Source organism: Phaseolus vulgaris, chromosome 10, assembly GCF_051622355.1.
Source record: "Phaseolus vulgaris cultivar YP4 chromosome 10, ASM5162235v1, whole genome shotgun sequence".
Taxonomy (NCBI): domain Eukaryota; kingdom Viridiplantae; phylum Streptophyta; class Magnoliopsida; order Fabales; family Fabaceae; genus Phaseolus; species Phaseolus vulgaris.
In genome coordinates this window covers 3,341,286-3,450,411 of record NC_143507.1, presented here as the reverse complement: position 1 = coordinate 3,450,411, position 109,126 = coordinate 3,341,286, and the positions used below count along the sequence as shown (strand labels likewise).

At 33.2% G+C, this 109,126-nt stretch overlaps 7 protein-coding genes across 14 annotated transcripts in view; 2 read left to right on the top strand and 5 right to left on the bottom strand.

The window, feature by feature from the left end:
* Positions 1-13,921: 13,921 nt before the first annotated feature.
* On the top strand, positions 13,922-17,455 carry LOC137819698 (receptor-like cytoplasmic kinase 176). The gene is made up of 6 exons (XM_068623616.2): positions 13,922-14,530; positions 15,029-15,351; positions 15,637-15,772; positions 16,024-16,166; positions 16,262-16,385; positions 16,809-17,455. Exons 1-6 carry the CDS (start codon positions 14,479-14,481, stop codon positions 17,270-17,272), a joined length of 1,242 nt encoding a protein of 413 aa, XP_068479717.2. The 5' UTR covers positions 13,922-14,478; the 3' UTR covers positions 17,273-17,455.
* Positions 17,456-21,375: 3,920 nt separating this feature from the next.
* Positions 21,376-24,408, bottom strand: LOC137819699 (expansin-A4). The gene is made up of 3 exons (XM_068623617.2): positions 24,077-24,408; positions 23,165-23,483; positions 21,376-22,330 (listed from the first exon to the last, which is right to left on the bottom strand). Exons 1-3 carry the CDS (start codon positions 24,222-24,224, stop codon positions 22,021-22,023), a joined length of 777 nt encoding a protein of 258 aa, XP_068479718.1. The 5' UTR covers positions 24,225-24,408; the 3' UTR covers positions 21,376-22,020.
* A 15,064-nt stretch (positions 24,409-39,472) lies between these two features.
* On the bottom strand, positions 39,473-72,205 carry EMB2730 (Ribonuclease II/R family protein). 6 transcript variants are annotated; one of them, XM_068623615.1, is made up of 14 exons: positions 71,883-72,205; positions 68,217-68,373; positions 67,970-68,083; positions 67,796-67,873; positions 67,595-67,726; positions 65,949-66,170; positions 65,164-65,346; positions 53,898-53,960; positions 53,704-53,810; positions 53,467-53,616; positions 44,252-44,411; positions 43,131-43,526; positions 40,760-40,984; positions 39,473-40,082 (listed from the first exon to the last, which is right to left on the bottom strand). In XM_068623615.1, exons 1-14 carry the CDS (start codon positions 72,107-72,109, stop codon positions 39,957-39,959), a joined length of 2,340 nt encoding a protein of 779 aa, XP_068479716.1. In that variant the 5' UTR covers positions 72,110-72,205; the 3' UTR covers positions 39,473-39,956. The 6 variants fall into 6 exon arrangements, with proteins under 6 accessions (XP_068479716.1, XP_090152846.1, XP_090152847.1 ...); XM_090296720.1 differs by having other exon boundaries at positions 68,179-68,373; positions 71,883-72,182; XM_090296721.1 differs by having other exon boundaries at positions 65,164-65,349; positions 71,883-72,179.
* A 4,420-nt stretch (positions 72,206-76,625) lies between these two features.
* On the bottom strand, positions 76,626-79,737 carry LOC137819242 (transcription factor AS1). Of its 3 annotated transcripts, none has more exons than XM_068623028.1 (2): positions 79,403-79,737; positions 76,626-78,023 (listed from the first exon to the last, which is right to left on the bottom strand). In XM_068623028.1, exon 2 carries the CDS (start codon positions 77,964-77,966, stop codon positions 76,920-76,922), a length of 1,047 nt encoding a protein of 348 aa, XP_068479129.1. In that variant the 5' UTR covers positions 77,967-78,023; positions 79,403-79,737; the 3' UTR covers positions 76,626-76,919. The 3 variants fall into 3 exon arrangements, with proteins under 3 accessions (XP_068479129.1, XP_068479131.1, XP_068479130.1); XM_068623030.1 differs by having other exon boundaries at positions 79,515-79,693; XM_068623029.1 differs by lacking the exon at positions 79,403-79,737 and adding an exon at positions 78,414-78,724.
* A 2,161-nt stretch (positions 79,738-81,898) lies between these two features.
* On the bottom strand, positions 81,899-85,382 carry LOC137819696 (transcription factor AS1). The gene is made up of 2 exons (XM_090296718.1): positions 85,008-85,382; positions 81,899-83,319 (listed from the first exon to the last, which is right to left on the bottom strand). Exon 2 carries the CDS (start codon positions 83,264-83,266, stop codon positions 82,208-82,210), a length of 1,059 nt encoding a protein of 352 aa, XP_090152844.1. The 5' UTR covers positions 83,267-83,319; positions 85,008-85,382; the 3' UTR covers positions 81,899-82,207.
* A 10,074-nt stretch (positions 85,383-95,456) lies between these two features.
* Positions 95,457-104,285, top strand: LOC137819695 (RHOMBOID-like protein 1). Its single transcript, XM_068623613.2, has 6 exons — positions 95,457-96,019; positions 97,222-97,385; positions 97,659-97,822; positions 97,924-98,183; positions 103,148-103,274; positions 103,866-104,285. Exons 1-6 carry the CDS (start codon positions 95,706-95,708, stop codon positions 103,986-103,988), a joined length of 1,152 nt encoding a protein of 383 aa, XP_068479714.1. The 5' UTR covers positions 95,457-95,705; the 3' UTR covers positions 103,989-104,285.
* A 4,833-nt stretch (positions 104,286-109,118) lies between these two features.
* Positions 109,119-109,126, bottom strand: part of LOC137819694 (metallothionein-like protein 2) — a 1,569-nt gene continuing 1,561 nt past the window's right edge. The window contains exon 2 of the mRNA XM_068623611.1: positions 109,119-109,126. This exon is cut by the window's right edge and continues 403 nt beyond it. The gene's annotated coding sequence lies outside the window, so the exon portion shown is untranslated.

Genomic DNA, 109,126 nt, shown 5'->3' with positions numbered 1-109,126 from the left:
ATGTCTTTTGCACTCAGGAAAGCAAGCATGTCCATAAACAAATCTCAAAAAGAAGATACGAGGAGGAAAATCCATGACGTTTTGTTTTCGAAAAACTAGTTTTGTGCATTCTCGGTTTGGGACTTGCTACAACTTACACCTTGGGTATTTTAGTCTGAATTGTTTACCAGACATTCGTCAGTGTGTCTTTTCAGTTTTGGAGAAGATTTGAGCACTAGATTCGTCCCACAAGATCAGTAATAAATTTTTCATTCATCACTGCCAAGGCTGAAAGGAAGGTTCCTTTGTGTGTGAAACTGTTTGATTTTTTTCGTGGGTGAATACTCATCAGGTTGACCTGAAATTTATCGCGTTTTCTCCCAAATTCAGAAGAGATTCTTACGTGGAATTTCAGGAAAAAACTATTTCGGGAGAATTTTTCAGAAATTTTGTGCAAACCAAGGCTATAATCCTCTACCAAAACTGGTGGAATTTCGCCCTACTTTCTGCAATTTTATTCTTGGTCCGTATTACACTGAAAAAATTCACACAACTACTTTCATAAGTTGTTTGCACGCAGGGAAAGGAGGCACGTCCATAAAAAAATCAGACAAAAAAGATACGGAGAAGAAAAAGCTAGGACATTTTGTTTTGCGGAAAACCAGTTTTGTTCACTCTAGGACTGGGACTTACTACGCCTTACTCCATGGGTATTTTGGTATGAAATTTTTACCAAACATCTGTCACTGTGGCTATTGAGTTTTGGTTGAGATTTGAGCCTCAGATTCGTCCCACAATATTTGAAATAAATTTTTTATTTATCACTGCCAGTGCTGAAAGGAAAGTTCTTTTGTTTGTGAAACTGTTTAATTTTTTGTGAGTGAATACTCATCCCTTTGACCTGAAATTTTTCGCATTTTGTCCCAAATTCAGTGGAGATTCTTACGTGGAACTTCAGGAAAAAAAAACTATTTCGGGAGAATTTTTCTTAAGTTTTGTGCAAACCAAGGCTATCCTCTACCAAAACTTGTGAAATTTTGCCCTACTTTCTGCAATTTTATTCTGGGCGACTAAAAAAAATTCACACAAGTACTTTCATATGGTTTTTTCACCAAGGTAAGGAGACACGTCCATAAACAAATCACAAAAAGAAGATATGGGGAAGATAAGTCAGGACGTTTTGTTTTCGGAAAACCAGTTTTGTTCACTCTTGGTCTGGGAGTTACTACGCCTTACTCCTTTGGTATTTTTGTCTGAAAATTTAACATACATTTTGCACTGTGTCTATTGAGTTTTCCCACAAGATCGGCAATAAATTTTTTATTCATCAGTGCCAGGAAATTCTTTTGTGTGTGAAACTGTTTGATTTTTTTCCTGGGTGAATACTCATCCGTTTGACCTTAAATTTTTTGTGTTTTGTCCCAAATTTAGTGGAGATTCTTACGTGAAATTTCAGGAAAAAACTATTTCGGGAGGGATGAAAGGAAGGTTCTTTTGTTTCTGAAACTGTTTGATTTTTTCGTGGATGAATACTCATCCGTTTGACCTGAAATTTGTCACGTTTTGTCCCAAATTCAGTGGAGATTCTTACGTGGAATTTCATGAAAACCTATTGATATGATTCCAATAACTAGATATAGATGTTTCATAGACATGTTATGGAGTCAACTTGAGTTGGAATATGATAGGCACTTTTCTAGAATTGGAAAAGCACCGATTAAAACTGCCTAGAAAGCAAATGAACCGAACAAAAGCATGAAAGAAAGCTATTGAACCGATTGAAATTGCTAACAAATGAAATGAACCGAACAAAACAAGAAATGGAACAATTGAACCGAACAAAAGTGCAAGAAAAGCCTAAGACATGTTTCTAGAGTTTATTTGGACATGGAAATGGATGAATAAGATGGAAAGGAGAAGAGAACTTGTGTGGTTAGAGTCCTTGGAGAGGAACACGCCACTTGGAGGATGCAAAGCTCCAAGATGAGTGTAGATGCCGCCACTTGAGGCTTCAAGATTGCTCTCAAGATAAGACTAGGTAAGAGAATACGCAAGTCTCTCAATCACTCACCAATTTGGGACAATTTGTGCACTCAAAATATCAAATATGTATTTAGAAGGACTCAAGCCCTCCTTATATAGGAGAAGGACCGGTCATAAGTACAAGAAGCTTACACAAGAAGCAATCCAAAGGTCCCTTGCAAATCTCCCACTTTCTAGCGCCTAAAGTGAGGGATGAAGGGTCAACTACTAGAATGTTCTAAAACTAATATCTAAATATGCTTTTCATAAGAGGTATCTTTAGGTTTCCCTCTTAGAACCTTCCTAAAGACTATATATTGAAGCATTTTAAAGTTTATACAAAAGATACTACAAAAAGAGAAAACATTTGACCACTACTTCCTAATTCCTTAAATTTGCTCCTTGTAATCCTTTAAGGTAAAAAGGATGATGATCTAATATCCTTTTGAGCATCTTCATCTTCGGCTTCTTTCTCTTTTTGAGCTTGATCTCCATCATACTCCCCGAGTTGGAGAGAATTCGACCACGAATTCTCGAGACCTACAAAAAAAGGAGTTAGATCACTGATATTAAATGTATGACTACCAAGAAATGTATCAGGCATATCTAACTCATAAGCATTATTATTAATCCTCTTTAGTACTTGAAAAGGTCCATCTCCACGAGGCATAAGTTTGGACTTCCTTTGAGTAGGAAAACGATCTTTCCTTAAGTGAAGCCAAACTCAATCACCCACATCAAACAATAATGTTTTCCTCCTTTTGTTGGCAAGTTCAGCATACTTGCCAACCTTCTTCTCAATTCGTAACTTGATGTCATTATGCAATTGTTTTATAAAAGAAGCCTTTTCATCCCCATCTTTGCATAATACATCATCCAGTATTGGAATAGGAAGAAGATCAAGAGGTGTTAAGGGATTAAACCCATAGACAACCTCAAAAGGAGAATGTGAGGTGGTAGAATTTACTACACGATTATAAGCAAATTCAACATGTGGTAGTAAATCCTCCCAAACCCTTGGATTCCCGAAAATAAAGCATCTCAACATTTGTCCCAAGGTTCGATTGACCACTTCGGTTTGACCATCGGTTTGGGGGTGACAAGTAGTAGAAAATAAAAGTTTAGTACCAAGTTTCCCCCACAAGGTCTTCCAAAAGTGACTCAAGAACTTGGAATCTCTATTGGATACTATACTTCTAGGAAGTCCATGTAAACGAACCACTTCCTTGAAGAAGGGATTTGCAATGTGACATGCATCATCCACTTTGTGGCAAGGAATAAAATGTGCCATTTTGGAAAAACGATCCACTACCACAAAGATGGAATCCTTACCCTTTGATGTCTTGGATAATCCTAAGATCAAATCCATAGATATGTCAACCCAAGGCATTGAAGGGATAGGAAGAGGGGTATATAAACCATGGGGTTGCACCCTAGATTTAGCCTTACGGCATGCAATACATTTATCACATAAACTATGAACATATTTTTGCATATGAGGCCAAAAGAAATGCTCATGTAACACATCCAAAGTTTTTGCAACCCCAAAATGTCTCATTAATCCTCCCTCATGTGCTTCTCTAACAAGAGATAGTCTAATAGAGCTTTGGGGAATACAAAGGCGTTTTCCTTTGAAAAGAAAGCCATCTTGTATAAAAAAATCTTTGTGTCCACCTTTAGCACACTCTTGATAGATAAGAGAAAAATCAAGGTCATCATGATAAAGATCCTTAGTATGATCAAACCCAAGAAATTGGGAACCTAAAAGAGTAAGGAAGGCATAGCGTCTAGAAAGTGCATCGGCCACAACATCAATTTTACCTTGCTTATGTTTGATCACATAAGGAAATTGCTCAAGGAATTCCACTCACTTAGCATGCCTTTTATTGAGCTTGTTTTGCCTTTTCAAATATTTAAGAGATTCATGATCACTATGAATAACAAATTCTTTAGGAAAAAAGTAATGTTGCCAAGTAAACAAAGCTCTAACAAGTGCATATAATTCTTTATCATAAGTGGAATAGTTGAGATAACTACCTTTCAATTTCTCACTAAAATAAGCTATGGGGTGGCCCTCTTGAAGGAGAACAGCCCCAATGCCTATACTTGAAGCATCACACTCTATCTCAAATGTTTTAGCAAAATTAGGAAGGGCTAAAATGGGAGCATTAGTCAATTTTTCTTTTAAAACATCAAAAGCTTGTTGTTGTGCTTCTCCCCATTTAAAAACCACATTCTTTTTCACTATATCATTGAGAGGTGCGGCTATTGTACCAAAGTTGGGCACAAATCTTCTATAAAAAGAAGCAAGACCATGAAAACTTCGAACATCATTCACATTGGTAGGGATTGGCCAATTTTGAATGGCTACCACCTTAGATTGATCTACATGCACCCCATTAATACTAACAACAAACCCTAGGAATTCTATATGATCAAGTGCAAACATACATTTAGCAAGGTTAGCATACAAATGTTCTTTCCTAAGGGTTTCTAAGACTTGTCTAACATGCATCTTATGGTCAAACAAAGACAAGTTATAAATGAGGATATCATCAAAATAAACAACAACAAACTTGCTAATGAATGGTCTTAAAACATGATGCATGAGGCGCATGAATGTACTTGGTGCATTAGTTAAACCAAATGGCATAACTAACCACTCATATAAGCCAAAGTTGGTCTTAAAAGCGGTCTTCCACTCATCACCCGGTTTTATACGGATTTGATTATATCCACTCTTAAGATCAATTTTGGTAAAAATTTGGGAACCATGCAATTCATCCAACAAATCATCAAGCCTAGGGATGGGATGCCTATACTTAATTGTAATGTTGTTTATAGCCCTACAATCGGAACACATCCTCCATGTTCCATCTTTTTTAGGGACAAGTATAATAGGCATGGCACAAGGGCTCATACTATCTTGAACCCACCCTTTAGCAATCAACTCTTCTACTTGTTGGCGAATTTCCCTAGTTTCACTTGGGTTGGTCCTATATGCGGGACGATTTGGTAAAGAAGAGCCCGGAATTAAATCAATTTGGTGCTCAATCCCTCTTATAGGTGGAAGTCCTTTAGGAGGATCTTGAAACACATCATGAAATTCCTTTACCAAATTATCCAAACAATGGGGACTATCCTCAAGTTTTTCTAACTTAAGAGGTCTAGGAAGAGCTAAAAAAAATAGGAGTGTGAGAAACTATTTCCTTTTGAACCTCATGGTTAGAAATAAGAAGGGTTTTCTTATAACTATTTTCGTTTTCACTCTCCCTCTTTTTCTTCATAAGAATTTGGTCCTCATGGACTTCTCTTGGAGAGATAGATTTTAAAATGACCTTGTGACCATGGAAATCAAAAGAAATTTTATTGGTAAAAAGCCATCATGAAAAACTTTTCTATCAAATTGCCATGGCCTTCCCAAAAGAACATGTGTAGCTTCCATGGGCACAACATCACACAAGACCTCATCTTTTTATTTTCCTATAGATAAATTTATGAGGACTTGTTTGTTAACAATGATTTCGCCCACCTCACTTAGCCATTGTAACTTGTAGGGCTTTGTATGAGAGATAGTAGGCAAACCAAGCTTTTCTACTACTCTTGTACTAGCCACATTGGCACAACTACCTTCATCCACTATTAAAGAACAAATGTTGTTTTGAATGAGACATCTTGTATGAAAAATATTTTCCCTTTGACTTTCATCAAAGGGTTGTAAAACTTGACCAAGAAGTCGTCTCACAACCAACAAATCTCCTTCAAGTGGACTTTCGCTCTCATGCTCACTTGATGCCCTAGAATGAGAAGAATGCCTAGAGGAATCGAAATCATGCTCACTAACTAAAATGCCATTATGCACAAACATATTCCTTTTAGAAGGACAATTAGAGGCAATGTGACCATAACCCAAACATTTAAAGCATTTCTTACTAGACGATTTGATTGGAGATTTAGGAGTAGAAGTGGAAGGCCTAGACTCCTTAGGTTTGAAAGAAGAATCCTTAGAGGGAAGTTTTGAAAAAGACTTTTTATTTTTCCAAGAATTGTTGTAGTAACCATCATTGGGAGAGTTTTTAAAAGCACTTCTTTTAGCAATTTGGGCTTCAACCTTCATTGCAAGATGAACTAAAGATCCCAAAGATGAATATTCTTGAAGTTCAACAACATCTTGAATATCCCTTCTTAGGCCACTTACAAACCTAGCTATCATAGCTTCCTCACTCTCTTTCAAATTAACTTGAAGTAAAAGCGTTTCTAACTCTTTAAAATAGGCATCCACACTTAGCGTGCCTTGTTGAAACCGTTGGAGCTTCAACATGAGGTCTTTCCTAAAGTGTGGTGGCACGAATCTAAAGCGCATACACTCTATCAAATCGTTCCAAGAGACCACGAGAGGTCTCTTGTTATAGCAAACGTCCGTTACAAGGCTATGCCATCATTTCATAGCATAATCTACAAATTCTAGGGAGGCTATCTTCACCTTTTGGTCCTCCTCAACCTCATAGGTGTTAAAAATTTGTTCACATTTAGCCTCCCACTCTAAATACAAATTAGGATCACTATCACCACTAAAACTAGGGACTTTTACAAAGGAACTTGAGGCTTGGTCTCTTGGTGATGTCTTTGGTCACGGTGGTGGCTTCCCCCATTGGAATGATGACAATGCCTCCTTCTTCTAGTATCCTCTCCATGGTCGTGAGCAGTTGAAGAATCCTTGGAAGAATGCCTAGGAGAAGTATGTCTACCATGAAAAGAATGGGACACTCTTTCTTGCTTCAATTCAACCTTTGCCATTCGTTATTCCAATCTTTGCAATGCCTCATCTTTTTGAGAAAGAGCCTTCTTTGCTTCTTTTAACTCATTAAGAACATAAGCCTTATGATTAGAGTGTGGTTTTGAAGATTCAGCACTTGAATATGTATCCATTAGAAAAAGAAAACAGCAAACACAAGAGCAACCAATGTTAAGAAAACAATGTTAGCAAAAACAAGTATAACAAAGTGTCGAAGGTAAAAGTCACTCAAATCACTCCAAGAAAGAATACTTCCCTTAACCAATCTACTCTTGAGGCCTTAGAAACCTCAAATGAAAGATGTCAAAGAAAAAGCACTCAATCTCAAAGCCAAGCACCACAAAACCAAAGAACAAACAAAGACAGACAAGAAAAGGTGTAAACAAGAAAGGCTACACAAAGGAGTACAAGAGTTATGACAAACACAAAGAATAGTGAAGAAAGACAAGCAAGAAAATAAGGTACTCAATGAAAAGGAAGGCACACAAAAGAAACCTAGAGAAAAGCACTAGAATAGATTAAGAAAACAAAAACAAAACTACTGGAAAAATATTTTTGTGTAAACTGTGCGTAACTTCACAAATTTATTTGGAATTGTATAAAGCGAACTGGATTATGAAATTGTAACCACAGAAAGTTCAAGTACTTTCATAAGCAAAACTTGTGAAATTTCGCCCTACTTTCTGCAATTTTATTCTAAGTCCGTATTGTGCTGAAAAAATTCACACAAGTGTTTTCATATGTTGTTTGCACACAGGTAAGGAGGAACGTCCATAAACAAATCACAAAAAGAAGATAGGGGAAGAAAAGCCAGGACCTTTTGTTTTCGCAAAACTAGTTTTGTTCACTCTCAGTCTGAGACTTACTACGTCTTACTCCTTGTGTATTTTGGTCTGAAATTTTTACCAGACATTCGTCACTATGTCTATTGAGTTTTGGCTGAGATTTCAGCCCCAGATTCGTCCCACAAGATCGACAATAATTTTTTTATTCATCACTGCCAGGACTGAAAGGAAGGTTCGTTTGTGTGTGAAACTATTTGATTTTTTTCGTGGGTGAAGACTCATCCATTTGACCTGAAATTTGTCTCATTTTTTCCCAAATTCAGTGGAGATTCTTACGTGGAATTTCAGGAAAAAACTATTTTGGGAGAATTTTTCCAAAATTTTGTGCATACCAAGGCTATTGTCACATGATAAGTGTTGTAGGGTGTTAATATCTTCCTTACATATAATCGACTCGTGAACCCTAAATTTGGTGTGCAAACCACTTTTTTTGACTTTTTCGTAATTTTTCATAATAAACTGTGATGATAACTCATCTGTTTGTTTTTATTATTATTTTTACTTTGTTATTCGCCTTATTGTAACCTTGGATGCAATAATCATGATTGTAACTTTTCATTGAAAAAATTTACTAACTTGCCTTCTTTTGTTTTATGCCTACGGAACATTTGCATTTTAAGGAGCAACCACAAAAGTCATTTGGAGAATAAAAAAAGATAAAAAATGGAAATGAATAAATATATTTTTAATAATTTATCCTTTTGTTTTTTATTTGACTTAATGGACATTCAAAGACATTGTTTTACTTTTGTTGCTTATGAGGGTGTTCTTCCTCTTTGTGTGCTTGTAAATAGAACATTTATTTTAAAATTGTTTGATGTCTTTTTCAGCTTGGTATTTGATCATGAAGGATGATCTCCAAGCACATTGACAATAAGAGATTTGCCTGTCATAGAATCCAAATCCCAATTTAGATAGATTTTTGGTTTTGGATTATTTTATATTTGAGAACTTATGTTTGTATGTTTATTTGTAGGTAATAAAGAGTTAAAATTCGAGATTGAATTCTTCAAGAAGGACGGTATGATAGCATCATGGATAGGACATTCTTAAGGTTCAAGGAGTAGACTTGGAGCTAGAATAGAATTTTATATTTTTTTGTGTAATCTTTCTTGTTTTGAGCATTGTAATAGTTTGTATTGGACCTTTTATTAGGCCTCATGTATGTTTCATTTTTTTTTCTTGTAATTAAAGACTTTTTACACTTTAGTTGTTAAAAGACTTGTTGGATGAACCTTAGTAGTGTTTATTGCCATGAGTACAAGGTCTCTAGTAAATAAGCCTTTTGTTGACCCTTGTAGTTTAAATTTGTTCATTTTGGAATTTGAATATTTTTCTTAAAGTGAGAATTCTCTCCAAGTTCTTCTTTATAACTTTCGGTTCTTATCTTTGATTTTGGAATTCAAAAGTGGTGGATTTTCCTCTACTAATCGATTTCTCTTAATTGTGGCATCAATCGAGGTATATTGAAGTTTCTTTATCTGTAATATTTTCCACATTTTATGTTTTTCAATCGATCAGTGGAAGTTGTTGGAAGTTATCCTACACGAGGTTAGTTTTCCATTATCATATTACATTCAGTCTCAACTATTCAACCTTGGAATAGTTTGTTCCACTATCTTCAAAGAATTTGTACTAAGCACTCATAAGTTATTACAAACCTTAAGACAACAAGCAAAAAAACTAATATATAAGCCTAATCAATTGTAAACAATCAAGAGTATATGCACTGACACACTTGAGCAAACAAAATACAAAGAAAGAATTTACCAAACTTGTTATAGCATAAGTAATCAACATGGTTTAAATATCAACACAACACAACCTTAACTTTGAAATCTTCTTTGCACAAATGATTGTATAAAAAATGCTTAGAAAAACTCAATTCAATTCGCTTAATTGTTTATGTAATTGTTAAAAGCATGGAGTCAAATTCTCTATTTATAAAGTTAAAAAAAAAAAAAAAAAACTCTGATTAAAAACTGATTGTATTTAATCGATTATTCAAGGTGTTAATTGATTATTCTAAGTTAAATTTTGAAACATATTTGTAATAATGATTTTTGTTTTAATCAATCATGATTATTTGTAATAAATGCAGAAAACATATTTAATCAATTACGAAGACAATGGTTTCCCAACTTATTGGATTAATCGATTAAAAATGAGATAATTGATTTTTTAAAAAACCTCATAAGTTACAATTTAATTGATTATTCAAAAATGTAATCAATTAACAAGGTCATAAAACCTTTTAAAAACAATTTTCCTTGTTTCAAAAGTCATTCTCCTTAACTCATTTTAACATGGTTGTGTGTTGATTATAACCTTGTGAATACCTTATGTGAAGACTCAACAACATACAATGAAAGCTAAACTTTTGAAAAATCTTCAACATATTTATCTTCAATCATCATCATCAAAACATCTTCAGGTCTAAGTCGTATACTTCTCACCCGTCTTGTCAGCCATAGATTCGTGTGTTTATCTTGAAGGTATAGTTGACTCTAGAAGGAGGGTTGAATGGAGTTTGAACTTAATTTGAAAATCTGAAAAAACAAAGCAAGTACAACATCTAACAAATAAAAGTAGAAAGAGAAAAATAGACACAATATTTTATACTAGTTCATCCAACAAAATGGGTTATGTTCAATCCCCTCAAGAAACCCACTCAAGAGTCTAACATCTTAACATATCTAAGTCAGAGCTTAACCCAAAGTTTGGATCTTTCCATGTAGCCATCAGACTTTTCTACTTAAGCTTGGGCTTCCTTTTCAACTTTATACATTTAGATCTTGTATACCCTGATTTCTTGCACTTGAAGCAAATGATGTCTTGTGAGTCTTCATCCTTCTTTTGGCTAAATTAACCTTCCTTTCTTTTAGGAGGAAACCTTTTGTTCTCGTGTCCTATATGTTTAAGCATCTACTTAAACTTTTGGAACATTAGAGATATTTCCTCATTGGTTGAGTTCTTAGACTCAACTTGAGATACCTCACTTCTTCTTCCTTTATAGCTTTGAGATCTTTACTTTATTTGCGTCTGACAGGGGCAACCTTTAATTTTGCTTTGAGACCTTGGTTTGATGAGGTTGGCACTTCCTTTTGTCTTCTATCTTAGAGAGGTAGCTCATGCAATCTCAAGATTCCAAAGAGCTCATCCCGCGTTAGCTTCTTCAGGTCATAGGCCTTTATAATGGTCGTTGTCTTGAGCTCCAAATCTTAGGCATGTTATCCAACCACTTTCGATTTATTGGAGCTTTGGAGAAGCTCTGTTTGAGAGCTTTTAGCCTGTTTAGAAGGATTTGCATCTATTCTTCCCGAGATGAGGTAGGTCAAAATTCGAGGTGGCTCCAAGTGGTCTCCCTTCAAGCTTTAGTGATTCAGCTCCAAAGGAATAAGGCGGCTCTACCTACAAAAAAAATACTCTAACGCTCAAGTCAGTAAGAGCATCAAATTTTGTGTATATAGTGAGTATTGTGCGAAAAATCGAGTTGGGGATACTCCCTGTGAGTGTTTATCTATTTATAAGCCTTCATGGGCTTGGACCTTTGACATTGGTTTTTCCAAGTTTTAGATGTAACCTTTCATAGTATATTTTCATAAAATCTCAATATAATCAAATTATTTTGTAATATAATCAGAGATATTGTGTGATTAAATCAACATTTTAATGGACTGAGATATTATGTTTATGATCAAAGATATTATATAATAAAATCAGTGTATTTAAAGAAAATGGAATATTATGCCTTAAAATCAGCTTACGTTAAATCCTGACAATTGTGCGTTAATAAGATTAATTCCCATAATATATTCTTTTCAAATTAATGTTACATAATATATGTTTATGTACATACTATTTTATAATTTTAATAATATTTTGTTCTAATAATTATTATAATAATTAATTTTTAAATTATATATTCTATTATAGTAAAAAATGGATGCACATTCCATTCCACTATTGTATTCCAAACAACAAAACTAATGATATCAATTGAATTTATTTGAAAATTGGCTAACTCTATCATTCACTAAATTTATAACTTGATGTTATTGCACTGAGCATTTTGACCAGCAGGGATGCATCTGCAGGAAGTTAGCAATGCATGCATGCTGGTGGTTGAAACAACAAGAAGAGTTTTTTATATATATAAAAATTCTCATATTAATCATGGTTATCAAACTTTACATTTTAATTAGACTTACACATAAAAAAATATTATTAAAAAAAAGAAAATTAGTTTAATATAATAATTATTTTGTTTTTAGTATAATAAAAGAATTAATTTAATATAAAATTCTTAGTAATTTTTTAAAAAACCTAATTATATACTAATGTTAATTTTTCTTAAAATAAATATATGCTCAATTAATCGTTAACTGAGTTAAAATAAATAAAATGTTACTGTTGCTTGTACTAAGAATAAAAAATTAAATATGTCAATCTTATTGGAGTGGAGTGACTATTAATAACCAATAAAAAAATTAGGTATAAATTTAATGATATATGAATGTGGATGTTATTACTTTACTAGATAAGTGTATACTATATTACACTTATTTCTCAATTATTTTATTTTAAAAAATAAGTAGTTGTTAATTTGTATTTTTTTAATTTATTTGTTTATGTTCACCCTTTTATTTTTCCTCCTTAAAGAGAGATAAAGAAAAGTGAAAACCAGATATTGAAGAAGAGTGATGTGAAAAAGTGAAGGAAGCATTCTTCATGCAATCTGCATGAAAATAATTGTCTGTTGACAGTTGAAAATTATATGACTTTTTCTTTTTGTTTTGCGTGTCATCTTGTCGGTCCGTTTTCAATTTCTCGTTTGACATGGTTTGACACGCTTCCAAATGAACATTTCAATTTTCTTTCTTCTTCTAAATTAACTTTTTTTTTTCAGCTAATAATGAAAATCAATTTAAACAACGTTATTATTCACATTAGTATTTAAAAATTTGGTATGAACTCCTACCATTCTATTACATGCATAAATTCAAATCTTATTAGGTTAAATATTTTTTTATATTTTATGCGAAATTGATTTTTTTCTAATACAAATTTTAAACTGAGTATTTATAGTAAAATAACAATATTGAAATATTTTTTTGAAAGTTTTTTTTTTTTGACAAATACATTTTCAATGTGATTAAGATGTTAAATATTTGATGGTATTCATCACTTATATGAAAATTTTATAATATTATAATATAATATGTTAAAAATTTATTTATTACGTAAAACAAAATACGAATAAATTAATTCTAATAATTTCTTTATTATATGTACTCAGGAAATCTAAAGTTTGAATAAGTTAAAAGTGTTCACCATTATCAAAATAGTTCTAGACTTATTAATTAAAATAATCTACCTCAAAAACTATCAAATGATTTAAAATTCAAAGTCAATACTAACATTAAAACTAACTAAAAGAAAATTATTAAATAACAACAAAATTTAAAATAAAAAATAATTAATCACTATATTAACTAAATTAAATATTATTTTAAAAACTATAAATTATTGATATATAAATTAATTTCTATTATTAATAAAAAATTATAAAACGATTTAAAAATTTATATCTAAATTAGTTTGAAACTAATTTAAAATTTAAAATATTAGTAGGTAAAATCTTGGTAAGTAATTTATATATCAATTTAAAAATTGTTTTAATTTTTTAATAAATAATAGAAATCACTTTAAATATCAATAATATTTAGTTTTTAAAATAATATTTAATTTAGTAAATATAATAACTAATTATTTTAGTTTCTAAATTTAATTTTTATTTAATAATTTTTTAATGTAATTTATATATAATATAATTGATTAACTCTAACATACTATTTTAATACAATTAAATTGAAACATTGATATAATTTATTAAGATAAAATGAAAATTTTAAAGTAACTCTTACTTCTTTTTTATATTGAATTCATTGAAAAGTCTTATATATATTTTTAAAAGTTAAGGTTTAACATATTCATCATGTTTCTTTAATTTAAAATATCCTTTAAAGACAAAAAAAATTGAAAATTCCACCTAGACAATACTTTGAATGTGACTATGGATATAAAATTGTTATTTTACCAAATTCGGGGTTAGAACATATATCAATATTAATATTATTATAATTATATATAATTAAATCTATAATTATAATTAAGATATATTTTATAAAATATTTCAATATATGCAATATCAAATGAATTAAGTGATTATTATGCATGACAGGTTGTGTTAAGTTGAAAGAGCATGACCATAGACCATAACATCTACATCAATGAAAGAATAGTGAAGAAGTGGATTATCACTGGAATGGCTTAATAATAAGATCAAAGAAAGCTGTCAGTGATGAATAAAGCAGTAGAGAAGTTTGATATCCGCATTTATTTTTCACCTACCCCTTCATTTTGAAATGTGAGAGGAATAAATTAGCTAATAAATTCCCATGTTCGTATGCGTTTGGTAGTTAGTATAGACAAAGTTGATGGAAAAAGTAAAGTCAACCAACTAATTCTCTGAATAGTCAAGTGCCTCCATTAACAAAGTGAACCAAGTTTAACTTTTTATCCTTCTACTTTTTGCTTTATGATTCTTCTTTTCCTAACCAAAATCATTTCAACTTGAAAACTTTCTGAGATCTCAGCTACTCACTGAGCAATCACTAGCATCAACCAAAAGGCCTTTTGTGTTTTCTTTCTTCTGTTTTGGGTGTTTGCTTTTGCTTTTGCTTTTGCATTTTGGAGTTTTTTGTTTGCATGCTTGTTTTTGTTGGGTTTGAAAGATATAATCCAAACCTTTTTGTATTGGGGTGATTTGAGTTGATGGGTTCTTGTTGGAGCAGTAGGACGAAGGCTGTGAGCCCTTCAAGTGCAGGTAAGCTACTTCTGTATTTGCATGTTACATCATTTTGTTTCCTCTTAATATCTGAATAAGCTAAATTACTTGTCAAGATTTAGTTTTTTGGAGTTGGGGTTTGATTATCATAATCTTGAAGTTGTCAACTTGATGAAGATTTGGGCTGCCATAGACATGCATGCTATGCTTCAGATCCTTGCAATATAAGGCTGCTATGTCTTATCTGATGGTGTGATCTGTGTTTCTTCATAGTTGAGGAGGTTCACTGAATGCCTAAATTCTTGATTTGAGCCTTAGTGTAAATTTTCAATTTTTTTTTGAAACCCCTTGTGGTGTTCTTCACTGTGGTGAATCCTGGTGGAAAAAACAGTAATTTGAGTTTAAGAGAAAATATAGTTAGCAATATTGGATTCCATGTAAATTTGGTAATGAGTGATGATGACCTTGTATATTTTGTTTGTTACAAGGCACTATGGTGACTGAATTTTTGATAACTTGAATTTGGTACGTATGCAGGGTTCACTTCTAGAAGTGTGAGCAGAGAGGGCTATGACATCCATTCAAGTAGCAGGAACTCATCATCCTCCATGCCCATGACCCCTCGGAGCGAGGGTGAGATCTTACAATCTTCAAATTTGAAAAGCTACAGCTACAATGAGCTAAGAATAGCAACAAAACATTTCAGCCCAGACAATGTCTTAGGGGAAGGTGGATTTGGTTCAGTTTTTAAGGGTTGGATTGATGAGCATTCGCTTTCTGTTACCAAGCAGGGAATAGGCATGGTTGTTGCTGTGAAGAGACTTAACCAAGAGGGATTCCAGGGTCACAAGGAATGGTTGGTAAGTGTCAATTATTTTCTGGACACATTTCTGTTTCCTCATTTGATGAAGATTCTGGCTTGAAGTTGTTTTATATTAACAAGATTCTAGGCAACTCCAAGATTTCCTAGATAATCATTCACTTAGTATGTTTGTTTCTGTTTGCAGATTCTTATAAAACTCATGTTAGACATCACTATAACGATTATGTTTAACTTTACCAGTCTTTTCTTATGATTTTATTGTCTTACTTTACTAAACAAATTTTTTGATAATTTTCTTCTTGTTTTTAATTGTAACTTGCAGGCTGAAATAAACTATCTTGGGCAACTGCAGCATCCTAATCTTGTCAAGTTGATAGGCTACTGCTTAGAGGATCAGCACCGGCTTCTAGTTTATGAGTATATGCCAAAGGGCAGTGTGGAGAATCATCTATTCAGGAGTCAGTACCATGTTGTTTATACCAATACACTTAGGGTATCCTAGAATATCTCAATATATTGTTGAATCAATTAATTGTGTAATTGCGAAACAATCTTAGGAATTGTTTGCTACATTACCTTATTTCTTTCCTTATAGGCTTAGGCTTTGTAGTAGCAATGCTATGCTATTCCTCCTTCAGAAGAGATTGTAATTTTTGCTTAATCTCCCAAAGTTTCAATACTAACGTTGAAGATATCATCATCAATGCAGGGGGGTCTCATTTTCAGCAGCTTTCTTGGACATTAAGATTGAAAATATCCCTTGGAGCTGCTAGGGGTCTTGCTTTTCTCCATAACACAGAAACTAAAGTCATATACCGAGACTTCAAGACTTCTAATATCCTGCTTGATACGGTATGTACTGAAAACTTGGCAATGTCTTGGTATGGTTGAATATGATGGATTTAGGATTCAATGAATAAGCTAGTTAATTCACGTATGTTTTGCAGAACTACAATGCCAAACTTTCTGATTTTGGGCTGGCCAGAGATGGACCAACTGGTGATAAGAGCCATGTTTCTACAAGGGTCATGGGAACACATGGATATGCAGCACCAGAGTATCTAGCAACAGGTACAATATCTGGTTTCTCAAATTGAGTTCCCTACTTGCTTTTCAGCTTTCCATGCCACAGTTTTCCATAAAAAAATTACACTTTCTTTGTTGATGGACCATATAGATCAAATTCAGGTCATTTTCTCTGTTCATTACTACTCTTTGGAGTGGCCTCTACACATTATTGCTTGCACAGGAATGGTTCCAAACACTCTTACATTACATGTCCATTCTTTCAAGCTTTAGCTGAATGCCACTTTTCTTGAGATGTAATGTAATAACCTATACACTTTGTGCACAAAACTATGATGTTGGTCTTTGTTTATAAATTTGTGAAATAACAATATCTAAGTCACACATAGTGTTTGGCATAATATACAAACAAGGAGATGATGCATACCAAATCTTGATATCTAACTAACCCTTTTCATTGTTTACAAGGTCACCTTACTTCCAAGAGTGATGTGTATAGTTTTGGAGTAGTTCTTTTGGAAATGTTATCAGGAAGGCGTGCCATAGACAAGAATAGGCCATCTGGAGAACAATGCTTGGTGGAATGGGCAAAACCTTACCTTGCTAACAAACGAAGGGTTTTTCGTGTAATGGATAGTCGTCTAGAAGGTCAGTATTCCCTTAACCGAGCTCAAAGAGCAGCCACCCTTGCTTTTCAGTGTCTTTCCGTAGAGCCCAAATACAGGCCAAACATGGATGAAGTGGTGAGAGTGTTGGAGCAAGTGCGTGAGTCAAATGATGAAGGCAAAAATGGTAATTGTAAAAAGCGTAGAGTGAGTGGCTCTGGCCTTGGCCATCCCAATGGACTACCTGCATCTGCTAGCACAGGAAGTTCTGATGCTCCAAAAAAGTTGGCTTATCCAAGACCTTCTGCATCTCTTCTTTATGTTTAAGTGAAGGAATTTTGTGGTGAGAAGGGAGTGCTATGTAATTGTTAGCTGTTCTTAGGTGGACATGAACCATACCTGTTAAGCAATGTATAGTTCCCTATCTTTTTATCATGTACTTTGGCCTACATTCTAATACTGATTGTTAACATAGTGCCATCTAATCTGGATCCTTGAAGTTTTTTGTTACTCTTGAATCCTTTATAAAAGTGCAATGGAACCAACAAACTTTATCACTATATGATCCTTTAAATCCAACCCCCTTTAATTAATTTTGATTAAGTACTTTAGACTAAGTGAACTGACTAGTTCCCACGGTTAAAATGAATGTCCACCTCTCGTTCTCTCAGCCTTAGTCACACTAATTCATCACTAAATATTAGCGTAATAAGATAAAAACCAAATATGGATTACTTGTTAATTAATGATAAATTAAGAAGGAGAAGGTTTGGACCTAATAATATAAATACTATAAACAGCTGGTGGTCCAGTAAGACTAACAAAGTCCATTATCTAATAGTATAAATAGGTGACGAGGTGAATAGGTAGATGATACCTTTGCAGATCTGCCTCCTCTCTGTTTGTGAGTCCATAAGATTGTAAGTTCGTGAACTTAGAATAATTGGTTGTTGTTGTATCGGAATAAGCCCCGTAAAAACACTAAGCATAAATTCCTTTAAGTGTAAAATTTCTTCTACTATTAACTTAGCTCAATCCTTTTATGACAAGACTTTTAGTAATCCAAATCTAAAAAGAATTTAATTAGTAAAGTTTAGTACCAAAAAACTTCAAATATTTAAGGAGAGTTGAGAGTTAACCCAGGATTAAGTGGACTAGTGACAAACTAAACTAAATAATTTCATTCAAACTAAATAAGCTGGTCACTCTTTCTCCTTTCACTCAGATCAACAACTCTAGTTCCTCTGCGTCAACCTTCGTTCCTTCGCCTCGATTGAGAGGATACCTACAAAAGGTGCTTTGACGATCAAGTAAGTGTTCGGTATTCGGTGTTTGGTGTAATTAATGCGCGATAATGACATACATTTTTCTCAAAACTTGTGACTATTTATATGATTATTATGGGTCCATTATTATTGGGTCGGATTAGCGTTTGGATCGTGATTAAGAACACATTACCTAATTTTTACTTATTGTTTAAGATCTTTAATGCATTTCGAACATGCCAGTTGGCATAAACCGGACACCGAAACCTCTAGGATTCGTCCGATTCCGACCAGTACAAATTCATCTTTTCCTAAATCAACTACTCTTCATTACACACTCTGTCCTTCTCTCTAGTTGCTTTCTTCACTCACTTTTTTTGTTACTTTCCATCTCTTCTCAAAGGTTAAAGGTGTGGAATTTTGGAGAAGTCTTTTCTCTCATTCTCTTGTAGTTTCCCTTGGTTAGGGTTGGGCAAAAAAGTTTGAGTTTCAATTCGTCTACACTAGAAAAAATTGTTCCAAACTGAAATATAATTTAAATTGGATTGAACTGAACTACTCTTGCAATTAACTTGTTAAATCAAGAATGTCATTATTCTTCAAATCAATAATGAACTTGTTATATTCATCCAATTTTATGCTAATTTTCTTTTCACTATTGAATCTTATACGAGTACAACACTTGCTTTAGATATAGACAATTTGTTAGAAATTTGGTCATACACAAGCTCTCAAGCTTCATAATAATGTAATTGAAGTCGTTTATTTAGATACTTGCCTCAACACCTTATTACCGAGGCTTAGAATAGTCACCCTGTGAGCCTTCTCTAATAGTGTTTTCTTATCCTATTTGCACCAAGGCTATGTCAAGCTTGGATTTACCTCCAACTCTTTGATAAGGCTTTTTGAACCAAAAAGGCATGCATATTCAATCATCACAATCCAAAATCATTCAATTTAGTGAACTTCCCAAGCTCCTAGTTTGTTTAAGTCATAATGATTAATTATTCACGTTCACTACACCAATATGGTAACACATACAAGTTCATTACAAGATCATCTACCACAAAAACAATATTCAATAGCATAACAAACCCCAAATAAACACGGAAATAGAGTTTGAAAAAAATAAAATATTACACCAAAAATATTGAAGTATCAATGAACTTCAATCTATATCCATGACAAACTTCATTATAAAAATCAAAATTACAACAAAAAGTTTTCCACTCAGTGAACTTTTACTCTCTCCGTTAATAGTAACTAATTCACACTTACACTACTAAGTAATAATACAATGTTCGTATTTATACACAACCAGCTTAATTAACTCTTTTTATGTGCATACATGACAAGAGAACAATGTCGTTTTACACACAAAAAAATATTTAGGTATCAATAAACTTGAATCTATATCCACTACAAACTTCATTATTAAAAAATTACAACAAAACATTTCCCATTTAGTAAACTTACACTCTCTTAATTAATAGTAACTAATTCACACTTACACTACTAAATGACAATACAATGTCCATTTTTATGTGACAATAGAGAGAACAATGTTGTTGACACCTGGTCACCAAAACTAGAACCTCTAGCTTGTTTACAAGTAATAGATTTTTTTTTTATAAAAGCTTTCGTGTTAGGCCTTACTGTGCAACTTGACATCTCAGTTAGGCTGACACCTTAAGTAACAACAATTATTTGTCATCACATGAAAAAATTATTATTATAAAAAATACAAAAAAAATATGGGGGACTAGACCAAAACCCATATGTTAACAAAAATGATACATAGGTCGACTATACCTATTCATAAAGAATTCTAAGCACAGACTAGATGAAAGCTTATTATACTAATGAAATGATTCTCTATTAATAAATCCTAAATTAGCCAACTTATCAGCTCACACATTCTCTTCACGAAAAAAATATGAGTAATCATAAACCTGTTTATTTCCACAATAATTAAGACAAGTATTGCATCAATTACGAAGCATCCATAGAACATTGGTTCTAGCAATAAATGCAACACAAACCAAGGCAGAATCACATTCAAGTCATACATTAGTAAACCTCATCTTCTGAGCTTCCTCCATAGCATGTATAACTCTATAAAACTTAGCCACCATAGTAGTCTAAACTTCAAGAAACTCAGAGAAAGCACTAGTAAACTACTCTTTCATACTCCCACAGAAACTACATTCACAAGTAACTAGACCAGGATATCCCATAGCAACCCCATCAATATTAATTTTAACTCAGCCTGGTGAAGGGAACTCACATCTAACAAAGAAAGAGGACAAAGAACTTTACCCGTACCAAAAAACTTAATCACGTTGAAATCCAACATATTATCACAACAAATGTTAATAAGATAATTAACTAAATTACTATATCATTTTATTTTTTATAGATATGTTAGCTTAATTTTTTATTTTGTTTAATATTTTCAAAAACCTTCATATTAAATAATGAGAATAATTGTTTATGTTATTACTATTTTTTACATAAAATTTAGAAATCAAATTAACATTTTGACAACTAATTTTAGTTCTAAAAAAACTCTAAGTTTAACTTACTCCTTTTTTTTTCTATAAATCTTTCTTGATTACTCACTTGGTCTTCTTGATTATTTTTATCTTAATTGTATCATTTCCACAAAATATTTGTAGCCATTTTATACAACAAGAAAGTCTTCTCATATTATAATGGCATTAAAACTAACATTTAAATATTAAGAATTATTTAGAAACAATAAATACCAGTACCATCTAACATTTAAATATAAAGAATTATTTAAAAACAATAAATACCAGTACCGTGGATGGTAAGAGTAATAATTACTAATAAATTCACGGTGAAAGAATACAAAAATCTTTATTACAAAAGAGTACTATGACTTATAAATTTTTAATTTAAGATCATAAAATAAAATTTATAAATCCTTATATATTATAAAATGTAACAAAATACTTCTTAAAACATACAAATTTAGAAAGCTCTTTGTTTCTTTACTAAACAGAATTTACTCAACCCAAGATCCAATGATCCTTGATATGGTCAATTGTATTGAATTTATTTTTTATTCAAGAACATTAGAAGGAGAAGAAAGTAGTACTAATAAAACATATAAAGAGGAAGTGAGGAACAACATATAAATGAACATTTAAAGAGAAAGACATGCATTATAACAAAAACATATTACATAAATGTTTGGTTGATAATAACAGAGATGCTGCGGGCTACATGAACTTTGCAGCCTCCTCAGCCCCCATTAAGTCAAAAAGCATTGCTGGGTAATAAAGATGCCAGCAACACCCAATAACACTTCACTACTACTTAATAATAATATCACATTCACCTTCAAAAACCAAACCATACCCACTATCACTTTATCTTATCTAACATTCTCTTACTTTTTCTCCCTACACACTCCACCCAACACATCTTCAAACTTTCCCAGAAAATAAAGGAAAATTGAAGTGGGAAAAAAACTGAACCAAAGTTAAAACAAAGCTTCATTATATTTTCTTTCCTAAAATTCAAGATAGTTCTAATTTTGGTTCTCTAAAAAAAATTTTTTTTAATCCCTTAAAATTAAAAAGATATAGTTTTGATTTTTAAATTTTTAGCATTTAAAAATTAGAATTTTTTTTTTTTTTTCTTTAAGGGATTAAAAAGCATTTTTAAATTCAAAAGACCAAAACTAGAATGATCTCTAATTTTAGATGTAAAAGATATAATTAAAAAAACTGAAACTAAGAAAAACAAACATTGATGATGTTTTAAAATTGGTTTTTTCTTTCAAATGCGGAAATTCTTGCCCGTGAAGGTCTGTCCGAACTGCCAATGAGAAGGCGCCACGTTCCACGAGGTTGACGTGCGTCTGTCACCGCCCGTGACTCTGAAGGAAAGGGCCTGGCCCACTAAATTGGCATTGGATTGCCAATTTTGCCCCCAGTTTCGGCTCATGCTGTTCCACCCACTTTTGCTTCCTTTCACGCTCACGCGCACGATATCTCCTGCACCCGCCACGTTGGAGATCAAAACCAGGTTGAAGTAACGAAAACCGTTGATCATGAATCTAATTCCACCAGCCTTTCTACATGCCACCCTGCACAAAGTAAAATATGATTATTTTCTACTAAAGTGCTTATTTATAAACTTTATTTTAGTAATCAAATCCTAAAACATTTTTTTTTATTCTTAAGCATATTTGTCCTATATTTTTTTATTAAGACTAATTAGATCATGTAGAGTTGGAAGATGAAAAAGCAAGAAGATTGAGAATTTTAATAAAATTTAATCAATAAAAATATTAGTGTGTAATGATGAATGTGCAGATTATATATGAACATTTTTGCACTAATTATAATTGTAAAAATAAATATTTTTTTAAAAATAAATAATATTTTACTGAAATTTGTAAACTGATAAAAACTGTAACTTCATTTATAAAGTTATCAAAATAGTATTTTTCCTCTTATCTTTATCATATATCATAGGGTTTTGTGAGGAATATGAAAGAGAACAATCAAACATAAGTCAAAAACGTCAACTTCATCTTCTGAGGGTTGTCTTGGGACAGGCCAAAGCACATAATTCCTCGGTTTCCATAATAAATAAACACTCAAATTACAATAATACCCTCCTCAAAATAAATAATAATAACAAATATTTACACCATCTCCCAAAAACTAATTCTTTATTTAATAAAATCTGTTTCGCACAAATAATTAAATTGTAAAAATTAAGCATATTAAAATAAACTAAAATGAAATTGTAAAAATTAAAACACATATAAAATGAAATTTGTAAAATATGTAATTAAACCTAGGGTTTTATAAACTTCATTTTCTTCTAGCAGTGCTATATTTTTTAATAAATCTTGGAAAAAAAGTTGAACAATGACAAAGAAGACAGACATTCAACATAATGAAAACCTCACCGGCGGTAGCTGACAGGGACAATTCCGGCGCGGTACTGGGCGATCTTGAGGAACATTGGCATGGCGAGGTCGAAGTGGGGGCGAGGAGGGTTGCACCAGCCGCCATTGTCACTGGGGAGTGCGAGATTGGGCGGGCAGAAGTTGGTGGCGGTGATGATGATGGAAGGCCTTCCAGGGTTGCACCACCGTGGATCCTGGTCGCATTTTATCTCGAAACACGCACCACAACTCAACCCATTGTTGAACAGTGCAGTGCTCAAAGCTGCAGTGTTCACCCCATACCCTTGGCTGTATAGATTCCCGTACCCACATGCTCCACCTAAAAAAACACAAACAAATCAAAACATAAATAATTATTCTTCACTGGTAGAAGATTTCACACGTTTTTTACACATCTTTAGAGAAATTTGTTGCATTTTAGGTGAATTTGTTTTTTTCAATCATGTATTATTACTAATTATACTAACATCATTTTTTAATGCCCGAATACAAGTCTCATAACTTAAGGTTGAGAATAAAGAAGGGTAAAAGGTGAAGAAAAAAAAGGTTATAAAATAAAAATATAATGAATGGAAGAGTACAAAACAGACTGAAAAATGATTTTTTGTTTGGTCAAATTATACAATAAAATCCACAATGGAAAAAATAGTGTTCGAACATAAAAGAGCTAGATGTGAGTTAAGGAACTTAGAACAATGTATAGAAGAGAAAGGTGACATTTTTATGGTTGCAGTGGTGTATATTTTGAAGGGACAGGGGAACCAGACATCGTGGGTTGAAAGAATTGGGCACTTTAAGGTTTTTAAAGAAGTTACATTTACATGGGTAGAGCTAGAAATTGGTTGGGATGGGTTTTGGGAGAAACTTAGTTGAAAAACAAGAGAGTTGAAGAGTGAAGGTTTGTGTACATACCCATTGTTCCAGAGGCATCGCTTCCACCGTAGAAAGTGGCGTGGGCACCCTGCCATGCTCCACCGGTGTAGACACCGGGAATTCTGGCATTGGTGGCAACGAAAAGAGTGACGAATGATGCAATGCAGAGACTAAGCATTTCAGCCATGGCAGAGAGAGAAAGGGAGAGAAAGTGATAAGGTGTTTTGGTTGGGTTGAGTTTGTAGCGAATGCAAAGTGGTACTTATGTATGGAGGCAAAGCAGTGGCACAATAGTTACCATCCCATTAATGGACTCTCTCTCCCACTAACCATGTTATGATGGGTGTAATTATTTTTTGCTATGGGATGAAAGGATATTTTGACTTCACTAAGTGTAAATGGAATTACTAATAAATTGGTTTCACTCTTTTTTTTTTTTTTTGTCTTTTTACAATGGATTGACACATGTGCTGCCATTTGCATCTTGGAGTAGGCTTTTACTTTCAGCACTCCCATAATTACTAAATGCACCTCCTACTAAAAAAAGACTGCAGTGCTATTCCTTGTTTATACTAAAGAAAAAGACTAAAATACTATTCCTTGTTTACCCTGCCATTGTTGTTACTGCCACCATCACAGTTGTTTACACATTCATTCTCCATTGCACATTGCTTATTGTACTCTTGAAGAGGAAAAAGAAAAGAGTTGTTCTAGAAAGTTCATTTTGGAATTATTATTTATGTTTTGGAAAACTTGTTTTGGAAATTATATTCTAGAAATCTCATTCATTCCCAAATGCATTTTATATGTTTTAAAAAAATTGTCTTAGAAAACTCATTCCATAAGAAGTTGAACGTACAATTGGATCTAGAAGAGTGGATTGAATAGAGCACAAACTCTAATTTTGATACCTCCAAAATTATAAAGGTAAAACAATATCTAAAAGATAAAGGGTACAACCATAACTTGGGCTACCTCTAGTCTTCTTAAGTAGGAACTCGCTTGAGAGTCTTTATCAACACAAGTATTCTCCACATTTCCAAGTACACAAGTATTTCTAGGTACACAAATATTCTCCACCTCTCCAAGTAACAAGTATTAAACACATCTTCAAGCAACAAGTATTGAACATCTCTTCAAACAACAAATCTTAATCTCTCCCTAAGACTAAGACCTCTCAACAAGTGAGAGAAACACTCTCGACAAGAGAGCTAATTGTGAAAGCTCACAGGATAATCTTCAAACAATGAAGAATTACAATACAAGGCTCATTCCCCAACTATGAGTGCTCTAAACAACAAATATGAAATATACTCTTTAAACCCTAAGACAATGAATCGTAAAATCGTTTGTAGTAATTTTTGTATGCTTTTATGATTTTTGTCATTTTTTTCTTCATCTTCAAGGTATTTATATAGTGTTCCAGATTGTGACCATTGAAGCTTTCATTCATATCTTTGTTCACATAGTTGTTAGACGCTAGATAAGAAAATCTTGCTCTTGATTAATTCTGTTGTGTATTGTATTTGAAATGTTTCTTCTTTTAGTTTCAATGTGAACGTCGATTCATTAATGTTTTTGGGTATCCTTCATTTTTATTAATTTTTCATCATCTTTATCACGTTGGACGCTGAATATGGAAACTCTTGCTTTGGTTATATTATTTGCGCCTTTGAGCATATGAAACAATTCAAATTGTTTTCTTTATGATCTTTGATGTGAACATTAACCCTTGAATGCATGTGACTTATTCTTCAATCATATCTCTGTCACTTGCTTCACTGCAATTATCTTAGACGCTAATTATGGAAATGATTGGTTAACATTTATTGTGCATCTCTTACTTTGAGTTTGTGAGCATTGATGTATGATAATGTTATTCCTTGAATTACGTTTTGCATTTCTTGAAATAAGCCTTTGCATTAATGCACTTTCAAAATAATCACCATGAGAAGGAGAAGGATGTCACTCATCACCTTCACATATGCCGATTTCAAGGCTATAAACTCTCTCTAAGATAATTTCATGGTCATCACCATGGAAGTAGAGGACTTCTTTGTAATGAAGACCCTGGTAAATAAAGGAAGTTTTGTGGACATCTTCTATTGGAAGATCTTCAAGAAGTTGCAAATCCCAGAGTAAAAAATTTGCCCTTACGAAAAGCAGATTGTTGGGTTCTGGGGAGAAAGGGTGGATACTAAGGGTACATAGATCTGTACACCAAGTTAGGGGGAAGTCATCTCAACAACCGAACAATCAAAATTTGATACCAAATTATGGATGTCAACACGTCCTATAATATATTACTCGGGGGGACATCCCTAAACAAGTTGGGAACCATAATGTCCCACCTCTACCTAGCTATGAAATTCCCCTCAACGTCCAAAGACATTGTAACCGTGCACGTTGATTAGAGGACAACCCGAGAATGTTACGCGGCCAGTTTACGGGTATAGCAGTTGTCCAGAACCAAACCCTTGCACCAACCATGAGCATGGTTGATTTGGACCCTAGAAACGAAGATGAATATCGTGTGCAACTCGAAGGGGAAACGATGACAGTACGACTCCGGGAAGACTCAAGGTAGCATGTGAGGGTTCTAACATTTCTTACTTACACATCTTTGTTACCCTCGTAGTTGACCTTTAGAGAGTCTCATTTCCTTATCAATTTTCAACCTACAAGTCTTTTGTATTCATTTTTAGATAAAACACAAATAAGGGTGTATCTTTCTTTGTTATTTAACTGCATGGAGGTAAACTCTTGTTCTTCCCAGTGTTCTTTTGTTGATTCAATCTTGATAACTCCTTTAGTGAGTAATCTGCCACAGTTGATTTAGACTTGACATACTTCTTGATATGATATTTCCAATACGAAAAGTCTCTCCTAGAAAGGTTTGAGGCCTTGTAAGGGATGCTCTTTCTACTATCAGTTGTTGTTCCATGTCTATCATTGCTTGGATATTTCATGTAGTCATTGTGAGGCACTCAACCCTTTAGAGGTTGTGCTGTAATACAAACTATGAAAAATAGGTCATAACACAAGAAGAAAGAGTTAAATTGTATTTTAAAACTTTTTAAGATTTTTGCAATGTATCATCTAATATCAAGTAGTTAGACAATATTTTAGGATGACATACACTATCAAGTAATTTTCTTAAAAGATTACGTCTTATTAGGAAAGTCAAACATAACTTCAAATAAGACAAATAAACTGTCTAAAAAGCTTTCCAAAACTTGTTTTCTCTCATTCTAATTGTACTTACAAAAATACCGAAAGGTCTCGATCCTCCCTTCAGCTTTCTGAATCACTGTTGACTCCTAGTCTCATGATGTCTTTGGTCTTCGGTTGGTGTAGGTGGTGTACCTACAAAAGGTATTCTGATGTCTAAGTTAGTGCTCGATTTTAGGTAGTTAAGTGTTATAAATATTTTTTAATGAGTACCTTTGCCTTGGTAGGTGTACCTATTTTTAGGTCATGATAAGCCTCTGAAACTGGGTCAAGATTAGGATAGGTTTCAGGTTAACTTATGGATTTTAGTTAGTTTCCATACAACGATTAAGTTAATCATTTTGTGATTTTGTGTTAAGAGATGCATGTGAGGACCATGTCCGAGGGGTACTTGGTCAACACTTGAGTCTTACATTATCTTATGCTTAAAAAGAAGCTTGCATATGACAAACGAAACATAATTATATTTTATACTTTGTTAGTTCAAAAACACTTAATCAAAATAATTAGGTTTGATGAATTTCTTGCTAACCATCCATCCTTAGCAAGCTTTATGTTATCCTTATTTAAATTATTGTTTTACTTGAAGAACTTCTTGTTTTTCTCTTACTCTGTACATTTAAACTTGAAATGTTTTGACTTTTTATAGTCATAGCACACCACTTTCTTCTTGTGTTCCTTATAATCTTTGCCATGGAACTTCCTTATGTTCTTGAATCCTCCATTGTTTCTCCATATCTTGTTAAGCTTTTATGAGAAAAAGAATATATTCATTATCCAATAAGAAGGAAGATAAGACACAAAATTCATACCCGTTAAATATCAGGAACAAGGATAAATATAATCAAACTTGACACCCATCCCACTCTATTGTCATTCCTAGTTCATAAAAGATAAATTATCAGGTGTGCACAAGCATGCACACGAAGATATTACTATATTTAAGATTTTTCTTTTCTAACTCATTGGTTTCACTACAATTTTATCCTAAAAAGATAAATCATTGAAATAAAATATATATAAATTATCCCGAATTCAAACTCTTTAATCGAGTATATCAAAACAATTGATTTTAAATATTTAACTTAAAAAATAGTTTTTTTATTTAATATGTTAATTTAAAATATTTATAATTAGAAAGTATATGAGAGATTATTTCAAAACATTTTTATAAGAAAAAAGTATAATTATTGAAAGAGCCCACTCTTTTAAACACATGTGTCCACAAAGCATATATAATTAAGCATATGAATTTTAAATAAATTAGTTTCAATAATGCCCACACACTAATGACCTTTCAAGCTTAATCCATATCAAGCAATCCCATGCTTGAAAGCTACAACTATGAATTTAATTATAGAAACAACATTAAATGTTCTCCAATGAAAGATCATACTTTACTCTTCCATTTTCTATCACCACTTCATGTGATGAAGAGATACAATATTTTTAATTTAGCTATGTTAAGCCTTTTTTGATGCGCCAAAAGAGGGAGGGTGGGGTGAGATGAAAAAAGAAAGAAAAGAAAAGAAAATAAAAAAATGAACTTCAGTAGACCTTTCTTTTACTAAAAATATACAAAAATAATAAACATACAATATCATATTATTAAAATCAATTTAAATTTTTTTATGAACATAATCTATTGTGAATATAAGATTTCCATAATTATGAAACTTTTTAATTTTTATAAGGCAATAATATAAATAAAATAATATTTATTTCTTTTCAACTAAATAACTTGTCTTTTAATTCACTTTCTACTAATTTTTCTTTTTCTATTTTATCTTCCAATTTTTTTTTAAACTTGTATCACTACTAGAAAAACATAAAATAGAAACTAATTTTAGATAAAAAAATAATAATTAGTTGCTATAGTAATTAAATTAGAGACCATTTTAGAAACATTTTGCTAATTAGAAACCATTTAAAAATAATAAAAACTAATTTAGAAACCAAAAATTTTTTTAGTCTCTAAAATGGTCTCTAACTTAATCACTATAGCAACTAATTATTTTTTGTCTTTAAAATTAATTTTTATTTAATGATTTTCTAAAATTAGTTTATTTTTAATGATTTTCTAGTGTGTGTGAAAATATATATATATATATATATATATATTTTTTCAGGTGAATTTGAAAACTGATTAAAAAAAGCCTTATCCTGCTGACATTTATTTTTTGTTTCAAATGGTTTATTTTATTCTCCTTTTCTCCTGTCATTTGTATAATATTTGTGAAATAAATAATTAATTTAATACAATAAATATTGACACGTTTTTAATATAATAAAAATACAACAATTTTAGTATAAAAAAATTAATTTTATTAATTTATTTGAATTCATGGTTAAGATAAATGATCTATTTTATTTTTAATAACTCTTACATATATTTATCAAAAAGAAAAAAAAATTAATGATAATATACAATTAATAAGGAATTTTTTGTTTTGATAGTAGCATGTATGACACTTGCATCTACTTCAAGTTTTTAGCATATGAGCTATTCATTATATTGTTGATGATATTTTGATAACAACCAATAGTAAACTTGAGGTCAGAAAGGTTAAATCTGAATTGAATAATGTTCTAGATTAAGGACTTGAGGACTGCTAGAAAGATATTGTGGATTGATATCTCCAAATAACGTGAGTTGAAACGTTTATATTTTTCTCAGGAGACCTATCTCAGAAAAATCCTTGACAAGTTTGACATTACAAACTTGAAACATGTTTCCACACTGTTTGCTTCCCACTACAAGTTGAGTGATAAACAATCTCCTAAAATGGTGGATGAATATCAATATATGGTTGGTATTCCCAAATTTGGTTGGTTCACTGATGGATGCAATGGTTTGCACGTGCCTTAGCATAGCTTATGTTGTGAGTGTTATTAGCGGGCTTATGTCTACCTTGGAAGAGCATATTGGCAAGCTCTTAAGTGGATCCTTTGGTACTTGAAGGGGTCACTTAGAAGAGTCTTGATTTATGGTGGAGCTAGACGATCAGTTAAAGATGTTCCCATAGAAGATTATGTTGACTCAGATTTTGCTAGGTGTATGGACACAAGAGAATCTCTAACAGGATATGTGTTTAATGGTTATGGTATTGTCGTCAGTTGGAAGGTCAGTCTCCAGAAGGTAGTGACTTCGTCAACCAATAAAGTAGAGTATATTCCATGATAGAAGCAGTAAAATAAGCCTTGTGGCTTAAGGGTATAGTTGAAGAGTTGAAGGTGCAAGACCAAGTGGTAACTATTCACTATGATAATAGTGCAATACAATTGTCAAAGAACCAAGTTTATCATGAAAGAATGAAGCACATTGATGTGAAGCTGCACTTTGTGAGAGAAGAGATTGCTCGAGGATCTGTGAAGGTGACGAAGGTCTCAACAAATCACAATCTGTCTAATATGATCACAAAGGTATTGTCTGATAACAAGTTCTTTCATTGTTTAAATTTAATCCAGTTAATGGGTGATTAAGCTTATAATGGGTTTAGATAAATTTTGAGTGTTTTATCACTCAAGTGATATACTAAACCAAGGTGGAGAGTTGTGAAGATTGGTTCAAACAAAATCTAAGTTCAAGTTTTCTGTTTAGAGGTGTTAGACTGTCTAATAGTTCAAGACCGTTTGATGGGTATTAGCATCTATTGAAGAACTGCTATTTTGGATCATCTAACTCGTCTGTTTAATTTTCCTATAACTGTTGACACCTCATATTAATCTTGAAATTGAATCATTGTACATGTGTTTGATTTGTATGAAAAACGTCCTTAGTAAGAAGTTGTAAAACAATTATTTTTTGTCTTGTACTTAGGGACTTGAACTTGACAATTACTGTTTAACGTAAGAGTTGACAATTTCAATAAGATGATTCAGAGAGGAACTTTGAGTTGTAAATCTCAAAAATTATCATAGTAAACTTTGTCATGGACATAAACTGATTATAGTCAAATCACTTAAATTATTAGTGTGATTTTTTTTGTACTCTACTATACTCTCTTTTGCATTCTCATTCTTGATTTCTATATTTTCATATTACATTAATTAATTAAACGATACAATAAAATAAATTATATTTATGTTTTACCAAAATCAAAGGTTTAATAATTGTTTTTACATGTGACTCTTTTAATTTTGAAATATTATTTTTAATATAGTCTATATTTAGTAAGTTAATATAATTTATTTATCATTAGAACAATAATACATAACATGAAAAACGACCAACACATTATTAATTAAAGTTAATTTTATTGAAAGAACTATTAATAATGTCACACATATATATAACAACAACATTATTACAAATTTGACATGAAAATGATACTTATTTATTTATATAAATGTGATAAATTTAAAATATTTACCATAATAGAATTAAATTAAAAAATAATATAAAGAAAAAACTATTCAACTTAAAATAAAAAGCATAAGTTGTATATTGGGAGGTATGGACTTTAAAGAGCAACAACCAAAGTAACTACTCTAACTGCCATGGTATCAAGTACATATCATTTATTATTTTTAGGTATGTAAGAATTGATTTAATATGATATGTGAAAATTGTGTATGTTTAGATTCTTTGTAGAAACAATTTTGAAAAAGAAAATACAATGTGAATTGAGAAAAAATGATAGATTTATAGAAATTGTCGAATAAATATTAATTTATTTTTATATCCAACATTTAAGTTTTTAAAATAATTTTATTTATTGAATTTTTCTTTATTTCTTGTAATTATTATTGACAACTAATAAATAATATTTTTTGAAATCATTATTTTCTTTTAATTTTCTCTATTAAATTTTAAAAAATATATCTCAGATGTAATTATTAATTACATTAATTTAATCAAAAGAATCATATTTATTATTAATTAAATTTATATTTTTTTATTAAACTAATGGACTTTTTTTTATTAGTTTTCTGTGTATATTACAGTAAATAAATCCTCGTGTCTCAACTTTCTCTTTCACACAACCAACCAACAAACAAATGGTCACAAATGTTGCTCACATAAGTTGTCCCACGCTACCATATTTAATGCACTGCAACATCTGTTCAACTACTCAACTAACAAATCATAACAGAAAAAATTTTAAAATTCCAATTCTGTTACTAAGTTATTGAGTTTTTAAACATGATGCATATGTTTATAATTCCTTGTGTAGAAATTGATAACTTTCCTAATTTAACTCAAACCAATCAAGTGATTAATTTAAGTATCAAATATGTAATTTAAAAATCTACTAAATTTGAATGTAATTTTCTTATTAATAGTCATATATAAAATTTTATGATATAATTATATTTTTTATATTATTTAATTAATATAAACTATTTATAATGCAAAAATATTATTATAAGAAAATTATTAAATAAAAAATAATTATTTAAATTTTAAAGATGATAATAATGAGTTAGATATTAATTTAAAAACTATTTATCAATAATAAAAATTAATTTAGTTGTAAATAATTATTTGTTTCTTCAAATAAAATATATAAATTTGTTTGGATAAAATTATATTGTTACGAAATGGACTTTAAGTTTAACTCAATCCCATAAAATCGGCTCATGCATATTATGGGTGGTGGCCTGATAAACCCAACAAATACTCGCTAGGATAGACTCGAAATGACTCTGATACCATGTTACGAAGTGAACTTTAAACCTAGCTCAACCCCATAAAACCAGCTCATAGGGTTGAGGTTTGCACCCATTTATATACAATGAAATTTCGTTATCTCTAGTCGATGTGGAATTTCCAACCTATACGTAACTAGATACAAAATATACTCCAGATTTTGTAGTTTTTAGGAAATATGAAACGATCTAAATTAATAAAAATTGGTTGGTTTTGATTTTATTTTTTCTAAATTCAATTCAAACTGGTTGGTGAACACCAATGATAAGATTTAGTTAGAAAAGGGAAAACTTATTTCAATAATATATTTTTTTAAGAAAATGAATCCCTAATTACCTATAAGGAATAACTTCGATAGAAATAGAATAAATAAGAAAGAAGAAGAAAATAAAGCTATGGCTGGCATGCTTGCATTGCACATGCACTTTCCATTAGGGATCTCAGTGAGTTGTCAACACCAACCATTTATTGCACCTTTTGATGCCAATGCAAACCCTAACTTTTTTTTTTTCCAAATTCTAACATTTTCTTGGTTCATGGGAACTTCTCATTCTTGCACAACACAACATTTTCATCAATCTCCAAGGACATGTTTTACCACATAAGAGTTTTTAGGTTAAATAACCTTTTATTTTCTTCTATTTTAAATAATCTTGCAGATGAGCTTATGCATAATTAATCTTGATTTATAGAAAAAATAATTTTATTTATTTTTCTGTGTTTAGATTTACTCATATTTTTCGTGAAGGGAATACGTATGCTAATAAGTTGGCTAATTTAGAAGTTATTCATAAGAAATCATTTCATTTGTATAATAGATTTCTTTTTAATCTGTTTTTAGAATTCTAAAATAGGTATAGTCTACCTATGTACCATTTTTATTAATATATGAATTTTGATCTAGTTGCTTATATTTTTTTGTTTCTTTTTTATTTTTAATAATACTTTTAGTGTAATGACATATGATTGTTGTTACTTGATATGTCAATATAACTAAGATGTCAAGTTGCATAATAATATCAAACATAAAAGTTGTATAAAAAAAACTCATCATATCCTTCTTGTAAAATTAATATTTTAAAAAAATGTATAAATTATTATTATTATATCTTGCATTTAAGCATTTTCATGAGTGTGCACATTTCTCATTGTGAGGTATATAGGGTAATAAACATAGTCACAAAAAATTGGAAAAGGAAAAAGATTGAATGTGGGCAATTTCATCAAGTTGTAAAGGGTGTGTCCATAAATAAATAGTAGTTGGTTATCAGATGGACCAGATTCATTGCAGGCTCCTCATGCATGCCCAAAGCTAAACATGTCATCAAAATATCTTAACAAAATATTTTTTATAAAATTCTTATGTAAAGTTTTGACATCTTTACCAAATTAATATTTTAAAATTTAACTATACTATCATATGAACTAATTCATTAAAAAATAAATATAAAATGATGAGAAAATCACGTGTGAAAAAATACAAGACAAACTTCCCAATAAGAAACCGAACCACACAAACGTTAAAACATAATAAAAAAACTATAAACTAATTATAGAAAAATAATGTTGGTCTTCCAAGTAGGAAGAATATAGTTTCTTTTATAAATTACGTTATGACTCTCAATATTATTGTTGAATTTGTTAAAAATAGTGAAAGAATATCTATGAATTTGTTAAAAATAGTGAAAGAATATCTATTTATAAAATATTCGTCAATGTTAAGTCAAGTTAAAATATTTGTCAATCTTAAGTTAAGTGAGTAAGAGCATAGAGAATTATAACTATATAAGTGATTAGGAGAATTGAGTGAGTACTTGTGTGAGATTGATTTGCTTTTATATATAGGTATTTTGAGTTTGGGCTAAGGTATTCAAAAGATATTGAAAATAAATGTATAATTATATTATTTGTTCCTACATTTAGGGTTAATATTTAATTTAGTATAGTGATTTTTTAAAAAATCAATTTGGTCCCTATGTTTTATGTTTTTTAAAATGTATACAAATTGACCTTAACTCCCGCATTGTAAAAAATAGGATGAGGAATTTTATTCTCTAAAACCAAAGATGGCATACGATTAATTAGATAACATACACTAAGAACAACATCACCATGAAGTAACATAGTACGAGTAGTTTCAACAAAGTGTCTATTCTTGCGCTCAACCATCCTCTTTTGTTGAGGAGTATAATAAGCACATGAGGTTTGATGAAGAATGTCATGAGATTTCATAAAAGTGGTAAAAGAATGAGAAAGATACTCACGAGCATTATCACTACGTAAGGTTCAAATTGAAACTCAAAATTGATTTTTAATTTTGCTATAAAAAGATTGAAATATAGAAAACAACTCAGAATGAAATTTCATTAAAAATAACCAAGTACATCTAGAATAATCATCAATAAAAGTAAAAAATACTGAAACCCTAAATTAGACATAACACGACTTGGTCCCCAAATGTCAAAGTGAACTAAGGCAAAAGAGGATGAAACACGTTGTGAGACACTGCTAGGAAAAAAATTGCAACTTTGTTTACCTAAATGACACGACTCACAAGACAAACTAGATACTTTGGACAGACTTGGAATAAGGTGTTACATCTTGGCAAGATTAGGATGACCTAGTTGAGCATGACGAGAGATGGAGAATCCATAACTATGCCAACATGTGCAAATGTTTTTAGGTGGTAAAGACCATGAGACTTACATTTTATGCCAATCATCTATTCTGAAGTCAGATCTTATAAACAAATAGAATCTTTGGTAGAAGAAATAACACAATAAAGGGAATGAGTTAGACGACTAATGAATAATAAGTTAAAGGAAGAACCAAGAACATAAAGAACATTACTAATACATAAAGAGAGAAGAAGATGAATAATACCAAAACCATGAGATGAAACCCTAGAGCCATTGGTCATGGTAATGGATGGTAAATAACTAAAGGTAGACAAAGTAGAGAAAAAAGATTTATTATCAATAATATGATCGGTGGCCCCTGAGTCGAGAACCCAAGGACCAAGAGATTGGAGTGGGCAAGGCCAGCAAAAGGTGTATTTGAATGTGCAACAGAAGCAGTGAAATCAAAGTTCTGACGATCCTCATACCATTTAAGAAATTCATTGAAAATTGCAGACTAGCCTAAGATATCAAATGAAGTAGGTCCATAGTAGAAGGTGATGCATAGGAACAATTCGGGCAACCACAATAGATCTAGGAGGACGACCATGTAAGGTATAACACCATTCAATTTTGTTGCTAAGTTTACCACAATGGTCACACTTGTGACACCCGGCTTGGAAGGGCGAGTGCGATCATAACGCTAAGAGATTAAAGCAGAAGAGTCATCAACTGGAAGAGGTATATCAGTGATGTGTTTACTTGACACACATAGAAGGGTAGAACAAGCAGAAGGAAAATTGGGAACAACAGGAGATCCCAAAATTTGAGCACAGACACGAGAATAATCATCAGGAAGGCCATGTAAGCCCAATAACATGAAGAACTTGGACTATTGCTTTAGTTCTTGAGAAGGAGTGGGGGCAGGAGGCAATAATTCATTAAAATCATGAAGAAGAGCATGTAGTTTACCTAAATATGTAAAAGATGCATTCAAAGAAGAAAGGACATGATCATTCACATGAATTTACAATCAATGTATAAAGCTAAAATCTTAAGCTTGCAACCCTAGCTCATCAATAAAACACTTTTTGCTTTCTTTAGCTATATAGAAGAGTGAACCTAATCTTGTATTCATCGTAAGATGCAACACCTCTTTTAGTGTGTGAACATGTGATCTTTTATATCACTTTCTTAGTAAACATTTTTTTTAGTCAAAAGTGATTGTATTCCAAAACAGAAGACCCAATCTTATTCAAAGAATGCGCAGCCTTCGTTACGAGTGAATGTATTCCAAACAATACTAAGTCTTAAACATGGGTACGGTCCAACCACACTTAGTCTTAGTCATAAATGGCTACATTCCAAAAAATACTCAGTCTTAGTTAGGAGTACTTACGTTCCAAACAATACTTAGTCTTAGTTAAGAGTAATTGTAGTCCAAGAAATCTTAGTCAAGAATGGTCACGTTCAAGAATACTCAGTCTGTAGTTTAGGTTTATAGAGAAACTAGTGTAAATCTTTCTCTACTCCAATTTCTTTAACTTACATGATATTAAATTGCAACCAACTAAAGGAGAATTGTTTTAAACCAGATTTACAAACAACTTTTGATAATACATTTGTCATGTTTAAATTGCGTTTGATTGTATTTTACGATCATATTAGAAAACTTTTGATAGTAGGTTTGTCAACTTAAAGTTACGTCTAAGTGTATTTTATTTGCATTAATATTTCAAAAATTTGTGAAAAATTTTAAATGCACAATTTAACCATCCTTTCTTATATACTCTACTTGTTTTTCACAATAACATTGAACAGTATGTCACTTATACAACAACTACAAAAGAAAGATTTGGTTGTGGAAGTAGAGATTTGATTATTAGAGTAGCAGAAAAAACTAATGCATTTTTATGGGAAGAAAAAATTGAGACAAAACAACCAAATTAACCCTCTTGCCTATTATTAGTTGTATAACCAGTATAGGAGTTGTTGGTGCAAATACAAGTTCAATTCCAATGCAAAGTATGATGTCTTGATCAACAACGTAAAATAGTCCTTTAATAGAATACTTTAGGCAGCAAAAAAACAAACCAATTATGAATATAATTGAATGGATCATAACTTATTTAATGAAGAGATTCTACTCCACGAGGAAAAAGGTAGAAAACATGAAGGTAATATCATGCCTAACCCATTGAAAAGGATTGAAAAATGAAGTTGAAAAAAAAATAGAAAGTAAAGTTATTTTATATAATATATAATATAATTAATTATTATTATTATTTTATTAGTATTATTATTATTATTATTATTAAATTAATTATATTGTATAAAGTAAAATAATTGATTACATTATGTTATATATAAAAAAGAAAGTGAGACAAAAAGAAAAAACCTTTGTCAGTGCAGTAGAAGAAGGGATAGCGACGGAAAGGCAGAAGTGTCGGTTGTATTTTTTTTCATCTCCTTCTTCTTTTCTTCGCATTTCCAGTTACAAATCACATGTACAATAATAGAAAAAAAATTAAATAAAAACATAATCAATTATATATATATATAAAATAAAATACTGATTATATATTTAAATCTATTAATATTATATTTAATATAATTAATTATTTTTAATATAATAAATCATTATTAATATTTTATTAATAGTTATGTATTTTATTATAATAATTTAAAAATTAAAGTAATAAATAAAATGAAATTAATTAATGAAAGTTTGATATTTTGTTAATTAATATATTTTGTTTTAAAATATACCTCTTTTATTTATTAAGTTTTATCATAAATATTTATTTTAATTTAGAATTTATTTCATTTCTAATTTATATTCTTAAAAATTAATTTTTATTTTATTTTTAAAAAAAAATTATCTTATACAAATATTTTTAAATACATTAATATACTAAAAATTATTTTTTACATCAATTAAATGAATTACGAACTTCTCACTCATCTCGCTTAACTTTTCACTTTTCTTACTTTTCACTTTTCTCTTAATCCAACCAATTAAATAACGTAAGATACCCTTCTTATTCATTTCCCAAAAGGATATGGTTGAATAAGCAATGCATATATATGAAATTGCATTGAGAATTTAACATTTTTTTCAGTAGGTTTCACACCTTTAAAAATATTATTCCATAACGTTAAACTTTTTTTTTTCTAAATATTCTGAAATGAATAACATAAAGTAATTATATATATATACATATATATTATTTATTACTTCAATATAAAATATATAATATGTTCTCCAAAACATAGTATATATTCAAAACACTTACCCGAAATTGGCATTACGAAACACTTACCCGGAATTTGCATTAGGAAACACTCAAAATTGACATCATGGCACATTATTCCAAAATTCAAATAACACCATTACAGATCATATAATCCCCAACAAACATAATAGGTGTATGCTTCCGGAGTCAGCAACATACACAAAGAACAAACATGAGAAATTTTCAATCCATTCTACAACAAAAGGAGCCTAAGGGATGTTATGAAAATTTTAGATTTAATTTTAAGTAAAAAGAGGAAACAGAGTGGAGGAAGAGTCATCCTTAATGAAGTAGAGAAAGTTAACAAGGTACCTATACCTATAATAAGGTATCCTCAATTTAAAGTTATGAAAGTGTCTCTAATTGTATATACATAGTTGCTGAAAAGTTGCCTTGCAAACTCAATTTTTTAAAAATGCTTTCAAAACCGAAATATACAAATGAACTTTAAAATACAAATATATGTTCTAAAAATGCTTATTTTATGTTATGTTCCATTCACCAAAATTCCTTTTTAACCAAAAGATCAACAGTCAAATTTACAAAGTCTAATCTATATACACATAGAAATTGTTAGCAGGAACAATCTTTATCATTTGTAATTATGTTAGTAGGAATAATCCATATAAATTCAACCTGAGGATGCAAAGCCCTAAATGATCAATTAATTAGAGGTATGAGTAACTGGGAGTAACATACAAATTACTTAACCATGCCTTTTGAAGAAAAGAGAAAAAGAAAAAAAAAAAAAAACTGCTTTTGGTTATACATACACCACCAAATCAACACAATGAGCAAAGCTACTTGCTTAAGTGGGGAACAAAACACAATAACTTCATGCGGCTATGGTTAGAGAAAATGTTTGAAGGACTGTACACTAGCAGCTTGATGAAGCCTTCATATGTTGGCTATAACTTCCATAACTTCTCTGCCAGAAATGACACTCAAAAGATTTGAACTTGAAAAAATTCCAAATAATGAAAGTATGATCTCCTTTCCATGCAATTGACAAGGAAGGAGGTTGCATCCTACCAGCCAAGAAGAGGGATGTAGCAGAGATGTTTACCCTTTTGAATAAATCGTTGAACAATGATAAAGTCTATTCAAAATCCTATCTTAGCTCACTCACTTACAACCTCCTTCAGAAAAAGAATATCATCACGAGGATGCGCTTCTTCCACTTTAACCAATACTTCATCCCCTATCTGTGATCCAAGAGGGACCCAGGCAGAAGCTTGAAATCCAACCTGCAAATGAAAATCACACTAAGAATTAAAAAAACAATAGAATCTTTGCTCCATATTAAACATGGGGCAAGACACAGTTAAAAGCAATATCTACGAGGACTAAACATGGCCATGTAAAACAAGAAACTGACAAGAAGGTTGATAAATATTATTATAATACCAAACCACTTTTAATATCTGCATTATGTGGATAATGAGGCATTTATTTCGAAGAACCTTTTCTCATTGAAAACATTTTTGTCAAACAAGAAATTTCCTACAAAAAATAACCCTTGTGTAAAGTGTACAATGGAAAAAGTAATGATTCTAAGAGGAGCCAAATTTCAGGTATTCACTGAATAAAAATATCAAATCCATATAAGTGTGATGATTAAAAAATTAGTAAAATTTGATGAGCAGCCTCCCTATAATAATTTCTTGTATTCCAGTACATCTGGAGAAGGTAACCAAAGAAATTATTTCATCATTCCTCTCAGATTGATTACATTGAGATTAAAATTCTCCGAGGATCTCTAAAAAGAAAAGCCATCCCTAATAATGACAGATGCAGCTAATTTTAGGAAGTTAGAAAATTCTGTATGTTTTATACACTGAGATTTCATACTGCAGCAACCAACAAATGACATGGACTGCCAAATAAATTACATAACGGAAACCATCAGCTGCCAAGTTCTTACCTCCAACAACAAAAGAGCTGCAATTCGATCTTTCAAAAATCTAAGAACCAACGCACGATAGGATTTCTCTTTTGGTTGTCTTCGTAAATATTCTAATATCCAGTATCGAAGACTGCTGTTGCAGAGTTTCCTCACTGTTCTAATATTCTCATTTATACCAGCTGCAATCCCTTCAAGCTTACCAGCTGTGAAGGGTGGAGGCTCGCCTCTAAGGAATGCTTTTACCTAAAGAAAAACATTCCAGACAATCAAAACAGAGACAGCAAAATGTCTTTAGAATAATAAAATACCAAGATGGGGTAGTATATTTTGTTGAGATATTTTAGGAAGTTTCAGAGTTTATTCATAATAGTTTTAGTTGTGTATTTATTGGTTTTAATTCTGTATATTTTGCTAAATCTTGTTTTTATTCCTAGCATAACAGCCACACAATCTAAAGGATTCTGTTTATTACAGTAGGCGCTGTTTATTTCTGAAGATATCCAACTCATCTATGTATATATATCGAATGTATGTAATGAGAGTTTATTCTTAATAGTTTTAGTTGTGTATTTATTTGTTTTAATTCTGTATATTTTGCTAAATCTTGTTTTTATTCCTAGCATAACAGCCACACAATCTAAAGGATTCTGTTTATTACAGTAGGCGCTGTTTATTTCTGAAGATAACCAACTCATCTATGTATATATATCGAATGTATGTAATGAGAAAATATAAGAAAGAATTTATTAAACTTAAGATGGTATCAGAGCTCCTGATCCTTGGAAGCCTCTATTCATGTGAACTAATCGCAGTCTTAATTATTGTGTAAACCTAATTGTAGCATTCATTGCTGCACAGCCTCTGAGTCTGATCTCTATGTGTGTTTCAGCCTGCATTCTTGAGCACTATCGCAGCCCTCATTGCTGCATCAGACCCAGGTGTTTATCAATTTTTTTATGGTAGCACACCATAAGTGGAACTTAACAATTTGATGTAAAAAACACTCCTATACATGGAAGTACCACCTAGATATACAGGGAAAATAGAGGCAACACAGCTTACAAATTGAAGAAAGCATTGTAAGGGTTGAAACAGTCACTTAGAGCATGGTTTGAGAGGTTCATGAAAGTCATGATGAGTCTTAAATACTAAGAGTCAACAGGACCACACTTTATTTATCAAGCACTCTGATTCAAGGGGACTAATGATTTTATTGATCTATGTGGATGATATTATTTTTACTGAAAATGATGAACATGAACAACAAAGATTAAGCCAATATCTTGGCAAAGAATTTGAAATCAAGACTTTAGGGAAGGTAAAATATTTTTTGAGAATTGAAGTTGCTCATTCCAAGAAAGGGATCTTCATATCTCAACAAAAATATATTATTGACTTGCTACATGAAACAAGTAAAACAGCTTGCATACCAGCAAGCACACCAGTTGATCCAAATACAAAGTTGGGAAGTGAAGTGGATGGTGTGGCTGTAAATAAAGAAATGTACCAAAGACTTATAGGAAGACTTATTTATCTTCCAAATGGGATAATAGAATTCCTAATAGATATATATTATTTACTATTCCTATTTCTTCTATTAATTCTAATTATACCAGATATTGCTTTAGCTGTGAGCCTAGTAAGCCAATTTATGCATCAACCAAAGGAAGTACAATTACAAGTTGCTCTTAGAATTGTCCAATAATTAAAAGAGACATCAGGAAGAGGAATTTTGTTCAAAAGAAACAAGAATGCTAGTCTTGAAGCATATACTGATTCTGATTATGCAGGTTCAGTTGTGGATAGGAGGTCACTGCTGGTTATTGCACCTTCTTTAGTAGAAACCTAGTAAACAAAGTGTGGTAGCTAGGTCTAGTGCTGAAGCAGAGTTCGAGCAATGGCTGAAGAAATATGTGAGCTGTTATGATTATAGAAGACTTGAAGATAAAGTGGGATGGACCTATGAGCCTATATTATTTGCCATCAGCATAGCTCACAACCCAGTACAACATGATAGAACTGAACATATTGAAATGGACAGACATTTTATCAAAGATGGTGGTCACTGCTCGTCCAGGTAAATCAAGTAGTTCTTTCTACTCAATATGGACACAACACCCAATAACTTCCAGAAAAATTGCATGCTGAAAATTTTTTAGCTTGATTTCACTTGCAGTATTTTTCTTAACTGGTGAAATCTTTTTCATAATGCCAGTTGTGCACAGTTTGCATCCTGTCCCTCATTGAAGGGAAAATGTATCACATGATATTTTCATATTGTTTCAGTTTTTTGATTCCTTAAAAATTCAAAATTGCATAGAAAGTATCTAGAAGCATCAATATCTACAATCTATTATAACTATGAATTATAAAATTGAAAACCACTTACCTGATAATGAGCAAGAAGATCCAAATATCTACGGATGGGAGATGTAAACTGAACATAACCAGGAATCCCCAAAACACCATGGCGTGCTGGCTTCCTGAAATCAATTTCAGCCGCACGCATTACTTTGACCAGGGCAAAGCTTCTAACTGGTCCTTCTGGAAGATGGGAAAATTCAGAAACATTTATGTCTGATTGGGGCTGTCCCCTGTATGGTAAGGGAATGTCATTTCGAGATCCAAATGTGGCAATAGCTTCCCCACAGAGTATCATCATCTCAAAGACTAATCGCATGGCAGGATCTGCCTGGTTTTCCACATAAAGTTTTAATGATGGCTCTGGATCCTCTGGATTAGACACTTTAATGCGAGTATCTAATGTTGACGTCTCAATTGCACCCTGAACAAGGCCAGAAAGATTAAATGTTTACTTATAGAGGAGATTAATTTTCAACAATTTTTAATACTTGTAACTAATTCCATATGCCTTTATGAATTCACATGCAAGGGTTTCAATCACTAAGCCATATGCATTCAAGCACTCAGCTAAAAACTATTATTGAAATATAATCAATATAGAGTTTAGACATTCCTATGCGTGTTAGATCAAAGAAGCTTTTCTACAGCTGAAAAAAAACAGGTAAAAAATGACATCCATCTATCCAATCATGATACAATAACAATATTTGTGGTTGCTTTGCTAAATAACAAAATATAAAACAATAAAGCATGCTTGTGTAACTTAAGAGAGGTAATGAACTTCCAAGTTATGTGAGATAGATCAAATTCCAGAAAAAACTACTAACATTGTTATTCAGAAATATAATACTAGGTTCCATGGAATGGACCAAAGATTCTTGACATAATATACATATTGATGGACAAATTATTGACATGTCTAAGGTTATTAAGGTAGTGTGAGAACCTGCAATAACTTGGAATCATTGATAAGTTAATGGAAAACCTTCATCAACTGAATACAAGATACGTGATTTTTTAAATATAGAACACTACATGATGTAAGCTAGAATGAATTCCTTCTATCAAAAGGAAGAAAGAAAAAACTCAAATACCTCCAAACACAAATTTGATACGCTTGAGTTAAAAGAACAAAATACAACATACCTGTTGACAGCGCCAATTTGACCGAAGGTTTGCAGCCTCAGATAAAATTCTGAGCTCAGCCTCCTCCTGAAGATTCAAATGGAGTAGCTCGGATGCACTCTCATATGTCAGCATGTATGTTGGTTTAATCACTGAGTTAAAAACTGAATATTCTGCAATGCTGTTACACACCCACATAGGGCATCAATAGCAGAAGTCATTTAGTTATTATTGTTACTACAATGTCTTTGAAGAATCCACTGACACAAAAAAATAAAGCAGGGGTTCAGCACATATTTCACATGAAACTTCTGTGCCTATATGTTAACATGTTCCAACAGAAAAGGAATTAGCAATGCAGAACCTGATTATATAGAAAAGTAAAGACTTCAGTTGTTACATGCTTGAAAAGTTAACAGTAATCAAATTACAAGATATAAGTGGAATGGAAGCAAACCTCACCTTACAAGTCGGTGTTGTGAGATTGAGTTAGACTTAAAATTCACTTCTTAAGAAGGTATCATAGCTTATCATAATCAGGTTTGTTGGACCACCTAATATTTAGTCTTATGCTCGAGATGTCCAGTCCTCAACGTGACACGGTGTGTTGGAGATTCCACATCGACTAGAGATAAGGTGAAATAATAGAATATAACTGGGTGCAAATCTCACCTTACGAGCTGGTTTTGTGAGTTTGAGTTAGAAATACACTTTTTAGGACGGTATCAAAGCTTATAAGAGTTTATCCTAGTGAGGTTTTGTGGGCCTTTCGTGTCACTTGCTATCGGACCTCCTTTTATTCCCATGCTTGAGATGTCTAGTCCTCAGCATGAGAAGGTGTCGAAGATCCTACATCAACTGGAGATATAACTAACTTATAGTACAAGTGGGTGCAAAATCCTCACTTTACAAACAGATCTTGTGAGGTTGAGTTAAGTTTAAAATTCACTTTCTAAAAGGTATCCCATCATTGACAAAAAAGAGTATACAAACTCTATGGAAGGAAGTTGAAGAGAAAATTTGTTTGTTCATCCTTCAGGTCTTAAGTTTTGCATATTTTTGGGTATTGGAATCATGTGTGGCTAGTTTTATTGGTCGGGAATTTTGATTGTATTCATTTGTCCACCACTACCCAAATTACATCATACCCCTTATATTTAGGTAATCCCATCACAAAATCCATACTGGTATCCTCCCATGTGGCATATGGAATAGGAAGTGAATGTAGTAGTCCTACAGGTAACAACCTAATGTTTACAATGGTGACATGCATGAGAGCTACTACCAACTTAGTTATCATCTCTTCCATCCTCTCAAGTACATAGATTGAGCCAAGCATGCATACATGCGACAAACCACCAATGTCCCCCTGAAACGGTCAAGTGATATTCTTGTATTAACCTTCGAATCCAAACAAAAGAGGCTAGCAATAATTTAACTTGTCTAATAACTCCTCAATAATAATATTAAGAAATGAACTTTAAGTCTAACTCAACCTTATAAAACCGGCTTATAAGGTGAAGTTTGCACCCACTTATATACTATGAAATGTCTTAATCTCTAGTCGATGTGGGATCTCCAACAAATAGGAATAGAAAACTTGTTTGGTACAATCACTTTGTTGAGAGCTCTATAATCAATGCAGAAATTCCAGTTGCCATCTTTCTTTTTAATTAGAATTACTTTGCTTGAATAGGAACTACTGCTAGGCTGAATAATTCCTAAGACCAGCATATTTTTAACTTGTTTTTCAGTCTCATTCTTCTTAGTGTAAGGAGAAATGCAGAGTTGAACATTTATTAGATCTACCCATGCCATTATGGAATTTTATGGTCAATTTTTCTACTTGGTGGCATACCCTGAGGTTTCGCAAAAAAACACAATGATACAGGATATTTGTTGTAGTTGCTTTTGTATTTCAAATTTCAACTTGCTTAACACCACCCGAGCACTTCTCTTTGAAGGAAAAGTTACAAAAAATTATTAGGGAGAAGTTGTCCTCACTGCTGCATATTATAATAAATAGACTTCCCACAGATATACTAGAGAACAAAAGTACTCTTGAAACCCTAAAAACCTTTTTCCCCCACTTTAAGATCTCAAATGGCTTCATTCCTAGAATATTTGGGTGCATAACTTTTGTACATATACACAACCAAAATAGAGACATACTTGATCCCCATGCTGGTAGATGTGTCTTTCTTGGTTATTCAGCAACTCAAAAAGGTTACAAGTGTTATATCCCTTCATCTAAAAAATTGTATATCTCCATTGATGTCATCTTCATTGAAACCTGTCAAAACTGTTTAGGAAGTTTTATATTTTATCCTTATTATATTTTTATTTTGTATCACAGTTGTATCTTACTATTAATATTAGGATTATGTATTTAGAAACAATCCCACAATCATAGGGATTTGTTTCTCTAGAATTAGTTGTCCATATTTCCTAAAATAACTAGCAAACTCATGTATATATAGGTCTAATGACCTCATAATTTAAATAGAAGAAAATATTATTCCTTCTAAACTTGAGATGGTATCAGAGCTCCTGATCTTTAGGAGTCTCTAACCGTGCCTGAAAACCCTAAGTTGCAGCCATCATTGCTGCACAACATTGAGCCTTGCTGCAGCCTTCATTGCTGCACAACCTTGGCCTAATCGCAGCCTTCATTGCTGTGTAGCCTTCACCGCGGCTACTGTTCACCGCGGTTACTGTTCACCACGCCACTGTTCATCACGGTTACTGTTCACCGCCGCTACTGTTCATCACTGTGATGGCTGAGATCACTAAGATCGTGAATCCTATTGGGGACAGATCCCAAACTGCTGGAGAATTGCAGAATGTTCATTCTGCTTATAGATTAAATGAAAAAAATTATCTCAAATGGTCTCAACTCATTAGAACCATCTTGAAAGGAAAAGGAAAGGTCAGTCACCTGACTGATATTGCCCCTGATGAACAGGATGCCAAGTTCAAATCATGGGATGAAGAAGACTCCATGATCATGGCATGGCTGTGGAATTCAATGGTCCCAGAAATCAGTGATACCTGCATGTTCCTTAAATCAGCAAAGGAAATTTGGGAGGCAGTAGAACAAACCTATTCTAAGGCCAAGGATGCTGCTCAAATATATGATGTAAAAGTGAAAACTGTGGCTGCCAAGCAGGGAAACAAATCTGTTACAGAATATGCCAATCAACTCAAGTCCCTATGGATGGAATTGGATCACTATCGAGTTATAAAAGCAAAATGTTCAGAAGACTCAGCAATCCTTAAGGAGTATATTGAACAAGATAGAGTCTATGATTTCTTGGTAGGCCTGAATCCTGAATATGATCAGGTTCGAATCCAAATCTTGGGAAAAGAGAAAGTCTCAGGGCTTAATGAAGTGGTAGCCATTATTCGAAGTGAAGAAAGCAGGAGAGGACTGATGTTGGAGACCCCAACTACTGAAAGCTCAGCAATGAAAGCTGAAGGAGGAACAGCCATGATAACTAACCAGAAGAAAAGCGGGTTTTCCAATATAGAGAAAAAGGAGGAAGTCTGGTGTACCTACTGCAACAAGCCGCGCCACACAAGGGAAAAGTGCTGGAAATTACATGGAAAACCCCCAAGCAGAGAATGGGGCCAAAAAGGAGGCCCTCCAAAAAGGGAAGGACAAAGACAAGCACACATCCTTAATGGACAAGGAGAAGAATCTGTCCAGCTGAATCATGAAGAGATAGAAAGGGTAAGGTCCTTCCTTAGTAAATTGGAGAAGCCCTCAGGTATGTGCTCCTTAACATATTCTGGTAAGTTTCCATTTTCTTTTGGACTTACTGCTTCAGATACACCCTTTACCCATTTCTGGATACTAGATTTAGGTGCTACTGACCATATGACCCCTCTACCTAAATACTTCTCCACATATATCCCATGTCCTAGCAACAAGAAAATTTCCACAGCAGATGGAACATGTATAACTGCCGCAGGTCAAGGAGAAGTCCAAATAAGCCCATCTATAACATTAAAACATGTCCTTCATGTCCCTAAATTGTCCACCAATCTGATTTCTGTACAGAAACTCACAAAAGATCTCTCTTGTAACGTTGTTTTTCATAACAACTATTGTGTATTTCAGGACAAGAACTCAGGGAGGACGATTGGACATGCTAGAGAATGGAATGGCCTATACTACATGGAGGATCCTAATCTCGGTATCAATAGTCATTCTCTCATATCTGAATCCACCATGACCAGTAAAGAGAAAGCTCAACTATATCATTGTCGGCTAGGACACCCTTCATTTCAAGTTGTAAAAGTACTCTTCCCTTCCTTGTTTCAGAATTTAAATGTGGAGAGTCTCCATTGTGAGGTGTGTGAGCTTGCGAAACACAAGCGTGTACCTTTTCCCATTAGTAATAAAATGAGTCATTTCCCTTTTTTCCTTATCCATACTGATGTCTGGGGTCCTGCTAATATTCCTAATATCTCAAGTGCTAAGTGGTTTTTAACCTTCATAGATGATTGTACACGGGTGACTTGGGTTTTCCTATTGAAACATAAATCTGAGGTTAGCTCCATTTTTGTTCAGTTTGTGTCTATGATTAAAAATCAATTTGGAGTTAATATCAAGAGAATTAGGTCTGATAATGCCAAGGACTACTTTAACCTAGTGCTAAACTCTTTTTGCCAAAAGGAAGGGATAATTCATGAGTCTTCATGTGTTAACACACCCCAACAGAATGGGACTGCAGAAAGAAAAAATGGGCACTTATTAGACCAAACTAGAGCTCTACTTTTTCAAAATCATGTCCCTAAGAAATTTTGGGGGGAAGCCCTTCTTACTGCCACCTACCTAATCAATAGTTTACCCTCTAAAATCTTAGCATCAAAAAGCCCCATGGAAGTCCTATCCTCCTTCTACCCACACCTAAACCCTACAAATAAACTCCAACCTAGAATATTTGGGTGTGTATCCTTTGCGCATGTTCATAGTAATGAAAGGGGAAAGTTGGACCCTAGGGCTGTCAAATGTGTATTTTTAGGGTACTCAACCACACAAAAAGGATACAAGTGTTTTCACCCCCCGTCAAAGAGATTCTTTGTGTCAAGGGATGTCACATTCAACGAACAAGAGAGCTACTTCCAGCCTCATCTTCAGGGGGAGAATGTAAGAGAGGAAGATGAGCCTCTCATGCTTCCAAATATGGCATTTGGACCTGAAATTGGGACAAATAGCATTGCTGTCCCCGAAACTGAGACAAGAACAAAACAAGCACCTGAACCAACAGCAAGACCTGAATCAGCTCCTGAACAAGCACCTGAATCAGCAGTTGAATCTGCACCTAATGGTGGTGGGAAATTCGGAAAAAATCTGGTATATTCAAGAAGAGGAAAGGTCATTCCAGAATCTATCCATGTCCAAGAATCCAACCTACCATCTTTACATGAGGTAACAGTTTCTAATCCTAGAAATTCCAATAATTCTAATGAGTTTATTTTGGAAAATTCAGAAGCACAGGAGGATCAAAACCTGGATCTTCCTATTGCCCTTAGAAAGGGAACCAGAACCTGCACCCAACAGCCACTTTACCCTCTATCAAATTTCCTATCCTTTGAAAAATTCTCTCCTACCCATAAAACCTTTCTCACAAACTTAAACTCTACACCCACACCTTCCTCTGTATCTGAAGCATTATCTGACAGGAAATGGAAACAAGCCCTGGATGTGGAAATGGAGGCACTAAACAAGAACAGAACCTGGGAGCTTGTCACCTTACCAACTGGAAAAAAACCAGTAGGGTGTAAGTGGGTATACGCTGTAAAGTATCGGGCTGATGGGACTATTGAGCGTTACAAGGCAAGGTTAGTAGCCAAAGGATTCACTCAAACCTATGGAGTGGATTACTTGGAGACATTTGCTCCGGTTGCTAAGATGAACACGGTCAGAGTAATATTGTGATTAGCAGCAAATCATGATTGGGATATGCAGCAGTTCGATGTGAAGAATGCATTCCTACATGGAGACCTTGAAGAAGAAATATACATGGAGTTGCTCCCTGGCTATGATGGACAGGTTGCTGCTGGAACCGTTTGTAAGCTAAAAAAGGCTCTATATGGGCTGAAACAATCCCCAAGAGCATGGTTTGGAAGATTCACCAAAGTTTTGACAAGTTTGGGCTACAAACAGAGCCAAGAAGATCACACTTTATTTATCAAACATTCAGTTTCAGGAGGAGTAACAATATTATTGGTGTATGTAGATGATATTATAATAACTGGAGATGACAAAGAGGAGCAGCAAACGTTAAGTCAACGTCTTGCCACGGAATTTGAAATTAAGACATTAGGGAGACTTAAATATTTTTTGGGAATTGAAGTGGCCCATTCCAAGAAAGGAATCTTCATATCTCAACAAAAATATATTACTGACTTGCTTAGAGAAACAGAAAAGACAGCCTGCAAACCAGCAAGTACTCCAGTTGATCCAAATATAAAGTTGGGAAGTGCGGAGGAGGATAATGCCATGGACAAGGAAATGTACCAAAGACTCGTGGGCAGGCTTATTTACTTATCTCACACTAGGCCAGACATTGCTTTTGCTGTGAGTCTAGTCAGCCAATTTATGCACCAACCAAAGGAGGCACATTTGCAAGCTGCCCTTAGAATTGTGCAGTATTTAAAAGGGACTCTAGGAAGAGGGATTTTGTTCAAACGAAACAAAAGTGTTCGTCTTGAAGCATACACGGATGCAGATTATGCAGAGTCAGTTGTGGATAGGAGATCAACTACTGGATACTGCACCTTCCTTGGTGGAAATCTAGTGACTTGGAAGAGTAAAAAACAAAGTGTAGTAGCTAGATCAAGTGCTGAAGCAGAATTTCGAGCAATGGCCCAAGGAATATGTGAACTTCTATGGCTGAAGATTATATTGGAAGACTTGAAGATAAGGTGGGATGAACCTATGAGGTTATATTGTGACAATAAATCTGCAATTAGCATAGCCCACAACCCAGTACAGCATGATAGAACTAAACATATCGAGGTGGACAGACATTTTATCAAGGAAAAGTTAGACAGTGGCTTGATTTGCACCCCATATGTGTCCACTCAGAGTCAACTTGCAGACATACTCACCAAAGGACTGAACTGCAGTAACTTTGAAAGAATTATATCCAAGCTGGGAATAGAGAACATCTATTCACCAGCTTGAGGGGGAGTGTCAAAACTGTTTAGGAAGTTTTATATTTTATCCTTATTATATTTTTATTTTGTATCACAGCTGTATCTTACTATTAATATTAGGATTATGTATTTAGAAACAATCCCACAATCATAGGGATTTGTTTCTGTAGAATTAGTTGTCCATATTTCCTAAAATAACTAGCAAACTCATGTATATATAGGTCTAATGACCTCATAATTTAAATAGAAGAAAATATTATTCCTTCTAAACTTGAGAAAACCAAAACTTTTTCTCCAATACTAACTCCCAAGAAGTTCTTTCAAAAGATTGTTATGATCACCTTGAACCCTTTGTTCTGTCATATGCTTTAACTAAAGCCTCCAAAAATGAATCTACAACTAAGCAAATTAATTTTGGGGCAGAATTACAAACTGAAACTCGTAATATCATTGAACTGCAATGGGAAAATACCGGAACAGTTAGAGATTCAGCCCCAAGAGTTAGTACTTATATTTACTAAACATTCAAGGAAAGAGGGGGTAACAAGACTTCTAGTTTATGTTGATGGTATTATAATGACTGGAAATGATGAAAAAGGGAAGGAAGAATTGAAACAGAGACTGTTCCAGGAATTTGAACTAAAAGAGCTAGGAAGATTAAAGTATCTTTTAGGGATTGAAGTATCATACTCTAACTCTAACCAGGGAATTTTCATATCGTAGCAAAAATATATAACTGATTTGCTAGTAGAAACTCCAATGGAAAATTAGGTGCAGACCAGTGTGAACTCCAATGGATCCTAATCACAAGTTATGCAAGGCTGAAGAGGAATCAGCAGTAGACAAAAAAAATGTGTCAAAGACAGGTAGAAAGATTAATATGTTTGGCCCACACACGATCGGACATTGCTCATTCAGTGAGTGTCATCGGTCAGTTTATGCACAAATCGAAGGAATCTCATCTTGAACTACTTATAGAATTCTACACTACTTGAATGGCAACGTGGAAAGGGAATACTATTCAAAAGAAAAGGAAGACTAACTCTTGCAGCCTACACGAATGCAGATTATGCAGGTTTTCTTGTTGATAGAAGATAAAGAACTGGATTGTACTTTCCTATGTGCAAAAAACATTATGTAGTGGCAAGATCATCTGCTAAATAAAAATTCAAGTCCATGGCACAAGAGCTATGTGAGTTATTATGGCTAAAAATTATCCTAGATGACTTGAATATTAATTTGGAAGGACCCATGAAGCTCTAATATGATAATAAGTCAACAATAGGCATTGCACATAATCCCATTCAGCATGACAGAACAAAACATATAGAAATAGATAGAAACTTCATTAAGGAAAAATTAGAAGGTTTAGTATGCATGTCATACATTCCATCCAAGCAACAGGTGGCTGATATGCTGACAAAAGGACTCAATACCTCAGACTTCCATAATCTCATAACCAAGCTGGGAATGAAGGACATTATTCCTCAACTTGAGAGGGGGTGTTGAAATATGGGTGTAAATATTTACATTTACTGTACAGTCAATATAGATTGACTGGATAATAAATAAATATAAATTTATTTGTAAGAAATCCCTAAAATTAAGGGATTGGATTAGAAGTTTATTTGGTAGATTTGCTCCAGATATAGAGTCTTTGTCTAGAGATTTATTTCCTTTTATTAGGATTTCGTTTTTCCTTTAAATACCAATTTATTGTTTCTTTTTTATATCAAGAAAAGTAACTCCATTATTATTGCTTATTGCCTACACATTTTTTTCACAAGCACATTCACATAAAATAAACAAAAAGGAAAAAAAATAAAGGTTTTGCAAGTCATTCATGATGAAACCTCCCCTTCCATATTACATGCTTCAACAACACCCTTGTTCCTCTAACCTATTATATTTGGAGTTCTATTAATTCCTCGAACAACTAGCCATATTTCACACTTCAGGACAGGTTCTATCTAACAGATTATCTCACTTTCTACAGTGAAATGTTCTACTCCTATTAAAGCAGGTGAATTTATACCACACAATGCTACCAACACATTTCAATTTACCTGCCATCATTATGCAGCACAACTGATACAGTAACTGCATTACAAAGCTCTCCTTGTCTCAAACTCATGCCCCCCATGGCAAGATTTTCTGGAAACATAGAATATGTAGCAGTGGGCAAGAAAACAGAAGTTCCTCTTCTCATAGCCTCTCTGCAAGCCATGAAGTAGATTTACAAATTGAGGAACACACAACACTGAATACACAATTAAATATCTCTTTGAATCTCAACCAGATACCTATCCACTATACTTCCAGGTTGAACATATCTAGTTGGGTCTGCAACATGTATCCAAACTTTAATCCGGCCATCTTGCAACTTTGTAGCACTCAAAGCATCATCAAGCTAAATATTATGGATCGTCAGTTAATAAACTAACAAGCGTCCAATGATAAATGGAGTAACACTTCAAATCAATAAAAAAAAGGTCACCTCATCAGCCTCATCAACATCAATGGCATAGACCTTTAAATCAGTAAGATTCTTCCTGTCAGTCTGAACAAAATAAAACAAGATATTAAGATGTGATAAATAACAATTACAATAATTACGAGGGTAAAATAGAACAACAAGATGTAAGAAAAGTTGAGTTCTGCCTCAATAGCAATTTAAAACAACTAAGGTGGTTGTACAGGTCAAGTATCTAGCAGAAGAATTTGGTTAATCCATCCTTCTACATAGGTACATAAACATCATGAAAGGGAGTAAAACATAAGAGAATAAAAAATCTAGATAGTTAGAATTACCATGATTTTATGACAATTGTTAATTGATTCAAATTCCTAAATCATATGAATGATTGGTGATGCCCTTGTTTTAAATCCCCACCTTGTTACTATAGACATCGGATCCAAAGTGACATCTCAAGGAATTGGTTGAGTTACTCTATCTCCTTTAAATCCTAATTTTATCTTGCACATTTCATATTGTCCTTATACTTTAGTCTCTCTAAACTAATTAACTCAATTGTTTTGTAACCTTTGATGCTAATTCCTTTGAGTTGAAAGTAGATTGAATGTATTTCTGAATGTGTTTACAATTGTGATTACTGTCTAAATTTATGGACTATTTACAACCTAATTAAGGAAAGACATAATAGGTAATTAAAGCAAGAAATAATAGGTAATTAAAGCTATACAAATAGTGGAAAGAAATAGATGAAATATATTTTTGAGATTTCTTACAAATGTGATTACAGTCTCTATTTATAGACTGTTTTACAACCTAATTAAAGAAAGAAATAATAGGCAATGAAAGCCAGAGATAATGAGTGTTTAAAGCTGTACAAATCAAATAAAATCAAATCACTAACAAATTTGTCCTAATAAATATAAAATGGAATCTGCACTTAATTATAACATAATTCTCCTGATTATGCAACACAAATCAAATCAAATCAAATCACCAAAAGATATCAAATCTGTCCTAATAAATAGAAAATGGAATCCGCAAATAATTATCTCTTAATTATGCAACACTTTGTGATATAGGAACATGGTATGGTTTTTTTTACTAGCAAAGGACATGAATCGCGAGGACTATACTATCTAAAACCGAGCCCACTTGTATCCTGTTTTGCTACCTCAACCTAAAGCTTGAGCATGATCATCTAGGTCACCTAGGTCTAGCCAAGTTGAAGATAACAATGGCTCCTAGCCCTAAACCCTAAACCCTAAACTAAATAGATTCAATAGTAATGAGGGAGGAACGTAGGAGGAGACTCAAGGGACGGGCGGGAAAACAATCATCTAGCAACTTTGTTTCTTTTTTCTTCTCAAACATTCCCGACAGGTATGGGGAATCCGATATGCTTAAGATCTTCCAGAGGTGGGCAAGGGTGAAGGAAGTTTTCATTTCCCGTCGGCTAAACAGGTGGGGAAGGAGGTTCGGTTTTGTGCGTTTCTTCGAAGTATCAAATGCAGGAAGGTTGGAAAAGGAGCTGGACAATATCTACATTGGTCATAGAAAACTTCATGTTAATGTTCCGAGGTATAGAAGAGCTGATCTTAGAGGCCAACCAAGAGAGGCTTGGAAACCACATAGACATGTACCAACAAAGTACAAGATGAAAGAAGTGTGGAAGGAAAAGAAAGGAAAGGCGGTTGAGATGCCGAGTGAAAAGAAGCATTCTTATGCGGATGCAGGGCGTGGTTACTCTCAAGAGAAGTGGAAAGGAAAGAATGTTGAAACCAAGCACCAAGTTTTACCGTGGATGGCCATTAGCATGATCGGCCATATGAAACCGAATTATAACCACACCCGACTGTGTGAAGAGTTTATTAAGGAGGGGCTGAATATGGTTACAGTGAGGTTTATGGGTGATAGTATGGCACTACTTACACCTAAGGGTGGAGAACGGATGCATGATATTCTTAATCAGAACAAAGCTTGGTTCGATAGGCTCTTTGAAACCATTGCACCCTGGTCTGAGTCCATTACCGCCGAACATAAAATTATTTGGGCTAGGTGTTTTGGGTTACCACTCTCCCTTTGGACTAAGGACTGCTTCTCCAAAGTGATCGGTGAGGCGGCCACCCTAGTCTCTATCGATGAAGCTACGGAGACGTGGGATAATCTTGAATTCGCTAGACTACAATTGCGAGTGCTCAACTCTGGTTTTCTTAGTCTGTCGAAGAACATGCGAATTAATGGCCAACCCTATACAGTTTGCATCGTGGAGGAAGCTGAGTGCGTGGGGGAGGGGGTAGTTGTCGGTGCAAGTGTTATTCCGATGATTATATGGAAAGTATTTCATCTTCAGACTCGGTGGTAGAAGAATCTATTTTCTCGTTGAACAGTAGCAAAGACGGAGATGACGACGCTGGTAGGGAGCTCCGGCAGGGGGAGGGGCCCGAGGAAGCAGACAAGACACATCAACCGAGTACGACAAAAAGAATGCCTATGGAGGAATGGTCAGGTAAAGAAAAGGTGGCGCAGAAGGTAGGAAACAGATCTTACACGAATGAGGAAAGACGTAAGCAGACGAATGTGGAGGGGGAGGCACCTATATCTGTAATCCAAAAAGTCAACTCAGTCTGTCTTTCAGTACAGTCTGCCCTAAATTCTTTAATGGATTTAGTTGAGTCCTGTGGGGACACCCTAGTCAAGCCCATTATGCTTGAGGCCCATGTTGGAAGTGAAGGGGCCCATTTTTTGGGAGAAAGAAGGAGTATCGAAAGGCCCAAACCAGTTGACGCCTGCGATATGGAAAAACCGGTGGAGAGACCGCTGAATGCGGCAACAGGCCTCGTGTACCACCGGCGGGGGAAAAAAGGGGGATTGATTTCATTACCACCGTTGGCGGAGGCTAGGGGGGAACATCAAACGCTGAAGGTCCCGAATGGCAGTATGCAGGCTAATACACAAGAATTGACGACCGAAGAAGGTCCCCAAACTAGACTCCTTGATCATGGGTTAATCAATGAAGCTATGGTTAGGGACGATGATGGTCGGCCCCTGTCGTCTGAACCGACTGAGGAATTACAAGCAACAGTGGGGGATGATTACGGCACCCCTCTGCGGGTTCGCCGACTTCGCGCCATGTGGGAGTTGGGGGAAACAAGCGTCAAAAAGCGATGGCGATCTAAGGGGGGAGTAGGGTCTGTTCTTTATTCACCGTCCAGGTTAAGTGTGAGTTCAGGTGCTACCTATGACAGCGACCTTGCTCAGCGTAAAGATAGATCACAATGCGACGTGACCCTAGATGAGCCTGTTAACCTGTGGGAGGTGGGAAAATCTTTAGGATTGTCTAATAGTGGGGATGAGGAGGACATTGTTAAAGAATATGGCCGAATGGAAGAGAGGGATAAGGAAGTAGCACAGCAGAATGATGAGGGCAACCACAACAGGTCTATATGATTATCCTAAACCTTAACATTAGAGGTTTAGGGGGGGGCACTAAAGCAAATTACATCAGACATTCTATTGCTAGGGAGGGAGTGGAATTCGTGTGCCTGCAAGAGGTCAAAGCTGTTGTATTATCTGATGCCAGGTGCTTCTCTCTATGGGGAGATAGTAATATCGGATGGATACACAATGAAGGAGTAAATGGAGCGGGTAGTACTCTATCCTTATGGCATAAAGATGCTTTTTGCTATGACAGCCATCTCATGGGGAAAGGTTTTATAGCTATCTTCGGGCAGCATATCCAGTCAAAACTGAAATGTGTGGTTATTAATATTTATGCAGCATGCACTGTAAAAGATAAGCTAGCATTGTGGGACGACCTGACAAACGTCAAAAACGCTTATCAGAACACTGCTTGGGTCTTGTGCGGGGATTTTAATGCGGTTAGATGTGGAGATGAGAGGAAAGGGGCTTGCGCTACTAGTACCCAGAGGAAAGAAATTGTTGGGTTCAACGACTTCATTGAGAGAAATTTTTTGGTGGAACTACCTATCGTTGGCAAGAGATACACATGGTTCAAAGCTAATGGATCAGCAAAGAGTAGGCTGGATAGAGTGCTCGTCTCTGATGAATGGCTTCTTAATTGGCCTACATGTAAACAATATGTCCAGCCAAGAGTGGTATCAGATCACTGTGCGATTGTTGTTAAGTCTGTGGTCAAAGATTGGGGACCAAAACCTTTCAGATCTATTGATGCCTGGTTTTTAGAACCCGGATTCTTAACAATGGTGAAGGAGAAATGGGACTCTTATCCTGTGCAGGGTAACTACTTGTCCAGGTTAAAGGACAAGCTGAAGAACCTTAAGGCGGACCTAAAGGTTTGGAATCGTGATGTGTTCGGATGCATGGAAACAAATAAGAAAAAGATTTTGAAGGAGATTGAAGATCTTGATACCCAAGATGACTGTGCTGATCTCGATGATTGCGAGAAGCAAAAAAGATGGGAGCTCTTAAGCCAGTTAAGGGCACTTGATCACAAGATTGAGTCTTTGAGCAGACAAAAAGCTCGAACAAAGTGGCTGAAGCACGGGGATAGAAACTCAAAATTTTACCATGCAGCAATAAGGTGGAGAAGACTTAGAAACGAGGTTAAAGGCGTTGAGGTTGGGAATCAATGGTGTGAGGAACCAGAAGTCGTGAGAAAGGAAGCCAAAAAGTTATTTGAAGAAAGATTTCAAGCTACAACTGACTTTGGGGTTAGACTCGGTAATGTAGATTTTAAGACTCTATCCCCGGTACATAGCATTAGGCTGATTGCAAGCTTCACAGAGGAAGAAATCAAGGCTGCGGTGTGGGAGTGTGAAGGTTCAAAAAGCCCTGGCCCGGATGGATTCAATTTCAATTTTTTAAAGAATTGTTGGGATTTTATCAAAAATGACATTATGGATGCAATTCATCATTTCGAAGCTACAGGGTGTGTTCCAAAGGGTTGTAACGCCTCCTTCATTGCCCTTGTTCCCAAAATAAGAGAGCCCTTAACTCTAGATCGGTATAGACCTATCTCCTTGGTGGGTGCTATCTATAAGATTATAACCAAGGTTCTAGCAGGCCGTATCAAGAGTGTTCTACCTACTATTATTGATGTTAGCCAATCAGCTTTTCTGAAGGGTAGAGGCTTGTTGGACACTGTGTTGGTGGCAAATGAGGTTGTTGAGGACCTAAGGAGGTATGGGAGGAGAGGTGTTTGTTTGAAGGTGGACTTTGAGAAGGCATATGACTCGGTAAGGTGGGTTTTTCTACTAGATATGCTTAACAGGTTGGGTTTTCACAGCAAATGGATAAGTTGGATTAAAGGATGCCTGGAGTCCTCATCTGTATCGGTTCTGGTTAATGGAAGCCCCACGGAGGAATTTAAACCCTCTAGAGGGTTGAGACAAGGTGACCCCCTTGCACCGTTCCTCTTTCTTATAGTGGTTGAAGGGTTATCTGGGCTTGTTAGACAAGCAAATAAACTGAAGACTCTCAATGGGGTGAAGGTGGGGAGATGCGAGGCTGAAGTGTGCGTTTCACAATTTGCTGATGACACACTTTTTATGTGCGAAGATTCTTATAGAAACATTATCACTATTAAAGCTATCTTAAGGGGCTTCGAGATTGCTTCTGGGCTGAAGGTAAATTTCCACAAATCAAAGCTAGCTGGCATAAATGTTGAGTATAATTCCCTCGCCCTTTATGCTAAAACCTTGAATTGCACACTCATGAGGGTACCTTTCAAATACTTGGGTTTGGAGGTGGGGGGTAATCCAAGGAAGAAGCAGTTCTGGGAACCAATTGTGTCTAAGATTAATGCTAAATTGAGTGCGTGGAAAGGGAGGTTCTTGTCTATGGCAGGAAGAATTTGTTTAATCAAGTCGGTCATAACTGTTGTGCCTCTCTTTTACTTATCTTTCTTCAAAGCCCCAGTCTCAGTGTACAATCGCATTGCTAGTATCCAGAGGAGGTTCCTTTGGGGGTGGGCTAGAGATAAAAAACCCATCTGTTGGATTAGTTGGGAAAATGTTTGTAAGCCAATGGAAGAAGGTGGTCTGGGGATCAAAGACATAAGAAAATTTAACTACGCTCTGCTGGCAAAATGGAAATGGAGGTTAGCAAGTAATGAAGAAGGAAAATGGAAGGATATCCTAGTTTCTAAATATGGCGTGGGATCTGGGCAAAGGCAGATCCACCAAAAATTCCAGTCTTGGTGGTGGAGAGATCTGTCAAAGGTTAGTGGGGAAGATGATGAAGCAGGGTGGGTCCAAAAAGCTATGTGTTGGAAGGTTGGATCTGGAAATAAAGCAAGATTTTGGGAGGACACGTGGGTTGGAAGGAATAATCTCTTATCCCAGTATCCTAGACTATTCTCGCTATCCCTGGATCAGGGCTTGACGGTGGGTGAGGTAGGAAGTTGGGAAGAATCAGTGTGGTGCTGGAGATTAAGGTGGAGGAGGGAAAGGTTTGAATGGGAAACTACTCAAGAACTTGAACTTCTTAGGAGTATATCCATGAGTTCTCTTAATAGGGAGGAACAAGATGTCCTTGAATGGGGTGGGGATCCTTCTGGTGAGTTTACGGTTAAGTCTGCGTACAAGTGCTTGGAAAACCATGCGCCAACTTGGCCGGAGGGCTTCTTCAAACAATTGTGGCAGGCCAAAGCACTCCCCAATGCTCTGACCACTGCATGGAGGGTCTTGTTGGACAAAATGCCAACTCGTAGTAGTTTGAGTAGAAGAGGAGTGTTAGTTGAGACCACGGGATGCGCGTTATGCCAAGGCTCGGTAGAAACCTCTTACCACCTTTTCTTGGAATGCATAGTAGCACAACAGGTGTGGTCTTTGTGTCTAAGGTGGATGGGGATTTTGTTTGTCCAACATAAGGACTTAAAGGTCCACTTTGAAAATTTCCACCTGGTACACCTGAACACAGCAAAACCTTGTGTGGAAAGGGTTGTGGGTGACAGCTGTGAGAGGAATATGGGAACAAAGAAACCTAGTCATTTTCAAGCAGGGGAAGCCTGATGCGGAAGAGATCTTTCACCAGGCACAACTCAACTCTTGGCTTTGGTTGAAAAACAGAGTACACAATTTTAACTTCTCTTTCTCAGATTGGATCTTAAATCCTGAGCTATGTGTTAAGAGTTATAGATAAGAGTTATAGGTGAATCACTCTGCTGTCAAGAGACAATCCCTGGTTCGGTGGTAGATTGCTCGACTACAGGCATGGAGTATGGAGTTTGTTCGTTGTCAAGGTGGTGCTGTTGAGGATGTTTGAGGTTTGTGTTATCAAAGCCCGGTTCTGGTTTTGTAAGGAGGGGTGAAGGTACAGGTTGTCAGGCAGGTCCCCCTCAGTTTGGCTGAGCTGGTGGTTATTATACCGGTCCAGGCCATCATGGCTTGTGATTTCGCAATTGCTCTTGTATGAACTTTGGAGGTATCGGCATTGTTGATATGCTGGTTATGCTATATAAACAATGCACTTGGTGTTATGTTTTGGTTTGAGACATATGCTGCGTTCTATGGTCAAGCTACTGATATGCTTGGAAGATGCATGGTGGTATGTAGTGGTTCAGGAAGCAAATGCAGCAAGGTCTGGAGACCCTTTAGTTTTTTGCCCTACTTGGTTATGATGTGCTGGTCACACCTAGCTGTTAGCATGTTTCCCCTAGTAGGTTTCCTTCATAACCAGGATTCTGGTTTGTGTTATGCTGGTGTTATGCAGTCTCAGGTTTTGGGACTGAGTTTTTTAACTAGTTTTAAGTTTTTGAGTTAAGTGGTGTGCCGCTTAACTTTGATCTAATATGTTGAATGCTTAATTAGGAGGTTTTATGTATAAGGGTTGGAACACCCCTAAAGTGTTTCTTTTAAATTATATTAATTCGTTGCTGATCAAAAAAAAAAACAATGGCTCCTAGCCTTAAGCAAACTACAAGTGTTAGAATGTGAATCATGTCAACTAGTAATACATGTTAGGTCATCTTTTTAAAAACAAACTGAAAAAATATGTAACTTAGTTTCCTCTACCATTCATTCAAATACTTTGAAACCTAGTTATGTCACATCTTTTGGTTTTAGATATTGATGGTAGAAGGCCCAGCTCAAGACCAACCACTAGGTCAATGGCAAGGAAGATTCAAGAAGATTGGGACTTTGCTACTTATGGCAAAGACACCCTTTCTGTATATGTTTAAAAATGTCATAACCTAGTGTAATTTCTCTAGACTAGAATTTAATTTTCTTGCTAAAAGTGTAAGAAAAATTAATTTTAGTTTTCTTAATTGAATTAGGGTTGAAATTAGGCATCTAAAACCAACCTATGTTAAATTAGGGTTTCATTAAGACTCCTAATTAACCTAGGCTGATCGTTTAGACCTAAATTAGTCCCATGAAGCACACCTAGGTCATGCTTGCAATGTGACTTCATTTGGGCGCCATTTTCAAATCCATTGCATTTGAATTTTCCCTCTTTTTCTTGTAAGCTTTGGTTGGACCTCTACACTATTTAAAGGGGTGCTTGGCCCATGAAATAATAAGATCAATTTTGAGTGTTATGCTGCCAAGTTGCTAGCTCTTACATTCTCTTGTCTAAGCCTCTCTAGGATAGACACCTTTGGTCTTCTTCTTCATCTCTTCAAGTGAAATGGCCCAACCAATCACTCTCCCTACTCTTCATGCACCTTCAAGGAATCCATATCTCCATTGGAGTCATCCTTGTTCCAATTCCTACACCAAGCTTCCGTCAACTTCCTCAAAAAACTCCAAGAAAACAAGCATGTGGATGAAGGCACTATCAGATATTATGTAGCCTTCATTGATGAATTCTTCCATATCCATCCCCTTCTTTAATGAGATTAAAACACAATTTGAAAAACTAATTAAAATCTTCCAAAGTGACAATGCTAAAGAATATTTTTTTGTTGAGCTTTCTTTTTATACTCATGGTATTTTACATCAGTTCACTTGTCTCCCCACATCACAACAAAATGGCATTCTAGACAATAAGAATAGACATCTCATTGAAAGTGCATAGTCTCTAATGTTGATACAAATGTTCTTATACATCATTGCGAAGAAGCAATCCTCACTGCTTGTTATTTTTTTAATATATAGAATGACTTCTTCCTCTCTTGAAAATCAAATCCCTTTTTATATTTTGCAATGGTCTGATATTTCCTATCACTCCTAGAATGTGTAGTTATATTTGTTCGGTTCATAATGTTTGTTTAGGTTTAGATAAACTCTCTGCAAAGGCTATTAAATGTGCTTCTCTAGAATATTCCTGCCTTCAAAAAGGATACAATCGCTATTCTCCAACTACCAAAAAATATAATATGTCAATTGATGTCACTTTTTTTAGGATACACCTTTCCCCCATCCTCTATGGGAACTCGTGTTTCCATTCAACGTGTTTTATCTATTCCAACCCTTGGTCCTCTGGTGATTTTGGCTTCTTCTGACTCCAACCCAAATCTGACATTGCCCCACCGCCTCTCCTTAGTACCAATATGATGGAGATCAAGAAGAAGAAGAGAAAGAGGTCGAAGTTGAAGATGCTCAGAGGAATATTAGCTCATCATCCTTTTTACCTCGAAGGATTACAAGGAGCAAATTTAAAGAATTAGGAAGTAGTGTTCAAATGTTTTCTCTTTTTGTAGTTTCTTTTGTATAAAATTTAAAAATGCTTAAGATAGTGTTTAGGTAGGTGCTAAGAGGGAAACCTAAAGATACCTCTTGTGTAAAGCATCTTTAGATATTAGCTTTAGAAAAATCTAGAAGGTATCCCTTCTTTCTCCACTTTAGGTGCTAGAAGTGGAAGAGTTGCAAGGTAACCTTGGATAGCTTCCTTTGTAAGCTTCTTGTACACTCATGACCGGTCCTTCTCCTATAAAAGGAGGGCTTGAGTCTTTCTAATACAGATTTGATATTTTGAGTACAGAAATTCTCCCAAATTGGTGAGTGATTGAGAGACTTGTGTCTTCTCTTATTCTAGTCTTATCTTGAGTGCACTCTTGGAACCTCAAGTGGCGGCATCTACACTCATCTTGAAGCTTTGCATCCTTCAAGAGGCATGCTCCTCTCCAAGGACTCCAACCACATAAGTTTCCTTCTTCCTTCCATCTTATTCATCCATTTCCATTCCCAAACAAACTCTAAAACATGTCAATTCTAGTCATTTTAATCGGTTCATTTGTGTTCTAGTTTGCTTTTAATCGGTTCATTTACTTTCTATCTTGTTTTAATCGGTTCATTTGATTCCTAGGTTGTTTTAATCGGTTCATTTGCTTTCTTACTTGTTTTAATCGGTTCCTTTGTCATAAAATGGGTTTTTATATGAGTTTGGCTTGGTTGCTTGTGATTTGGTGAGTTCTTGAATGTTAAGAACATTGATCCAATTCTAGAAAAGTGCCTAATCATATTCCAACTCATGTTGAATCCATAACATGTCCTTATAATATCTCTATCATGTTATTGGAATGATATCACAATATAAGACCCAAAAAGCTTCTCCTACACTTCCTAAAGTTTCTCAAGATTCAGATCCTCTCCAATAGCTTCCATGCCACGTGTCTTTCTCCACCAACTCTTTCACATTACCCCACCTCAGATTAACCAATTTCTCTTAAGAAGGTATGTGGTCTACTCGCGTAATTCATATCTTATTAATAATATTGAGTTATCATCACCTATCTCCATCGTATTCTTTTGTTTTTTCTTTGTCTACCATCATTATTCCTACAACTATTCATGAGGCACTTAATCATCCTAGATGGCAACAAGCCATGATTGATAAAATGCAAGCTTTTACAAGCAATGGCATGTGGCAGTTTATTCCTCTTCCCTCTAGAAAGAAAACGATTGGATGTAGACGGGCCTATGCGTTAAAGTTGGGCCTAATGGTGAAGTTGGGCCTTAAAACTCGGTTCGTAGCCAAAGGATATATACAAATTTATGGACTTGACTACTATGACACTATTTTTCCCATGGCCAAGATCAACACAATTATATTTTTCCTTGCAATAGCTACTATTCGTCATTGGTCACTTTACCAACTTGATATTAAAAATGTTTTCCTTGTGGTGATCTTGAGGAAAAAATTTACATAGAGCAACCTCCTAGATTTTTTGCTCAAAGGAAGTCTAGTATAGTGTGTAAGACACTCATTGATTTTTTTTATCATATCCAAATTCAAGTAACGTTAAATAATTTCATCATCTTAATTCCATGCAACTTAAAATACCATTATAAAGAATGCTGCCATTAAAACATATATGATTGATCTCATATTTTAGCAATGTTGTCAAGAAAACGAAACCCACCTTGTCTGGATCAAATGTGTCCAATAAAAGAGTCTGAGCAGCAGATATGATTTCTTCTGAATGATCAGTGGGAATACCAGACTTCAACAGATCAAGATTGATATGTACAGGAAAATATCCAATATCTATCAGAAGTTTAACAGCTGAGGAAGTTGTTTTTGCCAGACCCAATTCCTTTAGTATCTGCTAGTAACAGAGAAGATGAATTTATTAAATTAATCATTAACAATAAACAACATTCTAGAGATGCATTATTATTCAGTGTTATTATACTAAACTACCAAGAAAGGATCCACCAAGATCATCCTTTCTCATGCCAAGACTAGTAATTGCTACTTGAATATGCATAGCTTCGTAGAGTTCTATTTGATCCAATTCTTCGATAGAGTCTAATTAAAATAAGTTCAAGAATCTCATGCAAAGTTCTCCATTTCATTGTTTTCTTATCTCTTCATATTGTTTGCGTATAAGAAAAACACTAAGCATCTGTTTGGATGAACTTCTTTACAAACACTTACAGGAAAGAAAAATAAGAAAAATTTAAATAAAACTCTCCATAAAGTATAGAAGGGAATTTAGAGAAGCTATAATATGTAGAAGTTTTCTAGTATCTCTAAATTTTCTTTTTTTAACTTGTGCTTAAGCTAATTTTAGCTTATGCAAAAGTTCATTTCATTTTTTTCTTCTTATTTTCTCTAGAAGTGCTTGTAGAGAAACTTGTCCAAACAAACCCTGATTTCTACAATGATATATTAAATCAAAACAATTTTTTAGGGAAAAGTTACCATCCCAGCTGTTTTCCTTTGTTCATCACTTTTACATGCATCAATAGCATATGCTACAAGTGACTCAATTCTTTTCCAAATTTTCTCATCATTGGTCCATGAAGATTTTGGAGGTTTATCTTGCAAAGACATGGACTTCACAGAGGCCAGTAATTCAATAAACTCTTGAAGTTCTTTCTCAGCAGCCTCCTTTGCATGCTTCCTCTTAATTAGCTCCTCAACCTGTCATTCCAATAAAAATATTAGACTTTTCTTTCCATTTCACAAAACAACTAGTAAAACAAACCAGTTTTGTGAGTTTGAATTAGGTTTAAAGTCCACTTTCTTAGAACAGTTCATACAATAAGAAGTTATCATCACACTTCTATGGCTGCAATAGGAACTAAGATCCAAGTTAGGAGGTAGTTAATTATTTAGAGGAGGTGATAGAAAATAACTTGTTTTGTAATGGCAAATCTATTTTAGTAACTCTATGATGACATCTATGCATATAAAATAACTTTTGCAGTTATGTATCATAACCACAGCCCAAATCAATTAGAACCATAGATTCTGATTGAGTCTAGGTCATATCAGAATTATTTGTAATTATTAATTAAAATTTGTTTTATTTTTATTTAACTATAGCATTTATAGGAAAATATTCTCCTAATTTTAAGTGCTACATTAGTGTACTTATTTATTTCCTCTTTCTTATTTATACCACTTATTGTATTGTATCAAGTATGATTCGGGAAAATATAATCTATATTTCTGCAAGTCTCTATTAATATTTCTTTTGGGCGTAACAGTAGACATTTGATAGAAATCCCAGAAAAGATTTGGGTATAATCCTATTATTCAATGAAAGAAAGGAGCTAACAAACTCTTACAGAAAGCGAAAAGACAACCAGAGCCCATTGTCCAATTCAAAGAGGGACACTCCTGACTAACTCAATAGAATCAAAATCAATACCCCCTCCTCTTCCCCTACTGACCTATTAGCAACATCATACTAACAGAGTCTCCTCTAACAGAATTCCCCCTCCCCACCCCAACATATGCATTAATTGAAAGCCAACTCAACATTAATTCTCTATTTCTCCTAGACTCATTTTCTTCCTTCTCGAGTATACCCTATGATGCACATCTTTGGTTCAGGTCCAGCATCAGATCCAATGCTACTAGTTCTTCAGCATAATTGAGAAATTCATATCTATAATTGGGGAGGGTGAAGTTATTTGAAGTCTAAGAACAAGGAATACTCTCTGTAAGATACTTTCATCTTTGGGACAACAAGTGGATTGTTGTATTGTACCTCACAAGGAGACTTATGTCCCCGGGGGAAGAAAGTATATCTCAATGTAGTACAGTGTTCTATATTATATTTCATTATTTTATGAACTGGTGTTTTATTAGATAGTTGATTCATCACAGTAATTACCTACTGCTCGTAAGTACTGGATTTATACTACTACTCTCTGATCCTAGATCACAAGTAATTTACAACGAGTAAAAATAAAACAACTAAAGTAACACAAGACTCTCCCTGGAGCACATGTGTATAACGTTAGGAAAATACTCCAAAAAGGAGGTCCATAACTTATGAGCAATGAACAATCCATAATCTTCAAAAACTACCGTAAATGTGAAACTAATACATATACCTGCCTACTTGGTCGAGGTCCATAAATGGAACGAGCTCCTTTAGTCTCCAATATAGTAAAGTATACTTCATCTGTTGATAGCAAGAGATGAGCGGAATAGCTCTCAAGGGGCTCGGTGCTGCCATAAATTATCTGCAGAACAAGCAACTCAAGTATGGACAGAAAAGCATGCTTTGACATCTAGTCAATAAAGCATATTACCTCAGCCAACTCTTCAACTGTGACAGACTTATTCTTTTCTAGGAGCTCAACCCAAGCATATTCTAGTAGAGATGGGTCCTGTTGCATATCATCAAGAATTTAGTAATTGACAAATGTAAAAAGTTATAAATTTGGCTTATCTGTTACCATAGCCATTGTGGAACAGGAACTGACCATGTTATCCTGAGCCTTTAGTGCAAAATCTGTGATATCTGCTTGGTCAAAATTATCAATACCAGGAACAATATATGTCACTTGCTGCAGTTTGATGGAAGAAGTGACACCATTCTTCAGCCCAACAAAACCAACAAAAAAGTTAGACTACACAATCCAGCAATATTTAGCATTTATAAAAAATGCAAGAAGAACCAACACCTAGCAACCTATTAAACATGCCGCATTATGTTGTTTCAACTAGAACCTGATCAGAAACCATCCAGTTCTTCTTGCCATCAGGTCTCTGAGCTACTGCTAGCAATACTCTATCAGAATCCTTCTTGAATTCCAAAAGCAACCCTTTCTGCAATGAACGATTCACAAGTCTATCTTCAACAAGCTCTTTATTCAACAATCCCATGCTGCCAAATAGATACAAAAATTAAAAACTGAAGCAATCAGAAGACTAGGAAATACCAGATCAAGCTTTATACAAAAATTACTATTGATGATTTCTATGGCAATATTTTCAAATGTGACTCTAGGAAAGTTGATTGCAGAAAATAGATTTTCACGTAACTTAAAAGTTTGTAACCACTACACCTTATTAACAATTTTCCTGTAAACAGAACAACAGACATAAGTAGCAAATAAAAATATGAAAAGAAAACAAATTTTGGATACAATTACTTATTCCTTCTGAAAACTTTCTTGACAGAAGTTTTTCAGAAAATTGTTCAACTTCTAACTTTTCAGTGTCTCCTTTTAAAATAAAATAAAAACACCACCATTTTTGGAGCCTAGAACATGAAGCAGGCTTTTGTTTGTATATTCTTTAAACTACAAACCATAGTTATTGTAGGAAAAATTACTTATTGTTAGGATTTCAAAAATATATAAAAAAGAAAATATACTGCACTTGGAAAAAGAACAGCATATTTTTCTAAACCATTAGTGCCTGCCTTTGTATTATAAGGATTCTATGACATAATTTATTTCAAGCAATTAACAAAATTTGTTCCATTTATATCGTGATACTATAAATTCCATATTCAAAGTGGAGAGTAATAAGATCAAAAGTTTCAAATAAGTGCATCACTAAAATTAATGCATAACTAAATACATGAAATGTCCTTAATAGAAAAAATAATGTCCCTATATTTTTAAACTAATTTTTTAGGTTATTAAGAAGTGGACTTTAAGCCTAACTCAACCTTACAAAACCAGCTCATAAGGTGGGGTTTGCACCCACTTATATACTATGAAATGTCCAAAACACCCTCTCACGCCGAGGCTGCCAACTTGTGCGTATAACTATATATTTATGGGTGGTTCGATAGCGGGTAGCTTGATAAACCCAACAAACTCTCACTAGGATGGACTCCAAATGGCTCTGATACCTATTAAGAAGGAGACTTTAGCCTAATTCAACCTTACAAAACCGGGTCATAAGGTGAGGTTTGCACTTGCTTATATACTATGAAATGTTCTAATCTTTGGTCGATGTGGAACCTCCAACATAGGTAAATTCTAAGGTTGACTAGAGACTCATGTGTTCTATGATGAATCACTTTTTCACACTATAAGATTTAGCTGATCCTCACAGTAATTTGGTTCACCTTCCACACCAATTCTTTTTCTTTTTACAGTGTTGCTTCGCAGTCACTCCGCAAAGCACACCCTCTCTCCCTCTCCCAACTCATCTTGCTCTCTCTAGAATAATATATGTTGCTTTCTCAAGCGTGTTTCCTTCCCTTGCCAACCTCTTCATGCTCGAAAGTGTGTTCCTCATGGTAAGAACTTCACCTTTGTTATAATTATAGAAATAAGAAGCAAATCCTATATATTCAAGAATATCTAAATTATATATGTAATATTAAAAACATGTTTATTTATTCTCATATCATATCTTTATTATTAAAGGATCTTAAATCTCATTGACTTCTTTTACCAATATAAATAAAGCCTCTGTATTGTCTCAGAAACAGATGGTTTCAGTTCAATGTCTCTCTTTCCTAAGAAAATGTTTTTTAACACCACATCAACCTCTGGAACATAATCTACCATCTTTTCTAATCAAATTATTATTACTGAGATGAACAAGTCTAACTATTCCACTTGGGCTTCCAAAATTGGGTTATAGTTTAGTGGGTTGGGCTACAAATCTCATCTCACTACAACTACTGAATTTGTTCTTACTAAACAATGTTACCTTTGTGAGTGTAATGATGGTTATAACTACTTCACATGGTTTTCGACTTCTCCATGCGCCACAAGTGCTTCTTGAAGGTGTAATAATGAGTTTTGCCTTAAAGTTAGGAACAATCATGTGTCTCTCCTTAATTTCAAGGAACCACCCATGTGCAAGAATTAATTAGTAATTTACTAATTAACTAAGAATTAAACATATGACTAGTTGAGTTAACTTTAGCTTAAGTAGTCTTATATTTACATTTGGCTTTTCTAAATTTTCTAAACACTTGTTGGGTGTCTTTTCCTAGTCTAGGTTGTGACATTCTCTATATAAAGAAGCTAGTGCCTCTTGTAAATCACTCTTGAATAATATATGAAATCATTTTGTGAGATATATCTTTGTGTTGTGGGTCATGAGAGAGTTCTTCTCTTGTTTTGGTTCTTATCTTGAAAAGTTTTTTCAAGTGGTAAATCTTCCTGCAATTATCCTTTAAGAAACATCTTTGTGTTTTTACCTTTGTGTTTTATTCCCATTTCAATTTGTGCAATTATCTTTGTGTTTTTACCCCATTTCAATTCTAAATCCAGTTTCTATTTCATTTTGAAAATTGTTCTTGTTTTTTTACATGTTGTTTTCTTGAGTTGCAAAAATGAATCGCCATGGAACCCATGATTTCACAACCTTTCAATGTTCTTCCATGGACTTTCTCTTTTTCAACCCCTTTTGAGTTCATCAAGATTCTACCATCCTCTTAAGGATTACATCACACCAAGTGATAAACGCTCCACTTCAAGATATTGTGTTCTAGTCGGAGGTAATTTCTTATCATGGAAAAGTAAGAAACAAAATGTTTTGGCAAGATCAAGTGTAGTAGCAAAATACATGCAATGGTGATAGTCACGTGTGAGCTCATATGGCTAAAACAACTCTTCAAAGTGCTTAAATTTGAAAAAACAATTCTCAACTGCACCTTATATGTGACAACTACGCAGTATTACCATTGCCTTTAGTCCTCTCTTTCTCTAACGAAACATAGTGAGGAGAATTATCATTTCATAAGAGAAAACTAGAGTCATCACTCAATTTGTCAACTCTTGTGAACAATTAGCTGACATACTCACAAAATTTTTAAGAGGATCAAATATCGATTCTATTTGCAGCAAACCGGACACATATGACTTATGCTCCAACTTGAACAAGATAGTTATAATTATAAAAATAAGGAGCAAATATTATATAATAAAGAATATCTAGATTATATATGTATTAATAGGAATGCATATCATATCTTCATTATTAAAGATAGCATATCTCTTTTACTTTATTAAATTTTTTTCTCAACATAAATAAAGCCTCACTAGCTTGCAAAGCCTTTGCGTGACAGACAACATCAGCCGTGCTCCTAAGGCGATTCCCACTACCATGTTTGAAACTGTTACTTTTCACTGGGCAACAAGGTTCAAATTAATTTAATGCTCTCTTGTTATGGAGAGAATGTGATGAAGTTGATATCGAAACGTTTCTAGTTATTTGTTTATACATAAAATACCTTGCAGAAAAACTAATTTTGTTTATTTTTTCATTTATTTTGTAAGGGCGTGGGAAGATGAAGAAAACTTTATCCAAACATACCCTACGATTCGAGACTGCAATTTGAAGGCACAGACAGAGTTGTTTACACGATTTGAAATAGAAGATATGGCAATAAACCTTGCTAAGGAGAGAGTAGTAGAGTACCTTGAAGCCGCGGCGGAAACGCGCTTGTGGCGGCTTCTGCGCGTGGCACGGAGCTCTTCCATGACAGTGTCGAAGACAGAGTGGATGGAGCGGGCGTGGGAGTGGGAGGCATGACGGAGGGAGCGGGAGAAGCGGTAGCGAGAGGAGTAGAGGCGGAGGGTGGCGGAGAAGAGGGACGGAGAGGGAGGGCGGAAGAGGGAGCAGGTGGCTACTGCTCGAACGGCCATGATGAAAGAAAGTTTCAGAGAAGCATGGGTGGAGTAGTGAGGATGGTGCTGTTTTGTCTTCTGTGGGTGAGTGGTGCAGATTCAAGGGTTTATATCTTAGTAAGTTTTCTAGAATAATGTTTTTAAATGAATAAAAATATAAAATAATTTTTTGATTGAAATTAACTCGATTATAAAATTCAAATCAAATTAATTGAATTAATTTGAATTTTTAGTTTAATCCAATTTAAACTCATCGACATTGATACGATATGGACACGAAGATACGTATAATTTCTAAAATATAGGATACGAAACACAAATTTATATGTTATATAATTACAAATTATATAAATTGACAATAAAGATTGACATGAATAAGTATGTTTTATTTTTTTTTTAACAAAAAGATGTTTCTCATGGTTTTGGTTTCAAAATATTTGTTCCTTAATTTTATAATCATAATAAAATTTATACAATAAGTTTGATCTTTTAAAAAATTAATGTACTTTTTCTTTTTAAAATTGTATTAGAATCGTGTTAAAATTGTCAAAAATCTAACAAATATTTTTTTAAATTAGACACTTCACCGATATGTATTATACGAGTGTCATACGAGTGTTGGTGTCTGATACGTGTGTCTGACATGGACACACCATTTAAAAGGCGTGTCCGATACGTGTGTCAAAAGAGAGAGATCAGCACATTGTTGACTTGGAGGAGCTATTCACGAAAATAACTAAATATAATTTGAAGCTGAATCCAGATAAGTGTGTGTTCGGGGTAGAAGCAGAGAAGTTCCTTGAGTTTTTGCTGACTGAAAGGGGTATAAAGGCGATCCCCGACAAATGTATTGTCATCATAGGAATGAGGAGCCATGCCAATGTGAAAGAGGTCTAGCAGCTAACTGGACGCATGACTGCCCTATCTCGTTTCTTGTCAGCCAATGGAGATAAGGGGAACCATACAATCATGCAATGCAATTAGCCGGTAAGCAACAATTATCAACAGAAAATGGTAAATCCATAAAGGATCACAGCTCCGGTAATGTGATTAATAATATGAAAGGCTTAATGATGAGCCCATGCAGTATAATCGATAAATAAATGCTTGATGATGGAGAATGGTAAAGAGAAAGTACATGTTATGTTAAGCAAGTGAAGAAAAGAGTTTACTTTGTTGAAGAAGATCTTGATGGCGCAAGAGGAAGAGGAAATCTTAAAGAAGAAGTTTTGAGAGTGCGAGGAGTTTTCTGAAGAGTGAAAGATTGTGTGAGGAAGAAGACGAAAGGAGGGAGATTTTGGGGAAATGGAGTAGTGGAGTAGGAGTGAGAATTTCAAAGGGGAATGGCAAGCGACAATGCTTTCCCACCGTTGATGGATGTGCCACGTCTACGCTTGGGATTGAGTGTGGTGAGACGTCACCTCAAAAAACACTTTGTGCACTACGCCACACCTACCCACTGAGAAACCATCAGGTCAGCTGCCAAAGCACTCAAAAGCCTCTTCGCTTAGCCAAGCTCAGCTCGAGCCTGGGGGCTTGTGTATCGGGCAGGAGCACTCGGGATCTCGGGACCTCGATTTGAGCATGTGGGTAGGTCAGCTCAGTTGTTGGGCCCAGCGGGTGGGTCATGAGTTTGGTCAGTTTTATTGGTAAGCCCGATGGAAAATAATTAAAATAATAAGTTTTGTCAGGTATTAATAAGAGGTTGTTAGTTAAATATGTATATATGTTAATAGATAAGTGTATGCATCAATATATTTGTAGTTGTTAACTGAATATATGTATGCATAAAGCTGTTAATTGAAAATATAAAGTTGTTAATGAGTAGAAAGCACCCGAGAATAAAGGTGCATTAGATTCTCTTTTGTTGTAGCACCATGAGTGAAGGTGCCCGTGAACATAATGTTTTTCTGTTACGTATGCTTCCAGTTGAGATTATATTCTCGTGAGTGAAAGCCATTACAAGAGTAGTTATAAAAGGGGCTTGAGACCCAAGGTAAAGGTACGTTGTTTCTGAATACTAGACTGAAACTGAATACTTATCTTATTTTCTTAAGCTCTCACTGACTTGATCGTCGGAGTGTGATCAACAGGTAGAGTCCCCTCTGTCTCAATAAAGCCACGTTCCAATGAGACGAGAAGACGTAGAACAGAATCTAAAGGAGACAGGTTAGAAGCAGAACTTTCCACCCAAGTCAACCGGCGAGAACACATTTATATACTAATTTATTTTATTTTACTATTACTATCTAAATACATTTATATTATTATTATATAAATATGTTTATTTTATTATTATAATTAATTATTATTTATATTATAAATATATAATATTTTTTATTATAATATATAAAGTTTTATTTTATATGTGTATAAAAAAATAATTAAGGATAATTTTAACTTTTTACTGATATATGTAAATTTTTGTAAACTTTTACGGTTTTTCTTTGCATGGTAGAGGGGATTGTTGTTATCCCTCTTCCCCAAATCAACGTTTTTCAATTCGCTTAATTCATTGGAAACAAACCAACATTTTCTTTTCTTTTCTATCTGAGCGAATAGTGTTCACTCGGATGCAAACGAAACATTAAATGAGAAATTTTGTGGCGCTTTGGGACTTCCAAATCAGACAATATTGATGAAGTTGTACTACTTCCAAGCTCAGTTAACCACATAAGGGCAAGGTATGATGTTAGTTAGATAATAACTAATGAAAATGTTTATCAATTGTTAACTTGGAAGTCTTTATTTCCATTTCCTACAATGATTGAACTGTATGCCAAGTTAACAAGATCTACAGAGGAAATTTTGTGGCTGCTAAATGATGCAATCCGACTTTGCATGCTCATGTGTAGATCTTCTTCTTCAATGTTTTGGTTTGAATTTCTTGTACAAATGATGAATGATAGTGAAAACATGTAAGAAGTGTAGAAAAATTCAAAGAGGAGATGGAAATTATGACTTCAATCTAAGTGAGGTTAGACCAACACTTAGTTTTTAGATTGAGGTTGGGCCAACACTACTAGGAGGAGTCTAGAAATTTGTCAAGCAAGAAAATAACTCTAAAGAGAACTTTGACAAGTAGAAGTTTCTAAAAAAATGGACAACAATTCTTTACTCTAATCAAAGTTAAAAAACATGTACAAAAGACCCCTATTTATAAGAGAAAGTCTTTCAAAACCTCTCAAATGAGAGTGTGACAAGTGTCACCTCCTTATTAGTGCAAATCCTCTTTATTGGGAGAGTGACAAGTGACATGTCTTCATTGGAGGAAAATCCTCTCCATTAAGGAAATGACATGTGGACTTTCATATCATCCTTGTCTAATTTCCTATTTGCACCCCTCTTTTCCTATTTTACACCCTACTATCTTTTCTATTTACACCCTACTCTACTTGTTCCAAAAATAATTCCTAACTACCCTATACAATTTTTACAAGATTAGGAAGAAAACAAATATTCTTCAATTTATGAGTGTTTTTCCTCCAATAATACTCGATCTTTATTTATCTTCTTAACTAAAAGTTTCAAGACTAAATAGTTTTCATCACATATAAACTATATCATTTCATTCTCTTTTCATCTTTATTATTCTTTCAAAATTTTAATTCAATCATTTTTATATTATTAATTTATTTTCATTTTTAACCAAGAAATAAACAAAACTTTAATTTCAAAAAACAATTAAGAAAAAACAATGTTTGTTTTATTCCCCCCTCTCCTCCTCCCCTCCCCCCTCATACAAATTAAAAAAAAACTCCCAAAATTTAAGTCAATTTTTAATACATTTATTTAATACAAAACATTTTTCTTTTACTTTTTCCTATTTTGAAACATAAAAAATGCACTACATATATTTTTATTCATTTTATATTTCAAACTACTTTTTTAAAATCCTTTCAAATTTTTAATTGACCAATAAAAATTCACAAAAATTTAATATTTCCTTCCATTTTAAAATATTTATATTTTCTACAAAACCAAAATATATTTCACCTTACATAACTTTTTAATTTCTTTCCTCTCAAACGATTTAAAAAAATTTCTCCCAATCTTAATTAGTTTTTTCAAAATCAGTTTTTACTTTCAAAAAAGTTATTTTTAATTTTATTTTTCTTTCTTCTTCCTCACCCACCCCTAGAGAAAAAAAAATTCTCAAAATTCAACCATCAAGGAATCGAATTCTGTGGGGCATCAGCAACCACGAACCAAAAATGAAGGTCGAAGTTCGGTCTGGTAAAATAAAGAGTAAATTAATTATATCTCTTTTAATTCTTTGTTAAAAACAACCTATTTTCATTAAATAAATAAATAAAATCATAAATCATAAGCTAACTTCATCTAACTAAACAAAATATTTTTAAATTCAAAAAACCGAGAATTCGAATGATATAACTATATAAAAATAAAATAAAAAAATAGATAGTGACACATTATTTATGTACTTATTTTTTAATACCAACTATTGAAATAGAATCAAAGAACAATCTATATTCACTGTTCACATATTTTTTGCACCAATCAAACGTTCTCCATATAAACCTGTTTCAAACTATTATTATATATAAACAAGATTACCCAAATGAGTAGCAATTTCTTCAGAACCAACACATCCTTCCTTCACTGAGATGCAACACAGTTTGCAGGAAAATTAGAACACAGCAAGAATTCCTTCACTGAGATGCAACACAGTTGAAGGGAAATTTGAACACAGCAAGAATTCAATTCAGGAAGATGGATGCAACTAGTGCAAGATCAATACAAATAGATAGTTGGACTACAAGATCCAAACTACATAAAGAGCAAATTTCTGAATAATTTCTTCTATTTATCTTCCATTAGGCTCAGCAATTCTGGATATTCTGCATCCTACTTGTTCCATACACTTCACTACCCTCATGTGCTTTGCATTCCATTCCTCAACCAACTTCTTCTCCTTGCTTTCTGCATCTCTTCTCAACCCTGCTAACTGTTCTCTATATTCTGCTTCTATCCTATCCAAAGCAGCATTCTTTTCTTCCCCCAGAGCCTTAATCTTTGCTTCAATTTCCTCCATCTTTTCCCTCCTTCTGTTTCCCTTCTCTGCCTCCAACTGCAGCTCCACCCTTCTTAACAGCCATGCTGCCTCCTTCCTGTGCACCACCATAGCATGATGCCCTTCTTCCAACTCCTTGCAGCAGTCTATTAACTCTGAAACTACTATGCCATCACCATGAGGTGTTGTTACATTCAACCAAGGGGGAGGAGGTGCAGTTGATGAGAGACTGAGGGTCACAGAAGGGGAAGGTGGCATAATTGCTGGTGAGGGATTGGTGGTGCTAGAATTTGAAAGCCAAGGAGGAAGCAATGCTGCTGCTGCAGATGCAGGTGCAGGTGCAGGAACAGTTGCATGTGCATCAGTATGGATAAATGGTCCAGTAGAAGCAGCCATAAGGTATGATGATTGTGAAGGGTGTTCTTTCACTAGCTTCTCAGCAAAAGTCTCAAGAATGTGATCATATTTGGTGTTATCAACTGGACCAATTGCTTTGTTAATCTCTTGTTTCTCCCTTTGTTGCTTCTCCTTGAACACTTCCCACCACTTCCCTAACCTCTTGGCAGTTCTACCAGGAACTTCTGCAGCAATTTTCTTCCACTTGTTGCCGTGTTTCGCTTGAAGCCGGATCACATGGTGCTGCTCTTCCTCCGTTAGAGACCCCTTCTTGATGCCAGGCTTCAGGTAGTTCTTCCACCTTTCTAAGCATGACTTTGCATCCCTGTTCAGAGTTGTGTTCATGCGCTGAGACACAAGGTTCCATTCCCTAGGACCATACTCTCTAACATAAGCACATAACAATGCATCCTCTTCAGCCTTCCAACGTTGCCTTTCCTTCATTTCCAACTGCAAATCCCACAGCCCATTTCTTCAATCTTGAACTCTTCATTATTGTATCTGCATAATTCATGACAACAATGATTGCAAGATCAAACAATTAAAGACCTATTAACACAACAATAACATATCATTTCAACTAATCACAAAATTAAGGTGCAACACTACTAAACAAAGCTCAAACTATATATAATTTCATAAAAACCAAAGTTCTTGAAAGAAGGTAATTGCTTCAAATAATTTTCATGGCAATACAGTGTAACTGTTGGGTCAACAGTGACAGAAATTACAATGGATTTGAATTTCATTTACTTGCTTCTTGACTCTAGTGTTTGTCCGAAATTAACAGTTTACTAAAAGAAGAGTGATAGAAAGTTAATTTGATGACCAACAATAGAAACACAAATGAACTTTCTGCTAAAATTCCAAAGTGTTCATAATAATTCATACCGTGCTCAACATTGAAGCAAGATCATCTTCAAATCAATTCATGACAATGTCATGCCTAGCCTAATGCAGAAAACAGAATTCGCACTAAGAATAGAACACTTAGCACACTGTCAATATGCAGAATGCATGTGCAGCATACATAAACTACCAACCAAAGAAACATAGAGAATGACTATTTAGTCAAGATCTTCCAGAGACACGTGATGATTGAGTATAAAAGTTGAAAGCAGATTAAAATAATGGCTATTTTTGCCAAGATCTTCCAGAGAAATTTTTTAACTGGCATACTACTGAATTAAAAATGGCTGCAACAAACCTTTCTAAAACTGAATAATTCTTCAGGTCCTTTAATATACAGTTTTCAGAATTATTAATTATTATATAAGGGCAGTAGCCAAAAACAATCACATCACTCAATAAAACAACATTATCCTCCTTATCTTTTATTCCAAAATAGAATAATGGAATCTGAAGCATTGGTTTCGATGAGACAGATACACACTCCTTAATTTTTTCCATTGAATCACACTAATTTCAGGATTGGTTACAAGACTCCCAAGACATTAGGTAAGTTATTCAAGTCATCATGGAATCAGCTATACAAACTCAAAAACAAAGCATAAATGCATAGTGGAAACTACTGGAATAAAAGAAAACACAACAATGTTCCACAAATATTGGTACTGGTTTATAAAATAAATATTCAATAAAAAGTAAGCATTTTAAAAATATAAAAAAAAATCCCATACTTAAAAAGGCATAGGATTTAAGAATCATTCTACAAACAAAACTTGACTCAAAACCAAAGCAAAGATAACTAAGCCGAAACAAACAATGGGAGCAAAACAACACCAAAACTTCCACAATCTAGAGCCCTTAAACAGCATCAAAAGAGAAAATCAGAAAGAACAAAACTTGAAACTTCACCAAAAGTGGGGAGGCACAGAGAGATAGAAAAACAAAGAAAAGAACAGTTTTTCAAACCCCACCATCCTAAAGCCCTGAACCCAAAGACAAAGTCATCCTTGGTTGGTTGGTTGGTGAGTGAAATGGTGAAAAATGCAAGAAGAAGAAGAAGGGTTGAAGTTGGTCCCTAACTACCTAGGAGCTTGGTTCATTGTTGATGGAAGAGAGAGAAAATATTTGGTGGGGTGGGGGTGTAGGTAAAGAGATGGAATTGGACAAGACAGGGCACAGGGTCACAAGAGAGAAAAAAAAGAGAGGAAAAAGGCATTAATAGAGCAGTGTGGTACTTTGGTTTCAGTGCTTCAAAATGCCACACTCCCTCCTTCACTCCTTTCTAAATTATTCACTCTGCAAATCCTCTAAGAATATACCTTCTCTTTATTTAAATTTAAATTTAAATACACTATTCAATCAAAAAATTAATTAAACTTTAACTACTTTCATCTTATTTAATACATTCTGAGATATTTTGTGGATGATGATATGTTAAGACTATGAACAGTAAAATATACATCTCACACTTCAATAAATTAATATTTTATTTTATTTTTTAATTCAAAATATTATTAGATTATTATTTGTTAAATATATGTTTTTCTAGTGTAGATGGTATTAAAAAAACTTTTTTTCATTTTAAAAAAATCATATATTTACAAATATTGAATTATTTCCTATTAATACTGTTACAAGGATAAGAAAAAACAATATTTTATTGAAATGTGAGTTATGGGAAAAAATGAAGAAATTTTAAGAAACTGTAAATTAGTGTTTCTTATTTAATAGAATTTTGATACATTGACAAAAAAAAATTAGATTACTTCATAATATAACTGCTAAAATCTTTTACTGAAATATAAATTATATAAGAAAATAAAGAAAATTTAAAAAAATTATAAATTGGTGTATTTATTAATTATCAAATTAACATTTTTTTAAAATATTTTATCATCTTTAACACTATCTAGCCAACAAAGTATTGGAATGATAGTAGATTCAATCTTCTTACATCAAGTTTTCGAAGAAATAGTTGCCAAACAAAACTATAATGTAATGAATATTTATATTTATACTGATAATACGGAAATATAAATCATAGAATATATTTTAATTAATTAAAATTTATTTTCACTAAATTTTTCATTTTTATATTAAATTTTAATGGACATAATTTAAGGAAAAAATATTTTTATTTGAATCAATAAAAGGAAATTATATGAACTGTGTTTTCATCCTTTAATATTTTTAATTATCGAATTGGAAGAGTGTGTCTAATTTTGTACAAATAAAGGCGTTCTTTTTTCTATTTTATAAACTTGGATGCAATTTCATATATATTATTTTTTAATCATTATTAGAATTTTAAGTTATCATAAAATATAAATACATATACTAGGACGTTAAACTTAAATTTTATTAATGATGTTTTTGGATTAATGAGGAGATTTGAAAAATTGAATTTGGAATGATTTTTAGAGAAAAGTAAGATTGTTTGGATTGGGATATATTAGACTAGATTTCTATAGAAAGTTTTATTTAAGTTTGAGTGATGAGATGATTGTGTAGAAATTTTTAATTTTAAAAAAAATATAAAATATAAATTTACAAATTTATTATTGATTTTAAAAATATTTGAATAATAATAATTTAATTAATTAATTTATATATTTTTATAATTAATATTATTATATAAATAATTATATTTATTTTTATTAATAATATTATTAAATTGATACAAATAAAATTAAGGATAATTTTAATTTTTTAATGATATTATGTAAATTTTTAATAATTATAAAATATATTTAATTGTATTTCCTTACAATTCTTTGCATATTTGCAAAAGAAAAAAACATGAACTCAATTTCTAAATTTTAATAATATTTTATTTCTTGATTTTCTCACTTTCTTTGCTTTTCTTTGCAAAAAAATCACTCCCAGAAACCAGAAACAAATAATGCATAAGTGATATATCTATGCATGTGTGTCTTGTACGTGTTTGAATCAGAGAGAGGGAACAAAATGAAAAAAAAAAGAGAAAGAGTGAAAAGTGTAATTGTTTATATTGAAGTTGTTTTTAAAATAAAACAAATGAAAAGAATATAAAGATTGTAGTTGATTTAACTTATGTAATATAATAATTTTTTGTAAACAAATAAAATTCTTAAAACAATTTGATATAAATAATAATTTTTAATATATATGGGAGGAAACTTGTTTTTGAAAATGTTTTACACTAATTCAACCCAATGGTAGTGTTTAGTCTCTACTTATTCAAGTCAAACTTCCCCAATAGCATTTCTAAAACAATAAAAGAAAAAGAAAAACTTACCAGACTTTAAAAAAAGAACTTGGTAAACTAATTTTATCTAATGGAATAACTCATTTCATTTTTATTTTATTTTCTTCTCTTTCTAGAAGTGTTTCTAGGAAAGCTTCAAACATGTCTAAAGATTAGATACATTTACATAGAATCATTCAGCAAATGCCACTCCAAGAAAAGAATTTGGAGGCAAGTATGGTGAGGAAAAAAACTAAGTTCACATACTTGGAAGTGATGATACTATAATTGAAGTGCTCACAGAAATTACTCAAGTGGTACAAACTGATAGCACACATCTACAACACAAATATACCAAGATCACAACAAGCACAAAATGCAAACAATTGAAGTCATAAGAACACCTATATCCATTTTACCACAAAACTATCTTCATCTTGTGAACTGCATATAATTGAAGTCACAAGAGAACCTTTTTTCAAAAGCTATCTTAATCTTGTGAACTGCATATAATTGAAGTCACAAGAGAACCTTGTTCCAAAAGATATCTTCATCTTGCATTTGGCTCAAGCAGCCCTCCTCTGCATCCAATCTGCTCTAGCAACCTAGTAAGCTGCAAATGCTTTGCAGTCCATTGTTCTGCTAACTTTTGTTCCTTGTTTTCAGCATCTCTCTTCAATGCAGCTAACTCTTCTCTGTATTCTGCTTCGATTCTGCACAACGCAGCTCTCTCCTCTTCCTGAAGAGCCTTCATCTTTGCTTCAAACTCTTCCATTTTCTCCCTTCTTCGGCTTGCCTTCTCTGACTCCAACTGCAACTCCACCCGGCTTAACCGCCACCCTGCCTCCTTCTTGTGAGCACCCAAAGCTCGTTGTCCCTCTTCCAACTCTTTGCAGTGCTCCACCATCTGAGATATCAGCATGTTTTCACTGAAAGCTGGTATATTCCCCAAAACAAAAGGAACATTGTCTGGTCCCCTATCAGGTTGCAACCATGAGAATGGAGGTGCAGCAACTGTTGAGGAAGAAAGACTTAGTGTCACAGAAAGGGAACTTGGGCCAGCAGCAGCAGCAGCACTACTAGAATTGGAAAGCCAAGAAGGAAGCAAGGCTGATGCAGGTGCTGGTGTGTCAGTACGCAGAAATGTCCCATTAGAAGCAGCCATAACAAATGATGGTGAAGGATGTTGTTCCTTTACTAGTTTTTCAGCAAAACTCTCAAGAATGTGCTCGTACTTGCTGTTGTTAATAGGGTCAGGGATTCTATTGAGCTCCTTATTCTCTCTTTGTTGCTTCTCCTTAAACACTTCCCACCACTTCCCTAACCTCTTGGCAGTTCTACCTGGAACTTCTGCAGCAATTTTCTTCCACTTGTTGCCGTGTTTCGCTTGAAGCCGGATTACAAGGCGCTGCTCTTCCTCCGTTAGAGACCCCTTCTTGATGCCAGGCTTCAGGTAGTTCTTCCACCTTTCTAAGCATGACTTTGCATCCCTGTTCAGAGTTGTGTTCATGCGCTGAGACACGAGATTCCATTCCCTAGGACCATACTGTTTGACATAAGAACGTAATAAAGCATCCTCTTCAGCTCTCCAACGTTGCCTCTCCTTCATTTCCAAGTGCAAATCCCACAGCCCATGTCTCAAATCTTGAACTCATCGTGTCACTGGAACAATTGTGACACTCATAACATCAATTCACAAGAGCATGGTGAGAAATAAAGAAATATCAAACAGAAAACGATTTCATAAAATCTTCAAGCATGAGTCAACAACTAAATCAGAAGATCACTAGTTGTTGGATGATTCCTGTAAAAATAGCTATGCATTTGGATCAACTTAAAGCTTGGAGATAGCAAAAAACAGCTATGTAACAAAAGCCAAGTAGGGATCAGGAATAAAAAGAGACTTACAACAGAACCAGATTATCTCAAGAAGCAATAAGAATAATTCTTCAAGATGAAACTCAATACATATACAACACAAATTTCATAGGAAGACAAAATCTACCAACAGAAACTGACTCACAACAGCATTAAATTATCTCAAGCAGCAATAAAATAACACTTCAAGATGTAACTCACATTTTTTTATCCATTACAAATTTAATAGGAAGGCAAAAATCTACCAGATAGAGGCATAATATTATTTTCTCACAAAGGTAATCTATTGCAATAGCATTGCAGTGATGCAATACACCATAACATATTAAAATCAGAGTCCATATGACAATGGCAAACATCTGACAGAATTGTTTTGTTTACAAAACATGCTTGAAGGATAAAGCAATAACTGTGAAGTGAAGTATCAAAAATAAAATCAACCAACCAGCACGAAAAATATTTAGCAAGAAAGAAGAAACATGGAAAGAACACATAAACCTCGAGGATGAATAACTTCAATGCAGTTAGCTAAGTACCTAAGACGAAACCACAATCGCCATGCGAGTGTTATAATATTTTACTAGTACAAATCAAATAGTCCAAAATAGATTGACGAATGTAATTATGTATTAATGTATCATACTTATTTTTTTGCTCAGAAGTTAGTATATTAGTTTCAACTGGACAAGAACAAGAAGACGACCAAACGGAGTTGGCTACATGGATCAATTTCTAGCCTTTGTTATTAAGCAAACAACAATGTGTAACACAACACCTTCCAATAACAACCAGAAGTTTAAGTGACGGAATTTTGAAAATTACGAGTCTCCATTGAAATATCATTTTGAATTAGTTCATATATTCCTCAAGCAACATGATAATGAACCATGAACTAATAATTGAAATCAAAGAGAAAATCCAAGTGATTAGATGAATAATCATAACATCAGCCGTGAGAAGTGCAAGGACCAATTTTAGTCAAATTAACCTCAAAAAATCACAGATGAAAAAAAATACATTCAGTGAGAGTAAACAGAGCAAAAAGCACACCAACACCCCCCCAGAACAATTGTATTGCACGAGGACACACAGAGATAATGGATGACAATAACTATAATAATCAACAGAAAAACAAAAACAAAAAAGTGAGCAAAAAAGTATCAGCTCCGAAATCAAGAATTCCAGAAAACAATGAGAGAACAGACAACCAAAATCCCTTTTTTGAAATGAATTATATAAAAAAAATATACCCAGCTGTCGCAATTTTTTATCCATCAAAATCACATCACCAAGCAACTTAAATCAAGCGCGTGTTGGATTTAGCTTATTCAAAAGTAAAATAATGACCCTTTTTAAAAATAATGAGAACAGTGAGTTCATTGAAAAGTGGGCAGCAAAGGAAGGACAAACAAACATTGGAGATAGTAATAAAAAACGAGTCTTTTTGAGAGAATGAAGAAACTGGAGCATACCCAGATGGGGAAAAGCGAAGGAGAAGAAATGGGGAAAGTGAAAGTTGGAAGGGGGAGTAGTCAGCAGCATGTTGTGGGGAATGAAACGGCGGCGTTGAGAGAGAGGGGAAGAAGGAGGGTCAAAAGGGATGGCATGTTGAGGAAGATGATGATGATGATGATAGGATGAGTGTGAGAGAAAGGGAGAGTGGGGTGGTGGGGAGAAGACAGAGCACTGAAATGGAGCAGAGAGAAGAGAGAGAAAGTGAGAATAGACAAGACAGGGAAGAGAGAGAAAATGGGGACAGGTGTGTACGTCGGTTTCAGCGCTTAATATGCGAGAAAGATGGCACGCGAATGATAAGGGAGGGAAGGAGCGAGGGAAACGAAACCACCACTAATATACATGTATTCATCAATCTATACACTAATAAATATATATAATAAAAAGTAAATTTATAATTAAATAATATAAAAAATATTAAAATAATAATATTAAAAGTTTGTAATGTGATTGTATGTTATTTATTTTAAGAAATTATGAGAAAAACAATAATTTTACTAGATTATGAATTCGACTTAGTAGAAAATGGAGACAAGAAAAAAAATTTATTTTGGAGAATGAGATTATCCTTTGTTGTTGAGTACCAAAAGAGAGAAAGAGAAAGGATGGAGAAATGGAAAAGGAAAAAAGTGTGAAAAGGGAGACATTGAATTAGGAAGATACTAGACAAAAGTTTAGAAAGAACTAGTTTTATGTGTGAATTATCTAGTGGATTAACTTTAAATCAAATATAATAAATATTTAGTTTTTATTGTAACATAATAAATAGCTTAAATATATAAATATAAATATAAATAATGATTAAATACTTACAATTATATTATAAAAATGAATAATAAAAATAAATGTTAAAGTAATTAACAATATAAAATAAATTTAGTATTTTATTAATATATGTTTTATATTAAAAAAATAAAGGCATAATTATCTTTTTTTTCAATATCTTATGACTTTACTCAATTTAGTCTCTATATTTTTTTTTAAAAAAAATTAAAGTTATTTAAAATGAGTTAATTTGATTGTTTCTATTAAATTGGCTTGAACGACGTCATTAGATCATCATCTGACACGTAAAGTGACATAGTGAGTCAGAAAATGAAAATCCTAACTTTTTCTCTTTTTAATGGCGTCGAATAAAGTCACTTTCAATGAATATTCGTCGCAATGATGTGATGATGACAACCTTCAAATTCCATTCCAAAGTCACCAAACTCTCTAATTTCAAGCATCAAAGATACTCTTGAATGACGTTGCAGAGTCTCCGTGAAGACCTTCCCAATTTCACTATGATGACAATAGATTTAACTTTTAGGTTTCTATTCTGTTTCACGTGGTAGATTTTGGTTTCAACTCTAGTGGTTTCCAAAAATATGGTAAGTTACATAAATTTAATGTTTTGGTCGTTGAAAAGTGAAATAAGAGAGATAAGAGGGAATAGTACCTTTGACACTTGAAATTGGAGAGTTGGGTGACTTTGAAATGGAGTTTGATGGTCGATATCATCTTATTCTTGCAGCAAATGTTCATATAAAGAAGAGAGAGAAAGTTAGAATTTTTGTTTTCTACCTCACTGTGTAACTTTGCGTGCTAGGTAACGATCGAGTTAACGTCATTGAAGTCAATTTAACAAAAATGACCAAATTGACTCATTTAAAATAACTTTTAAGACAACTTTTATCTTTTTTTTCTCAACTATTTGTTGAAGTTAATGAGTGTAAGCGGTTGAATTCCACATTTCTAACATGTTATATGATTATTTTGTTGTTTTATCATGAATATGAATTTTTGTGACCTGTGTGGGAAGTCCTTTTAAATAAATGTCCAATATTTTTATTATCATCATGTAATGCCTTTACATTTTGTAAATTGCTTCATTTCAAATATTCATATTGAAAATAGGAAATATGTAAAGAGAGATGTTTTCATAATATTTAGTTTTGCAATGATGACTTTGTCTTCAACAAATAAAAGATAGGAAAGTGTTAAGGAAAGGAAAGGAAAAACTCTAACCACTGTTGGGGGAGTCCTCGTATGAATCTACTAGGCATCAAAGAGGTGTTAAATTAAACATATTTTTTCAGCAAGTGTGATCAAATGATTGAACATGTGAAGGATTTTTACATCATGATAGTTCTATCGTCAAAGTTAATGCATTTTCTATATTTTGCACAATTAGGTATATACTTTGACCATCACTTAAAATTTCAAAGTTTGGAACAATTTGTCTTTATCATAACTCTCTGACTATGAAGATCTTATTAGAGTATTTTATTCAAACTTTAAAGTCATAGAAGTTAGTCATCTCTACAATGAGGATAACAAGAGAAAGATTAAAATGAAACTGACATATTGGTTGGCTATGACGAATATCAAGTATAAAGTTAAAACAAAACTATCATTTTAAACATCCCTGAGGAGCTGTAGTAAGACCATGATATGACATTGAGTTTCATGGCCAGACCATAGATGCAAGGTTAAAGTGTCATAAATGCAAGTAGTTTAAATATTAATGACGAACTTTTGCATTACATGTTCATGCGTATTTTGAGACCATAAACTACTAATTTTGCATTTATGTTATGGGCCATAAAAATAACATTTTGATTAATTTTTCTTATCACATCATGGAACACATGATGAAATTCAAGGACAACGAGATGTCACTTCCATACACCATTCTTATTAGATGTATCATTGCTCAATATGTTGTGGACTTATTTATAAATGCATCTGCCCACTTAGTCTAGTCACACTTTTTAATGAAAATAATTTGAAGAAATTGAATGTGGTTAATGTCAATGGTGTCTGACAACATGGTAGATTCAACCAAGATGATAAACAAAATCCTGACAATCAAATGCACCAATACCTAAGGACCATGTTCATGAGATTAAACTAGAACTCCGAGTCTACTCTAATGCTAATATGCTTTCACAAATTTGGGATGATATTTAAGGGTTGTAGGAATGATTAAACATTTTGAAGATCAATGTCAACTCAACTTTTGAGAGAGTGCATAAAACAATAGATGATATGCACGAAGATTGATGACTTCCAAAACTCTCTCCAATAAAAGAACTCATGTTACTTTAGTTCTTCTTTTTTTCAATTATTGTAATTTAACTGTATTTTTTATATTATTTGGTGTATTGTTCTATATTTAATTTTAATTATATGCTCAAATAGGACACCAATGTATGTATATTATTTAAAGTTTTAGGTAATCTAAAATTTTGTTTTAATCTTTTATAATTATTTTTATTCAAAATTTATTTAATTTTTAATTTCCTTTTTTGAAAATCTATTTTCTACATTTTTACATGTACATGAGGCAATGTTAGATAATTCGCAGTTATTTTTCAATAGAATTCCTAAATTGTAGCAAGAATGATATTTGTAATGAGAATACTGTTTTAACCAAACGTAGATAGTAAGTACAAATAATTTACCATTATTCATTCTAAAAAAAATTAAACACAAGATAAAATAATAATCTTACAAATTTATCAATTAAAAACTTATTTTTTTTTATCTATTATATCAATCAAATCACTCACTTTGAGGGTATAGAGTAAAAAAGGAAAAAAAAAAAACAAAGAAGAGAGAATATAAGTGTATTGTTTGGAATGAAGATAAGTTAGTGGTAAAATAAATTTAGGTGTATATTAATATATTTGGGTAATAACTTAACAAAATATTTTTAGAAATTAATTTAATGTAAAAAATAAATTTTGAAAATGTAAATTAAAGTTAAACTAAAATAAAATATAAATAAAAAATAATTAAAAAAAAAAAAGTATACAAAGCAGTTATAAATAACAACAAAAGAAGATTTACAAAGCTACTTCAATACCAACACTTGTTCTCAATCATTTACCTATTGCTTTTTTTAATCAAGTTTCGATCTCACTAAATATATCATTTACTATTAAATTATCATATTTATTCTACACCACATATGCACTCAACTTTTATTGTATTCTCACATCATTTTGAACAATATTATTATTTTGGTATTTTTTTTTATTCCCTGTGGATACAACAACCCCCTTAATTGTATTACGGTTGAATAAGTCTATTTGTTGATAATATATTTAAATAAATCATCCCACCAATGGTTTTTATAACTATATGTGTATTGTGAAAACACAACAATGCTTATCCGATAAAAAAAAGACTCCAACATGTTGTATCATCTATTAGATGAAATACTTACATCTTATATTATCGGTTGCAAAGAAAAGGATGTTTTACAGACAAAGTTTGATATTTTATACTTTGTTGTTTAATAATACTTAATACAAAATTTGACTATTGAATTTTTCTTAACATAGATTAAGTACATAAAGCCTCTCTAAATTATACAATTGTAAGTTGTTGATTTACAAGGTTCATACTTATAAGAGTGAATATGAAATCTAAGTTTTCCATACTACATAACTTTATAAAGATGAAGAATATACAAATTATATCACTTTCTATCTAAGTTGTATAGAAGATGCATTACAAATAAGCACCTAGAAGGTAGAAGTTAATGGAGACTTGTTATGTGTATGTATATTTAACAAACTTCATTTACGTTAATGGTGGGAGTGATAAATATCTATTTTAAAATTAAGAATAAATGAGTATCATTCATTATAACATTAAAAAAATACAAGTGTAATTTTTTCTAGATAAAAATTTTATTTTTAAAATTAACTTTTATTTTATGTATTTATTTTTATTCAAACAACATTTCTTCATTTTCCTTTGACCAAATAACTTTATTTTTTTTACTTATTTCTCTTCCTTTTGTTTCCTTTTTCTTTTTCTTTGTATTTGTCTTTTTTATGTCTGTTACCACAGGATGCTTACATATGGCAAGAGAATACTCTGGGAAGAAGAAACTTATCAGAGGTGTTAAAAGAATAAAAATGAATGATGTACCTTATCATGTCATCACATATATTTCAAAACCCTAGTGGCTTCATCATAAAAAACAAAAAATAAAAAGAGTTGAATCTTTCTAAATTTGATGCTTGATGGCTCTAAAAATATGATTAAAAACATAAGATTCACTTAAAAAATATTAAAAGTGATTTTTTTTATTACAATACTTATAATCCATGCAAACTCGAAGGGTCAAAAGAGTGAATCAAATCTAAACATGTTTCGTGATCCAAAAGAAAATTTTGCCATAACCTTATTTGTTGGCTATTGATGGTCAAGTTATAAAAAAAAAATAGAATAAAAAATTCATTTCGAAATAATACTAACATAAATGTTTTAAGAAACTAATGATTACTATAATGATAATATAAAACAATTCTTCTTAGTATAACTTGTAAATAATTGTTATAAAAATTAATGATTTTACTATAAACTAGGATTAAATGACTGTAAAATTCATTTTTATAACTACCTTTTTTTTCTTATTTTAATTCTTAAAAGAGTATTTTTCTAGATTATAGCTTAATCAAATATTATTATGATATGCGCAAATTAATTGTTATAATAGTTACTTAAAAAAATTATATATTTCAATGAATTGGTAAAAGTTTATATTCTAGGAAAGAGAAATAGATGAAAAAAAGTGAAGATTCTTATGTTTGAACGTCATCAATCGGTGGGATGGAAGCAAATTCAGTTCATTTACTATTCCTTACTCCTTTAAAATAACATGTTAGTCGAGAAGGTACGTTGATTTGTTGATCATTTTGATTTTTTATTTATTTTACAAAGTTAAAATATTAAAATAAAAAGATAAAAAATTAAAATGTTATAATTAGTGTATTATGATATTTGAATAATGCAAATATATAATAAAATTGTAATATAAATTATAAACATTCATAAATTAAATTTCAACTATTTATTGTAATTAAGTAATTTTAACCTTAAAAATAAAAGTCATCTTAGTTCATCCCATACATATTAATTAATACTTTAACAAAATTTATGAATCTAAAAGTCATCTTAGTTCATCCCATACATATTAATTAATATTTTAATAAAATTTATAAGATTCATACTTTAATGTTGGGTGTATGTGTGTCTCTGCATGCATGTTTGTGTGGATGTTTGTGTGGGTGTGAGTGTGAGAGTGTGTATTTGTGATGTTCGAGTGTGTGTTTGTGTGCGTGTGGGTTTGCATGGGTATGTTGGTGTGTATGTGTGTATAAGCATGTGTATGGGTGTGCATGGATGTGCGGGTGTGTACATGCGTGTGTGAGAGTGTGTATGTGTGCATGCATGTGCATGCGTATGTATGTACGCATGTGTAAGTGTAAGTACTTAGCAAGTTATAATCGAATTTATTAATATATACATATGAATATATGAGATGTTTGAATTGTAAATAATATTGTATATATTATCTCAAAATATATAAGAGGTGGTAGTACATAAATTCTCCAAGCTTAAAATCCATAAATGAGGTGTGAATGGACCAATTCGTTTGATGAACAAGTTTTTAGTGTTTGTCGAGTATCGATGTGAGTGATTAGTTCTAAGGTTGTCTTTTCACATCCATCTTTTGGGGTCGATGCTTGTGACCTTTCATGGGGTCGAGCTTATTATTTGACTTTTGTAGTCATCATGACTTGTTTTCATACAATGTGATTGTCAATGTGTATTAATGAGGGGTGTTCAACATTAGTGATGGATTTTTACTTCTTCAAGATGTTAAGTCGCTTTGGTGATTGGCGTTTCATTTTCGTGCCACGTTGTTCTAGGACGCGATGCTTGGCAATCCCTTCGTTTCTCCCTCAAAAGTGTAGTGTTTTAAACTTCCCACCTTCCATAGTCACAATTTAAAATCCTTCATTCTTTTTTGTGTGTCCATTAGAATATTCGTGTGAGCATTTTCTTATATTTTGTGTTTCCATTTCGCCTTTCATCTTCTCCTTCTAGGTACACCAATGACTTCCTCTTCTTCACTTTTTGACTCCTCTAATCAAAACTGCCCGTTGGTAAGTAGGGAGGTTGTTGCCATTGGAGAAGAATCATCCTCGAGTCGTGTTTTATGAAGGGGATATAGTGAAAATTTCTTCTCCACCCCCCCACTGTTGCTACTACAGTGGTTTTCACTGCAAAGGTGGCTAACAAGGCCATTGTTGCCTCTAAGGGAAAATGTAAGGCTCCCTCTCAATAAGTGTTGCATATGGCATATCCAAGCGTAGCCAAGAGGAAAAGGAAAGATTAATTTCCTCCGATTGTCGACCCTTGGCACTTGGGGAAGTTGCAACCTATCCTTCCTAGTATATAAATAGGGAATTTGTTGAGGAGTTTGTCTCCTCCTTTAACATGTGTTCTGAAGCTTAGGTTGAGTTCATTTCGATAGAGATGTGAAATAACTCTAATAGGATCTTCGTGAAATCATCACAAAATAACTTAGACTTTACCTTTGTATAAGAGTTTTTTTTTCAAACAATTTGATGTCTTATTCACTTTATCCCCTTTTTAAAGTAGGATGCTACCGACCATGAATATGACCCTAACCAACTTCACCCTAATAGTTGATACTTTTAAAAATCTTTCCAAATATTTTGTCATTACCTCTCAATAACCCCAACTATCAACAAAATTCATGTACTTCTACCTCTACCACTTGAAATATGGGTATAAGGTTGAATTGGTTTAGGGTTTAAGAATTTAAAAAAAATAAGTTTTTCAAGATAAAATTCTCGTTAAAAGACTCTCAGAGAACACTTTTCCTCTATATTGGCAAAAACTTGATAAATTCAAGTCTAGGATCGAATACCTTCTTTCGACCTATGATAAAATAGATATTGAAGTAATACAAAATCTTCCTCATCCAATAAGAAGTAAAATATACAGTCGTAAATATTTTATATAAAAAAGATGCATCGAGCTAATTGAAACATATTAAAAATCGAGAGAAATGCTGAGCTTTGCTCAAAATTTGTCAACAATGAACATCCAAAATTTTATGATTTATCATATATTTTCTACTTCGTTTTTGGATGTGCATTTTTAACACAAGATGACTAACACATAGAAGTTCTCATATCTAAAATTTCATGTAATTTGGACGTGTATTTATTTCACAATAATTTTTCCAATCCAGAACAAATTCACTGAATCCTGTCACGAAGAAAAAACCTAAAGAATCCAATGAAATGAAACAAAACTCCAAGACATAATGGAATTAATGGATTATGAGGATCACTATTGGTCTATTAGCAAGTCAAGAACTCGAAGACTCAAAATGAAAAGACACCAAAGGTTTAACACGCAAAAATTGACTAAAACATCTTATCAAACAATTTGTAAACTAAGCACAACTCATGAATTGATAACAATTATGGATTCAAAAGACTTTGAACATGACATACAATGTGTAAAAATAAGGGTTAATTCTATGGAATTTTTAAGACATGTAAGACGAAACATGAATTCTAGACAAGGATTAAAAAATTAAAGCTAAGTATTCAAGACAACAATTTAATTGAAATTTAAAATGAGATAGATCAGTATATTCAAAAGAGAAATCCTAAATAATATTGATTCAAGAAAAAGAATTAAACAATTGAATCAACAACACAGAAAAGCATGCCACGAATTTCATGACCCAATGATGGGGACCATCCACAAAACCCAACACTTCCTACCGATCTAGAAAAAGAACTCAAACATAATTCTTTGTCTGGAGCTAACCTGAGCTAACTCAGACATTGAAATTCAATTTGTTTCCTTAGAAACCTTTTGTAAGGAGTTAAATGAAGAGAATATTCGATTTGAAGTTGAACCACACTTAGTTAAAAACTCCTTTAGAAATAAACCTGGTGCATACTTGTTTGTAATAAAAGACAAAGATCAAAAGTTTAGGCAACTTCTTCAGGTAGAAGAATTTAAACCTCAAAAATCAAAATAAACTACGCCTCGGGTCTATCAGGTAAGGGGTACATTGACCTTGAAACAAAGGTATTTTCTTCCATTTTCTTATTATTTTTGTTGTACATCTTTCTTTCATTATACTTGTTGATTATTGTCACATGGTAATTCTTAACCCTAACAAAGATCATAAATTTTTCCTATATTTCTCTGACACTCCAACATGTTAGAGAGAATGACATTAAACTAAAAACATACACTCCTCAAGGAAACCTTAATCTTAAAAAAAATATAAAACAGATGACCATATTAACTCGACAAAGAAAACATTTTGCATGTTTTTATCACCTAATTGAGGTCATTCTTCTTCGTATTCTTTTTCTTTTTCTTCTACATTGTTTTCTCCATTCCTTGTGGTGTCTCACTTACCTGCCTTAGAAAATAAGAACCACAATAAAGGTATTGTTCTTGCCAAACTTGAGGTCTGGAGCTTGGAGGTGGTCTCCAAGATGATTCCCTTGTAACCACAACTTTTGAATGTCTGGGGATCACAATGAGATGATGGGAACTCATGGTGTAGTATGTATTGCAGAGAATAATACCTCCCCTTTCTTGTTGAGGGTCATCCTCTATTTATAGAGTTTTTTCTCAGAATAATATTACAATAAATTTAAATAATAACAATCATATCTTCTATCTTTATAATAATATCACAACAGATTAAATAATATCTTTAGAATCATATCTTTTATCTTTAGAATAATATCACAACAGATTAAATAATAACAACCATATCTTTTATCTTTAGAATAATATCACAATAAATTAATTATAAAAGAACCAAGTTTTTCGGTAGAAAAATTAAAATTTTATCCATGTTTCAATTCATTCAATTAAGATAAAATATGAATTTTGGTATGAGGTTGTTAGAAGGCTTGATTAAAAATAATTAAAGTTTTGTTTTGTATCTATTTTTCCTCTATATGTATGTAAATGTATCAGAGTATCTTATCAAAATTTTGCTACAAAATATTTTAATGAAGATTACTAATTTGTTAAAGAGTATGCTATTGAAATCTCTTCTTTATATTATTTTTTATTAATAAATTTTAATTATAAGACTTTACTTAAAACTAGACCTACTCACTCTCACTCTTAATATTAACTCATTTAGATGATTAAAATAACACATTCCAATTTGTAGTATATTAAATCCAATTTTGTTTAAAATAAAATAAAATAAAAACTACACCGCAATAATGAGTGCATGAGATATTTTTTTTTGCAAAAAAAATAAAATATAATTTTTTATTTATACGGGTCAGCGGATCAACCCGCTCGTCCTGCTATTGATCCATACAAATTGCGAATTATGCATGACAGACCTAAACAAGTCTAATAGACTAAGTTAATAAATTCATCTTTACATTTTTAGTAGCGGACTATGGACCCATCGAGTAATCGACTCTCAATTGAATCCCTATTCTAAAGAGTCATTTACATGTAAACAAGAGTAAAATCTAAAAAACCTATCCTATCTAAAATAAAAAACTATTTGTTTTTTTCTTTGCTGAAAATCTGAACTTCCTTTCTATAGGACGTTATCCCCGTTTCCCAAAATTCATTGAGAGAGTATAAAACCAGATTTCCATGTTCAACGAAAACAAAAGGTTAGATAAACAAATACAAATAATGTTTCAAAAGTCCACCCGAAGTGGTTGAGCTAAACCTCATTATCCCTTCTTAAAATCCTCACATCACCTTCCTTTGACTCCATCCATTCCACTCCCAAACTCTTACCAGATCAACCCACATTCATGCCCGGAGAACCACGCCCCTTGGAGATCCACCTCAGGGTCAACCCCAAGGGAAGCAACACCAACATGGTGCACCCTGTGGCCGTGCAAACTCTCTCCCCGGTTCAGTACCCCAGAGAGGAAGTGAAGCATTACCGCAAGTGGTTCTCTTGGTTGATACCCCTCTTTGTTGTTGCTAACATAGTTTTGTTTGTGATCACTATGTATGTCAACAACTGCCCCCACAACTCTGTCTCCTGCATTGCCTCCTTCTTGGGTCGCTTCTCCTTCCAGCCCTTCAAGGAAAACCCCCTCTTGGGTCCTTCTTCATTGACGTGAGTCACTTTTTGTATTATTCTTGTCATTCATACGAATTGGGCACAGTTAAATTTTTGAACTACAATTCACACACGGTTCAATCAACTCAACTGCAGCCTTGTATGTTATTGTTGACACCACCTTGGTTTTTTGGTCGTGCAATGAGACTATTTTGCGTTGGTGATACTCTGTCTGGGTTTAACGAGTTTTCGTGAGCATATTTTGGGTAAAAATTTGTTTTTTTTTTCTTTTTACTAAAATGGGTTCTAAAACTAATTGTTTTTAAAGTGTTATTCAGTTATGGGTAATTGTACCAACGTTTGAAATAGTGATCTTTGATATTGCAAAAAGTTTTGGATAAAAAGGGACCGGAATTGTTATGATCCTTGATAATAGGTGGACAAATCTGGCTGCAATTGCGGTTCAATGGAAACCTTGATGTTGTGGTTGTAAATGCTGTTGGGGGAAGTGGGGACTTTCCTTTAAGACATTTAATTGTACTGTTGTTACTGTTATTATTGTATTTGAATATTTCAGTACTTTTTTTCTTTCTTTTAGTTTACTTTGAGATTATGTGTTCAATACAGTTCTAGTTTTAAAGTTATTGTTGAAGTTTCACTGTGATTATTAAGACTGAGAAATGGAGAAAGGTTACTCTCTCTAATACTCTCTTTCGTTTTGAATAATTTTTCATGATAAAAATAAAGTCTTTGAAAGAGTGTTAGAAAAAAATGTTCCTAAGATTCCTCTTTTTTAAAATAACAGAAGAAAATGAAAGAGGGACAAAGCATAGGAGAATGAAGGAGAATTAGGAAAAGAGAGTGAGGAAGTTGAAAAGAAAATGAAATGGAGATAAACATGCCAGTTACTTAATAAAAATTAAGAATAAAAGTGTTGAATAAGAAACAAAAACCAAAATAGAATATCACATTGTAATTGTTATAGATCACAGATTGTAAATTGTGGATGATGCATGTTGTTGGATGACTTAGATACTTTTAAGTAGTATCTTGAGATATCAACAAGTTTTAATTGCTTTGACTATTAAGTGTTTATGATTATGTATTATTTGAATTTAGTATCACATAATGTTGGTGGTGATGATGTTGAAATAGTACTGGGATTTATTTATGAGTGGTTTTCATTAACGGATGAGAAATCTGGATTATGAATTTGACTGTTACTGGCATTGAAGATACGTGATTTGATTATTGTTCAGGTTACAGAAGATGGGGGCTCTTGATGTGAGCAGAGTGGTTCATAGACACCAGGGGTGGCGCCTTATCTCTTGTATGTGGCTGCATGCTGGGGTTTTCCATCTGTTGGCAAATATGTTGGGTATTCTAGTAATTGGAATTCGGCTAGAGCAAGAATTTGGGTTTGGTACGTATGTGTGATGATGTAAAATATTGAAGATTAAGGCTTGTTTCTTTTTTACGTGGTTTGTAGTTATCACCTACTAGAGGACACATAGGATCACATATATATTTTTGGTCCTGCAAATATCTCAGACTTTTGTTTTAGACTTGATTTCTCTAAAAGTTATCTTTTAGACTTTAGTTGCTCAACTAAGATGTATGATTTTCTTGTGTCATGTTATTGTTTGCCTGGTTTAGCTCTAAATTCATAACTGATTCTTCCATGCTTATACAACAGTGCTTATTGGACTGCTGTTTGTCATATCTGGATTTGGGGGCAGTTTGCTTTCTGCTCTTTTCATTCAGTCAAACATTTCTGTGGGTGCTTCTGGTGCACTTTTCGGCTTGCTGGGAGGCATGCTTTCAGAACTGATTACTAACTGGACTATATATGAGAACAAGGTGCATATTAAATTTCTCATTTGGAACTGTTAAGTGTTTCACAAGCAAAGAGCATCTTAAAAGCAACCTACTGAAAATCATGATTTTCTTTTCATGTGAAGCTAGCAGCACTCCTCACCCTTGTGATAATCATTGTTATCAATCTAGCAGTGGGAATTCTCCCACATGTGGACAATTTTGCTCATATTGGAGGCTTTCTTACAGGATTTCTTCTCGGATTTGTGTTTCTGATACGTCCCCAGTTCGGATGGGTTAACCAACGATATGCTCCCCTAAATTATTCTCCTGGACGAGCTAAGCCTAAATTCAAAAAATATCAGTGCTTCTTATGGGTCTTCTCTCTCGTCATTCTTGTTGTTGGGTAAGCATTTTTTTGAAGTGTCAATTTTTCGAGATCATGTTGCTCTTTGTAGTGTATGATGCAAGGAGAGACTCTAACATAATTAACCCTGCTGACATATAACATGAAACCTGGACTTTCCTCAAGTAATTGGGGTAGATGCAGTCTTGGTTTACCGCAGGTAGTAAGAGGTTTGGATTCAGTTTCTAGTATACTAAAAGAAAAATACATGTACCATGAGAAACCAAGTTGTATGCTTTAGGCAGAAGCTAAAAACGGATCAAACCCATCAAAATCTGCTCTTACATATTTACTGTATATTAAAAATCAGTTTCATGATTCTAATTAATTTGACAATTATTTTTAAAATAATTCTTCTTGAGAATATTAGTTAGATAATTGTTCATATATTCATAGTTCATAGCAGATATTAAGTAATACAAACAAAGAAAAATGGCTGGTTTAAAAAGGAAGATTCTTTAAAAAATATGATAGTAGTTATATGAAATTTTAGAACGACTAACTGCAATTTCTACTTGAATCTCTGAGGACTAAAGAGAACTAAATAATGTGATTCCAATCCAAGTGGCACTAATGAATGAATAATCTGAAATTAAGGCTCATAGTATAGACACAGACACTAGATCATAGGTTTTTGGTAACGAAACCAATATTAAAGTTCTGCAGAAAAGATCCTAACAGGAAACAAACATTGATAGATAGTTCTTTTTATGTCGTGCAAAGCTGGTCTATGTAATACTCACTCTATTGTTATTGTTGATTGGAATTTGTACTTATATGTTTTAATAGTGAACAAATGGTAGATAGCAATAAAATATCATATTTATGATTTTTTATCAGTGACTATTCTTCTATTGAATTTTCATGTAAATAGTGGAGTAAACTCTGGCAAATGGTGGTTTAATTCTCTGATGTTCAATAGGGAGTATAGTACAAGAGTAGTATAAATCAATGGAAAGTTTTGGTCCTATTGAAAATACCAGTATATGATATGCTAATTTTGCCCATGAATAAATATATATAAATTTGAGAAGGTTCCCTAAGGTTAACCCATGAAAATAATGTTACAATTTAATGCTTCTTGAAAAATTTATCGTAATGTTTTACTGGCTTGAATGACATTAGAATTTCCCTAACGACCTTTTCAGGAGTGCACTAGGTAGGAATCTCCCAATTCTACTGCTTACAGAACTAGAGTGACATAGAAGATAAAATGTGACCAAATATAATTAGAGATATGTCTTAAATAATAAATATTGAAAAGAAGCTTTGACCTTGCCCTTAAAGTTACAAGCAGATTATAGCATGTAGACAGGATATGTCATCGATGGAACTCTACACTCTAGATTGGATGCAAGCTCTTTTAGTTGTTAATTGCTATAGTAACTTGATTGCTTTGAAACTTAAGTAATTTTAAATACGGTAGGAATTCTCTTTTCTGAACTGAAGTAGAAATAGTGTCAGTTCTGAGTACCATAGTAAATGAACCAGGAAAAAAATGCTAAGGTGTAGTAACTTGTAGTTGTCTCAACATGCATGTTTTTGTTTTAGTGCTTCTGAAAGTCACGCTAGAGCAAGTCTAGCTACTGCGTCTTTATCACTACTAAGAAGATCTAAAAAGCTAGTTCATGTTGGATCAAACCAATGTAACAGTTAGGATTTCTTGAAATATTTTGTTTTGTGTTTCTTCACAAAGCCTAGCTACCCAAGATTGAGGTAGAAATGGATCAATTCTTCATTATTGTAAATATGAGATTCACTTTTGTGAGTGATTGCAATGCCACTTTTGTCTGCATTGTCATTGTAAGGAAAATAGACACAAATTCACTGGACCGTCTACTAGTCACAAATACCGGACGATAACGAAAGAAACCACAAGAATAGACAGAAGGTAAACAAGAAAAGTAAACGAAGAATCACACAGAGGAATTTACATGGTTAGATGAAACAGTCAACGACAGAAAATTCATTAAGAAAGAATCTGAGATTACAACACAAAGCCTCTCTCTAGTGAACTCTCAAATTTAAGTTAAAGATAAACTGTTCATTACAAGGTCCTATTTATACATTTAAAACTGTCTAACTAACTTCCAAAAAAGGATGTGCCAAAGAGTTGCAAAGTCACATGCACAATGATTCAGTTAGGAGTTGGAAACGCCAACTGACGTTGGAAGTCAAATTGATGTAGCAGACGATTTGGCCAGAAGCTCTGGTCAAGACGGTCTTGTACCACTAGATGCTCTAACCCCAAGACGTTCTAGTGCCTCTAGACGGTCTAGGAACCTGAACCTTTGAACATAAATTTTTACTGAATCAAATCTTTATAAATCTCCACTTTGATTCAACACATATTTTGAGTGATAAAACACTCACTACCTCTAAGCCCATTATAGGCTTAATCACCTATCAACTGGATTAGATCCAGGTAATGAAAGAACTTGCTGGCAGACAAAACCTTTTATGATCATATAAGAGGGATTATGATTCGTTGAAACTTTTGCCACCTTACAAATGCTCTGCAATCTCCTTTCTCAAATTGTAGCTTCACGTCAATATGATTCATTCTCTCATGATAAAATTAGTTCTTTGAAAATTGTATAGCACTACTATTGTCACAGTAGACTGTGACAACCTGACCCTGCACCTTCAGCTCCTTGGCTAAGACCCTTAGGCCACAAAGCTTCTTTTCAGCTCAGCATCACTATTATCAACAAGCATACATTAAAAAACTTTTGTCTTGCCGTTTCAGTTTCATTGAAGACAATGTCTTTGCTAATGATACACTTAATATGTTGAGGAGTTCCTGCAACCGTTCGGTGCCTCAAATAATCATCAATAATCGGCAAGAGGTATCTAGTACTAGAGTGTAATGGAGTAGGAGATGGATCCCATAGATCAGCATGAATGTAATCAAGAGTCCCCTTTGTCATCTGCTGACCCATGTTGAAACAAATTTTATAGGCTTTTAACAAGCCTTGTCCAACTCCATGAAGCCCTTCTCGCTTACGTGACCTAACCTTTTGTGTCATAAATCTGTCTTAGAGTAGATGGTCTTCTCATCAATAGAGGTTGACCTAGAGATTACAACACCTTCCAAGGCATATACAAGGCATTCTTCCTCACACCTTTCATGACTACCATGACCTCCTCATCACCTTCAACACCCCCTTTCACCTTTAATACATAGCCCTTCTTTTCAAGTTCACCAAGGGATATTAAATTTCGTTTCAAGCTAGGCACATACCTAACTTCTTCAAGCATCTTCTCAGTTCCATCATGGAGACAAAACTTAATTGTTCCAATGCTAGTTATCTTATAGCCGCTGCTATCACTAAGGAGAATATACCCTCCTTCAAGTTTTGCAAACTGTTGGAACCATAGACGATTAGGTGTCATGTGAAATGAATAGCCAGCATCCATGATCCATTCACAATCATCAACACTAGAGTTGCTTCACCATACGTAGATGGTCCATCATACCCGTCTACCAGAAGGATTTCCAACCTTTTGACTGAGGAAAATATTTTCTTGTGTGACCTTCCTTCTTATAGTGGTAACACCGGTAGACGTTTACTACCTTTCCATCACGAGCTTTGGACTTCAACCTCCATCTAACTCCTCCTCCGTTATCATGGTTAAACAATCTCCTCCCTTGTTACCAGGCCATCTCCAGTATTTGATGCCTCAATGTCAAACTTTTCATTCAACTCTTTCGAGTTCAAGGCAACTTGAACCTCCTCGAGAGAAAGTTTCTCTTATATACAACAAGGTCTCTTTGAAATGATAACACTTGATCTTCATCATCAATTTGGACATCAATAATTTCAAGATCCAAGAATCAATTTATTAAATTCCTGTAGTTGTTAATTGACTACCTTATCAATACTCTTCTTATACGAGTACAATGCCTACTTCAAGTAGTTCACCAGGGACTTCTTCATATACAAGCTTTCCAACTTCTTCCATAGCCCTGCTGTAGTCTTCTCCTTCGAAACTTGCCTTAACACCTTGTCATCAAGACTGAAAACAATTGCACTATGAGCCTTCTCCAATAGCGCAGTCCTGTCCTTCTCAGCCATGGTTCTGTGAAGCTTGGATTCTTCTTCCAAAGCTTCAAGGAGGCCCTGTTGAATCAGAAAAGCATGCATCTTCAATCGTCATAACCCAAAATCATTCAAGGCAGTGAATTTTTCAACCTCATACTTTGTGGAAGTCATGATGATTGAGTTTCCTTCTCTCCATGCTCATCACACCAGTTTGTAAGAAAAATAGACACAAATTCACTGGATCGTTTACTAGTCACAAATGTTAGACGATAACAAAAGAAACCACAGGAACATATAGTAGGTAAATAGGAAAAGTAAATGAAAAATCACAAAAATTTACGTGGTTCAACTGAAACTCAATCTACGTCCACAAACACGAAATTCACTAAGAAAGAATATGAGATTACAACACGAAGTCTATCTCACTCGTGAACTCTCAACTCTAAGTTAAAGATAACTATGCATTATAAGGTCCTATTTATACAGTTAAAGTTCTCTAACTAACTTTCAAAAAGGACGTACCAAATAATTACAAAGTCACGTGCATAGTGATTCAGTTAGGAATTGGAAATGCTAATTGATGCTGCAAGTCAAACTGATGCCACAGACGGTCTGACTAGTAGCTCTGGTAAAGACAAACAGTCTGGTACCACCAAACACTCTGATAGAACAGTTGGGCCTATCCTAACACACTCTGATAGAACAGCTGGGCCTATCCTAACACACTCTAACCCCCAGAGGGTCTAGTGTCTTTAGATGGTCTAGGAATCTTTGATCATAGATTTTTATGGAACCAAATCTTCAGTCATTTTATTTGTTTTCTTGTGGTTTTCCTTTTATTTGTATTCTTGTGTTTTCCTAGTAGTCATATTTCATATAGACCATTTTTTCTGTCCATGTTAACTTTTTGTATGTTAGGCTTGCTGTTGGGCTTGTCGCACTTCTCCGTGGTGTTGATGCAAATGATCACTGTTCCTGGTGCCATTATCTGTCTTGTGTTCCAACTTCAAAATGGAGCTGCCATACAGAACCATCATATTGTGTGGTAAGCATTTTACATGAAAGCCTATTCTCATGAATAATATCAGATCCTGTGAAATTACATATTTTCACCGACAAATGATAGGGTTATTTATCTGTAACATCTTTTTCATGTATTATTGTACTATTCTTGTACAAAATCTCTAAACTATTTAGCGATCTGCAAAGAAAACATCATATTGGTGAGTGAACACATGTTCTCAGATTAAAAATGTTTTTAGTTCACGAACAGGGCATATGTTTGTTATACAAAATTGTATTCTTTTAGTCTCTCATTTATAACAATGTGTTACATGTGGTCCTTGATCTTCAGAGTAAGTTGTTTCATTTTGGTCCCTTGTTTGTTCATGGAAATAGAGACCACATTTGACACTTTTCTATAAACTGGACAAAAAATAGATGATTTATTTTTTAGGAATTAAAAGTGAAAGTACCCATTTGTAGGGCTAAAAACATCATTACTTCAATGTTTTCATGACATGCTACATTTTTATTATCAATGTCCAAAGATGCTTTGTACTCAATGTTAACCGTTTAAAAAGGTTTTTTGTTCTTAATGTCTGATATTAATGGTGTTGAAATACCACTAATGCAGTCAAATCAGCTTGGTAACCAGCTGAACGTAACATGCTCAAGCAATGGTAAATCCAGTACATACTTCATGCAAGATCTAACCAGTTCCAAGATCCAACAACTATGTACTCAACTTTGCAGTTGAGTTTTTACTAAAGTGATGATCATTGGAAGGAGATGTTCATCTGTCCATAGTAGTGTTTCTGGCTCTCATGAACAAACTTCAGTGCTCTTTCATTTATACCTTTTGCATTATTCAGGAGACACAATTAGAAAAGATACATTTTGCTTTTGTAGATTTGTTCATTTTCTAGTGTATATAATATTGATTGATTTTGCATTTTTTTAGTACCTTTGTGTGAGATCAAAGAGACACTTATTGATGATTAATGTATCACCCTAACTTGTGTTTGCTAATATCTTTTCTTGTGATTGCATTAAATTAAGTGAAAATGGTATAAGTAATCATAAAATTTAGTTTAAGAAAAATGTTTGTTAAGATTAGATTGCGTTTATGATAATGTAAACCAACAACTTTTTTTTATGACTAAACATCTTGTTGTATGAGCTAACTTAATATAATTAACACTAATAAATCGCATAGAATTCGTTTAGATAATTTTTCATGAATACCCAAGGAAGATTAAAACTAGTAGAAAAATGAAATAAATTCCTTCATTTGCAAAATTAGTTTATGTATTCCTCTTCAATGCAGTTCATGCACAAATAAAAACATTTGTTTTTTTTGGGAACTTATATTAGCTAAAGTTTGTTTCCTCCTATTTTTTTTAAGAAAACTCGCTAGGTATTACTATGAACCTTTTCACGTCTCCAAAGTTAAACAATTATATGTCATTACATGAAAAACTATATATAAAAAGGAAAACAAGAACAAAAATATGGGAAAACCAAATCAAACTCATGTTGAGAAATATACAAAAGACACTCATAAATAGAATTAAACAAAATGGTAATTGGGAATTAATATCTATTACAAAATAGCTAGTCTATGAGCATAGTGATTATCTTCACGATAAATTTGAGATATCTTAAACTCCATATCATCTCAACATTTAATGCATTTCCTCCATCTACCTCTAAGAGCTTAAGGAGAAAATTGAGGGGAAGACAAAACTTGAAATACTAAGGAGGAATCATATTCTAATCAAACACACCTATAACCATAAGCCTAGGAGATCTCAATAGCTAAAATAACACAATAAGCTTATCATAGAAATTGATTGCCAATATATTCACCTTGACTTTCTTTAAAAATATCACCATAAGCAACATCCCTTATATTGATTTGACTCATGTGTCATTGTTGTTGAATCTTTCATGTGAATCCCTTTCGAAATACTCATTAATGGTATCAGAGCCAATAATTCGTTTTGGTGACTATAAAAATCTTGCTAATGAATGTTTTAGGCACTTATATGATGGTAAAAAGAGAGTAAGTAATAAACCCCCTCGAAAGATCCATCATAGATAATGACAAAACTATATACTATAAGAAAAAAGTATGATAAAAGTTTGTCCTTGTATTTAAAAGATGTGAACTCCTTCATTTAACAAATGTGATTTCTTTGAACAATAGTACAATCCAACAATTAACAAATGTGATTTATTTGGATGTTATACCTTATAAATATGAATTTCTTTTAAAACTTATGCCTCAATTTTTCTTTATGTAATTTGATTGTAAACTAGAGTGCAAATGGTTGAGCAAGAGTAGTGCTCCAACCCACCATGAGGAGTTCATAGATTTGGGAGTGAACCAAATTAACCTCTAGCACGCACAAGTTGACACCCCTAAAATTGTGATTAGGTAGCTGCAAATGCTAACAAAAGAAAACCTACTTGACTTTGATTATGGTGCTTCAGTTCATTTTGAAATGGTAGGGATTTATGCTATATGTAGCTATCGTGGCCAAGGTATAAATGCAAAGGTAACAAACATGGTATCAACAACTTTAACATACATATCTATGGATGCCAAAAGAAACCAAATAAGAAAGTAGAGAAGAAGTGAAAATTTGTGCTTTGAAAACAAAGAGAAAGTGGTCTTGAGGACATCCATCATGGAGAACATATACGAGTGTCACATTATAATCGATATCATTCACTTTTACACTTTCCAATATATGTAGTTCTATGAAAACTATGTATCTCCAATCAAGAATCTTTCTTTGGATTATTAAATAATGGGTTCTATAAAATTTCTTTCATTTTTCATTTAATCAATAATTTATTTATTAAGTTATAATTTTTTATTTATAAAATATAAAACTATAAAAATATAAAAAGTTAACAAAATTGTTTATACCATTATTTTGCAAAATATTTTTTAAATAAAATACAAAATTTAACAAATTATTTCAAATAATAAAAAATAAAATTAATTAATTAATTAAAGGGTTAAATATGTTTTTCATATTGTAGTATAACGTGAAATTGATTTTCGTCCCTAGTTCAAACTTTAAACCGTCTGGGTACTTGTAGTAAAGAAACTATTGGAATGAGTGATTGCCAACTTTTTTTACGTGGCAAATGAATTTCTAGTGTGGGACTTTCATGCTCCAAGCTTCTTCTCCTTCATGTCTTGGCCAAATTTGACAATGCTCTCTAGGGTTTTTGGCTGAATTTTCAAGCCCAAATTGAGGTTTTGGACCGAAAGGAAATCCATGTCTCTACAAAATCTTGGAAAATACAAAGAAGAAAATATACCTATATAATTTGTACAAGACTAAGAAGAAAGAAGAAAATCCTAGTGTTCTAGTCTTCAAATGTAGAGTCTTCTTCCTTGAAGCTTCTATGTCCTTAGATTTAAATGTTGCTCATGGATTGCCACATTTCTTTACTTTTTTCTATTTTCCTCCGGGATCAAAGATCCCTCTGTAGCAAAAATAACAAAATTTAAATAATTTTTTTTATTAAAAGAAAACTAAGAAAGTTGTTTTTAAAAGAAAATGCAATGAAACAATGCCCTTTATTATTTTTGCAAAAGTTTTAAAGGAAAATATGGGTCATTGTTTTAGAAACATTGATTTCTTCACTTTGTTTTTGTCATTGCTTTGTGCCATGTAACAACAAGATAAAATGATGTTTTTGAGATTTTTGGGAAGAAGAGTTAGCATAATGATTTAAGTGTAAAGAAGAGTTCAAAGTATTACAATCTCCCTTAAAATATTATTTCTCAACTATGCTTGTAAGGGGTGTTATAAGAGACACCTATTCCTTTCTGGATTTCTTTAACATCTATTTTTCTTCTTTTTCTTCTCTCTCTTTCTTTCTCTTCTTTGTCTGTTGATAAGAATTTTCACTTTTTCTCTAAACTTCATCTCTCTTCTTATAAACTCCCATTCTCATTCTATAATTATTTTTTATTTTCTTACAACTCTTTCATTTCTTCTCTAAGTTTTTTATTTTTCTCATATGAAAGTGGAACAAAGTTTTTTCTCATGCACGCCTTTAATTCATGCCAATTCAATATCTATATTTTTCTTCTAATTGTAACATCATATTTCCTTTGTTTCAACCAAGACATGACATATTATGGAAAACTTAAAGTAGCTATGGACACTTTTATTTCTTTGTTTGCTTGGTGACATTTAAAAAGTTTCTCAACCTTCATCTCCCAATCTAAATATTCTTTAACATTCTTTTTGTCATAGAACGTGGGAAGGTCTACCTAGGTTCCTTAGTAGTCAACATTGTGATGACTACTAAACACTTCTCCACTTTAGGAATAAGGGTCACCATGATAGTCCCTTCTCCCACTAGATCCCTCTCCATGGTTGCTCCTAGATTTTTCTCGACTCTTCATGAATTGAGAAAACATGTCTTTCAACTCAGTTATCTCTTTTTTTTTGTATTTTGAATTTTTTCCCTCAGATGTTCCCCTTCTTCATCCTTAAGACTCTCATGCACACTAGAATGATGTGTAATATCAATCATTTTTTATGACTAAAATATTTTCATAAGGTTTTCAAAATTTTCACAAAAAGAATTGATAAAGGTTTTCACAAAAGATTTTAAGGGTAGAAGTTTTTGACAAGGATATAAGTTTTAGATTTCAGTAATATTTCATATTAAAATACAAGCACTTATGGATATAAATTGACAAAATAACTATAAAATAACCTCTAATTTATGAATTTATTTATTTTTACATATTTTGTGATTTTAATTTGAAGAAAAACAATTTATTCTCAAACTTGTGTTAATTTCAGGATTTTATGGAAGAATGGAGATGAAATGGCCAAAAGGAGAATAAACAAAGCTAAAAAGGGAAAATTGGAACGCACCAACACTCACCCAAGCTCGCCCAAACTCGCCTAAGCCCGAAGCTCGCAGAGGATCTTGCCCAAGCGAGCTCCATCTCGCCAAGGCGAAATCACTCCAATGACGTTGGGCCTGTTTTCGTCTAACTTGCCTAAGTGAACCCAATAACACCCAGACGAGAAGTCACTTAGCCCTAGCCCAACTAGGTTAACTATGAGGCTTGAGCACAATATCAATTGATATCATTTAAACTATACTTATGATAGATTTTTGTGTGTAAATATCAATTAGAAAAGGTTGATAAATTTTGATAAAAAAATAACATTAATCAAGATCAACTAAAAAATAACTATTATTGTTAATATTTTTAAATTGTAAACATTATTTAATATTTAAATATTTTTTTTTTATATTTGATGATAATTGAAATACTTTATGCAAATGAAAAAAAAATTAACTAAATTTTATTATTATTCATATACAACATTTAAAAAATTAAACTATTTAGTATTTAGAATAATATTAATTCAAAATACTCAACTGTCTTAAAAATTACAAAATTACCCATCCAAATCCAAATAAAAGATAAGGTGTCTCATAACAACTATCAGAACCACCAGAACATAAATAGGATCGAAAAGACAATTACATATGAGAAAGGAAAGAAGAAAGCTTCTTTTTAGGTTTTATGCTTTCCCCTTTCTTAAGTTTCCACATTTGATTTTCAAATTTGTAAGTTCATCACTAGCATATGAGATAACAATGAAAAAAAAAAGTTAGGTCACTCATCTCATAATGATCTATGATAAGTTTTAAATGGCTCTAATACCATGTTAAGAAGTGAACTTTAAACCTAATTCAATCTCATAAAATCAATTCATAAGGTAAGATTTGCACCTACTTATTAAAAAATAAATATCTTAATCTCTATTTAATGTGTGATCTCCAATAGATGAAAGAGTAATATTAATTTCAGTTATAAGCATAATGATTGATGAT

Bases quoted from the DNA above. Each gene is read 5' to 3' on its own strand.
- LOC137819696 (XM_090296718.1), bottom strand. From the start codon at position 83,266: ATGAAGGAGAGGCAACGTTGGAGAGCTGAAGAGGATGCTTTATTACGT.
- LOC137819699 (XM_068623617.2), bottom strand. From the start codon at position 24,224: ATGGCTGAAATGCTTAGTCTCTGCATTGCATCATTCGTCACTCTTTTC. The intron at 23,484-24,076 runs GTATGTACACAA...GTGTTTTTTTAG, and splicing joins CGATGCCTCTGGAACAATGG to GTGGAGCATGTGGGTACGGG. The intron at 22,331-23,164 runs GTGAGGTTTTCA...TACTTTGTGCAG, and splicing joins GTCCCTGTCAGCTACCGCCG to GGTGGCATGTAGAAAGGCTG.
- EMB2730 (XM_090296721.1), bottom strand. From the start codon at position 72,109: ATGGCCGTTCGAGCAGTAGCCACCTGCTCCCTCTTCCGCCCTCCCTCT. The intron at 67,727-67,795 runs GTAATATGCTTT...CTTGTTCTGCAG, and splicing joins CAGTTGAAGAGTTGGCTGAG to ATAATTTATGGCAGCACCGA. The intron at 53,961-65,163 runs GTGGGTTTCGTT...TATTTTGTTCAG, and splicing joins ACACATTTGATCCAGACAAG to ACTGACAGGAAGAATCTTAC.
- LOC137819695 (XM_068623613.2), top strand. From the start codon at position 95,706: ATGCCCGGAGAACCACGCCCCTTGGAGATCCACCTCAGGGTCAACCCC. The intron at 96,020-97,221 runs GTGAGTCACTTT...ATTATTGTTCAG, and splicing joins TTGGGTCCTTCTTCATTGAC to GTTACAGAAGATGGGGGCTC. The intron at 98,184-103,147 runs GTAAGCATTTTT...TTTGTATGTTAG, and splicing joins CTCGTCATTCTTGTTGTTGG to GCTTGCTGTTGGGCTTGTCG.
- LOC137819698 (XM_068623616.2), top strand. From the start codon at position 14,479: ATGGGTTCTTGTTGGAGCAGTAGGACGAAGGCTGTGAGCCCTTCAAGT. The intron at 14,531-15,028 runs GTAAGCTACTTC...GTACGTATGCAG, and splicing joins TGTGAGCCCTTCAAGTGCAG to GGTTCACTTCTAGAAGTGTG. The intron at 15,773-16,023 runs GTCAGTACCATG...TCATCAATGCAG, and splicing joins GGAGAATCATCTATTCAGGA to GGGGGTCTCATTTTCAGCAG.
- LOC137819242 (XM_068623028.1), bottom strand. From the start codon at position 77,966: ATGAAGGAAAGGCAACGTTGGAAGGCTGAAGAGGATGCATTGTTATGT.